The 144,179-nt window shown below is 43.1% G+C and overlaps 3 protein-coding genes across 5 annotated transcripts in view; 2 read left to right on the top strand and 1 right to left on the bottom strand.

The window, feature by feature from the left end:
- Window positions 1–24,618: 24,618 nt before the first annotated feature.
- arhgef3 (Rho guanine nucleotide exchange factor (GEF) 3) lies at window positions 24,619–102,185 on the top strand. Of its 2 annotated transcripts, XM_072666220.1 has the most exons (11): window positions 24,619–24,735; window positions 34,789–34,851; window positions 80,776–80,883; window positions 83,583–83,753; window positions 87,031–87,093; window positions 87,642–87,738; window positions 88,266–88,342; window positions 93,482–93,739; window positions 94,989–95,159; window positions 98,771–98,957; window positions 99,944–102,185. In XM_072666220.1, exons 1-11 carry the CDS (start codon window positions 24,706–24,708, stop codon window positions 100,273–100,275), a joined length of 1,557 nt encoding a protein of 518 aa, XP_072522321.1. In that variant the 5' UTR covers window positions 24,619–24,705; the 3' UTR covers window positions 100,276–102,185. The 2 variants fall into 2 exon arrangements, with proteins under 2 accessions (XP_072522321.1, XP_072522320.1); XM_072666219.1 differs by lacking the exons at window positions 24,619–24,735; window positions 34,789–34,851 and adding an exon at window positions 69,735–70,067.
- An 8,384-nt stretch (window positions 102,186–110,569) lies between these two features.
- tasora (transcription activation suppressor a) lies at window positions 110,570–132,322 on the top strand. Its single transcript, XM_072666085.1, has 23 exons — window positions 110,570–110,962; window positions 115,335–115,480; window positions 116,028–116,120; window positions 116,986–117,058; window positions 117,173–117,264; window positions 117,378–117,509; window positions 117,612–117,745; window positions 117,838–117,869; window positions 118,365–118,470; window positions 118,608–118,711; window positions 119,338–119,441; window positions 119,671–119,743; window positions 119,828–119,905; window positions 120,486–121,103; window positions 121,317–121,705; window positions 124,233–124,359; window positions 125,713–126,872; window positions 127,967–128,089; window positions 128,201–128,360; window positions 129,162–129,270; window positions 129,531–129,709; window positions 130,088–130,240; window positions 130,766–132,322. The coding sequence occupies exons 1-23, from the start codon at window positions 110,704–110,706 to the stop codon at window positions 131,956–131,958; spliced, it is 5,637 nt and encodes a 1,878-aa protein (XP_072522186.1). The 5' UTR covers window positions 110,570–110,703; the 3' UTR covers window positions 131,959–132,322.
- Window positions 132,323–133,183: 861 nt separating this feature from the next.
- The window catches only part of ccdc66 (coiled-coil domain containing 66), a 13,562-nt gene continuing 2,566 nt past the window's right edge, over window positions 133,184–144,179 (bottom strand). The window contains exons 2-19 of one of the 2 annotated variants that reach the window (XM_072665821.1): window positions 143,880–143,938; window positions 143,748–143,785; window positions 143,271–143,643; window positions 142,629–142,746; window positions 141,008–141,114; window positions 140,724–140,824; window positions 139,988–140,101; window positions 139,736–139,867; window positions 139,244–139,485; window positions 139,073–139,157; window positions 138,041–138,202; window positions 136,538–136,700; window positions 136,342–136,440; window positions 135,635–136,113; window positions 135,482–135,525; window positions 134,963–135,189; window positions 134,747–134,868; window positions 133,184–133,652 (exon numbers count right to left, since the gene is read on the bottom strand). In XM_072665821.1, the coding sequence (XP_072521922.1) occupies window positions 133,557–133,652; window positions 134,747–134,868; window positions 134,963–135,189; window positions 135,482–135,525; window positions 135,635–136,113; window positions 136,342–136,440; window positions 136,538–136,700; window positions 138,041–138,202; window positions 139,073–139,157; window positions 139,244–139,485; window positions 139,736–139,867; window positions 139,988–140,101; window positions 140,724–140,824; window positions 141,008–141,114; window positions 142,629–142,746; window positions 143,271–143,643; window positions 143,748–143,785; window positions 143,880–143,938 (2,761 nt within the window). In that variant the 3' untranslated portion in view covers window positions 133,184–133,556. The remainder of the gene's footprint in view (window positions 133,653–134,746; window positions 134,869–134,962; window positions 135,190–135,481; window positions 135,526–135,634; window positions 136,114–136,341; window positions 136,441–136,537; window positions 136,701–138,040; window positions 138,203–139,072; window positions 139,158–139,243; window positions 139,486–139,735; window positions 139,868–139,987; window positions 140,102–140,723; window positions 140,825–141,007; window positions 141,115–142,628; window positions 142,747–143,270; window positions 143,644–143,747; window positions 143,786–143,879; window positions 143,939–144,179) is intronic. The other variant, XM_072665822.1, reaches the window with a different exon arrangement.

Here is a 144,179-nt window from a genome sequence, read left to right as displayed (position 1 = left end):
TAGGGATTATTGAGGCGATTACAGGCGTCTCCGTCACCTCGCCGCTTCCCTTCAACACTTCAGCTCTGGTCATTAATCGCCTTTTTCAAAGAGGCAGGGAATAAGGGAGGGTGTGCTTTTGTTTCTGTTATTGTTGTCATGGCAACGGGTGTTTGGTTTAGGAAGAGGCGTACATGGGGAAACAGGTGTGTGTATGTGTGTGTGTGTTTCCTCAGGTAAGAGGACATGGGTCAGGAAACAGCTTTACATGGCCTTCTTGTTCTTTCCTCTGAAAAAGCCACTAATCGTCTGCTCGGTCTGTGGCCATCTGAACCTTTACTCCAGAACTCGCTTTCTGAAAAATCACCGTAAAAGGAAACTCCTGACCTTTAAACTGAGAAACGGTGAGGCAGGGAGGTCCCTGCCATGAACCTGAAAGTCACAGAGTACATAAAAAAAAAAACCCCAGAAAGACTGTTCGTCTCGTGCCTGTGTTGCTCTGCTGACATTTGGAGATGTTGTTTTCTGCTCAGTAGAGTCAAACCACCGGTCAAACTGGCACAAAAGTGAAAATTCATGTTGACATTTGGTCAGAAATTAAGTTACCCTGAAAGGCCTGGTGCTATTGTCAGGTGATCCAACAATGCCTGTCTTCATTTGGTGGATAATAACTGTGGCAGCTAAACGACTGGACATGTCTACTCGCATATGGGTCTACTCTGGGTTTGACTACATTAACAGCACACTCTTATAAAGGAAGGTGCTTCTAATGGTTCTTTGAAAAACATGCCATAGGAGAACCACTTTTGGTTCCATAAACCATGAACCATATTTGTAATAGAGAAGGTTCTTCCCTCTTGGTCAAAAGCATTGGGACACCTGCTCATTTATTGGGTATTTAAAACTGTATTTGATTGCATGCAGCGACAAAAGTGCTACTGAGGTCAGGATGTTAGGTGATCACCACCCCACCTCATCCCCAACTCCCTAACTCAACATCATTGAAAACGTATTGGACAGAGAACACATTTCAGAGAGTCCTGTTCTACTGGTATTCATTAGAGGGGGTGTCCACAAACATCTGGACGCCTATATTAGCTGAAGTTTATGGTCCTAAACCTTGAAAACCATACATCCAGTCAGGTGGGCCCAGATTTGTGACTGGAGACTGGTGAGCTCTGACCCTAACCAGTAAGCTGTTCTGTGAGTTCCCCGTCCTGCTGGTTTGACATGAGGCAGTGTTTACTGCCCGCTCGCAGCATAGGGGCTTTCTCATGAGCTGAGCGTATAATTAAAGGACGAGTCTCCTAATCTCCACTGGCTTTTCATACTGCAATTAAAACCTCCACACACGCACTCGCTCTCATGCAAGCTCGGCCTCAGCTTTTGGCTTTCGCATTCTCCCACGGTTGTCATGCAGCACCATTTTCAGCCTCTTCGCCTTCACTAAGGCATTAATAAGGTATTAAATTGGTAAAGAGCCTTTATATACTCTTCTTTTATCCTTTAAAAGGTTCTTGATGATCGCAAGTTTGAATCCCGGGTTTCAGGCTGCTTCGCCATCAGGCCTCAGCCTGAGAGATTGTGCTCTCTCTGACTCCAGACGCTGATGGCAAAGCGACATGGATCAGGATTCAGAGCCCCAGTTCTTCAATAGCATCACTCAAAGAACTCTTTGTAACACTTTGACGAAGCTGGGGCTTGAACACTGTAGCCTGCTGTTGGGAAACTGATTAGGTTCTGCTTTTCAGTGAACAGCATTTCCAAGAGGAACTCACCGCTGACATTTAGTCTACATAAGACTGGTTTTCATATTAGTGTGGGGAAACCCCCCCCCCGCCTCCTCCTTACTATGATTTGTTGAACAAAGCCCACGTTGGCCACTGATGAGCATGCATGCTTTGGAGTACAGAAGCACTTAATGAAATGTTGATAAGCCAAGCGGTCTCAGCCTCGCGTATAGCGACTCAAAGAGCCATTGTTCAGTAATAAACAGAAGGAACAAAACAAATGGAGGAACATCATGACCTTTATCAGTTTCTGGCCTCGGATGTCCAGGGAAGGCCTTTCCCAGAAGACACTTCATACAATTTATCAGCTGTGGTTTGTATACCTAAAATTCACTGCTGACTTCCTCACACCTCAAATGTTTGGCATCCCACCAAAGACACTATATGTCCTAATGTTTGTGGACACACCTTCTAATAAATGCATTCGGCTAGTTTATCTTCCACCTATTGATGGTAAAGGTGCAAAGGTGCACGTATTTGTCACTGTACAGTGTACACTGTACAGCGAAATGTGTCCTCCGCATTTAACCCATCTGGTAGTGAACACACACTCACACACACACGTGTTAGGGGCAGTGAGTACACACACACACCCAGAGCGGTGGGCAGCCAACTCCAGCACCCGGGGAGCAAAGAGGGTAAAGGGCCTTGCTCAAGGGCCCAACAGTGGCAGCTTGCCGAGCCCGGGAATCGAACCCACAACCCTGTTATCGATATCCCGGCGCCACTACTGCCTCAGATGTGCAAATGTGTACACCGACACAGCTGGTCTAGTCGCTGTGGAGAAATATTGCCAATAGAATAGGACTCTCTGGAGCAGATTGACATGAACCTATTTGCACTGTGCTGCCTAATTCCTGGCTTGGGCTGGAGGGGTGGAGCTGTATCCTCTGGAATGACGGTTGGCGCTCCATCCAGTACTTTTGGGATGTCCTCACTTATGCTTTTGTCACTGAATGCAATCAAATCCTCACACTTCAGTGTAGTAGAAAGCCTTCCTCCCCTCCAACAAAAGCAGGATTCATCTTTTGGAAACAATGAATGAGCAGATGTCCCAATACTTTTGTCAATATCTTGTTCTTCTATTGTCTGCGTATCTTGGTCTTCTATTGTCTTGTTCTTCTAATATCTGTCCTCTATTGTCTGCGGTGTTTTTCCTCCAATTAACTACTTTTGTCGGTTTCACTGTAAGTTATATTTGGTCTGCAAGTCATTGAGTTTCCTGACACTCTCTCTCTTTGTTAGTGTCCAGGATGTTGCTAATGTAGCCTGTAATAAAAGTCAGAGAAATAATGGGAGGGTGTATCTGGAAGCTCTGGAGGATTGTAAAAATGACTCGCACAACAGTAGAAATAACAGAATGTACTGAAGCAAGGAGACGTGTCTAATGCCATAGCGCCATTTAAGCTCTTCTCAGTTCTGTGGGCTTGAATGACTTTAATAGCCACTAGGTGGACTCTTGGCGCAAGAAAGAGTGAGAGGACAAAGCCATGGCAGATGTAGAGGTAAGCCACGTTGGCTGAGAAAAGCAAGCCTTTGTCTGTTTTGTGAAGTAAATAACGTTGGAAAATTGCTGGACTCTGTGATTATCCTTTTTCAAACAAACCCGAAAGAAAAAAACTTTCAATCTCTACAATTTCATCATCATCATCATCATCATCATCACCATCATCTTTTTTTTTTTTTCTTCCTTCAGACCACTTTCAGGACCTATGTGCTGTTCCCCAATCCTTTTTCAAAGACACTTGTACATCTTGTCAGTAAACAAACATGGAATCGGTCTTCTGACCTGGTGGGTGAACTCATACATTAACCACCCACACTCCAAAGCTGATTACACAGTGCCTGCACCAAATAACACGATAGAGTAAAAGCCCAGCAATGCTGCAAGGTGAGTGGGTATGACAGCATTAAGCATGCCCTACAAGTGCACATTAGACTCTCTAGTGTTCGCTCCTCAGGGACAGTGAGTCAGCGAGGCCTTCGGAGTGGGCGTATCTCTCCATTTATGGTCATTTCCTGGGGAACCTACTCTTCAGAGTCCCACTGGGGTCCATTATAGGACCTTATTATTTTCCGTTCAGCTGGACTCCACTGATCCTTGTTTTGTTGTTGAGGATCTATGATTTTTAGCTCATCAGCTCACATTCCTCATCGTGCTCTTCTATTCCCGACGTCACGATTTGCAATTCCGGGATGTGTTTACAGAGATGATATACAAAGCCTCCACAATCATGACCCATATTCCATTTTTGATCTGTGAGCAACAGCAGCGGCAGCAGCCCTGTTTTAGTGTAGCTCATCAGCCTGCTGTTTATGATGATTCATCTTCTGAAGTTTCCAGGTTGTCTTAATGTCATCGGAGTAGCTGTGCCGGCATAGATCTGTTCCGTTTGTCCCCTAAATGCTCCCTCTCTTTTCAAGAACACAGAAAGTCACGGCATACGGCAAGAGTGTCTCTGCCAGTATTCAGCAGTGACAGCCCAATAAGTGTCCAGAGGGTGGATTTTTAAAGTGGTGTATTTATGGCAACCCAACATTGATTTGGCTAAGTAATGTTATTGATAACTCCCCACCAACCGAGAAGGAAGTACAGAGGTGGGAACAGTGTGTGTGTGGTTTTGTCTGTTTGTGTTTGCGGGTTTGGGGGTGAGGTGGGGAGGGGATGGGGTGTGGGCTGAAATGTCCTGGCTTTGACAAAATCTAGCTAAGCATTTTAGTTCGGTCACTGACGTTAAAGTCAACATGAATAGGAAATCAATACACATTTTCCTTCCATACTGTATGAGGGCTGGAGGCCTGCGTTGTATTATTGGTTAATATCATTTTTTCCCTGCTCACTGACGCATGGTGACATCCTCAGACATCGAAATATGTTTTTAAAATTAGGGTTTCAGATCAGGTTGTAGCTAGTTATACACAGTCATATCAGAATATTATGGGAAGGGTGGAAATAAGGGTGGATGACACTAGTAAGACGCCGTGTCATGGGCTGTATTAGGTGACGGAAGATGTTCAATATAGAGGGTAACTGCTTCCCAGTGGAGCTTGGTTTGGTCTTTACCTCTCACCAGTATTGACATTCCCCTCAGGCATCAATGGCCCATGGGGCACCACTGTTATGCCAATGTTATGCCATACTTGGCGGTTTCCGAGATGCTACCACCCATTATCATGCCCTTTTGGACATCAGTCAAATCGCGTCCTTTGCCCATTGACAACCTAATGTCTGCCCACATTGTCATCACAATGTTAAAATGCAGTAATATATATATATATATATATATATATATATATATATATATATATATAAAACGTTCTAAAATATATGATGTGCTCTATTGTCAGAAAATTTTGTTGCAAAGGACCACGCCCTGAGATGGATCGTGGGCGCACACTCTTATATTGAATATTGTTGGCTTGGAGTGTGGGGCGGCTTTCCTGTGGTCTGGGCGTGAAGCCGGGCCCCCTGTTGATGTGTTGAGTGATGGAAGAAAGGGAGGAGACAGCGTGGAGATGGGTGCGACGTTTGATTGACGCAGACTTGCACTGAGAAGCGGGGGTATAAAAGGGGCAGGAGGAGGAGGAGGAGGAGGCATTCAGGGCGTGGCTCTTCTTTCAGAATTCAGCTATAACTCCACAATGGAGCACGAAGGGAATTTTGGAAACGTAGGTCGTAGGAAACGTAGGAAAAGGTAGTCTTATGACCAAGAGGCAGAGTTTGTGACAATGTAAACAGTACAGCCTCGGGATAATGCTGTGTGTTTGTTGAAAAACCTTGTCATGTTCAATCCAAATATGTATACATGGGGGCACATTATTATTGCATGTAGATAATTCCATATACAGTGGCATACAAAAGTCTGTTACTGTAAGTAATGTAAAGTAAGTAGAAGATGACCTGATCTCCTAAAGGCATAAAGTTGAAGTTTTCAGCATTTTAAGAAAACCATTCTGGAGTGAAAATGTTAAAGTAAGGAGCATCATGGAAATGCTTGGCCATATGATTCAAATTCTACTGAAATTTTACAGATATTCTGACTCCTCTAACCTTGTCTCTACAATCAGCAGCCATGGCCTCCACAAAGCAGAGTGTCCAGAAAACAGGAGAAGGCTGTAAGTAGAGAGCAAAGAGCTTTCCGGTTGCTGTTTCCTTAGTTTACCATGTAGCTAAGAAATTGCTGCTAACAGGAACAGTGGTCTCAGATACTGAGAAAACCTTTAGAGAGAGCTGCTCGTAGGTTTGCTGGAAAGGCAAGGATGTAGCAGACTCAGGAGTGGTGGAGCACTGTTCTACTGTGCAGCGACGCCTGCATAAGTCCACGAAATTAAGCATCAGATTGTTTGAAAGGAAGATCTGAACAATCCTGATGCAATGAGATGGTGGAAAGTTCATGAAAAGAATACCTTTCCAACTGTTAAGCCTGGGGGTGGGTCGAATGTGCCTTGGGCTTGTGTTGCAGCCAGTGGCTCGGCGGACATTTCACTGGTGCTTTTGCTTTTATTGATCTTTTTGTTATTTTAAACCTGTAATGGATAGTTTTTTTTACTCACTTAGCTACTCACAGGCGTTTTGGCTAGGGGCCCCCAAAAATCTCGAAGTCCCCACATTATGCAAATCATATAGAATTAAGAGTGTACGCTGTGAGTGTGCACATTTGTGTGGGTACCCCCAGATCCTTAGGTTTCCTAAGGATGTGATTTATTAAATATCACAGTAGTAGCTGGTCTCTGGTCAGTGTATAGTTATCAGGCCAGTGCTCCAGAGGCTGACCTTTAAAGGTTGTGGGAAAGAACACTCTGCAGATAAAGTGTAAGGAGAAGCCTACATCAGACACTGGGGGAAGACAAGGTGTCTGAGAGATAACGAATGGCTACAAATGTCACTGAGTGAATGGACAGAGATGGGGGACACGATTTGCCCTGTTTTAAATGGCCTAGCAATGAGACTGCAGAATGCTGCAGATGCTCCCAGTGTTCAGTATTTCAGGAACTGGATTGGTGGGTTGAGCGATATGACCATACGATATCATATCAAGTGTAGGCCATCACAGGACACTTCACTGAGAACTTCACAGGTGCATTTCTAAAGCAGTAGCCATTGAATAAAGGGCTCATCCATTCAACCTTATCCATGCTATAGAAGAACCACATTTGGTTTATCTCTATTACAAAACGTGGTTTTTAATGGAACCACAAGTGATAGGACGGTTAATTCAACATATCAGTAAAGTTTAACAGTCAGCCAAAAGCTACGGGCCACCTCAGATCAAAAATGACCGCTCTAATAGGAACACGTGAGGATTCTGTATTTCCTGAAGATGTAATACCAAAATACACTGTAAAAATACACAAGGTCAGTTTTTGTGGATGTCTGCAGAGGATGTTGAACTCCATAGATTGGTGTTTCTGTTTGATGTATCGGGGGAAGGAGCTGAGGAAAGTTAGAGGGATTGTCGCGCAAGTGGTCTGGATAAACGGCTCAAGAACTGCAGAAGACACAAATCTGCCAGGAAGAGGGATAACGTGCCCAGGCCCAGCGGGAGGCTTCCTTAAACACTGATAAACAGGCGGACTGAGCTCGAGGGGGTCTGGTGAGGGAGCCCAGAGAATGTGAACTTAAACAAAAGGTCTTGCCATGCTTAGCCAGCCAAAGAGATCATGTTTTAGAAGGCTAAAGTCTCAGAGCAGCCTACTGCACAAAGTGAGAGGAACTGAAACTGAAGACCACCCAGACTGGAGAACATCAGGGAAATAGATTTTAAGGGTTTAAGCTAAATGGAAAAGGCCAAGCCACTTCTGGATATGATGGTCTGGATATGATGGTCTTTTTAGCCTGAAAAAAACAAAACAAAAAAACGCATGACTTTATTTTCAGAAACCCCTCCCTTGTACTGTCACTCACCGGCCACTTTATCAGAAACACCTACCTTGTAGTTCCACTAACTGGCCACTTTTTTTCTTTTATTAGAAAAACCCACCTTGTGCTTCCAATCACTGGCCTGGCCACTTTATCAGACCCCCCTAATTGTACTTCCACTCCCTGGCCTGGCCACTTTATTAGAAACCCCCACCTTGTGCTTCCACTCCCTGACCTGGCCACTTTATTAGAAACCCCCACCTTGTACTTCCACTCACTGGCTTGGCTACTTTATCAGAACCCCCTACCTTGTGCTTCCACTCCCTGGCCTGGCCACTTTATTAGAAACCCCCACCTTGTACTTCCACTCCCTGGCCTGGCCACTTTATTAGAAACCCCCACCTTGTGCTTCCACTCCCTGGCCTGGCCACTTTATTAGAAACCCCCACCTTGTGCTTCCACTCCCTGGCCTGGCCACTTTATTAGAAACCCCCACCTTGTGCTTCCATTCCCTGGCCTGGCCACTTTATTAGAAACCCCTACCTTGTGCTTCCACTCCCTGGCCTGGCCACTTTGTTAGAAACACTGTACTTCCATTTATTGACTCATACCTTGTACTTCTAGTTACTGGCTACTTACTTAGATCCCCCCACCTTGTACTTCCATTCCCTGGCCTGGCCACTTAATTAGAAACACCCACAATGTACTTCCATTTACTGACCACTTTATTTAAAACATGTAGTTCAACTAACTGGCCACTTAATCAGAAACACCTACCTTGTACTTCTAATCAATGGCCACTTTATTAGAAAACCCCACCTGGTGCTTCTGATCACTGGCTTGGCCATTTTATCAGAACTCCCCACCTTGTGCTTCTACTCCCTGGCCTGGCCACTTTATTAGAAACCCCCACCTTGTGCTTCCAATTACTGGCTACTTACTTAGATTCCCCCACCTTGTACTTCCATTCCCTGGCCTGGCCACTTTATTAGAAGCCCCCACCTTGTACTTCCACTCACTGGCTTGGCCACTTTATCAGAACCCCCTACCTTGTGCTTCCACTCCCTGGCCTGGCCACTTTTTTAGAAACCCCCACCTTGTACTTCCACTCACTGGCTTGGCCACTTTATCAGAACCCCCTACCTTGTGCTTCCACTCCCTGGCCTGGCCACTTTTTTAGAAACACCAACCTTGTACTTCCACTCCCTGGCCTGGCCACTTTATTAGAAACACCCACACTGTGCTTCCATTTACTGACCACTTTATTTAAAAAACCCTAACTTGTACTTCCACTTACTGTCCCGGACACTTTTTTAGAAACACCTACCTTGGGCTCTAAATGGTCCAGCTGCTAACCATCGATAACCGAAGCCCAGAGAGAGTACAATTGGCCTTGCTCTCTCCTGGGTGGGTAGCTGGCGCTCTCCCCCCACATTGCATTATGTACAGGTTGGCTACTTGGCTGTCCAAATTATGGAGAAAATGGGTGAAAAAAAAAAAAAAAAAACAAGGTCACTGGCAGTTTCTGACCTCAGGCCCGACCTGTAGACCTGATATTACCCGGGTGGTGGACCATTCTCAGCACGGCAGAGGTACTGGTAGGCAGTTCCAATGAAGTGGTTAGTGAGTGGATATGTTGTCACACTGGGTCAGCGTCCACAAATCTCAGACATTGCAGTGGAGTACTGGAACATTCTGGCTCTGTCAGACATTTCTCTCATGTGTTGAATGTTTGCGAAGCTGTGGTCAGTGGAGCTGATCCTTAACTGGCAGTGAGTGACGCAGTCAGTCATCAGCTAAAATGCTAGTCAGTGTCTGGAGCGGTTAGGCTCTCTCAGGTCTTCACAGTAATGGTTCGGACACATTCAGACTATTGCTTTGAGAAGGAGCAACACTTCTCTAATCAGTTCCACACCTGAACTTGTCCTGGACTGTGGGAAACCAGCTGCGAACTGAGCATATTCATAACTAAACGCCAACGTACAGTAACACCTCACAGAATCTCCTTAAGCACTGTTTGATAGGATCTAAAGATGGCCTTTAGTCACACCACCCGAGAATGTCTGGACAGAGTCTGTGTATATTAAGTTCTTTTATTGTGGCCAGTCTCAATTTAACACAAAGCTCATATTTAGCCCGATGTTCCGGTTAGATACCTTCAAAATGTGCCACACTTCCTACTTACTGAGCTACAACCATCCCCTCCAACATCAAAGCTTGCACCAAGTCCCATCCTAACCACTCTTTCATTTCTGCTGACTTGAGGCCTCGGCTAGTGTAAACACAAGGGCATTCTTGCAGGCTTTTGATGTGGCTCACGTGCCCTTAAACCCTGTAGACAGTATGAGCCTTCACTTTGTCCATTAGCCGAGGTTCAAAGACACATGGTAATGGCAACACTGTGAGCAGTTTCCTGAGGTTAAAAAGCCACTTAGACGGCACATCCACTGAAATGAATGGGGGGTTTTAGTCACCGATGCCGTTTGCTATCTCAAATGTTGAAGCGAATGTGATTAAAGACCCACTTTGACATCTGTTTGACCTTGATGTTTTCTGTGCCCTTAGGCCGATGTTGCAGAGAAAGAGCTCCTTCTCTCTCTTCTCATCGACAGAGAGCTGGATGTTCAGAGGGGTGAGTTTTATGCGCCTTCCAAAGACATGGTGAAGTTCTCTTGTGTTAATGCACAGTTAATACACAGGGGAAATTGCATTTATTCAACCCATAGTGCAAATTAGTGGCCACTTTATTAGAAACCCCTACTTCGTACTTCCAATCACTAACCACTTAATTAGAAACTCTAACCTTGCATAACCACTCACAGGCCTGGCCTTTATTAGAAACACTTACCTTGTACTTCAGAACACTGGACACTTCATTAAAAACTCAAACCTTGTATAACCAATCACTGGCCAGGCCACTTTATTAGAAACCCCTATTTTCTTACCTCCAATCACTGGCCACTTTATTAGAAACACCTACCTTATACTTCAGAACACTGGCCACTTCATTAAAAACTCCAACCTTGTATAATACTAGTCAGGCCACTTTATTAGAAACACCTACCATGTTCTTCCAATCACTGGCCACTTTATTAGAAACCCATTCTTTGTCCTTACAGTTACTGGCCACTTTATTAGAAATCCCTACCTTGTACCTCCGCCTACTGACCACTTTATTAAAAACTTCTAACTTGTATTACCAATCACTGGCCTGGTCACTTTATTAGAAACACTTACCATGTAATTCCAGTCGCTAGCCACTTTATTAGAAACCTATCATTTGTCCTTCTAGTTACTGGCCACTTTATTAGAAACACCCACCATTTACTTCCATTCACTGGCCACTTTATTAGAAACTCTAATTTTGATTGCAACTGTATATTAGGACCCAGTAGATTTGGCTGATATTACAGTTAATTGCAGAGTTAAAGAAGCTCCATATTGGTCCATTCTTCAGCTCAGACTTGATTAGGTTGTTAGGGCTAATGCGAATTATAAAACTTTAAAAAAACTCAACTTCTCAAACCTGCCCACACAGTAGGAGAAGGCTATAAGAAGATAGCAATGCATTTTCAGGAAGCCGTTTCCTCAGATCATAATGTAATTAAGAAATGGCACTTAGCAGAAACCGTGCAGGTCAAGCTGAGGTCTTATACCCCTCTAGCCCATTCCTGATATTAGGCAGGGTGCCAATGGGCCCATGTTTACCTACTATTCTATTGGCAGTACTTCTCTACAGGGACTAGACAAGATATGTGTGTGTGCATTTTTCACATCTGCGTCAGCAAAGGGTTCAACTTTACATAGCTGGATGCATTCATTAGAAGGGATGTCCACAAACATTTGACCTACTTAACCTTAAATTATGTTAGTTAATATCAGTTTTTTTATGTTGGTATCAAAAGTTTAGTGACAAAAGTTGGCTCTGTAGAGGTACATTTGTACTTGCAAAGGTGTCACGGCCCAAGTGGGCAGCCGAATAAAGAACCTCAGTTATCTTGTGTACTGTATTATATAAAATCCTGAGCAGAACTGTCCACCTTTTGAGCTATTTCAGGAAAATGAATTCTGTGACTCAGTGAATCTGTGAATCCTGTACAATGTACCATCCAAAACTTGACTTACAGAAAAAAATCCCTCACAGCAGGCTGTTGTTAAGGATATGAGACGGGCCAATGCTTCACAGCGTGAGCGTGTTCCCCATCGGTCCGCAGCACACCTTCACAGCGAGGACATTTTCGAAGCCTCTCTCTCTCTCTCTCCCTCTGTTGCCATAACACCGAGTTTGAGGCTCTAGGTGGAGTTACCATGCCAATAAACCACATGGGGTATTGGGTACAGAAAGGCTATTTTAGAAACACAACCTGGTCTTCTTTTTAGATCTGTGCTGGAGCCATTAGGTTTCAATCTTTTTCACATCTCAGAAGATAATGAGAGTGCTGTGCCGGCTGCTTCCTCTAAATTAGAGAGACTGGAGCTACTTGGAAGTGTGCCGAAGGTGTTGATTGATTGGCCAGGACTGCTGGCTGGTTCCAGGGTACGACGAAGGTTCTGAAGAAACAAAAACAAAGGTAGATTTAAGGACTGCTTCTGGTTCTGCTGTAAGACATCAGGTCATTGCCTCATGTGTGAACAGCTATTACCGAAAGTCTCGAGAAGACCTCGGCAACAAGAGCTTTTGGAAGATGAATGAGCCCCAACTGTGGAGTCTGTAGTCCGAGACATAAAATTCCTGCACACAATCATTTATTTTAGAGGAAGCCCAGCTGAGACACTTAAGAACTTCCTATGTCTACTCAGAAAAGCAGTTCATCTACAGAGAAAACAAACGATACATCTCGTCCTTGTCTTTAGTGTTTATAACCTAGCCTTTTTGTCATTGCTAACTCACCCTTTCTCCTATCCTTATTGTAGAGCCCAGGGCCAGAGCTCTTGTTTGTCAAAAGTAACTATATTGGCTCCTTTAAGAGCTGAGTGTTCTTAGTAATACCTTGAGAAGAACAAGAAGAATAGAAGGTCTTCAATCAGAAGGTCTTCAGACATTGCAGTTGAAGTACAGCCTACAAATAGGTCCTTTTTTGTAGGTATACAATTGCTGAAAATTGTACAGTTGTTGTCCATCTGTTACTGCACAGCATATCAACCCTCTCTCTGAAAAGGCCAAGCTCAATCAGTCAATCAATGGGAAGAAGCCACCCCAGGGCCAACACTGACAAGATATGTTGGGTTGGGTGGTGGACCATTCGCAACACAGTAGTGACACGGACATGGTAGTTGTCATCATAGGTGCAGCAGCGTTGCTGGGGTTTTTACAGACCTCAGTGACCTCAGTATCGGGTTCAAGATAATCCACCAACCTGGAGCTTCTAGCCATCAGTGTTCCTGTGGTCAGAAACTGAACCCTGATGAAGAACAACTAACCTAAATTGTGCATCAACAGAAGGTGTGCAATCTTCATTTTGTATGCCAGCAAGGTGTACTGACAAGAAGAGTGGTTTACAGGGGTCTGGTAAGTGGTATGAAGTCTAAGTATGAGTAAGATTTGGTCAGTGGTGGTCCAACAGTGGTTCTTTACCATTGATGAGTGGCTTCAATTGAACACAATTGATCACATACCCCAGTTGCAGGTAATCAGCCAAGACATATTTGGTATGGTTCTTTAGTGTGCAGTGGGAGATGCTAGGCTAACAATGCTAACAAGCAATGGATTAAGATTGCCACCAATTCCATCTCTGTAAATATACGCTCACAATTTTAACTTATTTGCTTTGAAAATCTATCAAAAAGCATCTGTATGTAAGCCCACACTTCGGTTCATCACACTTATAACCACATTGCTGTCATATTTAACTTTAACAGCTTCATAGGTCCTAAAATAGAACCCTGTGGGACTTCTCAAAATAGGCTATACCTAACAGTTACCAAATATTTCCCACAAGGATTAAAAAATGAATAATATACGTGGGGTTCGAGGGATTCAACATTTATGATAAAACTGGAACAGTTACTCAAAATGACTGCATTACCATGCAGCTCTGCAGAGAAGTTTAGAAGTTAGACCTGGTCATGCCGTGATCAACCCCACACCAGTTTGTCTTTGCAAAACAAATGAAGATCTGGATGTGTTTTAAGTGGTTTGAGAGATGTTTTCAGGTGCGTATTCACAGAAATGAGATTGGTGACAGTCTAGTGCCCAGTGTTTGTTAGCAGTGTTAGCCTAGCATCTCCCATTCTAAACTAAAGAAGCAAACTTCAGACACCAAACCCGTCCTGGCTGATCAGCTGCATCTGAGGGGTCACTGATCAGGAACATTGGAAGCCCTTGTCTTTGCCAGCTAGCAGTGTGTAGCTCTAAAAGGCCCCAACATCTCAAGGTTTTTAAAAGGTTGGTGAGAAGACTTAAGCACTGAAACACTTGGCCCTGATCGTCCTGTGTGGTATTTCCACCTTGAAGGTCCGTCGCCTTGACTTGAGGTTGTATATTACTAGCTGTCTAGAAATGCAGGATAGTTCAGAGCTTTCACAACTTGCATCCCTCCCAGTAAAAGCTTAACTTTGCGACTGGGTACGAAATGTTCTGAAGGCAGTTATCTTTTAAAGGTCCACAGTTGGAGAAAAGTTTTAGGTCTGTGCACCTGAATGTTAATCTAATTCAAACGTTGAATTGAAACGTAAGTCGATAAGATAATTAGCTTGGAATTGTGAAGAAGTGTTCTAGATAACATCTAATAGTTGTACTTCTTATCTGAGTTGTTTCTGGATGCTGTTGCATCTCAGGAATTGAAAGCATTGGAGTGCTGTCAGTTTTAAGGCCATTTGAGACCTTAAGATTGTGTTACTGGGGCTCAGAGTGGATCACTGGTCTAATGCCAGGTAGCTACTACGATGGCTCAGGGGTTGCGAGTTCGAACCCCGAGTCATGTCGCTTTACCACAATCCCACAATTGGCCATGCTCTCCAGGTGGGTAGATGGCGCTCTCTCCTCTCATCACTCTTAAGGTGTCATTCTAAAGCTGGTGTGCTTTCCTCCAAGCACGCCGGCTGCCTGGCAGTGTTTGTTATTTTACCTTATTTTATGAAGCGCGCTTCCCTCTTACGGAGGGCTTGTTGGAGCTCTGCTTCGATTAGCTGGTTTACGTCTCTGTGAGGGATAACAGGAGCCACATAGCCTAGCCTAGCTTAGTTTTAGCACTGTAACAGGAACACTGTTTTTGCATGTTGTAATTGTAGCTGTTGCTGTCCTCTTGGAGTCCTCTCTATGCAGTGTGTGGTTAGCTAGCCGAAAATATTGTGGTTAGTCGGCTGGGCTAGCTTTTAGTCTAGCGCCCGCTCGCTTCCCCGGCTTTCGCTTCATTGCACAGCACTTTTTAGCTCCTCTTCTGCGGACACTGGTCCAGGAAAAGCCACGGCCATGAGGCCTGGTTTGCTTTGTAATGCGTATTCTGATAATTAGCAGGGTCTGTAGTATCAACAATGCCATATTCTCCCAAAGTGGCCATAGAATTTTACTGCTTTTATTAGGGGGCTGGGTGTGTGTACATTTTAGGGGTATATATCAAGACTAGTCAAGACTGTGATGTAACAGTTTAGGGTTTTTTCAATTGGCATGTTTTCCAGATCCGGTTTAGTTCTGCTAGATTTATTTCTGCTGAAGTTTGTCACTTCCATGTACTGAATTCTCATTATTCAGCTATGCCAAGTTAGCTATGCCTTACATACAGTTTTTAGTTCTAGGCCACATTTAAAGGCCACCTCTGAAGACTTCAGACTGACTGCAGACTGACTCACCCAGGGATACAGTGCGACTACAGTGCGAGTTCCTCTAATAGTCATTGAACTTTCTTAAATGTTCACTGCTCAACAGCGCCCCCTCCAGCACACCAACAAATCCTGGTACTTAACTGCTCATTTGAACCAAACTGTGCTACACTATTCTCTGCCAAGTCTGGAGCTGGACATGGAGCTGGACATATATATTCCGTATAAAAGGCATGACCCTCAGTGACTGCCAGTACAGTACCTCGTCTCACCCTCTTTGATTTGTCCTTTGGCTCCTGCATTTGGAACAGCCCTACTCCCGAACAGATTTGAACCTGTGTTCATGATGTTGGATGCTGCTTCGGTTCACTCCTCACCCCCCTCTACAAATCGCTCTGACACCAGCTGGCATGCTCCGATGCCTCCACAGACATGGAGTCTGCTGCCTACAGCTGCCAACACAAACAAGCTCAGGGCCTGGCACCTCACACTCCAAATGGTGGTGGAACAAACACAGCCCCACTTCAGGGTTAAACGATCGCTCTCGGCTCTTCTGCCCGCTCTGGCTGCCAAATGCTGCTGGAGGGGGAAATCTCCTCGCCCTCTCCATGGGGTTTATTAATGACTTTAAACACAACCTCCGTGCAGAGTGCCGGCATTAAACATTTGGAGCAGAAATCGGTCAGATAATCAGATCTTCTCCCACTTCCAGTTCGAGTCATGCCAAAAAGGTGCGCTGTTGTTTTTCATCCTGTGGCGTTCTGTGCTTCTCTGCAGAAAGCAGACCTCGTCTTTTCCTAAATTAAAGCCTGCGTCTTTCTTATCGTGGCACAGCTCTCAGGAACATTTATGCTGTTTCATATTTTAAAGGGAGGTCAGAAATGACAGCTAGATAAGATGTGTTAGCAGCACTGCAGTGAATGTACAGTGAGGGTGAGTAACTGGGGAAGGGGGTTGCAGGGAACTGAAGACTAACCACGTGCAGGCCTTAAACGGCATTGTGGTAAACATGACTCTTGGAGTTACCAAGACTAACCATCAAGTCGAAATTTGGCAGAGCAGGTTACGTTTGTCCAATCTTCCACTGTCCAGTTTTGGTGAGCCACTGCAGCCTCAGCTTTCTGGTCTTGGCAGAAAGCTGAGGAACATAACGTGGTCTTCTGCTATTGTAGCCCAACCCGACTAAGATTTGATGTGTACAGACTGGTTATCTGAGTTATTGCAGCATTTGTGTCAGCTATAACCAGTCTGGTCATTATCTATTGCCCTCACTTGTCAACAAGGCGTTGCAGAACTGCTGCTCCCTGGATGGGTTTTTACTTGATCTGCTATTGGTTGAAAGTAGATCCGAGCAATACCCTAGATAACTGACCACAAGGCAAAGGCCAGAAGAGGATCGAAATGTAGCGCAGTCTACAGAAGCATGGATTGGGTGTTGAATATCTTTACTTAAAGATCATGTAAAACATCTTCACATGCACTATATAGGCAAAAGTATTGGGACACCTGCTTATTTACTGTTTCTCCTGAAATCAAGGATATTATAGCAGGAGTTTGTCCTGCTTTTGTTGCCATGACTGTCTCTACCGTCCAGGGAGGAAGGCTCTCTGAGTAAACCCTAAAGAGCTAAAGCTGTTGGCCCATATCTGCTTTTTTATTTTATTTGTTTAGATTAGATTAGTAAGTAATTGCAGATCATTGATCCGATATTTCCAATTGTCCGGTGAGAGTGTCTGACTCTGATTATCCACTAACGTTAGCTGCTAAGCTTGCTAAGCTTGCTAGAGACTGCATTATATTATCTAGCTAGTGTCCAATCAACACAGCTGGATAAAAGCAGAACCCCTGACCCACCAGCGATCACATTTGAGCCGTAGAATGCTCAATACACATGCTCTAAGACGTCAACAGGACACCAAATGAATCCAGCAGATCTGCCTCCTCCCTTTAGCCTTCTTACTCAGTCTGCATTTTTTTATTTATTTTTTTGCCATTGCAGACATTTGAGAAATGCCACTCGGAGACGTAGCTTCAGATGTTGTGCCTTTGAAGAGCTATCAAAGCATTTCAGTGCCATCTTTATCACAGCTAGTCCTTGGTAGAACTGGCCAGATTAAAGTTCTGTTTGTTTGCATGGTATGACTTTGTGAATGTCGTTTGGCTTACTTTCTTACTTCTTGTATTTTTTGTTTTTTCCTGAGGCCATGTGTTTATCTATAGCCACCGATTTTGACCTAATTTGATTTGTTGATATTAAACCTACTAATTAAATCTTAAATTAAATCTTTCAAATTTTTACAAAAACACACTTGTTTGAATTAGCAGATTAGCATTAGCAAGACCATTTTAACCCTTTTATTAAGGTCATAAAAACCCTACAAAAAAAGAGGTGGCTCAGTGATTAGAGTGCTGGGTTATTAATCGCAAGGTTGTGGGTTCGATACCCACATGTGCTAAGCTGACACTTTTGGGGCCCTTGAGCAAGGCCCTTAACCCTCTCTACATGCTTTGTACATCGAATTGTTTCATCATCAATTGAGGCGGAGCTACAAACTGAAATTTCAACCTCCTGGGGGCGCACTAGCCTGGGCTGGAGCAGCAAAAGCCCGTTTTTTTTAGGAAACAGACACTGTATCTGCATTTGTGTCAAATGTGCAAATGCACACACAGCTTGTCTAGTCCCCATACGTAAGGCATTGCCAATAGAATAGGACACACTGGAGCAGATAAACATGAACCTACTGGCACCATGCTGCCTTTTGCCAGGCATGGGCTAGAAGGGTATAAAGCCCCCCAGCATTAACTGTGGAGCAGTGGAACTGCAGTGTTCTCTGCAACGATGGTCGGTGCTCCATCCAATACTTTTGGGTTGAGTTGGGGGGAGTTAAGGATAAAGTGAGGTGGTGATCATCCAACATGCTGACCTTGCTATCGCTCTTGGCACTGAATGCATTCAGATCCTCACAGCAGTGCTCTAGTAGAAAGCCTTCCTCCCTGGACGGTAGAGACAGTCACGGCAACAAAAGCAGTACAAACTCCTGCTATAATACCCTTGATTTTAAGAGAAACAGTGTCCCAATGAGCAGGTGTCCCAAGACTTTTGCCCATATAGTGCATGTGAAGATGTTTTGCATGCTCTTTAAGCAAAGATATTCAACACCCAATCCCTGCTTCTGAAGACTGCGCTACATTTCAATCCTCTTCTGGCCTTTGCCTTTGTGGTCATTTATCTAGGGGATTGCTCGGATCTACTTTCAACCAATAGCATTTCCGTCCACGGTCGAAGAGCACACAGCACCTAGGCCATTTCTCCAGCAATGGCTTCCATAAAGGGAGCATTTCTTTTTCATCTGCAGCTCTCATTTTGTGTTATGGTTTTCCGGCTTTCTTGTTTGGGTTTGCGTGATGCAAACCAATCCACCCCTCCTACTCAATGCTGGTTTACTTTGGCAACTCAGCCTGGATAGCATCAGATAGCTATTGAAAAAGAGACCTTTCGTTGACCCTTTGCAAGTCTACGTACCACGCAGCTAGCATGAAGATTTGTTTTGGATTAGCCGGAAGGGACGAATGCAGCGTTCTGCTAAATATTTGGCTGAAGGTCCTCCAAACTGATTTACACAGTAAAGTTCTTTATTCTCTGATTTCAACTCCTGAAAGCTCCTCTAATCCGAATAAATCTGTGACTGATCAATGGCTATAAAGTAAATATTCTGTAAATTTGCAGAATGTGTTCTTAGGCTGATTTCCTGAGCCAACAGATGTCAATACCCAGCTCCTAACTCTTTGCGGAGTCACATGTTCAGCTCATATTTACCTTCAGAAGGCATCGACCCAAGATTAGCAAGGCCTCCCATTAATCTTTGCCAGCCTCAGTTCCTTAGCATGACCAATCGGCGATAAGATTTGTATGATCTGGGTCAGATGGCCGGAGAGCTTTGTCTGTAGGGTTTGGTTTCCTTTCTGCTGATTACAACAGTGCCTGGCAGGAGTCTCTCTCGCGTGACTGCTGGAACAGGCCAGCTCGAGACCTGTTCTCGCTGTTCCAGGCTTTTCCATCTGCCCCCTCTTGACCATTGGACATCCAGGCCTCCTGTCTGGCTCCCCATCAAAGCTAGGAGCACTTTGTCATCCATGTTGTGGATTAGCAGCCAAGTTGCTGTGACTGGGAAGGAATTATTCCTATCTTCAACAAAGGCCTGTGATCGAGATAAGGCCTGTCGGGCCAGCCACATCTGAAAAATCATAACAAAACATGCTTTTCTCTGCCAGCGTTTCACGTGAGCCCTAGTTAGGGTTGTTTGCAGACGGAAAAAAGAGAGCCCTCGAGTTTCCAATGATTTCAAGTGAATTGCTGTACAATGGAAAGCTTACCTCAGAATACCTCTGAGCAGAAATGAACTCAAGGCGAAGTAAATCATCATTCTGGTTTGACCTTTCTGTAGCTCCACACAGCTGGAGTAGGAGTTGCAGGAGTTTGACTCATGCTGTAAGTGTTGATGTTGATAATGAGATGCTAAGTTGTTTTCCATAGAAATATTAGCCTAATCTTCCACAAGTGTTACCTTCATTCGTTGGTTTCAGTAGCCTCCAGCACACGCTGTCTCTGATTAAACTCTCCTGTGAGGGAGCAGTCCTGAGCCGGCATTGTGGAGAACTGCCAGCCAAACATCGCTTAGCTTTGTAGCCCATTTACCTGTCTGTATATCTTTTGGATATGTAGCTTTGAATCAGCCCAGTACCAAACTGACATCAGCCTTTATTTGAAGTGCAAGTTGTTATTGTCTTCTAACAAATCATAACTGTACAGATCCAATCCAAAACTCAGTTGTATTTCTCAGATGCTGTGCCAGCGTCAGTTTTTATTATGCTTCGAAACCGATTTGGATCCCGGCATTATAACAGAACTTACGACCCTTGGAATCAAGGACCGTTAGATGTACTTATTTGGTCTGAGCGGAGAAAGAGCTTTGATTAGCTCCCATACCCAGATGTAATTCTGTAATAATGCTGTGTATGATGCTAAAGAGAGAGGATCACCTTTAGCCTTACATTTAATGGTCTTCGTTAGCGTTCATGAAGATTGTTCAGGTTGAAGGCTTTTGAAGATTAAATTACTCTTGAATGATCACGCTACATCAATTCCTCGTTCAGTTCTGAGAGGTTTCACTAGGTTGCTATTTCAATTTCTCAATCTTCCAAACACTGCAGGTTGGGCCCTTGTATTTCAAAAAATCATTTCGGCTCTGTTTACATCATCTGATAAATCACAGCATGCTCCAGTGGCTTCTGTGCTGCTAGTTTACCCTTCCATCAATGGACGTCGTGTTTTGATCCGGCTTCTCATAGCCCCCAGTTGCCCCTGTTTGCTTTCGAAAAAGATGCAGTGTGGGTAGATGTTGATGCCTCAACACCTGGAAACCATTGCGTGACCCTCAATCACACAGATAATTGACTTAGTGCAACAATGAAGAGTTCGTGTGGAACACAACCAACGCAATTGCAGAGATGACTGCCAGCTGGGATTGTGGAGAACATGCAAATGAAATCTTGGGAGCATCTCGACTAGGTGCAAATATTTGGTACCACATAGCAGCATTTTCATTATGTCCAGAACCAAATTGAGCAAAGAAACTACTGCGTACTTTTATGTAAAATGTAAATATATGGTTGAGTTGCACGATGCTGACAAATAAACCATTTGGTAGTTATGGCTCAGTGAACTGTAATGATGAGATAATCCCCTGGCTTACGCCTCTAGCCGGCATTTAGACGCAAATCAAGCCGAGATCCTATCCTGTCTATCCTGGCCTGGTCCTGAATATCATACACTGCCAACCGCTAAGTTTATATTGTCTCATTTAATGCATGTTCAGTTGAATGTCAGGTGAGCATCTACAAGGCATCTACAGTCTCCAACACCAATTGCCAAATCTTTCCCCCTGCCTTTTGGGATGAGGTCATCTTCTACTCACTGAAATACCAGGAATTGTGACCAGGGGTGCCCACTTCATTACTCTACTGTATATGCGACAGCTTGCAGACTGAAGAATTGTCCTTCGAGTCTATACTTTTGCTGCTTTTCAGAGGTTATTATGGGCTCAACCAGTGGAAACATGTTTCGGCGTACTGCTCAGTTTCCCCGTTGGCTTAGTTTGTACTTTGTGCAGCCCTGATCCATCTGTCACTCAGAGACTTGGTGTTTCACTGTTGCATCATTGCTGAGACGTGGCAATCTGATCCATTCTACCCTGATCCTGACCTGAGGTTACAAACGCTCAGGTCACCTCTAGTACCAAGTCATGATTCATTTGAGTGTTCTTAGGTAACCACAAGACTAAGCAAACTGTAACTGTCTGGTTAATACTGCTTTCACATTTGGTGAACCTGATAAATGTGTTAGAAGCGTGTTAGTGTGTGTCAATATGCAAGATGTATGGGGTTCAACTCCAAAAGGAGACATGGTGCTAGATCCTCATGCAGCACAACTGTGAAATATGACCCTCGCAGCTCAGGAGGGGAGTTTAGTTCACAGTTTTCCAAAGACAAACTGTACAGATTTAAACCACTGTCACTGTCCTACTTTGTGGCTTGTTATGGTGATGTTTTTACTGCATGAGTTCTAATTGTATTCACATGTAGAGGCATGGGGAGTAAGGTGCTGAGGGGGCTACAGCACTCCCAGATTCCAGGACTGTTTCACTGCAGCTGCTTAAAAAGATTCAAATAGTCGACTTTATGAATAATAATAATACTAGTACTAGTAGTAGTAGTAGTTGTTGTTATTATTATTATTATTATTATTATAAAAACAATTGAAGAATCTTAAAAACTTACATGTGCTAGTTTTTGGAGTATTTTATATTTGATTTATTATTATATTAGAAAATATACTAAATTTATATATATATATATTAAACCTGCAATCAACTGTATTGTTTTTCTTTTTAGATCTTAGATTTTGGTTTTAAATTCAAGTTCAGTGTTTTTGTTTTTTTGTTTCTGTAAACTAATTATTAGAGTTTTTTTTATTTTAGTTTATAATACTGTAAAGAAAGCTGTATTCATACATACATTCGATGAGGCTAGAATAAACAGTTAAACATAAAATTAGCCCAACAGAAGACTAAGATCGACAAGATTTCCTTTAATATAGCAAAAAGTAACATTCACTGACAGTTACAAACATTACACTGAAAATGACAAAAAATAAATCTAATTTGGTCATTTTTTCTATATTGTTTTTATTAGTTTTGCAGTAGACATTACTGAGAGTTTGGTTTAGATTTTATATATATGTATTTTAAAAAGGGACACTTTTATTTTATTACTTTTTCTTACTGTTTTCATTTTAGTAATAGTTTTATGTCTCTTTTAAAGTTAATAACCCTACATGCAATAGTCTTGCAAAGATAACATTGTATTTTCGTTACAGCAAGCCAAATAGTTCCTTTACCTACTGCTAGCTACTGCATTTTGTAGTATGAGTACATCAACTACATTATTTTTCATACACCAAATACACCAAATATTGTTTTTTTAATTTTTTCAAATGTAATAAAAAAAAATAAACTAATCTAACAAAGTCATATTTTAAATACATTTGTTTTTTGCAATCAGTACACCTTCCGCTCTGGAGCATGTATCTAGACAGTGGGCGTGACCGTTATCTGATTAGTAGTGCTCCATATGTGTATGTTGTATCTCATCGTTGTAGTATGGTAGGACATTTCATTTGATGTAAATTATCCAAACATTAGAATAAAAAAGACATAAGAGACACGAGGCAGTCTTAAGGTGAGCAGGGCAAGTCTACAACCTTCATGCAGGAAATGCTATCAGGAAGCCATGTTGTTTCCAGGACGTTTCGTAGGGATCTCCCGGTTTCCTGTTCTCACAAACAAGTCTGTACTAGTGTTTTTATCATTTACTTAGATTTACATGTGTGAAAGTGTTCACCTTGTTAAAAATGTTCACTTATTCCCATTGAAGTATTAAGACATGGAATATCCAAGGAAAAGATGATAACATTGTTTAAAATACAGTTTAATGCAGTCCTGTTACTTATCCACTTAACTTGTAGTAGTTTAAAATAGGAACTGTTTCAATTCGGTAACTTTCCTACACTGTAACAAAACCTTTTTTTACAGAAACATTTTCTTTTAAAAAAGCTGAAAAATCGTTCTCATGTTTTCTATGTAAAGTTCAAATAAGTGAACAAATTAATTTTAACTTTAGTAAACTGTTATTTTTAACAAAGAAGTGCATCAGTTCAGACATCGGGGTCTAAATTAAAAATTTCTCAGCAGTATTTGCAAGAAATTGCATCGTAATATATCTGGCTGATACTGTTACTTAATCACTCCGCCTTGGAGTACACTGTTAAAGGTTGAGGAACTTTTGGAGGTTCTTCAGGAGGTTCTTCAGTATGAACCTTCAAGGAACCCTTGTGTTCTGAAAACCTTTTCTTGAAAATTTCTCAAAGCACCTTAAGAAGTTCCTCCACAGTCTCAAATTAAAGAACCTCCAGAAGTTCCTCAAGGATCTGATACTTTTAACAACGTAGTTTAGCATATTAACAACATTGGAAACTTGCTTTTTCTAGATCAATTAAATTGATTTTAACTTCATTCTTATTAATTTAGTAGATCAGTTCTGAAATTCATGATCAGATTTAAATATTTCTCTGCAGTATATGATAGAAATCGTAATCTCCGCCTCTTAGTTACATTTCTTTTTTAAAAACTGAAATCATTAAAATATTAGCTTGTGTAAAAACAAGTAAACTAGGTTAAAACCTTGTACTGTCATACACTGTGCTAACAAGCATGTCATGTCACCAGGGGTGCTAAAACTTTTGCATTTGACTGCATACAATTATCATTTACAGCACATGTACTTTTAAAAGTGGCCAGCTTGTTCTAAACCCTAGAACCTAGAGGCCCACATCCCAGAACACCAGTACTAAGCTGGGTGGTGGGTCCCTCACTGTGGTTAAGGGAACTCTGGGCACAGTCTCCCTCTGCTTCAGGACGTCTGAAGAGGTCCTGACGCCACTGACTGAACGACAAACAAAAACAGCAAGGTTAGCCCTGCTCTACCCCGATATAGCACTGCTGCAGCTTCCCCTCTAGCACATCCTGTTTGTCGTGCACAGGCCCTGTCTCCTGTACGCACACACACACACACACACACACACACACACACTCATACCTCAGTGTGTCCTGTGCCGGCTGATGAGCGAGTCGCCAGTGGAAACGTCGCCAGTTTGAGTTTTTGGGGTGATTTAGGGATTGAGGAACATCACGTCAGTTCCTAATGATGGGGTGCTGTCTGTTCGTTCATCAGGTGAGTCGGGGGACTGTGGTTTAGTACTGAAGGTGGTTACGTAACTTCATGGTTAAAGGTGCCAATAGGGTCCTTGGGGGTGACACCATGGTTCCTCGGTTTGTCTTACAATAGCTGCTTCTTTAAATAGCCGTTTTTAAACATGAGATGTAGGAGTGTGAGAACCCCTTTTAAAGAGCCTGTTTATGTTTCTAAATGTTTGTAAATGTTTTATATCAGATTTTCTATTTCTAGACCATTTAATGCTGTTGCATGACAATATATCCAATGCAAGAACCATTTAGGAACCTGTATTTGATTTTAAAAGTGCCACTTTTAAAGACATGCTCAGTTTTGCCTTCATGGTGGGATTTCATGTAAGACCATGGTGTTTTTATTGAGTATTTCGGTTGTTGTTTGATGTATAAATAGTAAGTATGTAACATTATTTGGGGTGAAAAATGCTCAGATAAAGCTTTACAAGCTTATTTACCACTCTGTTATTTTGCCTCAGAATCAGGCACACTGATTTTTCTTGCTGGGCTTGTGAAGAAAACATGTTGATTGCTGTGATTGCTGGGTTTACATCACCAGGACAGCTCACAGGAACCATGTAGCTAGCCTAGCATAGCTTTAATTTTAGCACTGTAACAAGAACATTATTTTTATGAATTCTTTTTTTTTGCAATTACCCCCACTTGCCAGATCACTGTCCACACTGTGTCCTCACACAACAGATTGTAGCCGGTTAGCTCTTAGCCTAGCACCTGCTTGCCTCCCTAGGTTTGAGGTCCTCGCACAACAGATTTCCCTTCTAATGTGTGTTTAGCTCTAGTCAGAGCCAATCTAGTTTGTTTTTGAGGGAACGGCTGTTGGAGAAGGTAGCTGGAGATGGTAAAAAACAGTTAACTAGTGTTAGCTTGTAGCCTAGAACAGATACCCACTCCCTTCCCTGGCTTTTACTTCCTCATTTGCCACAGTTGAGCTCCCCTATTGCAAACACTGCCACAGGAAGCCGGTTGTGAGGCCTGGTTCACATAGCAGCCCATATTCCCATAACTAGATGAGTCTGGGGGGGATGAGCTGCTCTCTAGTATCAACACCACCATGGTTTGGAATGATCTAGGCCCATTTTATCAGCTCTGCTTAACATATAGGAGCTCTTTGTAGTTCTGCAATTGCAGGCTGTAGTCCATCTGTCCCTTTGCATACTTTGTTAGGTTTCTTAGCACCGTACGAGCCAGAGACCATGCACTTCGACCAGGTGGTAGAACAGAAAAATGAATGGAGAAGCCAAATCAGAATGCCCACCAAATCTCCAGATGCTGTGCAGTGCTTATGGTCCTGCTTGCCAACTGAACCCTGGGCGTTTGGGAGGCAGTCCAACTATAAAATATGCCTCAAGTCTAAAACTTTATAGACTCTTGCTTCCCCTCCGTGTCTTCTGCAATTAAAGGTACTAACAGCACCTTTGCTGCGGGCATGGCTTGTATTGTTCTGAGAAGGCTTTACACGGTGTATTGGAACACTGCAGTGAAGTTTTGATTGCATTCAGCCAGAAGAGCATTAGTGAGGTCTGGTATGGATGCTGGATGATTAGTTCTGGATCACAAATGGTGCTGTAACTTTTCATAAAGGTTTTGGATGGAGCTCCGGAGAACGCAGAGCTGGGCTGGGGGGCTTTATAGGCTATTCTTCTTCACATTGGGCATAGTGACCTCAGGTCAGGTCACAGTAAAAAAATATCAAAAACATATACAGGCTACAGGCGTAGATCCTAAAGAGATGATTGCTTCCACAGTCCACTGGGATAAAATATCAGAAACCCTGCCTATGAAGAACTCTGCATTATGTAAGGGTGTATGGCCTGCCAGTGCAGGGGTTTCCAGTCCCAGACCAGGAGGTCAGTTTTAACACTTCTGAGGCTACCGTTCAAATCCTCCCGAAAGCCTTTATTGCCTGCACATGGTGAGTTAGATTAGGGATGGTAGATCACCAGGACCAAGATTGGGTTCTCCTGGTTCTACTACTTTAAATTTAGGAGAATCTTCACCCAACTATATGGACAAAAGTATTGGGACACGTGCTTATTTATGGTTTCTTTCTAAATCAATGGTATTAAAAATAGTTTATCTGCTTTTGTTGGAGTAAGAAGGCTTACTACTAGATTTTGGAGGAGAACTGCTGTGATGATTTGGTTGCATTCAGCCACAAGAGCGGCAATGAGGTCAGGATGTTGGATGATCACTACACCACCTCATCCTCAACTTATCCCAAACGTATTGGATGGAGCACCAACCATCATTCCAGAGAACACCGCAGTTCCACTGCTCCATAGCTCAATACTCAGGGGTTTATACCCCTCTAGCCAATGCCTGGCATTAGGCACAGTGCCAATAAATTTTAAAGTTTATCTGCTGCAGAGAGTCTTATTCTATTGGCAAAACTTCTCTACAAGGACTAAGCAAGCTGTGTGTGTGTATTTGCACATCTGTGTCAGCAATGGGTGTAACTAAAAGTAGCCAAAAGCATTCATTTGAAGGGGTGTCCACAAACATTTGGACATATAGTGTTCCTTATAAGGATGAGGCCTACAGCCAGTGGCGTCTACGCCATCAGTAAAACCCACCATCGAGCTGCACCCACATTTTGGAAAATGTTTGTGGAAAACCTTAGTGGGGTCGTTATTCCGTTAGCAAAAGAGGCTTGCTGGCCAGTCAGGGCGGCTCTCTCTGGGATCTCGCTGCCTGGGAAACCAAAGAATTGAATGTATAGCCCATACATTCAATTCTTTGGTTTCCCAGGCAGCGAGATCCCACCTTTATTAACACCTGGACCAAGTGAACAACATCAATTCCATTCATTCCAGTGACATAAGCAGCAAATTCCAACATGAAAGTCCCTGGATTTCCTGCTGTTGTTGGTCTTTGTGGACACCGTTGAGACACCGGAGGTAGATCAGGAGATAACTGAAGGCAAGCGATGTCTTTTGTGCACAATTGGTGGACGTGAGCGGCCGTTACTGTATCAGCCTACTTTGGGAACAAGGCATGACTTGGCTGGTCGGCTACATTTGGGGGACGGGGAAAAATGTGTGAATTTAAATTCTGATTTTATCGTTTCAAACCGAGGAAGTTTCATGAAATTGATACTTCTTCATTTTGCAAGAGCGCCACTTGAGCCAGACAATGAGAGGAAAGAGCTGGCTAAACTCGCAGTATCTTACAGTAAACTGATGGCTCCGTGTTTGTGGCTGAGAAAATTCCTCAGCTTACAGTAAATCCACATAAACTCTTCTGGAACAGAAACAAACAGCATTTTGTGACGTTTTAAAACAGTGAGGTTCTCATAATCACCCACTGTTGCTCTTTGATGAAGATCTCTGAGAGAAATGTGGATGAGGAATGTCCGCACCTCCTCTGCTGCCCTCCTCTTTAACCTCACTACGACCCCCTGGAGGTGGCATACAGACACCCAGGAAGCATGGTATCCTCAGCAGGTCACCCTCTTACCGTCTCCAGTGGGAAGTTCAAGTTGATGGAGGGTGTACCTTCCTGAACACCATCTTATAACTAGACTCTTATAACTTACCTTTTTATTCTGGTACTTTTTCCAATACACTACTCACCTTTTGGTTCCTGGTATGTTTTCCAGTACCGCAGCTCCCCTGGAAATGTAGCTAGCTGGTGACCATCACTATGACTATGGTGTAGCGATTAAAAATTACGTTATCTAAACAGGTTTCCAAATGCAATCAGCAACCGTATTAACAGAGTAAAGTTAAGAAATTGAGGTGAATAAATATTTTTTAGTAGCTAACTATGTTAGCATCATGCTAGCCAGGTTAGCTTGGGCCTATTTGTTAGTTTATAAGGCAGCTATTAAAAAAAAACTTAAATATACTGTGAAAAAAAGTTCTTCTGAGTCTGTTAAGAGTTTGTGAAGGCCATATTATCTGTGCAATGATTCTAAGCAGATATCCAGATTCATCAGACCAGGCTACATTCCATCATTCCAGTCTTCAGCTGTTCCAATTTGGTGAGCCTGTGCTGAGCCACTGCAGCCTCAGCTTTCTGTTCTTGGCGGACAGAAGTGAAATCCGAAGTGGGCTTCTTTCCAGCATTCCACCTTAAGCTGCTGGCCTGTATCTGCACAATTTTCTGCATTTCACTGCTGCCAAGCAATTGACTGCTTAGATAATTGCATGAGTGAGTAGCTATACAGGTGTTCCAATAAAGTGCTCTAGGAATGGCGTTAGTTCAAAAACACCCTGTAATTTGTATTGCTGATTTCCATTAAGTGGAGGTTCTTCACACCAACACTTCTCTAAATGCATCCATTCCATCCATTAAAAAGCATCTTCTGTGTGCCTTCTGTGGTATCGCTCCGACGATCCTCTTTTTGGCACTTTCGAGAGACTCTGAGTGTAGCAGAGTCCCTCAAGCTCTTTGGAGGAATGTGCATTTATCTAAATGGAAGCTGTTCATTAAGGTTGAGACTCCCCAGCCCCTCTCAAATCCAGTCTTTCCTTTCCCTCTGGCTAGAGGACTTGGCTCCCACCACTGTGTGTGTCTGTGCTCCCAGTGGGTGGCAAGGGGAAAGCTGGAAATGTTGGAGAAACTTCTGGGCAATGATGTTTAATAGCAGTAGGAACTAGTCGTGATTCAGCAGTGATTCAGCAGTCAGATAAGAGTGAGGATAGGGCATGTTTGTGCAGTACAGTCAGCTGTTCGCTTTTTCACACCTGGAGTGTGGTTAGCGTGAGTTCAGGAGGTTGGAATGTGTGCTTTTGGCTTTTAAAAGGCTTTAAGATGTGGAGGTATGGTCGTCTAAACCCGCACTCAGGTAAAAGTGTTGTTGTTTCAGTGAAATGACTCAGAAGAAGAAGGAACAGCCTGTGAAGTTCTAAAACTTCTCAAGTACTGAGCTCCCTATAGGACTGCAGTGGAGCTTCTTCAGTACATCCAGCATCTAAGTTGTTAATAGAGATACGTGGGAGTGAAGAACCTTCAAATTGGCAAGTGAAGATCCTTCAGACCTTTAAAAGGTTCTTCCCACAAATATACCAAAAGTGGTTCTTCTGTGGCATCCCTTAAAAAACCACCTGTGTCATTTCGCAACAGGGGTTCGATTCCTTGGACAAGCAAGCCCACCATGCTACACCCAGAGTCATTGGGCAAGACTCCTAACTCTGCGTTTTCCTACCGCTGTGAATTTTACTGCATTATATTTCTCTGTGGTGCAGATCTAGGTGCACGAAATGGACAAAAGTATTGGGACAGCTGCTCATTCATTGTTTCTTCTGACATCAGAGGTGTTGAAAAGCAGGTATCCTGTTTTTGTTGGAGTAACTCTGCTAACTCTACTGTCCAGGGAAGAAGGCTTTCTTCTAGAGAGGAGGAGCACTGCTTTGAGGATTTAATCGCATTCAGCGACAAGCGCGTTAGTGAGGTCAGGATGTTTGATAATCACCACCTCACATCATTCCCAACTTCCCAAGACATCCCAAAAATACTGGACGGAGCACCACCTTCCATCATTCCAGAGAACACTGCAGTTCCACTGCTCCACAGCTCATTGCTGGAGGGTTTATTGCCCTCTAGCCCAAGCCTGGCATTAGGCAGCATGATGCCAATAGGTTCATGTTTATCTGCTCCAGAGATTCTATTGACGGTCCCTCTCTACAGCTGTTTGTGTGCATTTGCAAATCTGTGTTAATCAGCAATAACTACAACTTAAAGTAGCTGAATGCAATCATTAGAAAGGGTGTCCACAAACATTTGGACACATAGTGTAGGTTTCCAGAGACTGAGAGAGGCCGAGACACTTTCAGGACCCAGTTTCTCAACAGCATCTTGGTGACAAGAGAGAGTGTTCAGTGTTCACCAGACCACCCACAGCTTTATCAGATGACCTTCTGAGCTAGGAGGCCTAATAAAACGAACAGCGCGTGTGGAACAAACCATGATTTCAACAAAATGATAAAGGGGGTTTGACAGTTTCTGTGGGGAAACTGTACTAGTGTCCTAGACTAGTCTAGACCAGTACCCAACCTTCCTTCCAAGGTTCTGAAGAAGCATATTTTATACAGGTAGACCTGTATGGGTTGTAGACGTGGTGTCCTACACAAGGGTTTTTCTCACTCTGGCTTCATGTCAGTCTTTGGAGTTTACTCTCACTTATGTTAGACGGTTAACAGTCTTGGTTTGTCAACTCTTTGATCAGCGCTGCCCCCAAAACCTCCACTCGTTTCATTTTGAGTATGACACAGCTTCTTCTTTCAGTGGGAAGGTGGTGGTGGTGAGGTGAGTTCCCAGCTTGCTTGGTGCAGAGCTTCAGATCTTCTGCAGACCTTCCATGCACCAGTACAAAGTTTCCTGTCTTGTGTAGGTGAACCGAGAAGATGTAAACCATATGTCAACCCTCTTACATTGGCAGTCTTCACACCCTAGAAGGCATCGATAATGGCTTGACCTTATTTTAGCTCTTTTTAGGCCTTTTCAGGGTTTGAACACATACACTGCTCACAATACGTCTGTGTTGTTGTTGTTGGACGCACGCTCAGGATCGTGGACTTCCTGGAATTATGGCAAATTGTTTGTTTATGTTGAGACCATACGGCACATACCTGTGAATGTATACTATGTGGGTCGCGCTTAGGTCATAAATGCTAGGCCCGCTCCCCACGCTTCACGTGTGCCATTGTTTTACTCCTCAGGCTGACCTTAGCGTGGCCGCTGGGCCCGAGCGGAGGCAGGATGCAGAAATTAGCCTCTATTCAGGGCTGGGAAATGCTGGTTGCCGTGGAGAATAAACACTTATAGAGCAACAATAACACTCGAGACCCCTGTGTTGTACGGAGTCACGAGCGATGGAAAGCGGCGGATGGTATCAATTTAAACAAACTACTCTATTAACTGGTCGTATAGCAGCTGATCCTGCTTGAGCGATGGTGAAAGAGGTCATAAAGAAGATCCATCGTTAAATTTAGAGTCCACTGTTTCACACAAATGCCTTATGGTTTTAATAATCTAGGATTGGATGGTTGCCTTAATGCAGAGTTAGTGCATATTTAACAGATGTGTTCACTCTTATATGCTGAGAGGTATTACTTTAGTTTTACTCTACAGCTTAAATGGAATTTTGTCATTGTGGGGTTTAACTAGTCATAAAATTCAGAATTCAATTCAGAATTTGACTTTGTACAGAAACAATAGGGAGTGCCTGTTATCAATGGTGACAGAATACATTTATTGAGTATTTAAGTTGTTGTTTGATGTATAAATAGTAAATGTGTGACATTGGTTGGGGTGAAAAATGCTCAGACATGGTTCCACAACCCTGTTTACCACCCTGTTATTGGGCCTCAGAATGAAACTTACAACTTTTTTGCTCTTATTTGCTGGTATACAGCAAGGCACAGCAACGGCACACACCAAAGCCGCATAGCATAGCATAATGTAGCATAGCCCACCCCAGTTCAGGCCTCAGGCAAAACCAATGTCTCTAGGCCTTTCAAAATCTCATAGTCTAGCCATAAGCTGATGTGTTAGCTAAGCTAACACACTAGCCACATGCTAACAGGGTAATCACAAAACAGTGATACAATACAGTTCAATACAATAGCAAATCAAATTAGATCACATTTACTTGTATAGCACTTTTTACTAATATAACTGATGCTGCAAAGCAGCTTCACAGAAATCCAGTAATAACCCCCCCTGGTGAGCAAGAGTCTAGACTCCTCTGGGCATTCATAAAAAGTTTTGCTATTGTTATGCTTAAGTGTACTGATCTAGTCATAGTAGGGATGAAATTAATTATGAAATTATAACAATGAAAATTTAAAAATGAAATAATAATAGTAATAATAATAATAATAATATAAAATAGCAGCAGCAGCATCAAGAAGATTAATAGCTAGAGTCTGTGTAAACTTCAATGTAGTCGTTAATGGAGGTTGGGCAACTAGTCAGAGGCAGGTAGCAGTAGCTAGAAGGTGACAGGAGAGCCGGATGGTGAAAGTTCCATCAGTGCAAGGCCGGACAGGTGGGCAGTCGTCATCGCAGAAAAAGATAAAGAGATGGAATTAGTTCTTTTTGGATTTTTGTAGTATAGAGCATGTGAAAATTATGTGGCAGATCTGACTATAACAGCCTAACTAAAGGAGAGGGCCAGAAGGTAACACAGACATTGGAGCAGTGCAATGTTATTTTCTATATTCAAATTCAGTTTCTCTAATGTAATTTACATTCAGTTTACGTTGTCAACATATCTGTTTATTAATTCATGCCAATTGACATGATGTTTGGAATCCACACTTTTAGCTGTATGATTGAATGAGCAACGAGTGACAAACTGACTTATTGAATTCCACAAGCCTGTTTTTACCACAGCCAGTCAGTTCAGAGGATTTCTACAATGGAGATATGCTGTGTCCTTCTGTCCAGTCCCAGAATGTGCTAAAGCAGTGATAACACAGAAAGTGTGTTATTAATTAACACATGGTTTCTGAGAGTGCTCAGCCTGAAGCTGAACGTTACAATTTCCCAGGGAGCGCTTATCCTACCGTGGAAGTTGGAATTATTTCTGTCTGTGTTTTAGTTAGCTGTGATTAGTGCATTCTTAGGCTGAGAGAAGTCCTCTCTCTGTTGGAATTTATTTCTTTTTTGGGCCCAAGCATTCACAGGTCAACGTTCGCTGGGTTCAATTTCTACAAATGTCAGTTTGCTCCTGTTACATAACACTCTGGATAACTAGTGCAAACTCCAACGCGCTGCCTGTGAGCTGTGACCTCTCACTCTAAACACTCCCAAACCTCCCAGACTTGCAGCCTTCAGCTGTTCCACTGGGGGAACCCAGGATGAATCAAATTAGAGAATCTAATTAAAGAAATATGCATATATATATATATATATATATATATATATGCATATGTTATGTTATGTAATACTTACATAACATTATATATATATATAATGTTATTATGTATGCGTTTAACTTAAACTACTGAGGTATAAAACAGAATGTCAGATATTAATATTAACTTGTTAATTGAGAGGCTCTGAGGGGCACTGAGGGGCTTGGCAATCTGTTGCATTCTGCCACTATGGCCTGGGGGTTGTGAGTTCAAATCCTGATTATGCTGCTTTGCCATCAGTGGCCAGAGTCAGAGAGTGCACAATTGGTCGTGCTCTCTCCATCTGGGTAGATGACGCTCTCTCCCGTCTTTACTCTTAAAGTGATGTTGGCTAGCAGAGGCGTCTGTCAGCTGGCGCCTTTTAGCTGGCGCCTTTTAGCTGGCGCCTGTTAGCTGGTGCCCTGTGTAGCGGAGCTGGGGACCTGGAGCTTTTCTTCGAGGTTGCTGTATCTGTGGCAGTTAGAAATAAGGCTATGGCTGGCTTTACATGTATTGGAGGAAACATGTGTACATGTACAAACGTATAAATTATGAGCTATTGTGTTCTGTCTCTCATCAACATTTATTTCATTTTAAAAAATTATAAAATAAATAATAATATTAAATAGGTGTCTTGAGCAGCTGTATGTTAAGTATTGAAGTTGTGTACAGGTGAATTTCATGATAATCTGACCAATAGCCATGGCCCAGCAAAACGTGCCATAAAATGTCATTTAGGTATTTTTCCCTTTGTGACAGTAAAAATATACGCTAGCGTTCAAAAGTTTGGGTTACTGTTCATGTTATTTGAGTAATAACAGTGTAGACTAAAATACTATTAGCTAGACACCAAGTGGTAGTTTAAGATGCTGGAAACATATTATATTTTATAAATAATACTTACAGTATAGTATTTATTTATACAAGTTGTATTTATAGTAAGTTATATTAACATCATATATAGGTTTTATATTATATGTTTTCTGACTAAAGATATATATAATAAATATCTCGCTGTCATACGAATACCTGGTGGATATGCTCAATACTCAATACTTCAACAACAACATTCACCAGCTGCATGTTTCATTACACAAAGGCATAATTCCATCTTATCAGATATCAGATATGTTGTCTGTGTGTAATGTTACTCATCTATGGTTTTGTCTTCACAGAAGAAGAGGAAGCAAAGGAGGAGAGATGTGGACTCCCTCAGTCTCTGCAGTCTGGACATCAATGTAAGTGTGAGAGTTTTGTGAAGACCACCACATGTACGACATAGTGTGCCCCCCAGTACAGGTTTCTGGTAGGTTCTGGTAGATGTTAATCTGGTGGCCGTTCTTTTTTGTTGCTGTGTACTGCATGCATAGCATATGATCAGTTGCCACAACCTGAGGTCATTGAGATTATGTGAGGTAATAAGTTATGCAAGGTAGTCGAATGCAAGGTGATGACAAGCGAAACTATATATCTATAAAGCATCAGTGGACCATCAAAATAAGACATTATTGCCTCCCAATTCACATCATAGCATCTTTTTTTATAAGATATTACCATTAAAATAGACAAAAACATGGAAAAAATGCTTTATTATTTGCTTTTTTATTAAAATGCTTTATTCGAACTGCATCATCCTTGACCAGCTGACCACAAACAGCACCGCAAACCTTTACCTTGTCCGTTACATAAGAGCGATCACAGATAACGATCGTCACAGATGCATTATTATTTCATCAGATGTTCTTCAGTCAGTTCCTCTGCTACATACATACATCTCCTTAACCTTTACTCTGCTTTTATGGTCTGAGGGGGTGGGGATAATAAGGTAAGACGCCTGACTGAGGAAGTCTGGGGAGAAAGCATTGAGCATGATTGCTCTCTTTGCTAGCTTATCCTCTATATCCTGCAGAAAACAGCTCCTAGCTTGTTAGACGACACATGTCGACTTGTAATTTTCCTAAAGGTCAGGCAATTTGCAAGGCCTATTTCTCTTGCTGTCTATTTTTCCCGTGCATTGAACTAAATGGCCCACAGTCTCTCAGTATGAATAGAAACACATGATTATATTTTTCGCTTTATGGCTGCTGTGCTTTGTCTTTTCATTTGGGCCGTTTGACAGTGCAGCATTTCAAATGAAACAAGGCGGTAGGAGCTTTTAAGATGGAGAACTGTTAAATATTGCTTTCTTCATCCATACTCAAAGCTGACTGGCTACATCCCTCTTGAGCTTATAGTATACCCTCAAAACCGCCACAAAAATGTGTGTTTTTTTCAACAGCAAGCCGCCTATTGGTAACATAGCCAGACCCCTAGCATAGAAGCATAGACTTTGCCTAATGGTTCTGTAATAAGGAGTAATTTGTACTGCTGATGTGCAAATCACTTGCATTTTAACCCAATGGAAAGATTTGACATTTACCATGTATGACTAAGTACAGGGTAGTTCCTTACCCTGGTCATTTAACTGTATACAATATCCATATAGCATTAAAGCTAGGAATGTCCCGATCAGGTTATTTTGCCCCCCAGTCTTATCCAGGCTAAAACAGGCTGTTTTTGGTGCTGTGATTCAAAAAGCACTCATACACCATATGTCTGAAAGTTTGTGGACACCTCTTCTAATGAATGCCTTCAGCTTTCTTCTTAAAGCTGAATCCATTGCCGACACAGATGTGCAAAAACACACACAGTTGGTATAGTCCCTGTAGAGAAGTAATGCCAATAGAATAGGACTCTCTGAAGCAGATAAACACAAACCTATTGGCACCATGAATATGAATGCCAGGCACGGGCTAGAGGGGTATGAAGCCCCCCGGCATTGAGCTGTGGAGCTGTGGAGCTGTGTCCTCTGGAATGATGGATGGGGCTCCATCTAATACTTTTGGGATGAGTTGGGGATGAGGTGGGGTGGTGATCATCCAACACCCTGATCTTACTAATGCTCTTGTTGCTGAATGCAATCAAATCCTCACAGCAATGCTCCTCCAAAATCTAGTAGAAAGCCTTATTCCCTGGACAATAGAGACAGTTACTACAAGAAAAGCTGGATAAACTTATTTTTAATCCCCTTGATTTCAGAAGAAACAATGATGGAGCGGGTGTCCCAGTACTTTTGTCCATAAAGCGTAAGTAAGTAAGCATTCAAACTGGGGTGATTTTATAGCTTAGTTTTGAACCTGTAGCAATACTTTACATCAGTCTTCTTTATTTCAGTAAAGACAAGGACAGGTCGGGTCAGTTTTCCATGATCGGGATCCTTAATCTGAAAAGATATGATTGGAGGCCGTCGTCTGCTCTCTAGGACTGAATCTCGTCCAGTATCACTTTTTATGACGTTGTACCATCTGACACGAATCTCCATTCTCCACAAACACCAGAACGGCCTGGTTCTCATAATCCCTCATACTTTTATGTCTCTATGATGTCACTGATGTTCCAGAGGCTTTGAAGCTGCTCTAGAAGCAGAAAAGCAAAGCATAAATCCGCAGTGGCTGGTCCAGCTCGATGGAGACGACGACCGACAATTGGAAGTAATTACAGTCTTGTTTGATTTACATGCTCTCTCTTGCTTTCATTGTCAGCGGAGGCATATGGATGGCCATTTTTCTTTTTATACAGACACTCATAGAGGCTTTTTTGGTTTCTTTTCCAGCCAACGCAGACAACAATGGACCTGATGTGATGTAAGGCAAATGGGTTTGATAGTGAAAAATCACAGGCCTCGGACTTGTGGCTGGCTTAAACAGTACATTGAGCATGTCCAAACACAAACGCCTCTGGAATCTGCTTCGGGGCAATTTTTCGTTCCTTCAGTCTGGTTCTCCTCTTAAAGGAACACTCCAGTGTTGTTTTTTTAAGCCCTAAACCCCGATCTGCTCACAGTGTAGCATATTGTTGCTGTCCGATGAAAAACATGTATCTACATAATACACGTCAACTTAACTGGAGGAGGAAAAAATAAACTCAATCCTAAGTAACTGTCGAGCATTTCTATTGGTCCATTCACCCAGAATGATTTACACATTGGACAGAGCAGCTACAGGGTTCAGACGATGGAGAAAACTAAAGACTAAATAGGGATACGTGTTTTTCTTTGGACAGCAGTGATATGATTGGCTGGTATGTTAACAGTAATTAATTAAGTAAGCATTAAGCAGTAAATAAGCAATAAACTAGGTCTACACTAGCTTTTAACAGTGCACAGATTTTCATTTCTGTTCATTTTAGAGGTTAATAATGTTCACACTTCAAAAACCTCAAACAATCTAAAAAAAATACCAACAGCAGAAGGTAAATAACTAAACTTAACCTAATCTATAGCTCAACCTAAACTTAACTTACTTCACATTAATCTAAACTTAATACCTAAACCTAAAATTAAAGTATTACACCTAAACCTAAACTTTACCTATTACACCTAAACCTACTTTTAACCTTAACCTAAACTCAACCTAACCTACACCTCAACCTAAAGTTAACCTACTGCACCTAATCCTAAACTAAACCTAACCTACTAAACCTCAACCTAAACGCAACCTACTGCACTTAAAACTTAAACCTAAACTATTAAACCTAAACCTACTTCTAACCTTAATCTTACTTCTAAACTTTACCTACACCCCAACCTATACTTAACCCAGTGCACCTAAACCAAAACCTAACCTAACCTACTGCACCTCAACCTAAACTTAAACTTAATCTACTGCACCTAAACCTAACCTACTGCACCTCAACCTAAACTTAATCTACTGCACCTAAACCTAAACTAAATATAACCTTACCTACACCTCAACCTAAAACTAAACTTAACCTACTACACCTAAAACTAAACTTAACCTACTACACATCATCCTAATTCTAACCTAACCTTAATCTACACCTCAGCCTAAACCTGTTCATATCAACTCTGTTGCGTTTATTAAAAAAACGCATCAAATCTGCAAACAGTTCTAATTAAAAAATATTAGTAACTCACACCCAGTGACTTTCACAGGTGGGAATCATGTGGGAGGCAGTGAGATGTCAAACTTCCCTCATGTCCCTTATTTTGAATAAAATGTGGAAAATAAATCAACACTATTCAAATTATTTGTTAAGTATAACATTGAGGGAATTCTCCTTCAATTTTTAATAAATGATAATGTGTTGAAAATCCATGAAATTCTGTTTTTAGACGTGCCGTGTGGAATCTTGGTTGCTTGGCTTGGCTTGGTTGCTGGTTTAAATGGTTTAAACAGTTGAACGATAACAAAGTTGACTAATGAGTAAGATCTGTCCATCCCTGAAACGTACCCTCAATGCTAGAATGGGCCACATATAAGCTTGTTTCCCTCAGAGGTTTGAGTCAGCCGAGGCTGGAAAATGCTGGAGTGTTCCTTTAAGTGCTGAAGCTTAAGCTCTGTGGGTCTACTGGAAAAGGGCGCAAGCTCTGGGTGGGTTGTCACAGATGGGAGTGGGTTTCATTGTATTGTGGATTTGTTATGAGTGCAGGGAAATGTGAGGTGACTGACCATTGTTTTTATGTTGACTGATGGGCCACGCACTCCTCCTTTACCGGTAGGGGTGACTCAGTGTGTAAATTTAGTAGTGAAAACTCTTTAACAACGGCATCAATATTCGTCATGGGCTTTTCATCACTGCACTTTCTGCTCTCCTTTGCTGTTTAAATTATCGTCCATTGTGTCCAAAAACAATAGGGGCAGTTGGTAATAAAGTGATAGTTTGGCAGTTACCTCAAATGTACTAAATCAGCCAACACAGGGCTTTGCTGCCTGTTAATATATACATATATACACCATCATAATATTGGTAATATTGAGGAAGTCCGCCTTGTGCTGCCACAGCAGATCTGACCATTCAAGGTATGGACTCCACAAGATCTCTGAAGGTGTCCTAATGTATCTGGCACCAAGATGTGAGCAGTAGAACCGTCAAAGTCCTGTAGGTTGTGAGGTGGGATCTCCGTTAGCATCAGTGAGCCCTAGGGGCACATTGTCCTTCTTGGAGCACTTTTGGAAGGTACTGACTGCATCAGAACATCTCCAGAACATCAGTAGTTAGTACCCACCGAAAGTGGTCCAAGAAAGGACAACCGGTGAACTGGCTTACAACCGGGTCATAGGCACTGATAGAGGCCTTACCTCCAACGGAACTTAAAGGATCTGCTGCTAACGTCTTGGTGCCAAATACCACTGGACACCTTCAGAGATCTTGTGGAGTCCCTGCCTCAAAAGGTCAGAGCTGTTTTGGCAGCACAAGACGACCTACACAATATAAGACAAGTGGTTGTAATGTTATGGCTAATAGATTTGCTTATGCGACATTAAATGCCCCCGTGTGTCAGACCTGATTTCGTTTAACCGTGCTCCAGACTGAGGCGAGGTGAGGGCTGAGGCTTCTGGGCTGGGGGATTGGGGTGAAGGAGAGCAGCCACGTGCCTCCTTGGCATGTGTTCAGTTAGATTAGTGAATGGCTGTGGTTCACAATGGCCAGGCCGATATCGACAGGGCCAGCAGGCTGCTGGCAGAGGCCAGTGGAAAGGAGGCCAGCCCTATTGTTTCTCATGCGAACACTTGTGGACCTTCTGATGAGGAAAACAAGATATTGATTGCTATCGAAGACCTTTTACAAATACACTGCAACAGCTGGAGCAGCCATTGGAGCCGTTCACGGTGACAGATTGGACCATATTGTCAGGATTTAATGCTTGATTGCACAGGATGGAGAGATTGGACTGATGTGAATGTATGTAAAGCCCCCTCCTGACCCACACTGAAAAAGAAAGAGTCACATGTTTTGCTTGGAAGTGAGCAGTATATATATTTTCCACATGTAACGCAGTAAGTACAGAACAATAGGTCTCATTTTGCTGATAGTTTATTAGGGGTCTAAGCACTTAGACCGAACTGGACTGAAAGGCTTGCTCATGCTTGAACCCTGTAATTACCGCTATATTTACTAGGTTCTGAATTCTGGGAGGAGGAACCTGCCTGAAGCCCCGTCTTCTCCCAGTCTAACGTCTTATAAATTCCAGCTTTTGTTAATGACAAAGTTTTCGCAACCCACTACCACCCCGTCACCTCCTTTTAAGTCAGTCATATCTCTCGGCCCTAGCTCCACTTATCAGAGAGAGGTCTGGCCTTTTAGCACAAGCAGAAGCAGCTTAAAGCCACTCATACTCCAGCCCAAAGTTCACCCCCGCCCCCCTTTTTTTTGCTTTTGGAGTTCGGATTTCACTTTACCACATGAAAAGCCAGGTGCAATTAAGCCCAGGATGCATTGTGGTCAGACTACGATTGGAACACTTTTAGAGTTGGTCATAGATGCATCTCGACCACATTGGGTCCAGTCAGTAATAACAGACTTACAAGATTAGCTTTTTACAAATAGGGGCTGTTAGTAATAAAGTGATTTGGTAGTTTGGCAGTTCTCCTACCTCAAATGTATTAAATCAGCCAACACAGGGTGCCTGTTAATGTACATACACACACACACACAGACACACACACACATAATCACTTTATTACTACCAGCCCCTATATATATATATATATATATATATATATATATATATATATATATATATATATATATATATATACACACACACACACACACACACACACACAGAGATCAACCATAACATTAATACCATCTGCCTAAAAGGTCCCCTTTGTGCCTCCACACCAGATCTAACCTCTGAAGGTGTCCTGTTGTATCTGGTACCAAGATGTTAGCAGTTGATCCTTTGCCCTGTTGTGAGGATCCTTTGCCCTCCATGACTATCAGTGAGCCCTAGGTGCCCATGACCCTGTCGCCAGTTCACCGGTTGTCCTTTCTTGGAGCACTTTTGGTAGGTACTGACCACCTCATATAGCTTGAACACCCTTCAAGACCGCCCTGATGTTTTGGAGATGTTCTGGCCCAGTCGTCTAGTCATCAAAACTTGGCCCTTGTCAGAGATTTTTCTCCTTTATGCTTTATAAAATATTCTGCTTTTAACACATCACCTTCAAGAACTGACTGTTCACTTGCTGCCTAATATATAGATCCCACCCCTAGTCAGTTCTTATAGTTGATGTGTTGGAAGCAAGAAAAACTGGCCACTTTGACAAAAGCCAAATTGTGATGGCTGGACAACTGGGTCAGGGGATTTTGGGCAGGTCTTGTGGGCTGTTTCCAATGTGCAGTAGTAAGTACCTACCAAAAAAATCTCCAACTAGCTAGCTTTTTTTGGCTGCTTAATTTTGACCAATGACAGCCAGAGAACCAGATATTTACTACAGGTTTGAATTAGAGGGGGAAAGGGAGGTTAATACACAAAGCAGATGTTTTGCCCCACCGTCAACCATCTTCTCCAATATCTGTCTCCAAGACCTGCAGAACAAGAGTTCTCCAAAGGTTCAAAAGTCCTCAGACAGTCTCCCGCCACCTGCACTATAAAGCCTCTGTCCACGCTGAATCTCGTCTCGTCCACTGAGTCATTCACAAAGCAAAATAACTGTCTGGCTTTGTTGATTCCCTTCGGTAAAACGTTCTCAGGTGAATTTCCGTCCCATCTGGTGGTCCCGGAGACACTGAGGACGGGGGGAAAAAGACCAAAGCATGCAGGCCATGAAGCGGAGGAAGCGGAAGCCGTGTAACTCGGAGATCTGCAGATCTGATCGCAATCAGGCATCTACTGTTTTCGCAGGTGATAAAGCTTACTGCTGCTTAGATTGGGCTCTCATTGTTTGTTCTGATATCAAACTTGGATTAAGGCCATTTGTCTAAACGAGGGCCATGCTTAAATGAAACATTTTTGTTTTCCGTCTGATTCCATTCACAGCCCAAACATGGATACTGAGTCATTAGTTGTAGAAAAATTTGGACGGCAGGTCCAACAGAACAGCTGTTGTCTGCGGGGTCATTTACAGAGCCTGTTTCATGGGAAACCACATTTTCCTAGAGTTTGATATGGTATGTATATGAAAACACCAGTCACTCCCCGTCCATCATGAGAAAAAAAAGACACCCCATGGTCAGACAATTGCGTACAACACAGTTGGGACGCAGCCTAGGTTGTTGAAGCGAGTGCTATTATCATGTTAAGATCCAAGTAGCTCCCTGAGGCCTTCAGAAAGAAGATTGTAGATGTCTATGAGTCTGGGAAGAGACTTAAAAAGTGGCCGGCATGGCTTGTGTAGGCTTTCCTAGCATGTTCAGCCCACAAGCAGACCACAGGATGCCTACAGAAGTCCTAAAATGTCATTACAGGACCATTACAGGTAGCTCTTGCTGCCACAGTTGATGTCAAAGTACAGCACCTACCATCAGAAAGAGACCAAACAAGTCTGGTTTTTAAAAGAACTGTCAAAAAACACCAGGACTAGACTCAGCATTCATCTGTCCAAAGCATGTTGTTCCAGAAGTCCTGGTCTTTGTCAAGGTGGTCTTTACCCTGAAATTTTTCATAGTAACCAAAGACCACAAGTGATTTTGAGTGGTTTTGTTTTGGGGTTTTTCGCCATTAAAATATGGCTCGTGCAGATTTCTTGGCTTTGTCACGCTCTAGCTGCTTAGCACGGCTTAAAGTGTGGGTAAGAACCTGGCCAGGGAGCAGGAAGAGGTTTCTCTGGCTGCTTCTGAGATAACTACCATCTTCAATTCAGATTAGTTGTGCAGGGTTGGATGCTTGTGGGCTTTGGCTTTGTTTCAGGCCACTGCGTGATTTTACATTCTTTCAGTGTAGCTCAGCTGTTGTCAAATTTAACTTTGTCCCACTCTGTGAGATAAACATCCACTCTAAATTAACTTTAATTGGAGGATGGGCCTTGAGGGACCATGATTTAACGGAAATAGTGCTGCAGAATGGCACTGTGTATGTAAACACGGAGGGCCAAGCTGCCAAAGCGAACCAGGTGAGACGTGAGTGCACCTAAAATAGGAGTTTGTTTATCCCTGGAGAAGCATATTTAAAACTATTTATAATGCGTGATGGAATGCTAGCCACCAAAACAGTCCTGAGAGAGGCTTTAATAAAACATTTAGTCAGAGGATGAAGCCGTGTGCACTGGAGACAGAAAGCAGAGACCAGCCGGGGTAGTAGGCACTGCTGTTGTCTCTGTGAATGAACTGAATTGGGGCTGCATTTTAGAAAGTACACCTGGTAAAAGTCAGGTCTCTTTAGTTTTAGGCCTGGAGGGTCACTGTCCAGCAGAGTTTGTATGAAGTTTGGGCTGGATGTTTAGAAACTACTACTATCGACATATAAAAAATAGGCCTATGCTGTGTAGAACTAGCAGTTTTAGTTTTATATGCATGACCTAACAAATTCTAGACAGCCCACAGCCACCTAGAATTTCTCTGTATTGACAGGAGACTAAGCCATTCTTCTTATAAAGTATGCCTTCTAAGGAAAAGAAGTTCCTTCCAATCAGTGTTCCTTAAACAACATCCTTCCCATGTGCTCCCAATAGTGGTTGGCTTTGGCGTCACTGAGAAATCTCCCAGTGACAGAAAGCAACCTTTTAGCCAATTGTGATAATTATGGGCCCTATTATTCTATACCTATACTAAGAAGTATTATATCACTAGTAGGGCTGTGTGTTGGCTGGAACCTGGCTATATGACATATATCTCGAATCAGGGGGTTCAGGTCAGTATATTGCGATATATTACGAAACTGTAAACAAGACAATATTTCACAATTTATTTTTACTATTTTTTTTATTCAAATAGTATAAAAAAACGCCACTATTAGGGCTAAGTATTGTCAAAACCCGGGCAATATAGCACTTGTCATGATACAAGGGTTTCAGTTCAAAATATTGCATTATATCGCAATACCGCAAGCAAGACGATATATCATGAAATTTGTAAAATCACATTTTAGGGAAGCTTATAGAAACACACCATTACACCATAAAATTTGACTTCTTATCCAGTCAGAACAGGTTGGGGGTTAAACACAGCACAAAACTGTCTGACACCAATCTTTTCATGTAAACTGTTAATTAAAAGTCGATACAGTATTACAAAACATAATATTGTCATAGTTTGATATATCATTTTCTTACATTTTCTTACACCCCTTACCACCACATGCATAAAATTAGAGGAAAAGCAACATTAATTCAAAATCTGTACTGTGTTTGTTTGAATTAGTACAGTATTGCAAAACATAATATCACAATACTCAAGTGTATCGAGGTTTTCTTGCACCTCTAATGGCTGTTCTTCACAAAACCCCATTCCTAAATCTCAGAAATGACTTTAGAGAAGGAAAAAGAAACACTTGTGTATCAAGGTGAAGAGACATGGTGGCAGCAGTTAGTTCAATGTATAAAGTTAATGTAGTTTATGTATGTTTCATCTGCCCACATAGTCTCTAGTGTTTGATGTAGACGGGCGACTAATCTCCTCATTGATTGATTTCTGCTAGAATTGAATAGATCTGCATTTAATGAACTTGCAGCCATTCTGCTTTGTAGCCACCTCAGATCCTCCCACCATATGTGAGATTGATTAGTTGTTTAAACAAAGAGCCCCAGCAGTGCTCATGTGGCCCAGGCTCTCTGTAATTTTCCACTCTTTGATTGAAGTGGCACTGACTTGTGTTCTGTCCATTCATTTTCTAGCAAAGATGTTCTACATGTTTGCCTTGCAGCTGAATTTCAGTTTGTGTGAGAAAATTCACCTATATTTGCTCCCTTGTAATAGTAGCAGCAGTAGCAGTTTCAATGGAGTAGGACGGGAGGTAATTCCTTGGAATTCCATGTCATAGCAAAATAAACTTTTCTCACGTTCTGAGCACATTTCAATACCTCCTCTGGCTTGTTCTTGATGTTATAGCATATAGTACTGTCTAAAGCATACTTCAAACATTGAGTTTTGTGATGAGGTAGCAGTTTTTTTTCTTATGACACTTCCATTAGGACTATTTGTGCCAGTAATGCTGCACAGTGAAACAGTGCACCATCCTCATGATTAACATAAACCTTTCTGCAGGTTCCTGGTAGTGAGAAGGGGCTACTGGTTTGCCTTTTTTTGGCATTTAGCTGACGCTCTTATCCAGAGCGACTTACAAGGTAACTCGTATTACAGATGTGGGCCAATGTAGTGTTAGGAGTCTTGCCCAAGGACTCTGTAGCGCAGCATAGTCACCCAGACTGGGTGAGGTAGCTCACCCACATGGTGAGGTAGCTCACTAGCAGGTAGTGGTACTATCTGTTGCGCCACACCAACCACACCAACACATCCAGATCTCATCTTGACATCCACAGTTCTCCATAACTGCCGTTTCTTACAGCCTGCGATGTAAAATTCGCAGGTCAATAGCGCTTGACTATTTTCATATATCCTTCCCCTGCCCTGTGAGCACCGATTATTACTGTTTTCATATCGTTAGACATTTCTTAGAGGAGCCGATTCGTTTGGTAAGTGTTAGCCCAAAGTTTGAAGAATCAGAGAACGTATATATGGGATCCATGGTTCATATGTTTACACATCTGCTTATTCAGGCTACGGCAGTTTGGCAGTAGAGCCACAAGCGTTTCTCAGGCTATTCTTTGAAATTCTGTTATAAAACATTTCCTTGTGGGAAAACAGCTTCATATTCTACCTATTCTTGATTGTCCAGAGATGATGTCCTGAATTACATAAAACCATCTGGAACAAACACCATGCATTGTTACATGTAGCACCTAGCATTGTCGGAGACGTTAAAAACAACAACCTGAACTGACCCGTAGAACAACAGCGGCTTCCGTTCTTGGCTTGATTTACTGCCAGGCAGGCGAACGATGCGGGAGAAGCTGCAGGCTCACTAGTGATTGTTGACTGGCCATTATTAGCTCTATTTGTGGACAGGTGGGTCAGGAGTTTTTGTCTGGGCAGTCCTGTCCTGGAGGAAACCTGAAATTAGCTGGCATTATATAAATATCCAAGCCATAGGCCTCCCATTTAAAGCCAATAACTCTTAGAGACATACTAGGAAAATGTCTGCCTAAACTTGGAGCAGATGGTCAGTTTTTCATGGAAGGGTTAGTGGATATTGCTTTATAAATGCTATCAGATTGGGTTTTAGCTTCCTGGGCCGTCTAATAGTGATAGGAAAGGAGGAAATCGGTGCGTCTGTTTCCTGTTTATTTCCTCTGAAAAACACGGATACTCTATAATCCCAGAACCCGACTACACAATATTGTAATTTGTCACAATGTTCAATATGTCAGATTAGCAACTCATTGTGCCATAAGTTCATGCCATTTCTTGATTGGGAGACTGGCAGGACTACATATTTGACTCCAACTGATCATCGTTCACGTCCTTGCATGAGTTTGTAGGTCATCTAGAAGGAGAGTCGAGAAACTGTCTATCATGGCTGCAGAAGCGATGTGTGTGATGCTGATGGATCTGGTCTTCAGAAAAGCAAAATAAGAAAACAAAGAAAACGACTGTTGACCCGTTCCTGGGTGTCACGAATAGAATAGTATGACCTGTCTATCCTTCAAATAGAACTTCAGGTAACTTTCAGCTATCAGCTAAATAGCTGTAGCTAACAGGGTCAGTGTATGTAAACAGAAGGTCTTTCTGAGAAAAAAAAATTATCCCTGGATGAAAGTTCAGAAAGGCCTTTCTTCAGTTTGGTTGTTCCACTTGCAAACTGCAGCAGCAGCATCCCTCTGTCTCTTCTCCATGTTTACATCTGCGGGCCAGAGATCACTCTGTCCTCCGATTGGTCAACGCCAAGAAACATCGTAGGACATGCGATGTCATGCAACATCTCAGACGTCAAATCCCTGTCACGTAGCCACAATGCTCATATTTGGGCCTAACACTGCCTGATCCCGGCATAAGGCAGTGATTTCCAGCTTCAGTTACGGAGGCCCGATTTTGGTAAATAATTTTGTTTCCATGCTCCGACACAGTGTTTTCCGACCTGGTGCTCAGGGACTTCTAGAGAAACCACAGTGTTGCTTTCTGCTTTGGCTCCCAACACATCTGAACCAAGCCATTAAAGGTGAACCCCAGTGTTCCCCAAACCAATCCTCATCTGCTCCTATATATTATACAGTCAAAAACCATGGTCAGTAATTTCACACATTTCCTTTAAGCATCTGCCCATTGAATTCTATCGGGATTGGGTGGAAGTGATTTTTGACATTTTCGAATCACAGAGGAATGGATCAAAATCATGGCCTGTGCAAAAAAAACAAAAAAAAAACATAGGATACAGTTAGACCAGATGATGAGGTGTTCCTTTAAGGACGCTGAGCTAGAAGCTGGGAGACAGTTTTTCATACTGATTCATTTAAGCTGTCTTTTCAATGAACCAAGCATCTGATTCACTGATTCACTGAAAAGACTCATTAATTGACTCATTGTGACTTAAAATAATTGTTTCTTGCACACAAAAATAAAGGTGGGCCTCCAGGACTGGAACTGAACAGAATGTGCTGAAGATCTTCAGGGAGAGTTGCATGTTCTGACTGGCCTGTAGTTTGCATGTTGGCACACAGCCCACTTATAATGGAAGGTTTGGGTCCAGGGTTGGATTTACTGTGTTCAGGTGCATCCTTCGGTCACGTTCAAGTCAGAGAGAGCAAGCTGAAGGCCTTTGCCCATCGAATGCAATGCAAATACACAGTGTTGACAACTGCCGTGTGTTGGTCTGCAGTAAGCTTCTGCATGAGTTGGGTCTTGTAGCTCACCAGGCAGTTCACAAACTGTGGTAGGATGTATACTTTACGATAGAAAAAAATCAAATCTGGAAAGGTTGATCTTGTGAGCTAGTCTGAAGAACAAAGCTTGGTTCCAGGTTTCTTCCGAATGCCCCCAGCCTGCACAGCATGGCTGTATGTGTTCAATTCCATCAGCAGCAGCTTTGCCATCGCCGGCCAGAGTCAGAGAGAGCACAATGCAGTGGCTGGGTTCTCTTTGGGTGGGTAGATGACGCTCTCTCTCCTCGAGCGATGTTGGCCAGCACAAGCATCTGTTAGCTGGTGTGGTGAAGCTGGTGAGCCTATGTTTTCTTCTGAGCGTATCGGCTGCCCGGCAATTCAAAAAGTGGTGGTCCTTGCCCTCCTAGTGTCGGGAGCATTGCCAGTGCTAGGGGCGCTACGAACCGATGGGTTGATTGTTGGTACCAAACTTGGAGAAAAGGGGAAAATAAACAGTGTTCAGATTCTGTCTGTGTTAAAATCTGAGTGGAGTTCTGGAGCAGAATGGAAACGGCGGGTTATGAGAGTGTCAGTCTAGTACAGCGTGTCTGTCAGGGCCTAGCGTGCGAGAGGGAAAGGGATTCACCATGTTACTCATCACACACCCCGGGGGGGAGCAGACGGCAGTGTAAACATCAAGAGCCCGTCAGGGAATGTGTGTCTCTGTGTGTGTGTGTGTGTGTGTGTGTGTGTCTCGTGGGGAGAATCTTTTATCCTAAGCTTTCTCCTTTACACCCAGCCAGACCTGACTAACCATCGTGACGCTCAATGACATCATTTGTGTAAAGCTTATCAGACTGTGTGCTCTATCTATCTCACTGCTATCCCGACACCCATACCCAGGTTCTGCTAAATGACGCTTTGCTCACACTCATTTCCAGCATCAGCCAGCAAAGAACAAACATTTCAGGTCCATGATATGCAGCAGCTTGGTGAGCCATGCTGAACACTAATCCCTCTATCAGCCATGCTTTTTTAATGTCGTTGATTTGGGTCCGTCAGGATTACATTGGTTGTGATGCACCGCGGTAATACATGCCACCGAATATACTGGTTATACTGGGTACACATTTGACTTACACTGAAAAATTAGGTTTCAGTCATGTACAATATTTTCTCTATATCGCAATACAGTCTGTGTCCACATTATTAGAACCACCACCCTTAACTGTTAACCTGTTTAACTCACTGGCCATTTTACTGGAAACACCTACCTTGCACTTTCACTTACTGGCCACTTTACTGGAAACACCTACTTTGTAGTTTCACTCGCTGAACACTTTATTGGAAACACCTACCTTGTACTTTCATCCACTGGCCATTGTTTTAGAAACATGCATGCTGTACTTTCACTCACTGGCCACTTTATTAGAAACACATATGCTGTACTTTCACTCACTGGCCACTTTATTAGAAACACCCATGCTGTACTTTCACTCACTGGCCACTTTATTAGAAACACATATGCTGTACTTCCATTCACTAGCCACATCATTAGAAACACACACATACTTCCATTCACTGGCCACTTTATTAGAAACACATATGCTGTACTTCCATTCACTAGCCACATCATTAGAAACACACACATACTTCCATTCACTGGCCACTTTATTAGAAACACATATGCTGTACTTTCACTCACTGGCCACTTTATTAGAAACACCCATGCTGTACTTTCACTCACTGGCCACTTTATTAGAAACACATATGCTGTACTTCCATTCACTGGCCACTTTATTAGAAACACCCATGCTGTACTTTCACTAAATGGCCACATAATTAGAAACACCCACATACTTCCATTCACTGGCCACTTTATTAGAAACACTCATGCTGTACTTTCACTAACTGGCCACTTTATTAGAAACACATATGCTGTACTTCCATTCACTGGCCACTTTATTAGAAACACCCATGCTGTACTTTCACTAAATGGCCACATAATTAGAAACATCCACATAGTTCCACTCACTGGCCAAATTATTAGGAACACCTACTTTGTATATTCACTCGCTTACCACTTTATTAGAAACATCCACCTTGTACCTGTAGTAGGAAACACCTACTTTGTACTTTTACTAAATGGCCACTTTATTAGAAACACCCACCTTGTAATTCCACTCACTATCCTCTTAATGCGCTACAGGTCCACTAGATAGGTGTACAATTACAGACTGTAGCCCACCTGTCCCTGCAGTATTTATCAACCCCAGTTTCTAACCACAGGACAGCTGGTGTGCAGCTATCGATTGGATGGTAGATCATTCCCAGCACAACAGACATGGTAGCTATGGTAGTGTTCATGTTCGGGTGACTGCAACATCAGCAGTGTTGTTGGGGTTTTTACACAAGTCAGTTTCACTGCTAGGTTAAGAGTGGGTCCACCACCCATCAACCACCCATGAAGAACTACAGGAGGTTCTAGAGGAGTCTCTGCAGTGTTGCAGCTAATCAACAAGCTCTTCCTAAGTTGAAGGCTGAGGGTGGTGTGTTAGAGCAGGAGTACACTAAAACAGGTTCTCTTGGGGGTTCTTTAGGACCAGGGTTGGGAACGGGTGGGGGGGGGGGGGGGGGTCTTCAGCCTCCATACCAGCAAGGTGCCTGTACAAGGAATGTGTTTTTGCAAAAGTGTCCGCTCACGTGTTGCTAGCTATACAGCCATATTTCATAAGCAGCAGCTCTGCGCTGTCGACCTTCATGCATCTGAGCCGTATCTGCTCAATCTCCAATTCCAGGGAGAGACGTTTATCCCCTCCCTTCCCCAAGTCTGAATTTTATACTATTTTAAGTGCGGCTAATGTAGCTAGCCCATTTATAACCAGTGTTGTTTTGATTTATAGAATCTCCTCTTTTACACAGTTCTGACGGGAAAGCACATTCGTTTTAGGGCGAGATCTGAAGGAAGACTCCTCTTTCTAAAAGCTTGGCCTCGGTGATTGATGTATATAAACGGACTTTGTAGTGCCAAAGTCCACTTCGCTTAAAAGGACAACGCTGAGGTCTTCAGCGCTGACTCAAGCCTTGAAACGGTGCATCACTGATCCTTAAATCCATGACTTGAACCACTATCGACACATTATCTCAATCCTCTTCCCTCACACTCTTAAAAATAAAAAAGGTGCTTAAATGGTTCTTTGATGGAGACCATTGAAGAACTTCTATATGGTTCCATATAGAAGCATTTTTGCAATAGAGATGTGTGACTTTGAAGAACCTTGGTAAAGAACGTCAAAGAAACATCAAAGAAAAATCCTTTAGAACTTTGAAAGGTTCAACTCGATTGCAAACTTGGTTCTTCGTGGAACCAAAAGGTAAAGAACGTCAAAGAAACATCAAAGAAAGATCCTTTGAACTTTAAAAGGTTCAACTCTATTGCAAACTTGGTTCTTCATGGAAACAAAAGTGGATTTTCTATGGAATTTCTCAAAGAACCATTCGTAGCACCTTTATTTATTAAGAGTTAAGTGCTATCGTTATGTAAAAGAACTTCAGTCACTATATTAGAGGCCCATGTCCTGCACCCCCCACCCTCTACCTCATTCTTCATCCTTGGTCAGTTTCAGACCACAGGCCCACACTGACATGGTAGCATCAACCGATGGACTACAGTATATAACTTTACACCAGCAGTCCCCGACCTTGGAGCTCCACCTTGTAGCTCCACTCTAGCAAAGGTACAGTTAGACTGGCCCATCTGCTGATGTTAGTCTTAGCCGTCCTGTAGACATCCATCAAAGATCACGGGATCCATAAAACGTGTAGTAATCCGGCCTGATCCTTTTGCACCTACATACCTACACATCTCCTGAAACTACTAAAAAGGATTCTTTGGAGCAATGCCATAGAAATGCTACTAGTTCTTCCCACTCTATCCCTCTGTATTGCCCATTTGAGTTGGGTTGGAGCACAAATCTGGCCAGTCTGGATGTCCCAATCTGGAGGACCAATTTAAAAACTGCTTTAAAGAACATTTCATTTAAGCTGGTTTCAGCTGAGCTTTTTTTTTTTAAAAGAACCGTTCACTGAAAGGTTCTTAAGTGTGCCACATGACCCCCTATAGCATCTTCATTTTTTAATTGTACAGCATTTACCTCCATTGGCCATCTAGACAAGTCACAGTGAGGGTCTTTTCTTGATGGGCTGTGGAGGTCTGTCTAGCGCCACACAGATAAACCAAAAAAATAAAGGTCCATCTTTAACCTGTGTGGTGAGAATGGTCCACTATCCAAATAATCTCTGGTCAGCAGTGCTCCTGTGGTCAGAAACTTGGCGTCGGATGACAAATTGTGCAGCAACAGATTCACCATGGGCTACAGTCTGTAATTGTACACCTACAGAGTGACCTGTAACGTAGGTGGACCTCATAAAGTGGTCAAAAGGACGAGGCAGGGGGTTCTAATAATGATCACAGCACTTGTTAGCATTGTGTTTTATAGATGTATAGGCCTGTACGTGTGGGCGACCCTGCTTATGACCCTGCGTACTGTAGGTACGAACAGTCTCACCCTTGCACTAATGAGTTAAAGCAGCTCAAACCGAGTGTGTGTGGTACAGCTGGAGAGGAGATAAAGGAGTCCGTCCTGCTGACCTAGATTGAGAGCGACTGATGTTTGATTGTAGACCACAGCAAAGGCAGCAGTGCCATTTCACACTGCTCTTTGAAGAGAACTGTACAAAGCTGACCTCTGTCAGCCAACATCAGTCCTAACCTCGGCACCCCTGCCCGTGGCCATCCTGTGCTTTTCTTACCCACCAGCTTCTCGGCCTGATTCTTTTCTTTTCTCTCGGCCATTGCGTCTCTGTTATTATTATCTCTACCTCTGGCCTGGCCTGGCCTTGTCCTTGCACTTGCCACAGCCCTTCAAGGTTGCAAATTATCGGCACTGTAAAATACGAAGTAAAAATAACTGCTTACAGTTAACTCGACTCTGTTAACTCAAAGGTTCTCCTAACTCACATTTCCTCATTAGTAAGTAATCTGCAGCTGAAAATCATTCAGTATTATGTAAGATGTTTAGTCTGTGGCTCCTCCCCCTCCATTTTATTTTATTGTTTTATTTTCATCTGCACGTTAGAAGTCCTCCATCACATGACCTCAGACTTCTTTTGCTGGGATTTGAATATGCTTGATGAGCAGCAGTTAGACTGTAGGGCCACCCAAGAGCAACACACTTTCTGTTCTTTCTTGGACATGGAAATGTACATGGTTTAACAGCTCTAGAGTGGTGCAACTGTCTAACTGCCTGGTTGTCAAACTGGAATAGGAAGAAATTCCCCCATGGGATGGGGGGACATTCAAACCTGAAGATGGGAATAAACTGTAACCAATTGATGGGGAGGAGCCACAGCCACAGATCTTACACAGTATTTAATCACTTACAGATGTTTTTGAGGCTCAACTTAGTATGAATTGTTGACCAAACTGAAATAAACAGTGTGGAGGATGTTTGCCTAAACTGAGTTGAGTTAACTCAACCTGAAAACAATATCTTTACAACTCTGACTTTGCTACAAAATTTAGACATAGAGGGTCTTTTTCGAGACGTATTTCCAGCGTATTTCCACCTTTCACTTTTCAACCAAATATCAAGGTTGTGAACGTGCCATGGAAACGCTCTGTAATCAGTTACTTTAGCATTTCAAGTTGGTCTCCATTTGTTGTTGTTCTGGGGCTGTTTGGCACGTTGTGGCTCAGGCAGCCTTTGCTCATGCCCATGTGCCGTGTATATATATATATATATATATATATATATATATATATAGGCTTGCTTTCCGGTTGGAGCAGTCGATGAAACTGATGCCTTAAATATTTAATAGGTCTTAATTTTACCTTTAACATTTCCTTTATAGGCTACTGTCTTCCTTATAGTACATTAGGAGAATGTCACAGGAAACCATTAGGCCTATAGGCCTTTCAAACGATCGCAGTGCCCATCCATATTAACCCGGATCCTACGATTATTTTTCTCTTTTGGTTGTTCAGTGACGTTCAGACGTTCATTAGCCTTTTCATCTTCTGCGGTGTCTTTACAATTTCCATGCAAGAGATTGAAGCTCAATGGGGTGAAAAATTGAACACTTGCATAACGTGCTTATAGATTTCCAATCAAGAGTAGAAGAAGACAACAGGGGGCTGCTGCAGATCAGAGCTTTGAGAAACAGAAGAGAACCAGGGCTGTTTGTTCCTCTACATCAAAAGCCTGCTTTGCTCTTTTTCTCCCTTTTAGAGGAACCCAGCACTAACGTCACCTGCTCAGGCTGCAGCGGCTCCGGCGCTGAGGCTCCGGCGGGTTTTAGCAGCCCGGCGCTGCTTTCAAGTTCCAGCAGAGCTTAAAGTGAAGCGAGGCGGCCTTCCAGCGCTCTCGCTGATTAGCTGATCCTCGAGTGGTGCAGCTAATGACGTCTGTCTTCTTTAAGCAGCCCTTTCTAAAATCGAATCATGTAATTTCATCCATTGGCTCTGATCTCTTGTTGACCTAATCTCAGGCTGACCTATTTTTTCTGGCTTGGATACGTTTTACTTGAGGTGTACTGGTTTTAATAGTGCCTGTCTACCACGGCTGGATTACACAGCAATGGATTACGATTGTGAGATGCCTTGCAATACCATATGAAGGCATTTAAATATTATATAATGAAATGAATTGCTGAACCCTGCTTGAAGGGGAGCCTGCATTATATTGACCATAATAGTTACACTGGGTTTCATGACTACCTTATCTGGAACTGTGACTGGTCAGCATGCTCACTGCAAACATTTCGATTGGTTAGAGGGCAGTCTTTGGCGATATCTGTTTTGTAAACAGTAAACAACCCTGCTGTGGATATATCTCAGTATTTACTCGTAGATTATAAAGGCAGATTGCGTCAATAGTATGAGGTGTATCGTGCACTTGGAAGATCAGATTTATGGTGTTATCTAAGTCGGCATATCTGAACCTTGGCCTGGAGTGCCATGCACATTTCAGAGCCTTTCCTGCTGTAAAATATAAGCTGGGTATTAAACAATTAAAGAAATCAGTTAGACCCTGTTTACACCTGATCACTTCATGTGTCTTGAGTATCAGGATTATATCTGGACAAGGCCAAGCCACGTAAAACTGCAAGTGCAAACGCTCCCAATATGTATTTAAACCACTTCACCTCGTTATCGCATCCGTCTCTCCAAGACCCTTCCAGTACAACCCAAACACCAGTCATAACAGCAGTGCCACAAGTGAATTTGCCTATTCTATCCCAAACAGCAATCAGATTTCAGGCTGACTACCTGGAGACCCATTTCACCAAGTGTAAATGCATGTGGCCAAAATTCACATGAAGTGACCAGGTGTAAATAGGGTCTTAATGTGTAGTCTGGGACGTGTGTCTCGGGTGTCTAGTCCAGGACCTGGATTGGGAGTCGCTGGGTCCCATGATTGTCATGAGGGTAATAAACCCTCATACCAAAACAATGAAATATCCATGTGCAGTAATGCCCAGAAAGCCCTCGTAAAACTTGGGGGACCTCTGGCTCTCAGCTGATCCGAACGTCTGATCATGATTATTTTCTTTGCGATGATAAGCAGCTGTAAGTGAAGGTGAACCAACTTCAGGGCAAAAGTTAAAGATAAAAAGGACAATCGATTCCTTATCTGGAGGCCCCATAAATCAAAATGCGTGCGTCACTAAACATGCACTGTATGGACAAAAGTATTGGGACATCTGCTTGTTCAATATTTCGTCCAAAATCAATGGGAATAAAAAATTCTGCTTATTCTCCTTTTGTTGGAATAGCTGTCTCTACTGTCCAGGGAAGAAGGCTTTCTACTAGATTTTGGAGGAGCACTGCTGTGAAGATTTGATTTCATTTAGCGTCAGCCAAGTCAGGATGTTGGATGATCACCACCCCACCTCATCCCTAACTCCTCAACTCATCCCAAAAGTATTGGATGGAGCACCAACCATTATTCCAAAGAACCACTGCACACACAAGTTCCACTGCTCCACAGCTCAGTGGAATAGGTTGATGTTTATCTTCTCCAGAGAGTTCTATTCTATTGGCAGTGCTTCTCTACAGAGACTAGACAAGCTGTGTATGCATGTGTGGGGGTGGGGGTGTGGGGGTGTGTGTGGGGGGGGGGGCATTTGCAAATCTCTGTCAGCAATGGGTGCAACTTAAAGTAGCTAAATGCATTCATTAGACAGGGTGTCTACAAACATTTGGACATATAGTGTACCTCCACAGATGTGGTAAATGAACCCTGTATAAGGTGCTAAAGGGGGATCTGTGGACCAGGCCCATGGAAGAACCTCTTTTGGCACACTACAGAACCTTTCAGTGGATGGTCAGTCGAAACTAACTCAGTTGAAAGGTTCTTAAGGGCAGTTTTCAGAGTTTTGCTACAGCCCAGCTCAAATGGGCAAAGCAAAAGGTTATACCAGCTTCAGAACCTGTGCCTAAGGGGACCAAAAGTAGTCCTCCTCTGGAATTGCTCCAGGGAATCGTTTTAGTTGGAGGTTTTAAGAAGTGTAGGTGCAAAAAGGATCAGGACGGATTGCTACACGCTTTATGGATTCCGCGATGAGACGTCTCTGACTGAGTTTTGCTGTGTTGCAATTGCTGGTCAATGACTCATTCTTATCTTCTCATCAAAGTCTGCAGCGGAGGAAAGTTGAAAAGCGTGGGCGTCTAACTTGTAATTTGTTAGAAATGGTAAACTTTTGAATCATATGGAACTCATACGCCAACTGAACAGATTTAGTAGGGCGATGCATAAATAAAGGAAGTTCACAGGGTCATGCAGTAGAAGGACCAGTGGTTGAGGCTTGAGGAGCTAACAAGATGCACTTGGAAGGCTTTAGTCTTCGCTGGGAACAGCTACTTAAGTTTTATTACTGTACCTTAAACAACTGACTTACCTCATAGCCGCAGTCTCGTTCCTGTCAGATAGCTGGGGGTCATCTTTTTCAGCATGGCTGAGGTCACTTCCTCTTACATTGTCTGGTGCTTTTATTAGCTTTCCAGCTGAAGTCACTCTAATCTTGACCTAGATTGACCCCTGTAGTCCAGCTGGCCTTTGTGCACATTGTGTGAACACTTCAAGACAAATGGACCTACATAACATATGTTGGGAAAGTTAAAATAAGTCATTAATATATATATTTATATATATATAAATTTTTTTGTGAGGTAAAAGATGATCGACCCTGTTACCAAGTGATTTAGTAGCTTGTGTCAGCCTCTAAAGGAAGTTATACCTCAGCAAAACATGTGATGAGGTAATTAACGGATGACCATTTCAAATTATGTAAAAACACAATGTACCATGGACCCAACCTTGCATTGGAAGGGAACAGTGTTTGTGTGTTAGCGAGTACTGGTTTAAATAGGTCAATGACCCTATTTTAGACTGAAAGTAAATAGTAGTAGACCACCCAGGACCCTACTGTTGAATTTAAGCACACGATCCGCAGGTACTTCCAGACACAAAGCAGATTCCACCCCCTCTTGGTATTGTTTACACTGTTTACTGTGGAAGTCAAACACAGCGCTTCTCTTTATTGCTGAATTCACACAGTTGGACTTCTATGGACGTTGACCTCCGTGCTACGTTTATTAGCATCCTAATGCAGTTTGTGAGTTCCTTACCAAGCGGTGAACAGCAACGAAACAGTAGACGCTTGATCACAAGGCCATAGCATACTGTAGACTGCTGTAGGATCTTGGCCTACCACAGCTTACCATCTTCAGTTCTAGGTCATTTTAACAGAACTGTAGTGGCCATATAATCAAATAGTGGCATAGTTCTTTCAGTTGAGTTAGTCTAGAGTTCACGTTTACACAATATTCCCCAATTCCACAACTTTCTGACACTCTGACATACTTTAAAACCTGGCAAAAGTGCCTTGCATAGCTAGAAACAGTAGCAGCCGCCATGTTGAATCTAGTTTTATAGATACCAGCATGTGAGACAGTGTCAGAAACCACAAACCCAAGTCTATTATTGATGATTCAACAATTTGACACTTTTACTCAAATGATTTAGCCATGCAGTTAGCCCAATGCTAATCGGTACAGCATTAGCTGTCACTGCTTGTAAGCTACATTAGCCTCGTAGCTCCAGCACATAAACAACTGCGTAAACTTCATAAAACTTTCGTTTCGTTTTTTGTTGTTGTTGTTGTTGTTGACCAAACCATCTCTTGAACTGATCTTGATTACTGTGTTTTAATGTCTGGCCTGAGGTAATATTTGTGCGTGGTTCAAATGTAGCTCACCTCCATATTAATACTTTAGCATGAGGCTGGAAAGTAGCACGATCTTAGAGTTGAATGTGGTTTCCTTGCATGCCGTGTCTCTAATTAGCATGCTTAAATAGCACTCTTTTTACCCCCCTACGCACATCTTATTCTGGCTCAAACACACACACACACACACACACACACACACACACACACACACAAACAAACAGCAGAAGAGTGTGACTTTCCTTTTAATTAAATCTCTGTGTACCCTGTTATCACTTTGAGCCGTACAGAATTTAGATTTTCAGGGGTTTTTTCTCAGCCAAGTAGATCTTTCTCCAGTTTACCCTGCTGTTTACTGAGGGGCTCTGTGAAGAGTCTACTGAGAGGCTCTGTGAAGAGTCTACCGAGATTCTTGGAGAAGAGTCTACTGAGAGGCTTGGAGAAGAGCTTACTAAGAGGCTTGGAGAAGAGTCTACTGAGATTCTTGGAGAAGAGTCTACCGAGAGGCTTGGAGAAGAGCTTACAAAGAGGCTTGGAGAAGAGTCTACTGAGATTCTTGGAGAAGAGTCTACTGAGATTCTTGGAGAAGAGCTTACTAAGAGGCTTGGAGAAGAGTCTACTGAGATTCTTGGAGAAGAGTCTACTGAGATTCTTGGAGAAGAGTCTACTGAGAGGCTTGGAGAAGAGCTTACTAAGAGGCTTGGAGGAGAGTCTACTGAGATTCTTGGAGAAGAGTCTACTGAGATTCTTGGAGAAGAGTCTACTAAGATTCTTGGAGAAGAGTCTACTGAGATTCTTGGAGAAAAGTCTACCGAGAGGCTTGGAAAAGAGTCTACCGAGATTCTTGGAGAAGAGTCTACTGAGGTTCTTGGAGAAGAGTCTACTGAGGTTCTTGGAAAAGAGTCTACCGAGATTCTTGGAGAAGAGTCTACTGAGAGGCTTGGAGAAGAGCTTACTAAGAGGCTTGGAGAAGAGTCTACTGAGAGTATCTGAAAAGATTTCACTGCGAGGCTCTGTGAAGAGTCTACCGAGAGGCTTGGAGAAGAGTCTACTGAGATTCTTGAAGAAGAGTCTACTGAGATTCTTGGAGAAGAGTCTACTGAGAGGCTTGGAGAAGAGTCTACTGAGATTCTTGGAGAAGAGTCTACCGAGATTCTTGAAGAAGAGTCTACTGAGATTCTTGGAGAAGAGTCTACTGAGAGGCTTGGAGAAGAGTCTACTGAGATTCTTGGAGAAGAGTCTACTGAGAGGCTTGGAGAAGAGCTTACTAAGAGGCTTGGAGAAGAGTCTACTGAGAGTATCTGAAAAGATTTCACTGCGAGGCTCTGTGAAGAGTCTACCGAGAGGCTCGGAGAAAAGTCTACGAGAGGCTCGGAGAAGAGCTTACTGAGAGGCTCTGAGAAGAGCTTACTGCGAGGCTCGGAGAAGAGCTTACTGAGAGGCTCTGTGAAGGCTTGGAGGCTTGGAGAACCTCTGATGAGATGTATAATGTAAATTGAAAAGGTGGTAGTTTGACTAAAAGCCAAATGTCCTCAACAGTCCCTTTACCACAAATAGTCAGTTTAGTGTTGAAGTTTCCTTTTTTAAATATTGTACTGGAGCTACCAGGCTAATGTAGCTAGCAAGTATTGACAGTTCTATCATTTAGGCATTGTAACATCCATTTTACAGGCACGTCATACCACCACACACACCACACTGTGTGTTGCAGGTAACATAATGCTAACTAGTCATGTATACATTAGCCTTGTATTTGACAGATTTTACAGATATAATTTTATAGTGTTAGAACACCCTAAGAACGTCGGTTTGTGATAGATTACTCCTCGAGGAAAGGTTTGAGGTACTGAAGTATTACCTGTTGGCCACATTAGTCTCTTATTTTACAGATTACAGTATGTCATACAGTGTCAGAACTGTACCACAAGACAGTCTATTGGTGATGGATTAACCAGTGGAAAGGTTTAAGCAAATGCAATTAGTTGATGAGTTATAAAGTTGTAGTACTTGTTAGCTGCGTTAGCCTGGCAGCACCAGTGAAAAAGTACAGCTAGCAAACCTCCAAGACTCCCAGCATGTTTTCTCTGATTGACGACATTTTCCATAAAGAAGAAAATGTGTAAATTATCAGCTTGTCAGCTGTTTTTTTTTTTATTATTTTATTAAGAAGCAACTTACTGACTCAAAAACTGTAGTTGGGTAATTGTATTTGAACGCTGTTGTAGCCACAAACCACTTCCACCTTCAGAATAAATCTAGGCGAGTTCTTTTCTGGAGGTCTTATAAATGTGGTGCATTTGTAGCACACATTCTGTAATACCAGGATGATGACTGACCACTGACCACCTGACCAAAAAGGCAACAAACTTGATTGACAGTGTAGCATCAGTAGCTAATTCTCTCTCTCTCTCTCTCTCGCTCTCTCTCTCACTCACACAGAATTGTTGCATTAGACCTAGCTTTCTTGGGCCTGAATTAATTGTCCTCTTTGGATTAAATTTGACACACCTCACCAAGTCTTTCCATATGGCATAACAACCCAATCCCTTTTTGGCATGCATATAACAAAGGTAGTTTAATTTCCTGATTCAGTCTCATGCATTTTTTTTTTCATTTCATGCCTTAAAGGCAGGATCTTGAGTTAATCTTATGTAATTAGACTATTGCAAAACACCAAGTTGGATTTATGTGTTATAGCAGTCATACCCATCCACCGGCATCTCATGTTGGCATCACTTTTCAAGCCACAAGCTGTCATGAGAGAATTCCATTTTCCACAAAACACATTCCTAAAGCAGGGAATACTTGGATATGATCACAAAGACAACGGTTTGCTCATACTTTATATACCCAGACAACTGCTTGCCCAGCCTTTCGTCTACGGCTACAACCTACAGTCTTCTTAGAAGGTTTCCCACTTTTGATTGCATTCTGCCACAATAGCATTAATGACGTTAGCACTGCTGTAGTGTGACTAGATTACTAAGCTTCATTACTTATGCTGATTCTAGAAGTGTTCAATGGAGCTTCATCACCTCAGCTCATCTAATTCCAAAGGTGTTCAATGGGACCTAAGAGCTCGTTCACACCTGGTCACTTCTTGTGACTAGTATCTGGATTGTATCCTGATAGGATTGCCACATGCATTTACACTTGGTAGGCAAATGCATCTCCGGTTAGTCAGACTGAAATCTGATCGCTGTGATGGACTAAATATGCAAATTCACTCACTGTGTAGCAATTACTACTATTGAGACTGATGCGTTTACACTGCTGTAACTGCTACGTGGCTCAGTTGCGTCTCAGACCACCTCCTGAAGTGGTTTGAATGATTGGATTTGTATATTTGGAGCGTTTACACTTGCAGTTTTATGTGGCTTGGCTTTATCCGGATAATTTCCCGATACTCAAGAAGCATGAAGTGACCAGGTGTAAACAGAGTCTGATCTCACCAGTTCATCCAAAAAGCGATCAGGGGAACTTCATCTCTCCAACTCATCCCAAATATGTTGAGTGGTGCTTCATTACTTCATCTAATCCCAAAAGTTTAGGGTCAGTAGAGCCCATTTTTAGCCACATGCGTTTACACTGGAGAGCCAAATGCGTCTCCGCAGAGTCAGACTGAAATCCGATTGCCGTGTGGGCAGAATATGCAAATCCACTCAATTGTTTGGGTTGTAGTGGGAGGGGTTTTGGATGTTGAATGAGTCTTGGAGGGAGATGGATGTGTTTACATTGCTGTAGCATGTGGCTCAAATGCGTCTCGGACCTCCTTCTGAAGTGGTTTGAGGGATCGAATTTGTATCTGTTGTAAATGCGTCTTGGCTGTGTCTACACTCGTGGCTTGGCCTGATCCAGATACAGTCCTGATACTCCAGACGCATGACGTGAACAGGGTCAAATCTCACCAACTCGTCCCAAAGGTGTTTATTGGTGCTCCAACACTCCAACTCACTAAGATACCCAGTGGCATGTCATCTCTTCAACTTATTCCAAAGGTGTTTAAGGAAGCTTATTCCAGAGGTTTTTCAGTGGAGCGTCACCTCTCCACTCCATCCCAAAGGGGTTCAGTGAACTGTCACTACTTCAGCACATGCCAGGAACGCTCAATGCAGCTTCATTTATCTGAAGAACACGACTGCACCATTCCACAGTCCTATGAAAGGTTTTGATGTTTATACCACTTTACTTAGCATTTACGTGGCTAGCAATGCGTGTGGCCTAAAGTAACTGAATCCAGTAATTAGGAGGGTGTCTGGACACCACTGGGCATACGGTGTACAATATGTAAATAATGACGCTGCAGTTTGTCTGGATTTCAGTCTGCATTGTATTCGCTTTGAATGAAATGCATGAAAAGCATTGTGGAACGAAGCTTTTTGGCATCCTTCTCATGCCTGTGCAAATTTACGATGACCACTAATGGTTTGTCTGGGTCCAGCAGCCACGCTGGACTCAACACCAAGCATCCACCTTATGCTCACACACATTTCTGTCAAAAGAACATAAAACATAAGAAACCACCCCTACCTCCACCACCACCATCAAAGTGACATTAAGACCCACTGGATGTACCAGCAGCCAATTTCATCCTCCCTGTTATTCTTAGGCCTTACAGCTCAGTTTCCGCCCACCTACCTACAGATACCAGAGAAACCACACACAGTCAGCTGTTATCTTAGCCACAAGACATGAGAGCGAGAAGTGACGGCACCTTAGATGCGAGAATTCTGCACTCAGCACGGAACCCAGGCTTCAGCCTGAGAATAAAATGGTCACACAGCTTTTTTTCTCTCTTCAGAAAGACACTGCAAGAGCTTTTCTGTGAAGGGGGCTTTTTCCACTGTGGTTAAGTTTGCCCATGATGCTAATTCTTCATAACGCCAGAAGCAGGAAGGCAGCAGGTAAAAATATGAATCAGGTTTATGGTTTGATATAGAATTAGGCTTACGAAAGCAAGACCACTGAAGCTGGGGCTGACACTGATGATATGAATGGCAATGCGCAGTGGTTAAAGGTGCCATCGAGTGCATGTCCTCTGATGTCTACATAGAACGTATACGACTTTGGTCAGGGCACAAAATACCCCGATGTGCTTTTACAGGCCCAAACTAAAAGGTGCTCCGAAGGGTTCTTTGAGTGAGGCATAGAAGAACCGTAATGGTTCCATAATGAAGCACTTTTGTAAAAGAGATACAACAACTTCTTTAACTTTAAAAGGTTCTTACTATGGACAAAAGTATTGAGACACCTGCTCATTCATTGTTTCCTCTGAAATCCAGGGTATTAAAAAGAGTTGATCCTGCCTTTGTTGGAGTAACTGTCTCTACTGTCCAGGGATGAGGGCTTTTAACTAGATTTTGGAGTGCATTGCTGTGAGGATTTGATTGCAAGAGCGACTAGAGCGGTGGTGAGGTCACTCAGGATGCTGGATGATCACCTCCCACCTCATCCCGAAGCAACTCCCCAACTCATCCCAAAACTCGTTCCAGAGGACACAGTTCCACTGCTCCACAGCTCAATGCTGGGGGCTTTATACCCCTCAAGCCCACATCTGGCACATTAGGCATTGAACCAATAGGTTGATGTTTATCAGCTCCAGAGAGTCCTATTGGCAGCAGCTTCAAGTAGCTGAGAACACTAATTAGAATGGGTGTCCACAAACATTTGGACATACCGTGTATATGAATTGGCAAGGAGAACGCAGCTTTGTTTGTTAGGTCTCCTTCAAACAATGTTCTTGGCTAGCCCAGGTCATTTACCGCCTTTACTCACATGCACATTTCCTCAGATTTGCATGCATTTTCCTGACCAGCAAAACTATCCAGAGACCCATAATTCGCTTTTGTCCTCAGGTCAGGTCCAAGCACCTCTTATTTTGTCTTTGTCAGCTTTCTGGCATGGGAAACCCTCCACTGCTTACAAGCTGTCTGAGGTGATTTGAGTTGTGCTCCCAGAATTCTGTTGTAGTTAGTCAGAGAGCAGGCTGATGGGTTGAATTCAGCCTGGCGCAGGATTAAACCAATCAATCATGGGCAAGCAGGGGTCAAGAAGAGTTTATTGTTGCAGAATTGACCGTGATGCGGGTAGAACCGGCAGGCCTATAAGTTATGTTAAGCGTTTCTATTGTAATGCCGCTGAATAGGTAGGATAATAAATTCATATCTTGCGTGTGTGTGCAGGGTAGATATGAGTTCTGTACATTTATTACTATCAACATTATTAATCTACACAATTCAGAAAGGGGTTCTTTAAGGGTCCTTGAAGCCAGGGGTATACAGAGCAACCTTCTGAAAGCATTTGAAGGACTACCTTTTATATTTGGTTCAATAAAGGTTCTGTATTGTACCAAATAATCTTACTCTGTTGTCATGAGCAAAGAACCCCCTTGTTCATTTCTATACAGAACCCTACGCTTTGCTAAGAGGGTATTGGAAGGACTGGCACCCCGTCCTGGGGGTATTCCTGCTTGCGCCCAATGATTGTGTGTAGGTTCTGGACCCTAGATAAGAAGATGGATGGATGTAGTGGAAGTTGAGAGAGTGGCCAAAAGTTTGTGGACACCTGCTAAGTCAATGTTTCTTCCAAAATCTCCCCATCTCTGCTTCATGTTCAACAACATCTGCTCCTCCATTAGTTTTTGGAAGTGTTTTCTGTAAGGATTCAATTGCATTCAGCCACCAGGGCATTGGTGAGGTCAGGCACTATTGCTGGGCAATTAGTTCTGGACTACATTTGCCATTGTAACGTATCACAAAAAGGTTTTGGATAGAGCTTCATCCAGTGAAGTGTTCCACAGCCCAATGCTAGGGGGGCTTTATTGAATATTAGGGTTATTTGCAGATTCTTCAGAGCATCTCATTCAACTGGCAGTGCTTTTCCGTTGAGATAGACAAGCTGTGTGTGTGTGTGTGTGTGTGTGTGAATTTAAACACCTGTGTCCTCAAAAACAGCACTTATACTCATCATTCACTCATAAGAATTAGTGTCCACAAACTTTTGGACATGCCCATATAAGTTGGGGCACGGCCAAGTTTGCTCCACACCCCGGTTCCTAAGTCTAAGTCGCTAAGTGACTGTCAAAGCCAGCTATTTGTTTACAGACAGTGTATTAGCCTGGCCTGACCCCCCCCCCCCCCCACACACACATCACCCCACCCAACACAACCCCCACCACATACACACACACTGCCAGCAACAGTGCACTTCCCCCGGCCTGATAGCTGCACAACAGCAGGAACCTTAGGCCAGAACAAAGGCTTTCAAAGCTGGGACTGATTTCCTGCTGCCGCTGGCGGCTGTAGCGTTAGCTCCCGTGCGTGTCGATGTGGGTGGGGTTTATTTTCAGTCTCCTGCTGCAATTAGAAATCATAAAAAAGCAGACTGCCATTGAGCTGGGTTTGGCTCCAAGTTTGACCCTGAGGCGGAGCAGAGGTGGTTGCTTGCAAGAAGAAGGAAATGGTGGGTGGATGAGGGAATGAGCACCTACATATATCCAGTGATACAGGAACTGGATTTTTTGGGGGTAATTCTTCTTGCCAACGTGAGTCGTAGTACTGCTATCCTGCCTGGCTAGCTGATTGGCCTCATCTGGAATGCTGATAGGCTAGAGTTAGCAACAATCCAGGCCAATTAGCTAATTCCAGCAGTGTTCAATGGAGCTGTATCTCTCAAGTCCATTCCAAAGGTGTTCATTGGTGGTCCAGTGCTCCAACACATCCCAAAGATAGCCAATGGTCTGTCATCTTCAGCTTATTCCAAAGGTGATCACTGGAGCTTCCTCTCTCTCGTTTAGCTTAGCATTGGTATCGTCTCACATCTAGGACGTTTGCTTTCTTGCACACTGCTTTTGATGGGCTACTTCCTTGGCTACCAGCCTGCGGTCACATGGCCTGGTTCGTGAAGCAACCTAAGGTCACACAGGGTCTGCCAGTGATGTGCTTCTCATCAGTGTTCCTGAAGCACAACTGTGGGAAAGATTGTCTCCATGTTCTTAGAAAGTGGCGTTCCTTCTCCCTTTCTAGCTGTATGGCTCTAGCTTTTGGTATACCATAGCTTCCCTCACTTCCAGGGGTGAAAGGTTGGTTTGACAAGTGTGGTGGATACACTACCCCACATACAGCACAGCACAGTTACATATAAACAAAGCTGGGTGAACAAGAATGCGTTCTAATAGTGAAGCTATATTTACATTTAGATCCCAATTTCCCCACCCACTGGCTCAGACTCCTCTTATCTCCTGATACCACCAGCACTGGGACGGGGAAGGTCACCATGTACTTCCTCTGAGTCACATGAGACCAAGCAGCTGCATCTAACATAACATCATTGGACAGCTCAACACACTTGGAGGAGAACACTAACCACCGATGCTGTCAGATCCCTTAACAGACACCCGCACTGATTATCGCTGCCCTTTGTGGGCACTAATTGTGACTCCTGACCTGGGTTAAGCAAGAAAAATAAGTTATTCAGCATATTCACAGGTTCAATTTAGTTATTTTTATTATTAATATTTGTACCCAAGTTTTCGTTCCCAGTTTTAGATTTAGCCAATTTCTAGTACTCTCACCCAACACTTTAAGGGTGACTACTGACCACCACCTCTTTACGAACTGCCGCCGTTGCACCGTGTCTGGGCAGCCAACACACTCTGAAGAAAGTGCCGGGTGCCCAACTCAAATGCCTATGCTGACCAGCATCTCTTCAAAGTGATTTGAGGAGAGAGTGAGCTATCTATCCACCCAGAGACAGCAAGGCCAATTGTGCTCTCATAGGCTCTGGCTGCTGATGGCAAACAGCATGATCTGGGATAAGAAACAGTGGTTCTTTGGTCATAGTGGTAGAACTTTAGTCCATAGCTGGACCACTCAGAGCCCTAAGGTTCAAGTTCTTGCCTATATTCATTTTCTACTGGATTTCTTTGTCCAATCTGAATATTTAGCTAAATGTCAAATGTTCAGTATTGAGGATTCACAAGCAGGGCATACATGCCTCCCCACCCCTAAATTTGCTCCAGTGCTCTCACCCATGCTCTAACTGTCTCTTTCCTTCATCTTCTTCTTCATCATCTTCTTCTCTTTCTCTCTCACTCGCTCACTCTGTCTCGCTCTTGCTCTCTCTCCAACTTACACACACTGAAGTCATTAAATTCTGCAGCAGGAAGACATTTATATATGTGTGTGTGTGTGTGTGTGCTCTAGTCCAAACAGTCTGTGTCATCTTAGCAGTAGTGGAAATGGCAGGGCCGGTGGTTTCTGGTCCAAACACGGGTCTTCGGCTGCTGTAAAACTGGCGTGCAATCCTTCTGGCATCAAACGAGTCACATCTGCATGCAGGGCTGCCGGGTTACTGTTTGTGTAGGACCGTGTTCATCAAGCACTTTAACAATTTGACAGTAAATCGCTCGCTAATCCTACTGTTATGGAGCCAGTCCATCAATTAGGTGCTGCCAGTGCCAGAACATACTTGTAAAATGCTGAGATTCCATGCAAAGAAGCAATTAATGCCTCCTGACAAGATGTTCTGCAGATACGCCTCCTATTTCAAGCCTGTGAAAGATCTGTGTCTGCTGAGGCCAGACATGCACTGGTCAGTTTCGTGATTTTGGGCTATTTTGCTGCCTTAACGTGTCTTATTTCAGACTGTTGGAGAGACGAACGTCCAAAATACTCATTTAGGTGGTTATTGTACTTCACTTTGTATCATGTCATCACAGGTATCGGTGTAAGGCTCTCTCTCACCTGTGCAATGTTATCCGATCCATATGGGGTCATTTCCTTATGTCAGCAACCAATCATGAAGTAAAAACAGGGAGTTTCCTAAACAAATATATGAAATTGTGGAATACAAATCTTCAAATTCAGCCAGAAATCTCCACTTCAGTAGCACTAACAGACCTGGTTTTATCCCTGTCTATATTCCAAAGCTTTCTACCAAAGGGATTCTTCCTACATCATTCGTAGCCTGAGTTGTTGAACATTTTAAACTTGGCTAAATTAGCGTTTATATGGCTGTTGACAGTATTTTTGGGGTAGTTTTGGATTTATTGAGTGATAAAAACAGAGATTCCAAATTTCCCATTCAATTCCGATATGCCTGTTCCTAGAATGTATGCAAATTTGAGCATATTTAATTAGATAATGCCTCATTTGCATATTTAAACATCAGAAATCAGTAACCGCCTTAATGCAAGTAATCATCTTGGGAAGTTTCACTGTGATCTCTGCTAGTAAATTCAATATTTACTTTATCCACATGCACACTGTATGGACAAAAGTATTGGGACACCTGCTCGTGCTGGATGATCACCACCCCAACTCATCCCAAACGTATTGGACGGAGCACCAGTCATTATTCCTGAGAACATCGTTCCACTGCTCCACAGCTCAATTCTGAAGGGCTTTCTACCTCTCTAGCCCACGCCTGGCATTAGGCAGCACGGTGCCAATAGGTTCATGATGCTTATCTGCTGCAGAGAGTCCTATTCTATTGGCAGTGCTTTACTACAGGGGGAAGTACACAAGCTTTGTGTGTGCTTTTGCACAGCTGTGTCAGCAATAGATGCAACTTCAAGTAGCTGAGTGCATTCATCAGAAGGGGTGTCCACAAACATTTGGACACATAGTGTGTGTAATGAATGTGTTTCATTGCCAGGGGAATGGCATCACGTGGAAACTACACGTTAGCGTTTTGAAGAAGCAAAAGGAGCCTGAGGTATGAAAAAAGGTGCAGCATAAAACCTGGCCACGGCTGTTTAGACTCTGTGGGAGTCGGATGTCTTGTTATAGTGGAGGAAAAGCGTTTGCTCCGACGAGTCCCATGAGTTTACACGCTGCGCTGCTGCCAGCAGGAGACGTTTAACTGCTGCGAAACGCGCCCGTATTCCTGCACACCCCTCCGCCTTCTTTCCCCACCTGTTTTCCGGCAAACAATCGCTCGTCTTACGCCGCGATTGGCTGATCCGTTCCTCGGAGCCCCGCCCTCCTTCGCTATCATTGGACAATCGTGTGTTGGCACGCGAGGTGGGCGTTCCAAAATGCGGACTGTTGCCCGCCGTTTTAGAGGCAAGCCTAGCTTAGGAGGGCGGGGCTTGTGTCAGCAACTAACCAATCGCAGATCGGGAAAAAAGAAGGCAAGAAAAAAAAACACCCTAGAGAGAGCTCGCGAGCGAGAGAGCGCGGGTTGTACAGTCAGGGGTGAGCTCGCGAGCAGTCGAGAACACGTACACGCGCTTCTCTCTCTCTCTCTGTCTCTCTCTGTCTCTCTCGCTCTCGCGCTCGCGCACGCACTCTGGGGATGCTCCGCGGCGCGCTCTCCACGCAGGGCGCTGGATCTCCGTAGAGCTGGCGGGCACCGTGGCCGGGCGGTTTGCTTGCGGCTTTCCCCCCGCCGCTTCTCCCTCAGCCGTAGCCGGTGAGAGCGACAGCATGGTGGCCAAGGATTACCCTCTGTACGTGGTGGTGAAGAGAGCCAGCTGCTCTCTGGAGGTGCAGACTGTGAGCACCGCGGTCAAAGAAGTCGAGGTAGGTAGGCTGGGTGGCTGGCTGGCTGGGTGGCTGGCTGGGTGGCTGGGTGGCTGGCTGGGTTCAGCGGTATTGATGAAATATCAGTATCACGGTATTTTGCGCGGTATCGCGATATAAAGCGACGATATGTGTTTTTAGTGGTGATATGGCAGAAATATGAAAACATTAGATTAGATATTGTGATATTATTATTTTAATAATATTTTTTTTAGGGTATTTTGGAGAATTTTTTGGATTTGGAACAAGTAGAACCAAACATATGTAATATAATAGCATATATATATATATATAATAATAATATAGTGCTGTAATGATCTACAGTTGTTGTTATAATTATTGCTATCATGCAAAAACCTTGTGTTTTTATTTTTGCTGCTTTTCACCTTTTGACCTTATGTGAACCCAGCAGTTGTTCTTTATGTTGTGCCAAATTGTCATGATGAACAGACCACCACAAATCCTTTTACATTAACGTCCGTTGAAAAAGTTAAGCTCATGTAAAGTTGCCACTTTGGAGATACAGGGTTTTTGCATGACAGCGATGATCTGATTGTTTTTATGGTATCTGGGTGTACTCATGCTCTGTGTTGTAGAAGTACCATCAGTGCCAGACCATACCTGATCACATTGACCGTAACCCATTGACTTGCATGCAGGTTATACCAGCCCATAGTTTATATTAATAGAGGTAATTGGAAAGGGCACTTGGTGAAAAGCATGTTTTCAGAAAGACAAAAATAAATAAATGTATTTTGTGCATTATAAAATAATTGCACTTAACTGGAGGTTATGGGAACTATAGTACAGTACACATGTGTAGGCGCAGAACCTGGATATAGCACTAGTGACTAAAGGCTTGTCTGTTTGGCTGTTTTACATGCGAGGTTCATGCAACGTTCACCTCAGGCTATGTTTTGTGCCCTTGAAGATAACACAGGTGATCGACGTGCTGTTTTGCATGGCTTTGAGTGGGATTGCTTTGTAAGCCTGATAGATATCAGCAGATCTTCAGAGCTTGGTTCTAATGAATGAGCACTGTTGTCCAATCTCAGCTCGAGCTTAGTCAGCCTTTCTGATAGCGGTCTTACCACGAAACCTTGAACCAAATACAAAATGTAACCTAGATCTCAAGATCTCATAAACTGTCTTCTGCTGTAGAGAGCTGGCGCTGATCCACTGTTTCGTTCTCCACTACCTCAGTATGTCCCTCATATTTCTCCTGACTGTTGGAACTGGTTAGGTGTTGTTCAGAGCCCAGCTTTTGGAAGCTCTGGAGGCTTTGGCTTGATGTAGTTGAAGCCTGTGATGTTTGTTTGGTTTTCCTCTGTGGGCTTGTTCAGTGTGGAGGTTTCTGCTTCAGGCGTGCTTCCTCTGCAGTTGGCTGGAGCTGAAAGGCCATGTTTGGGACAGTTCTGCTACAAGGCCTGGATTCTGTTTGGAAGTATAGCGTGTGCGAGGCTTGTGTGTGTCAATAGGTTATTATCTACACATATCTTTCACATGCTCTGATTGCCCCCCCCCAAGGACGCCACTAGGCCGCTTGACCAACATGCATTATTGACCGGTCAGCAGAGCCGTCGTGCTAAAGGTGTAATGAAAGCTGCTGAAGTCGACCAGAGAGCAGACAAGAGATAACAGTGGCGGGTGATAAGGCTGTAGCAGCGCTGGGTGGTGTTGATGTTGGAGTCATGTCAGTGTTGCAGATATTTGCTCCATGTTGATCTGATCTGTTGATTTTGGAATTATTAATGGAGTTCTTGAGGCTTGTTTTGGTCCATTTCCCTGTTTTCAAGGCCATGTAAGCGTTGATTTGTTCAATGCTGGTTCATTGCTTGGTTCGAACCCAAATCATCAAAGCTCTGGCCCTATTATCAGCTGATGGCTGGTTCAGTCCTTAGCCGTGTAAACCTTGACCCCATCATCGGGAGATTGCTGGTTCAAACTCAGGCCATTCAAAGATTGGAGCCGTCATTGGGAGGTTGTTGGCTCAACCCATTGTAATGCAACAGCCTTCCATAGCTTCAATACCCAGGTTCACTAAGCACTGGTCCTATCATCATCGGGAGGTTGTTGGGTCAATCCCTGGTAATGCCACAGCCATCCATAGGTTCAATACCCAGGTTCACTAAGCTGCCACTAGCGCCCTTGAGTAAGACCTTTAACCACCTTTGCCGCTCAAGCATTGGCCCTATCATCATCGGGAGGTTGTTGGGTCAACCCTTTGTAATGCAACAGCCTTACATAGCTTCAATACCCAGGTTCACTAAGCTGCCACTAGCGCCCTTAAAAAAGGCCTTTAACCCTCTTTGCTGTCCAAGCACTGGTCCTGTCATCATCGGGAGGTTGTTGGGTCAATCCCTGGTAATGCCACAGCCATCCATAGGTTCAATACCCAGGTTTACTAAGCTGCCACTAGCGCCCTTGAGTAAGACCTTTAACCACCTTTGCCGCTCAAGCATTGGCCCTATCATCATCGGGAGGTTGTTGGGTCAACCCCTGGTAATGGCACAACCCTCCATGGGTTCAACACTCGGGTTCACTAGGCTGTCAATCCTTGGCCCTTGAGCAAGGCCCTTAACCCTCTATGCCCCAGGTGCTCTGTAGCTCTGACCCTAGCATCTTAAGCTTAGATATGTCCGCTGATAAAACCGAACTGGCGGTTACTAGGACTCTCCTCCAAGTGTGTTTAGCTGTGCAGTGAGGTTGCAGTAGTGTCAGTTAGAAAAGATGTGGCTGCCTGGCTTCACGTGACTGGGAGTAAGCGCTTGTGTGATGAGGGGAGGGGGGGATAGGGGGGTCCTATCAGCTGGTGGGTGGGATTGATTAAAGCAAGTGGAAGGAATTGGGGGGAAAATACCCTCAAAATAGGAAAGCCATACCAGCAAAGATGATCCATTACCCAGCATTACACCGATATGCAGAAAACAAACAGGCCCAAGAGTGAGCGAACAAGAGTTGGCTTTCATGAGGGTACTCGTGAGTGTACAAAACAAAAACAGCCGTTTCAATGCAGCCTCGTGGCTCGATTTAGACTGTTGACTCAGGCCTGTGGCATTGTGGAAACCCCTTTGTTTCGTGGCCCAAAGTGCTGATGAATAGGGGTGGCGGAGGAGACGGTCACAGCTTACTCACGTCTGTCTGAACATGTGGGTATGTAGTTAGACGGCTTCAGAGTAGGGCGGCATCCTCCACAGGGGTATCGCTCTCTGATCTCTGGATCACTTTACACTGGAAGTCATGCCAGGAGCCCAGCTGCCCCTGAAGATAGGATTGTAAAACCCCTCTGAGCCCAGCTTTTCATGTGTCCTTTTGCAGTCCTTTGCATTGACTTCACAACCTAATGTGTCATCAGGCTTCAGCACTCGGGGGCTTGAGCTGTAGTATATGTGAACATCAAACCTTGGTAGCCCTGAGCCTTTCTGAAAGATGCACCAGTGAAAAAGCATTGTCCTGTATATCTCTTTTGTGCTTGCTTGGTATATCTGTGTTGTGGTATGAGCAAACTGACCACCCTCGGGTGGATTCAGGTGACGCAGTGGTGCTTTCTTGCTTGCTGGAGTGTAAGATGTTTTCAGGGTTTCAAGGCTCAAGAGCTCCCATTTTTAAGGGTGCTGCGAGGACAGGATGTGTAATCTCTCTTGTGGTGCCAATGGCGAGGCCTAGCAGATAAAGAGGTGGTTGTAATTCTGTCAGGACAAGACCTTGGAGGTGTTTTGGAGCCAGAAGCTGACAAACCGTCTAAGTCATATGTGGCGTATGGACTCTGGTCAGGCTAGTTGACTACATCAAGACATTACCTGGAGAATACCTTGGGTCACTTGCTCACTTCCTGTGGTTTTAATCAGACAGTATCTGCATTCTGGTAATCTCTTGTTACCTTATGGTAAAGGAAGTCACCACAATCCGATATAGCATCTCCTGAAACTTCTGGGTAAACAGACTTCCTCATTACACTGTTTTAGAAACTGCTTCACTCCACGCAGGCCTTCCCAGTAGACGATGCTTTGGAGATACCACGTGAGGCTGTTCCGTGACCCCGCTGAACTTGCACCACTTTGCATCTTTCTCTGAGATGTGTGAGGAAAGAAGTTTGTTCCCAGCTACTTGGTTACCCGCTCACTAATTGCAGTTTTGGTGGAGTTCCACCCAGCTGCTGGTATGATTCATCCGTTCCCACACAGAGCCAGACTCCCTCTCTCAGCAGAAAGGGCCCCGGCTAAAAAGCCATCCGTCTTCTGCTAGCCGAAGCTTTCATGTTAATAACAGCGTGACCAGTCCAAACTCGTCCTCAAAACACATATGGTAGCCTGTCTGTGGTCCACATAACCGCACGGAAGGCTTTGGTGGGACTGGATCTCGGCCCGAGCCGGTGTTTGTTTGACTTGGTCAGCTTTTTAAAAGCGGTTTCGTACCTTGGTGACTTCTGACTCGCCTCGTTCTGTTTAGCGCGTTAGGACTTAAGTCTTAGTCGGGGCAGGAGTTGGGTTTGACCACACACGCATTAATAGAGGTACCCCCACGTTTTCTGAAAGCTTTATTGCAGGCTTTAAAACTCAAGGCAAGGCAGCATTCCACAAGCGTCTTGGTGGGAAGAGTTACATCTGTGCGAACACCTAAGAGAACCAAGCGAGTCCTGACGTTGACTGAGTGTGTTTAAAACAGGACTGAAACACACTTCGCTTTTTTTTCATCCTTTTGGCTCTGGGTTGTCCCGAGGTGTTGCTCAAAAAGCAGGCCTCAGCACTGGGTTCCACATGGGGAGGTCCAACGCGAGGGCTGCGAGACTGCTTTACCAGGCTTCTCACGTGTGCTGGATGACTTTGAATGCCTGGATACTAGGCCACATGTTTTCCCGTCTTGGAAACACCTGGAAAATGTGAAACGTGCCAGGAGTATCTTGGAAAAGTGGAGCTATAGAACAACTGAAATTGCATGTTCTAGCTACTGATTCTCTATATAGGCAATATAGGACTGGATGTTTGGCTGGTACGTCCAGTAACCAGTGTCTAAAACCAGTTAAAACTGTGAGGCTTGTAGTGTGCTCATTATGTCATGTATGGACGTTGTGGAAAAAATGTCCTGGAAATGTCTCGGAAAAGTCCTGGGACATGTTTTCCTACGAGAGCGGGAACCTTTATGTTTAAAATGTCAGTACTCTTTCCACTGAACCTTGGAGCTAATGGCCGTTCTGTCATAGTGAACATATACAACAGCACAGATGAGAAGTTCTGAGAAGCTGTAGGTGGACCTCATGAATGATTTAAGTTGTCAGTTAGATGATTACAAAGCATAGGAGCCTGCGGGCTATATGGGGGCTGTGGGCGGTAGGGGTGACACATGTTAATTGCTCAACAATGGGGTGTCCTGGCTGTACAGAGTTATGTAAGCTCCATTTCAGGATGCTTATCTATGCCTCTGAGCATAAGGTCTCCGCTTGTCACCCAAGTGGACGTATTAGTCAGACAGGAAAAGGGTTGGAAGTTTGATAGGACCAGGAACAAGGCCTTGCCCAACAATGTTGATCATCCGCAGTTTCCAAGGCATCATTTCCATCATACCAAACAGTGGCCTTTGGCTTGTGTTCGTTGTTAGCATTTAGCATTTGCCATTGCGTCTATGACCGAAGCTCTCCTAGGAAGAGCTTAGATCTCTCCTCCACACCATGATCTACTACAGACAGTCTTCTAGGCCCTCGGGCTTCCTCTATATTAAGTTTGCTGTCTCTCGTCTGGGTGTACTTTATTACCGCAAATGGCTAATTGGAGGAACTGGAATTCGTAATTGCGTTTCGCTGCCTTCTGTGGAATTTGCAGCCCCTGTTTAATGGGATTGATGATGATGAAGATTCCAGCTCTTACCATCGCTGTGGACACAGGGTTGAAAGAAGGTTATCAAATGCAAACAGGAGTCTACGCGTTCGCAAGCCAGCAGAAAGCATTAGTCGGCCGGTTTCCACATCGCGTATCTGTCGATCAGGTCAGGTCCAGGGCACAACTCTGGGAGGGATATTCAGCCCAACATGGGAAAAGTATTGAGCAGGCCAGTTCAGCTGCCTGGCCTGTGGTCATATGGGCTAATAAACTAAAGCCGGTCTCTTTATGTGCCGCAGAGGAGCTTTGAAGGCCGATCACATGACACACGAGAGTGTACGTTCAAAGGAGCGCTCACAATGCTGTATGGGTGGCTCCTGGGGAGCTCTATAGGATGATGTAAGGAGGCCCTCCTTGTATGCCTTCTTTTCCCCAGAGCATGATACCATCAAGACGTATAAAGACCCGTATACAGTGCCAGTCAAAGGTTTGGGCACACCTATTCTTTGAAGGGGGTTTCCGTGTCTGCACTGTTTTCCGTGTTTTAGAATGGTAGGGAGGGCAGCGTAGCAATGGTGTATAATAGAATAGCGTAATTTAGGAAGTTTAATGTCCAAATGTTTGTGGACACACCTTCTAACGAGTGCACTCAGTTGCTTTAAGTTACCCCCATTGCTGACACAGAGGAATCAGAGCACACACACACACACACACAGCTTGTCTAGCCCCCGTAGAGAAGTACTGCCAATAGAATAGGACTCTCTGGAGTAGATGGGCATACTGGCACCATGCTTGGCTAGAGAGAGGGGTATGAAGCCCTCCCAGTATTGAGCTGTGGGGCAGTGGGAATGATGGTGCTCCCTCCAGTACTGGTGATCATCCGACATACACCTGACCTCACTAATGCTCTTCTTTCTGAATGCAGCCATCCTCCCAGCAATGGTCTTCCAAAATCTAGCAGAAACCGTTCTCCCTGGACAGTAGAGACCGCTACCCCAACAAAAGAAGAAACACTGAATGAGCCGGTGTCCCAATATTTTATTTTATTTTTTATCTCATGCAGAAGTACACAGGTTTTGGTTAAATCCAGCACCCCACTAGCAACTCAGCCAGGTTTGACAGAAGCTCTGTGTGCAGATGGTGTAGATGGTGGGGCTATTTCCATTCTATTGGACTGTGTGTCCTTCTGAGCCATGATCAATGTAGTGATAGTGGTGCTGCTTTATTGTCATTGCTGCTGGAACATTTGGAAATGTAGGTCTGCAGCCTCTAACTTCTACTTCTTGTTACATAAGACTCCTTGCAGCTATGGAGCGCTTTAATTGAACAGAGATTAAGGATTCATTCTGCTGCTTTTGAACATCACAGATGACCGAGTGTTCAGCCTGCTAAGCTGCCTGAGTCGACTGAATGTCTCTGAGCTCCCTTTTTTGGGGTGGGGGAGTTGCTGATAAGCTATCAGCTTCAGTGGTCAGTAATGATGTTCTTGCTTCAGCATTATTTCACAGAGGTGTTGAAGGCACTGCAAACATTATGGCAGCTTCTTTATGCAGATGAACTCTTAAAAAGGACGGTGCTTGGTGTGATGCTTTAGAATAACCAGTTCTGGTTACTTAGCCATGCATTGTAATAGAGATGTGTGAGGGTGAAGAACCTTTTTGAGGGTCTAAAGAGCCTTCACTTTATGTATCTTCTAAGGAACCATCACAACTGTTGGACACCTGGTTTTATATGGAGTCAAAAGTGGTTCTTCTATGGCATCGCTCAAGGAACCATTGGAAGCACCTTAGTTTTTAAGAGGGTAGAATTGGAGTGTGGGTTCAGTCTGTGGTAAAAGGGGCATGTTACTTCGAGTAATGATAGTGTTCACTGAAGGTAAGGTTATAAAAATGGGTAAATATGGAGACTAACAAGGAGTGCAGAGCTTTGGATGTCCCAATCAGGTTATTTTGCCCTTGGATATAAATAATACAGCCACACAATTTAGATAAGATGTGCTGCCAAAAAATACTCCCTTCAAAAATCCCTTCATTTTTAATATCAGTTTCTATAATTAGACGTTCTGGACAGATTGATTTAGTTAAGTCAAGGGTTTCCTTTTATATATATATATATATATATAATGACTTTTTTATATATCTTATAATCCAGTCTGACTCTCCTCCCTGACCAATCATCTCCCAGCTCCTTTAAAACACAGCAGTCAGGTCACTTCCTGTGTGTGTGTGTAGTGGTACACACTCTGGACTGGTATCTGTTGTTGTTTGTTGACTACCAGTGTGTAATAACTGGCTTATAGTGGGTGAATAAGCTGTGATGGGGGTTTCTATAGCATATGTATGTGTGTGTGTGTTAGCATTAGCGTTAGCCTCCACTTGGTTCTGAATGGGCTCTTCAGTGCTGTTTTCTTTTCTTTTCAAACGGTTGTCCAATTCTCCCGTCAATAAAACGGGAGAGTGATAGTTTAATAAAGGTTAAGATATTATGGTCTGTTTTCAGGTTCCACTGTAAAATAGCTCCACACTGCAGACTCTGACTTGCCTTGAGTCCACCACATGGTGCTCTGAACACCGTGGTCAAAACAAAGACTCAGGATACGGACACGGGTTAAAATCGCAGAGACCGAATCCTGTAAAATATGCCTGGATCGGCTCTGATCACAATCCAAATGTCAAATCCAGACACGTTAAAATCCCAATTGAATTAAAAACTTATGTAAAATATGCATCATCATCATGTGAACTACACTAATGATTCTAAATAAGCTTAATTGATTCATCGTTTTAGTCCGGGACAGTATTGGCTGCAACCCCCCCCCCCCCCTTGCTTGCTGAATACAGATCCAGGAGCTGCAGTGATGTCACACTGCTCTGTGCAAAGGCATTGGCAGAGAGGGAGAGAGAGAGAGAGAGAGAGAGAGAGAAAGCGAGAGGACGCGAGAGGACGAGGGAAAAGGAAGGTGTGCAAGAGGACGAAGTGAAGCTCCAGTGATCCGGACCGTCCCCGATGCTCTGAAGGCGCTGACTTCACTGACTTCTTATCGTTATCGCTCTCTGATTAAGGGACTCTGCAGTAATGTGTTTTTTTCAGGGTAAAGGCTCAGTGTGAATGAAGAAAAGTGGTACGAGCAGAAGTCAAGAGGAGATTTCTCACCTTGACTGTCGTGTTTTGACCAGCGTGGGCTGTCGTGGAGCCTCTAACCTTGATGCGAAAGCTGCACCACGTACAAAAGGGCTTTCCCAGACGTTTCTTTTACATTTTTCAATAGCCTCTGTCGCTATTTAGCACTGCAGAACTCTCTCATAACCTTGGAGGCATGACCGTGCCAGAGGAAAATGACTGGTGGTGCAGTTTATCACAGATGTCCTCAGACTTGCTGGTCACTCTACGGGAGCGTCCAAGTAATGGGGTCCAATGGAGACTGTGAGGCAAAAGGTATCCCACGCTATTCGAGTTCATGTGTAAATGTGTCCTCGTGCTGCTACATCTGGTGATTTCTTCTGCGATTATTTGGGAAGGAAGTCACTAAAAATTGATACGACTTCTCCTGAAACGTCTCCGCAGACTTCCTCATTACTCAGTATTAGAAACTGCTCTGTTTCCATTTACTTGAATAGGTGAAGACTTTCATAGTAGACCAGTAGACCTGATTCTTTAGGTCTAGGAATATCACCTGCCTTCCTCATTACTCTGCATTAGAGACTGCCTTAGTTTCACTCTCTTTAATGAGTGAAGACCCTCATAGTAGACCAGTAGACCTGATTCTTAAAGTCTGGTTCTGGAGGACCAGTGTCCAGCACAGTTTGGTGAATTCCCTGCTCAAGCACACATTAAGCTTTGACCTTTGCATTTTAGCCAGTCGACAGTTTGAGAGGTAATCGAATCGTGTGTGAGGGGTTCAGACTTAGACTTTTTCGCATTTCAGACCAGTCTGAGTTGATCAAATCTTAGATTTTTTTTTTTAACCCGACAAAATGTAGTAGTGTACTCTGATCAGCAACAGGTCCAATGAAAATTGAGCATGGAAAGTGCAGTTTTTGGTGGCTTTTCTGAATTTTCTCATTGTAATTTTACATTCCACCTTAAGTGATGCAGCAGCTACATTCTGGCTTTAGTTCATGCCTGATACTGCAGTATCATTTAAGGTGGAACCTTAAGGCTAGAACGCAGTGCTATATGTGCTACTCACCTTCAGCTCCCTCTGCAGTCTGTACAGATCATGCTAACTCCAGCTTCCCACCCACAGGCGCTGTCACCTTTCTTTCGTTTTGGGGCAGCGGCGTAAATGGTGGCGCGATTCTGCATCTCTTGGGTAATGTGTTTTGCGACGTGTTCGGTTTTGCTCAGTGGCGTTGTGGATGATCCCTGGTTGTTTAGTGTGCGAATAACATTTTTGTAAAAGTCAGCAAAACTCTGGTGAGGTATAGAGGAGTTTAACCAGGTGTGAGTGAGCGGGACCCTGGCCCAGGTCTTGATTTGTAGAAACCGATAGATCAGAATTTCAACAGTGCTCATGTTGGCTTCTTGTTTCCTTATATGGTGTGAAAGAAAATACTGGGTTATCCACTACTAATACTCGGGATCCAGCCAACTAACTTCTAGTTCTATAAACAATCATGATTAATCTATTGACCTGTTCTTTGACTAATCTGCTAATTAAGCATCAGGCCATTTATTCTCTTCTATGGGAGCAACCACATCTCTCATTAGAACTTCGTAGAGCTTTATAGATTGCTCTTGTCTCTTGTTTTTAAGTGAACTCTGCATTATCACACCGACTTTTTCCATTTTCAACATTGTCCATGACTAATCGCCAAGTAATCGTTGCAGCCCCTCACGCTGACTAACCGCAGTTCTGTTGGAGTGTCTAATGGCGTTGCGATGTGTGTTCACAGGAGCCTAGCAACAAACGGGTGAAACCACTGTCTCGGGTCACGTCCCTGGCTAACCTCATCCCTCCGGTCAAGGCTGCACCATTGAAACGCATCGGACAAACACTGCAGGTACAGCACCAATCATTTTATCCATACGTCACCTACGCAAGACCACTATGCCGCCTTTTAGATTGCGCAGAAAGTGCAATCCTGGCCTTTATTGTTATTGATTTCCTGGACCTGTGAGGTTGCCAACAGGTAGCCCCCTTGCTTGGTGCAGTTCTTCTAAGCGGGTTCACACATTTCACAGCTTCGGCACTTATCAAACATGCTCGAGCTCACCTTCGCTGAGGAGATCAACCTCACTATAGTCTTAAAAATAATGAGGCTTCAAGTGGATCTTTTAGAGATACTACCTAGAACCCAAGTACTCAAATTTGGACCCTGAACCGAATTTCGAGCCCTGGATTCTGTTCTCGCTGGACGTTAAAGGAACAGTTCATGTAATTGATTGTAATCCTTCATAAGTGTGATGCTACACAGCCAAAGTTCAGGACTAGAAACTGGATTCAAGGTCCAGATTCCCTCTATTTGTCCTATATAAGAACCTCTTTAGGTCCCATAAAGATTTCCTGGTGGGTTTTATTACAAATGCATCGTTGTTTCGACCTTCTCAAAGCTTCTACGCACTTACACATGATTTGCAAGCAGTTCTTCATGGATCCAAAAGAGGTTCTTCTATAAGATAAGATAAGATAAGATAGTCCTTTATTAGTCCCGCAGTGGGGAAATTCCCAGTGTAACAGCAGAAAGGGATAGCAAGACACTCAGTTACAAAAATTTTTATAAATAATTTACACTATATACACAATATAAATAAGAATTAAAAAAGCAATAAACAAACAATATTATTTACAGCAAAAGACTCTTAATTGCACATGGGGGAGGGGGGGATATTATGATATCCCTCAAAGAACCACTTGAAGCATCCTTATTTTTAAGACTATAGTGAAGTTGATAAGCGTAGGTGAGCTCAAGCTTGTTTGAGAAGCATCAAACAGGCTTCGTCGAGGCTCCTTGGGAAGGGGCTTTGGAGAACTGCACCAAGCAATGGCGAATTGAAGCTATTGACACTGGTTCTGTTCTTTATGGTTCTTTATTCAATTAAAAGTAGTTCTATGGCACAATCACTTTTGGAAACACATTTCAAGCATTTATTCATAAGTGTTAAGATGCAAACATGCATTTCATCAGGTGTGCCTCAGCTTTTCACTGCTGCTACAGGAAAAGGGACTGTCATCGTAAAAAATATCTATCTGGTCTGTGTCTTTTTGGGAAGCTAGACTCTTTAAAAGAATGGGTTTTTTTATTATTCAAAAGCTCTCTGTGCCTTTTTTTTTTTTATTCGGAGAGCCATGAGTTATGCTTCTCCGGCAGGCCTCGGGCCAGACTTGTGGTAGCAGCTGTTGCTGTGTGAGTGTCTGAGTGGGGGCTGGGGATCAGGTAGGCATGTCCCAGCCCATCTGGCTCTGAAAGACGGGAGCGTGAACGAGAGAAAGGAGGAAAGAAAGAAAAAGGACAGAACTGGAAACACGTTCTGGAGAAGCCGGCCCAAAGCCCGGGGCAGGAAATGAGACAGCCTGAGGTTGGCTTAGCACGTCTGGAGGCTGATCTGGGGCCGCCGGCCAGCGGGCAGCTCTGTGTGCTGAGTGTGACTGGAGCGCGGAGTACAGGCCAGTGATTCATGGCCCAGCTTGCAGGCTTTCCCCTGTTTTCACTCCGTCTGGTTCTCACCAGATTCTCACTCGTGCCATTGTTCTGCAAGGCTAAAGGAAGCTGGCGCTGGGTTTTGATGGATGCAAGAAAAAATCTACTTTGCACAGTTTTCTACTTGCCTCAAATGTGGTCCGCCAGACAAGGCAGGTTAGAAGTCCATAGTTTGCATGGACTTGAGTTTTGCTGCAAGGCTAACGGTAGCTGTGGAAGCCAGTTAGAATTGTATTTACTGCATACCTAAACCATCGCACATGACATTAGCCTTGGAGCTCCACTGCATCTCTGTTTTTATTTTAGTTGTTTTTTACTTTGGCCTTTTGGAACCTTTTTCACTGCCATCACAAGTTTGGAGATACAAGGCATTTGCAAGGTTTGACGACCAATCTAGTGGTGCACCAGTTTTGCAGCCATGCCTGCAACCCCTGCACAACATTCTGCCAACGTAACAGGCTTCGACACAGCTCAGTGATCTGCCCCGGACGCAGTGCGCGTTGGATCGATCGCTCAGTTTCCAACACACCAGCCCATCCCCACACTAATCGCTAATCAGACCTAAAAGCCTTCATGTCTTTTGATGTTTTGCATTATCCCAGTTGAATAGGCAGTCATCCACATTCTTTTTTTCCACATTGCATAAGAACCAAACAGCATCCTGCATTAGTGCATTCGGTGCAGATCTCAGTCCATCATCTGACAATATTAGCAACCATCTATGAGGGTAGTGACTCCATTTCACTGATAATAATATTCAGTATGCCATATATACATACATTACATATACATAGACTTTTGTGTATACATCTATGTACTCTTACTATATGTGCAAAAGTTTGTAGACACCCGCTCTTCAATAATAGGGAGCTATTATGCCCCTTTGCGGCAATAACAGCCTCTACTCCTCTGCAGATTACCTTCTACTCCTTACACCAGATTTTGTGTGATATATGTGCCGGACGAGTGTATGGCTCCAGAGTTTCGTTGGATCATTTCTCTAATCAGAGGTCAGAGACTTGTACACCCCTGACAGATCACCCCTCTCTCTTTTCCTCCAGCGCTCCATCAGCTTCCGCAGCGACAGCAGGGCTGAGATCGTTCCCCATCGGCCATGGAGCAGGCAGGCACCGCCAGCCATCACCAAGCGGCGCGACAGCAAGCTCTGGAGCGAAACCTTCGACGTCGGCCTGGGACAGATGCTCTCCTCCAAAGAGATCAAACGGCAGGAGGTGAGCGGACAGACTAACACCCCTTTTGTCAGCACTGTGTCAAAGATGTCGGGCGTTGCTGCTGGAACTGCGCTTTATTAAAAATGGGAAATATGAATCTGAAAGTCAGTGAATGTTTTAGAAACTGGTGCAGCTGCATTGAATGTAAATCTTGTCCTGTTCATGTTCTGCAAGCTGCTATTATCTTGTGACGAGACCTCCTTCTACTAGTTGTTACGCAAGACGTCCTGCAGCAGCGGACAGTTTAATTAAACAGAGCTTGTGGATTATTTCTGCTGCGTTTGATCATCAGGGAGTGACCGAGAATTCTGCTACCCTGCATGATTCGACAGAATGTCTCTGAGCTTCTTTTCTGAGGGGAGGGGAGGGGAGGGGAGGGGAGGGGGGGTGCTGATAAGTTATCTTTAGTGGTCGGTGAGGCTGTTCTGGGTCTAAGTGCTAAAAAATAATAGAGTTTCAATACTGTGAAATTCATTGCTGTGTTTTAGTTTAGACTAGTCTTAATAGAAGTCTTACACCAGTCGTTGTGGTGGTCATTTTCTGATGGACAGACATAGCAGACCGGACAGTCAGAGCTGCAGCGTATATCGTTTTAGCATCGTTATTGTAATGTGCACATGCACAGTAATCCAAGCGTAGGATTTGCAGTGTCAAATAAGTAAATAAATAAATAAATAATAGATACAGAGTACATTATTAATATCATTTACTTCTAGTTAAATCTGGTGAAAAATCCATTTTCTTTTATTTTTATCTATTTAAATATCGCAATATATATTGCATAACAAAGTTATTGCAATATCAGTTTTTTCCAGTATCATTCAGCTCTAGTTTATGTATATATGATGTTGGCTATGAACAGATTGAGGAATGTTTGGGTTTGGATTTTGCGGATTTGTCCTATTTTACAAGCAAAACGGCAGTATATGAAGCTTGTCTGAAAATGCTGGTATTACGAAATGCTATACAGTGCTATAAAATGTCCAGGACCTTCTGGCCAGTCCAGACATCTATTACGCACTTCTAGGACCTTAAGAACAAGTCAGTAATGTAGTATTGTGGTCTGTGTAGTTACTGAATAATACACTTCTCAGTGTAATAAGGCTTTGGCTTATAAGCGGTTAAAAAACCCACAAACAGTTGTTCTATAACAGTTATTATACTATAATAAATATAATCCAACATTAAATAGATAAATAAAAATAAAAGATGGAGTTGATGGACGTACCAGGTTCCATGCATGGTTTGTCCAGTAGTCCAGTAAGTCCAGTAAAAGCCCTGATAAGTCAATTACCTGCCTAAACACATCAGCAGATCATGCAGTTACTAATGTCCTACTAACGGTGGCAGCTGTGCTTGAGCTTTCAAGGCCCTGGTAGTTCCTCTGAAGCGTTTTGGAAATCAGCCAAGTAGAAAAGACACGTTTTTGACCCATTGTCTCCCGAAAGTACAGCTCAGACAGTAGTCGGCAACTCTAGTCAAAGCAAACCTAGTGTGTTTTTGTCCTAGTGAAACACACACACACACACACACACACACACACAACGTCCCACAGACGCGGAGTTCCATTTTACTAATCCCCATACAAATCATGCCCTGGGAGTTCACATGGACTTCTGAAAGTGAGCAGCTGTTGGAGAATGTGGGTGGAGGCTGATGGAGATCTCTCTCCATCGCTCCCTGGTGCACCCTTAACTTTTCCAGCCTGGCTTAGTAGCTGGGTTGTAGATGTCCGAGCAATAGCCACTGGTTTGCCGCTAGTAAAAATTAGTGCGCCCTGCGTGAACCCCCCCCCCCCCCCACTCTTCTAAAATGAGTCCCTCAGAGTCTCCATGGCCACACAAACTTCAAAGGCTTGGGATATGGTGTGGATAACAGGGAACAGCTGTCTATAGGGAAATATAGAGCTTTTCAAAGGTCGAGAGGAGGGTGCTGTAGGGTTTTTTCCCTCCACGCTGAAACGGCACATCTAAGCTGAATGCCATTTTGTTGCCCTAAGCTAACTACTGTTGTGTGTGTTCTCATGCATGTTATTGTATTGGAGCCAAGCCTAACATCACTGCCGTGTCACAAGCCCTGTTGTTGTACTATGTGAATAGATTGCTGCCCTTATTATTGTGTGTTGGTGTATTCCAATCCATGGATCAATGGAAGTGACTAATGGAAATCGCTTGGATGAATGTATATTTCTAACATTCTTTCCGTTGTTGGAAATAGTGCCTTTATTTATATGAGGATATGGCAAGGTAAATATATCTGGTACCTGGGGTTGAATTTGCTCTTAAGAATGTTTCTCAGTGCATTTCTCCAAAGAATATTCTCTCTTAATGATTTTATCCTTATTGTAGCTGTTTGTAATGTAGCCTTTTATGCTGCATTTTACAGCTTTTCATAAACAACGCAATACATTTAGAAAATTCCTATTATTTTGTTGAATCCATTCAAAATGGAGGAAAAACTGAATCAGGCTAAGAATAAAAAAAATAAAAATAAAAATCAGGAAACAAGATGTAGAAATGATGGTGGAGGAAACGGTCAACAGGGATAAAATCCTTCTTGGAAATGTGAGAACTGAGGCATGACGTCAGAAAGACATTATTTTCCTTATGTAGAAGGAAAAACAATCTCCATCCTGTTAAATTAGACACTAATATTATTTTGTTTAAAGTGATCATTTTAAAGGCTGACCTTCTGAACTTTTTTATAAATTAAGTTAAATACTTGGATTTAGTATACATTACATTTTCCTGGACTTTAAATGAGTTTCAAAATGAATATACTTCACAAAATGATTTGAGTGAAGTCTGTAAATTTGCACAGCACTAATTGGTGCTCATAGGTTTCCATTACTTATTAGCGTTCTTAGCCGCAGACCTCCAGTGCACAAACAAAAGAAGCAACCTTTGGAAACCAAACATTTCTTGGCTCATCAACTTCAGCTGGAGTAAGGGGGAAATTATGTACATTTGAGTTTGTGCCAGACTACTCCTTTAAAATGTGGGGAGTCTTATTGAACCTAAGACAAACACACACACACAGACCAGAACACTCCTGCCATCTCCCTGTCTGTTTACCACCCACACATTTCTAAATTAGTAAGTTTCGCAATGAAACATTTAAAGCTTTTAACTTTAGCTCAACTTTCAGTTTATAAAAACCCCTAAAAGACTTTCACATGTGTCTGAAAGACATGTCCTCCAATCATAAGCTTTGGATCCTTTAACGTTTTAGTTTTAAAGGCATAACCCATCTCTGATTCTCTCTCCTTTTTTTACAGGCCATCTTTGAGCTGTCTCAGGGCGAGCAGGACCTGATTGAGGACCTCAAGCTGGCCAAGAAGGTTAGCTCTGCTTTTCCAATTAGTGGCCTTTTCCTCCTCACTTCATGCACCGTGTAAACACCGAGTTATTACCCACCCCCCCCATGGAAAGCCTGGCTCCGATTACCCTCCGCTCATGAAATCACACACTTCACAGCAATGTGGGGGGCTGGGCAGCACACGAGAGAGCCCTTATAGACATGGTTTACGTCTGCCTCTAATATATAGCATTCTAGAGCGCAGACAGTCATTCGCCGTTTCATACTGTTTGTAATCACACAAGCGCTGTCCGAGCAGAAATTACTACTGTATCCGACGTGGCTGTGGACTGTCATACTTTACAGCGTCTCGCCGAAGTTCAAGCGAGCGAGAGGCTGTAAAACAAATGAAGTGCCTTTTCCTCAGTGTTCCTCAGGCCTGTTTATCTTAAGGCCGAGCTGACCCTTAGCTCAAGATGTGCTTTTTTTCTGGGTCTTATTCTTTTGGGTTACAAAATTTCCAGAGTGCCAAAGTGCTTTCCCAAGTCTTGGAGTCGGGGCTGGAGTGATTTACATGTGATGTAATTGCAGGCCTACCATGACCCCATGCTGAAGCTGTCCATAATGACGGAGCACGAGCTCAATCAGATATTCGGCACCCTGGACTCCCTCATCCCGCTGCACGAAGGTACGGCTACAGAGAGCTAGGCCTACAAAACTACACCCTTAACGCAATGACCGTGCTAGAATAGAAGAACCACTTATGGCACCATAAAGTACCTTTTTTTATTTCAATTTCTGTGTTTTAATTTTTTTTATTGTTTCTTTTGCTAATTAAGTTTCAATTAGCTCATTTTATACTTTCCATATCCTCTACTGTCATCACTGTTGTTGTTACTATTATTATTATTATTATTTATTTTTATTATTATTATTATTATTATTATTATTAGTCATTCATTATGATTCATGATTCAAGTTTAAGTTGGTTATGTATGATTTTTACTCTTTCCTTAAGTTTGGCTACATTGAAAAGGAGGTCACTTAATCTACTTCTGAGTAAAAATAAGGTCGTCTGATTGAAATGAATGATAAGGGGACAGAAAGGGTACCCAGAAAGTAGCCTGCTGTGTTAGTACCATGCCAGGAGCCCAGCTCCTTTTATTCGAACCTTAACATAAGCTAAGACTAAGGCTTGTCTTTGTGTCTCTATAGATCTGCTCAGTCGACTTCGAGAGGCCAGGAAACCAGATGGGTCTACAGATCATGTGGGACACATTTTAGTGGACTGGGTAAGATACAATCAAACAAATTCTTTGGCAACACATCATCATCACATTTTCCACTGACCCCCATACTGTCCTCTATGAAAATGTACACTGTATGTCCAAATAATTGTGGACGCCCCATCTAATGAATGCGTTCAGGTACTTGCAGCCATTATGGACACAAATGTGCAAAAACACACACACACACACACACACACACAGAGCTTGTCTAGTCCCTGTAGAGACGTCCTACCAATAGAATAGGACTGATCAGAAGCAGGTAAACACAAACCTATAGGCTCCATGCCTTCTAATGCCAGGCGTGGGCTAGAGGGGTATAAAGCCCCCCAGCATTGAGCTGTGGAGAAGTGGAACTATTGTGTTCTCTGGAATGATGGTTGGTTCTCCATCCAGTACTTTTGGGGAGTTGGGGAGTTAAGGATGAGGTGGGGTGATGATCATCCAACATCCCGACCTCACTAGCAATCTTACTCCCAAAAAATGTAATACCCTTGATTTCAGAAGAAATAATGAAGGAGCAGGTGTCCCAATACTTTTGTCCATATAGTGTATGATTCATTACTAAAACAAGTAATAAGTCACTGTGTGATAGTTTAGATGTTTAATTCGCACAGCACTAATTGGTGCTCAAGGATTTCCATTGGTTTCAGTGCCAAACTAAAGAAGCAAACTTTGGAAACCAAACATTTCTTGGCTCATCGGCTTCAGCTGGAGTAAAGGGGAAATTATGTACATTTGAGTTTGTGCCAGACTACTCCTTTAAAATGTGGGACGTCTTATTGAACCTAAGACAAACACACACACAGACCAGAACACTCCTGCCATCTCCCTGTCTGTTTACCACCCACACATTTATTAAGGAGAAAGAGAAAGGCCGCAGTTCCACTTGGTACAGCCAATATTGCGGTTCTAAAAAGGAGTTATTTGGCTCGGTCTTGATGTGGAGGAGTAGTACCGTCTCAGAGTTGTGATTCTTTAATTTTTTGCGCTCGCGCTTATTTACGCAGCCTTATCAGGTCCTCATTAGGAACGCGGAGTACGAATCAGCAGTGTACGCTTGGTCCGAGTCCATGTAAGAGCATTGACGCCCTGCCAGAAGATTCATGTGCGTTTACATATCATCCAGGATGTCCAAGCATTATAATCCTCTGATGTCCTTTTAGCAAGTAAGCTAAAAGTTGCTGATAACGGCTCTTTCAAACAAGCTCTGCCCTCTCTGTGGGGTTAAAAGGATGAGAGCTGGGGGGGTGGTCCCTGCTTTCAGAGCGCCACTCTATTAATCTCACTTGACAGCTCTGTCCTGTCGAATGTTCCTGGTCAGGGCACGGTGAGGCGGAGGTGATGGGGGGGGGGGGGGGGGGGGTCTGTTTGCAGTTGTGTGTGTGTGTGTGTGTGTGTGCTGCAGGACAAACCTATTGGCTTTTTCAGTTCGCCCTGCTCTGCTGGCTGAGGCTGCTAAACAACAGGCTTTCTGCTTTCATGCATCGGTTTGTTGTTTTGGAGTCCAGAAGATGCTAGGCAGAGCTGCAGTGTTTACCTTACCTGCTAAAGAACTGCAGGTCACTCCATGGTAGAGGTTTTGTATTAACTGCCCTTTGTGTTTTTTTTTTTTTGTTTGTTTTGTTTTTTTTTTTACACGTGACTGTTCTCCTAATGCTTCATTAAGAAATGAGAACTTCAAGGCCTTCTCAGAAGGTTTGCTAAAAAGCCTCCATAGAAAAGGAGAGAGGCACTCGCGGTCATTCTGGTTGAGGAACGCTTGATTTGACGGGCCACCTTGTCCTCTGCTGAAGTAAATGCTTGTAACCTGGGTTCTAATCCTAACTTCAACCATAATATCTACTCCGCTTCACCAGGTAGTTTAACACACTGACCTACATTACATGGATGAAAGTATTGGGACACCTGCTTATTTAATGTTTCTTCCAAAATCAAAGGTGTTAAAGAGTTTATCCCAATTTTTGTTTGTGTGACTGTCTTCGCTGTCCAGGGGGGTGAAGGCTTTCTACTAGGTTTCGGAGAAGCCCTACTGTGAGGATTTGATCGCATTCGGCCACAAGAGCGTTAGTGAGCTCAGGATTCGGATGATTAACTCCTCAATACCCCTCTCTTTAGCTCAAGCCTTCCATTAGGCATGCTGGCCAATAGGTTCAAGGTTCATCTGCTCCTCGAGAGTCCTATTCTATTGGCAGTACTTCTCGGCAGGGACTAGACAAGCTATGTGTATTTGCATTTGCACACCTGTGCCAGCAATGTAGGTGAATGCATTCATTAGAAGGGGTGTCCACAAACATATGGACATATAGTGTATGCCTAAAGCAGTCTAAAGTGTGTCCAGTTGTCTATTCCCAGACATTAAGCGCAGCTCTCCTCACCTGTCGTTTATCTTCCAGTAGTAAAGATGCCACACATATGGTGGGCAGAGCAAATCATGAAGCCAAAGGGGTCGCCCGCAAACCCCCCAGAGGCTAAAGAACAACACCACCACCTCAGATGCTGGAACACTATAGCTCCCAACACACACACACTCGCACAGAGTTCTTTTATGAGGTAGTTGTGAAATCCTTTCAGAAGAGAGGTCACTAAAGAACAAGTACAGCAACTCCTGAGCGATCCGACCCTTTGGCCCCAGTAGGGGCCCGGGTTGTGCACAGACTAATGAGCATGGCCCGCTGGCCCCCGAGGTTCTTCTGATGCATGAAGACCAATGTAAATGTTCATTCGCAAGGCTCAGTTAACCCTTTAAATCCTGAATCTGCAAATAATTGGCAGGTCATTCTAATTATTTTAAACTGGAGTGTTTTTTTGACCTTCTGACCAGTCATTTTCATAAACTAATAAATTGTATAATACTTCGCAGATATGACTTTTATTTTGTATCATATTTAATGCATCAGCTATTTATTGCATCATACCAGTTTTTAAAGTAATTTCAAACTGTAAAATCTGTGTGATTTTTTTCTGGCGGAATTGATTATTATTGTATTGAAAAACTATATATTTTTATTGAATCATTATTTAAGGTTTTCGCTTAGTTATGACAACCAGTTACCCTTCCTACATCACTTGCAATGCTCCCAGCACTGTAAAGGTGCAGACTAGCATATGCTTCCTCTGATACATGTGCAGTCAGCTATTGCCTCATCACCACTAGCCATCAGAGCTTGGAGGGAAGCACCGGGTTCCCCAGCTCTGAAACATCTGCTAACAGACGCTGGCCAGTGCTGGCCAACATCACACTGGGAGTGACGTGGGGAGAGAGCACAGCCGGTTGCACTCTCTCGGCATGACCCAGGAGTCGAACTAGCGATCCTCACATCATAGTGTCAGGCCTTAATCTGCTAACCCACTCAGAGCCTTCATTTGTGAATTGTCGCTCTGATGTTCCAGAGGTCTCAAAACCTCAAATATACGTCATTTAGTTTGAATAATTAAAGCAATGGTTCAGTGATGGATCAGCCAAGACATGTTTGGTGTCTGAGGTTTGCTTCTTTGCATATACTCTAAATCAACCTTGGAACTACGAGGCTAATCTAGCTAACAAGTTGGGGATGCTAATGCTGTCTGAGGGTCATGATGTCTGAAACTGGACATTAAAAAACAGTTTCAGCCCCAAATGAAAGCATATGTCATAGTAATGAAGTACACTTCCCCTCTTCAGCGAAGAACCTGGCGCTAATCATATTCCACAGGCCTTTTCCGCTCCTCAGCGTTTTGGATTTGGCTTGAGAGAGGTTGTGATTTATTTGGGGGGGGGGTCCGTTTCTTAGGATGATTGTTATTGGAGCAAGGACGAGGGCTATCCTGCATGTCTTTTCCTGTTTACACCAACTGCACCATGGAGGAACAATGCTGGCCAGAAGAGGACAGTGGGTGCTCCTCAGATTGTTTACTTCAGGCCTCGTCCAGCCTGGACGAGCTTCTTCCACAGAACCTTTGCTCTGCGCAAATCCATCAAGTGGAGGTTGCATAACTGCATAAACATTTCTCAATTCGGCTTCACCTCCAAAGAAGCTGGAGGATGTCTCACCACTTCTCCAGCTGATGGGGGTTTTAGAATTAGAATGAACGAAATATCAAAGAATACCAGTTCAGTTTCTCCAAAAGTAGATGAAGAACCAACATTTTGGACTCCTACCGGATCTGCTGACCCAGGTCATCTCAGTAGATCTGGCCGTTCGATTCATACACACCTGGTCTCTAACCTGCATAAATGATTAACGCTGGGTTATATAGTTATACACCCCGAATCCACGTTTGAATGACTGAAGAAAAGAGTCCACTTAAGACAAAACAAACAAACAACTGTATTGCTTAACCCAGTCAATCTTCTAATGCTCTCATTTGGAAGACAGCCTGCTGGGGCTCTTCTTTCAGAGAGGCCATCAATCACTCATATTGATAAATGGCTTTCTTGACAACATCCTTCTTCTCCCTGTACCTGCTTTAGGAATGCACAGCTGTTCCCATAACCCTGACTGATTTGAAGTCAGCTGAATGCACTTCTGAGTGCTAGTCTCTGGTTATTACCTGCTTACACTGGCTTTGTAGCATTCTTGAGACTCCTACAAGAGATCCAGGTCCAGGTTTATGGAAAGGAAAGGTAGCTGCAAGTTTCTGAGAACTGTCAACCTCAAGCTTAGCCTAAGGGCAGTTATCTACTTGCACATGTTTTGGGGGTTTCTGAAGAATGCTGTGTGTTTTTGCCTTTTATAGGAATGTGTGTTTTTAGTGTTTTAGTGTTTTTAACCCAATTTCTACTAATGTTCCTTTATTTACTAAAAATACACAAGACGTTACTCGAAACATATGTCTAGTGAAAGGCAATGGGCACGCGTTGAAGCAACTTCCCACGGCTTGGCTTCGTCTCTAGAAGTAAAAGTTTTTCAAGTAAACGGATGTTCTGTTCTTTTTGAAAGTACAGGACCTCATGACATAAATACTGCTGCTGCAGATGCAGCAGATGAAGAATAGGTTGAAAACACTGAAATGCTCCTTCAAACCGTGGGCAGTCATCAGCACTTACTCACTCAGTAATTACACCGCGAACAGGTGAAACTAATGGCTGTAAAGCCAAAATATGAACTGCAACTGGGCTCACTGCATTATTCCCTTTTCCTCTCTCTCTCTGTCTGGCTGCAGCTGCCCTGTCTTGACTCCTACAACAGCTACTGCAGCAACCAGGTGGCAGCCAAAGCCTTGCTGGACCATAAGAAGCAGGACCACCGAGTGCACGACTTCCTGCAGCGCTGCCTGGAGTCGCCCTTCAGCCGCAAGCTAGACCTGTGGAACTTTCTGGACATCCCGCGCAGCCGACTGGTCAAGTACCCGCTTCTGCTACGGGAGATTCTCAAACACACGGCCAACGACCACCCGGACCGCCAGCACCTGGACGAGGCAGTGAGTTCCACCACGCGGGGGCACTTTTCACACTCAGCTAGAGGGACCCTGCCACAATTTACCCTAGAATCCATCACAGACAGCGTAGAAACCACAAATGCCTAGGGACCGACTAACAACCACTACACTTCACCATAGCAACCACCTGAAATATGTAACATGCTATAGCACCCATCTGGCAAGCACTTAGCAACACCCTTGCAACTACCTGGGATGCAATAGCAGCCACCTGGCACTACCATAGTGACCACCTCGTAACCATTAAGCAATACACTAACAAGCACCTGAGACATCATAACAACCTACCAAAACTATAGCAACCACCTAGTGACCACCTTGCAACATGATAGCAACCACCTGGGATACCCTAGCAAAAAAAAATGTATCAACACCATAGCAACCATCTAGCGACACTAGAGCAAATACCAACACAAAAGCGGCCACCTATCAACGCCATAGCAACCACTTGTGATACCGTAGTAACTGCCTAACAACATCATAGCAACCACATATCAACATCATAGCGACCACCTAACAACACTATAGCAACCACTTGTGATACCATAGAAACTATCTAGCAACATCATAGCAACAACTTCATCAGTACCTTAGCAACCAGCAATCAACTCCATAGCAACCACCTATGAAACCATGGTAACCACTTATGATAACATAGCATGCTACCAGTAACACTTTAGCAACCACCTAGCTAAAACCTAGTTTCACACTGTTGGCATCATAGCAGTAGTCTAGAAACTGCCTGGAAATGTGAACCACCTAAACTGCACCACCACTGTTCTTTCTTCAGGAAATGGGCTTTTTTAGTAATTATGAATAATTTAGTATCTAGTATAAATACTTGAAAGCTATTGGTGGATTTAAGGTTATGTAAATTGCTGTAGAACCAAAATGCTGCCAATAAAGCACATTAACGATATTTATAAACGACTTGCTCCATATTGTAACGAAAACGCTCCTCTAAAGCGAGGAGGAGAACTCATGCCCTGTTACATAGTCATGAGCGTGAAGCATTGAGTCGTGGACCTAAACACAGACCCTTAGGCCTTTAGGGGTTAAACCTAATGGGTCCGTCAAGTTAACCTAGTTCTTGGCCCGTAAGCAGTTACAGCAGACTGGCCGACCCTCACGAGCCTTTGTTTATTACCGTCTGTTGGCAGCGAAGTGATTTGTGTTTTGTTTAGTTTCTTTTCTAAAGCTGCCGTCTCACCAGAGTTGTTCTCCCTCTCAGATCAACATGATCCAGAGCATTGTGGCTGAGATTAACACTCAGACCGGCGAGTCGGAGTGCCGCTACTACAAAGAGCGTCTGCTCTACCTGGAAGAGAGCCAGAGGGACATGCTGATCGACAGCTCGCGCATTCTCAGCTGCCACGGAGAGCTGAAGAACAACAGAGGAGCTGTGAGTGTTTTACATGCACAAACACCCCGAACACACACACACACTAATTTTTACAGGTTTGTATTTCTACAGTGTCTCAACATGAGTGTGTATATTTATATATCTGCACTGTATTGTATATAAGACCTTTCCTGGAGAAGCCCTAGTTCTGCACATGGAAGTGACAAGCTGTGAACCACCAACACTGTTCCTCCTCCTTCAAAATAAAATCCAACCGACCTGAAACAGGGCTGAAAAACGGGCCACTTTCAAAACCCCAAAACTGTTACATCACAGTCTTGACTCTTTATATTTGCACCCCCAGACTTAAATGAACTTCACCCACTACAGAAAGCTAGCAAGCTTGCAAAACAATCATAACTTTCATGACTTTAGGAGAATATGGTGGTGTTAATACTGTAGAGCTGCTCATCACCTCCATGAGCGTGGCTGAAAGCTAACAGGCTACAATCTCTACAGCTTGCTAACAGCACAGCGCACTGAGAGGACAGCAGCACTATCCAGTAAAACTTATGGCCACTGGATATAACAAACAAACAAAAAAACATCTATAATATGCTGCTTCTGTGAGCCTGTCGTAGTTCTGTAAGCCAGCCGAATAAAAGCAGAGCTCATCATCTTTTTCCCCATGAGCCCACCGTAACAGATTTGGGTTTCTTTCTGAGGCAGAATAACAGGGTGGTAAATAGGCTTGCATTGGCATTTTCTCCCTAACCAAAGTCCCATACTTGCTGCTTATACTTAAATTACAACTTTAATATCTAATAAAAACTTGTTGCCACCTTTAACTTTGAGCTTCTCTGGTGTTTCTACAACTTATAGTATATTTCTGTCCTGCAAATATACAAAAACCAACTCCCCAACCAAACACACATGAACAGTTTAAGAGTGTGAAACGCAGAGAAATGCAGAAAGAGAAGAAGGCGAGGTTTTTAAAAAGAGTGTGATCTATAACCTCTGCTGCCCATAGCTCAAAGCCAAGGCGCATTCCTCCAAATCCCTGGATGTGGCCTTTGCTCCTACAGAGTTGCATAAAGAGCTGTGAGGCTGACCAGAGGTGAGAAGCAAACAGCGCTCGAGGGCAAAGCTATAAAGTTACATCTGGGGATGAGCCTGTCTGGTCTCATCTTAGACAAAGCAGCTCTTCCCCTGAGAAATGGGAGCAGTTCAGCCATTCCCCCAAGGGAGAGCTCACATTGTAAAAGCTGGGTAAAGAAGAATGTGACCGAGGTTTATGTTCGTCATGGGTAGTCCCCCATTCATCCGCAGTATACTCTCATTTGTGTTTGGAGTGTTTACACCAGCCATGCGCAAACAGAAGCACCTCTCTGAGGCAGCTGAGTGCTGCCTGTCATGTTCAGCTTCAGCTTTTTCAATGAAAGCCTTTTCAGTGAAAGCGGTGCAGTCCTTTACAGTCACACTAGCTACAGTAGGGCTGCACAACATGATTCAAAATGATATTTAAAATATTTAAACCATAATATTAATGAATATTATTATTATTATTATTATTATTGTAAATATTATAATGTTTTAATTTTATATAAATCTAAAATTAAATATATATTAGTAAATATGTGTTTAGTAAATATGAGTGTTTAACAGAGCCGCAGATCAAATTGTGAAACTGTGAATATAAAAACACTACTTAGAGAAGCTTCAAATTTGGGAATGAAAGTAACCTGTAAATGAACCAAAAAAAATATGGCAATAAAATGATTTAATTAATGATAAGTACCATGTAAAAGCAATAATATTAGCAGTTATAGTCAGTAAAATGTGAGACATAAAGTGTATAATAATATTGAAATGTAAAATTAAAATGAAAAGTAAGACCAAATGAAAATAAACAAAGTAAAAATAAAAAGGTTATAGCTATACAGTAATGATAAAATTATCATGTAAAAATATTATAGTATTAGCATTAAGGTAATTGAATTCAGAGAAATCATTAAAATAATACTTAGAATAATATTGAATTGTTCAAATGAAAAGTGTAAATAAAGTAAAGATGAAAAAGTTATACCTATACAGTAATGATAATAGTAACATAAAAGGGATATTATTAGCAAAAAAAGTAAAGTTGGGTCAAATGAAAAATAAAAATGATAAATAAAGATGATTGGTCATAAAAGTAATAAATTATAAAATTATAATGTAAAAATATTATAATATTAGCAATAAAAGTCATTCAATTCAGTTTAGAATAATATTAAAATGTTAAAATGAAAAGTTAGGTAAAATGTAAATAAGTACAATATAATAATAATAATAATTATAATAATAGTATACAATAATAATATACTATAATAGTAATATATACTATATAGTAATAAAATAGTAAGTAATAACAGTAACTTGAAAAGGTGATATTACCAATTAAAGTATGTAAAATTAGAGAAGTCATAAACAGTTCATAATTAAATACAAAATTAAAGGTTACAAAATAAAAGTCCTAAAATAATCTGGTTAATGTAATGAGAAAATGTGATACTAGGTAATCAAATTAAAATCAGAAATTAACAGTTAGAAATAAACAGAATTTATAATATTTCTTCAGCTGCCTTTTGATAGTTTGTACTGATGTTGTTCTGATGTTGCTGTTCTAATCACAAGTGCATTAAAACAAAAGTATTTTGTGCAAATATTTAGATTAATCAGAACATCCAACAGGGGAGCGCTCGTCTGAAAATCTGCTCTGTTATTCAGATGCAGTTCAGAGGAGCAGACAGGAAGCAATGAGCGCTACACAGGGACATCCGGCACAGTCAAAATAGTAGTATTTCACTTTGAACCTCACTCTGATTTGTTTGTGTTAAAATGTTCCCCAGAACAACTCTGGCTTTCAGAAATCAGAGAGAATCGAGGTAAATTAGGACCTTTTCATAAACAGAAGCGAGCAGTGAAGGCTCGGAAGGGCGAGTACGGTTAGCTGATTTTTGTTAGTTGTGTTTTTCCCTCCAGCACGAGTATCAGTTTCTTTCAACTAAGCACACTCTACACACCCACACTCGGCCACCTCCTTTCATGGTCAGGTCTCAGAGTTAGGCTCTAGGTTCGGTATGTGTCATGTTGGAGTCTGTGGGATCTGAATGGGCAAAAATAGCCTGAAGTGTACTTATCAAAATGGAAATATTGAGAGTAGACAAATCCCCCTCTGGGTGGTGAATACATTACATCAGCGATAACCCCCACGTTACATAACCTGCCAGCGCATCTCATGCTTTAGAATATTTATTAAACAGATTTCTATTGAGTGATGTGAGGCTTTTAGGCATGCATTATTCTCTCCTAGAGATTAATCCGAGTTAATCGCTGCACTAACTCCAAGGAATGTTCGCTGCTGAGGAAACGTATGGCACAAGCGTTTCCAATAATCCGTTTGTTATCTTCTGTTTGCCACCTACTCAGTTTGCATTGCTGCTGTTCCCATTCCAGCTATTATTGCTAAACCTTCTCCACCTAAAGGGTCCTTCCAGTATTCCGGGTCCTTGGCCAGCCATGCTGCACTACCAGTAACTGAAGATTGACTTGATAGGAAATGACTTTCTCACACGAGTTTACACTTTTCTAACAATCCTCCTTCTGCTCTTTCCTCTCGCTCTTTGCAGAAGCTCCACGTGTTCCTGTTCCAAGACGTGTTGGTGATCACACGGGCCATCACCCACAACGAGCAGCTCTGGTACCAGCTCTACAGGCAGCCCATACCTGTGAGGGACCTGGAGTGGGAAGACCTGCAGGATGGGGAGATTCGGTTGGGGGGCTCCATCCGAGGAGCTTTCAGCAACACGGAGAGGAGTGAGTAGCTGTCCTCTTGTCCAAAGCTGTGGATGTTATGCGCATGATAAACTGACACTATATGACAATATGAGGAAGACACAGACTATTTCACAGACTGAAATAGTCTTATATAGATATAGATATATTTATAAAGCCTCATTCAACTAGATTAACTTGTCAGATCACTTGTTGAGGTGATTACCCCAATTGATTACTTCAATTTTGAAGAAATCAGCCTTGACGAGACTTTCAGTAAAGTATTGCCATACTTTACATTATACTACATACATGTTTGTAGATGGGCCGAATTTATGCTTTAATACAAGCTTTTGTCAATTTTTTATAATAACAGCATGACAAAACGATGTAAAAAAAACACAGGTTTTCTGGTCATTTTTTGATTTATGACATAATTTAATTTAATCTGGTTGTTGTTCTTTACATTGTGTCCAATTTACATGATGAATAGACCAATAGAAAAGCTCTAAAATGATATAGAATCAAATATATTTACATCGAAAGCTAAGAAGGCTTTTTGCTTCTCCTGTAAAGTTGCCAGTTTGGATATATTAGGATTTTATGTGACCATAACGATATCCGAGATTGGTTTAAAGGCAGTGATGATTAAGGCATTTAGTTTGCCAGATGCTTACTAGAGACTTTTAGGCTGTTCTTATGTTTGCTACATCATCGCTGCAGTGCAGAACTAAAGATACACACACTAAACATGCCGTGGCCGATTGACTTTGTGCTGCAAAATGTTGGACTTCTTGATGAACTGTTGCCTAAACCGAATGAAAGAGCTCATTACACACAATACACTGACCTGCTGCTGCCCAGCTCTGCCCACAAGGGCTTCGTAATTAAAGGCTCAGGTCCGCTGTTAGCTGCAATCAAGCTCGAACACGAGTTTGAACTTTTAACCAGAGTTCAGAACCAATGTACCACTGTGTCACTGTCCAAATATGCTTTCTCATACTGTCTCTGTCTCACTCTTCCACCAGCCAAGAACTTTTTCCGGGTGACGTTCCGCAGCAGCGGTCAGCTTCACACCCACTCCCTCCAAGCCAGCGACACCTTCAACAAGCAGCAGTGGCTCAACTGCATCCGGCAGGCCAAAGTAGCAGTCGGCTCAGAACCCCCCAGGAGTCCGCCGTCTCCCTCAGGGCTTACAGCGCCCTCTCAGGACAAAGCGGAGGAGCGCATGGACCAAAGCGACAGCGACTCCTCCGATTGTAGCATGGACACTAGTGACGCGGGCGGCGAGGCGACGGGGCCCACCGACTGCCCGCTGATGGAGCACACGGACTTGATCGCCACCCCTGTGGAAGTGTGAAAATCGTACTGTAACGTGGACTCGTGCTGTCATTTCCGCTCACCGGGCAAACTTGTACAGTGTTGGATTCATGAGGAGAAGACGTGTGGAGTCTGAAGTTCTGTGGAAAAGCCAGATCCTGTAGAAGCCGCTCCTCTCTTTCTGTTCCTCGAGTCACTCGCTCACTTTTCTGTTTCCTTTTGCACCACATTTATTTTTCACTTTTCTTTCTCCATCTCGTGCCTTTATCTTCTTCAGCTGCGGTGTGTTCAGATGGTGAAGCTATCAGGTTGAAGGTCTCTGGTGAAAGACTGAATAGGAACTCCGGTGAACAGGACCTTGAACGTCTTGTCATTGTTTATGTTGTGTGAACTAAGAACTGGAGGTAGCCCTTGTCCTAGGCCTTGTTTATTTTTTTGTTCCCTTTATCACACACACACACTCCTCACACCAAACAGTTTGTCTACCACCACTCCCTGTTCCACTGCACTACTACTTGTGGCCTCTGAGAGGAAAGATTCAGATTCTATTTAAAGATGTATTATATTTATGTTGAGCGTGTTACGTCTGCAGTAATCACCCAGACTAAACAAAACGACCAGCGGAATGTTTTCACTGACAATCAAGAAAGGGGCTTTGAGTCGGGGGGCTTCTCACAGTGGTCCATTGGCGTTTGAAGTCCTGCTCAGTAGCCAGACTGACTCACTGACGGAAGCAGGGCTTGTTGCGTGCAGGGACTGAAGCTCCTAACATGCAGCCTTCCGGTTGGCAAATGTGTCTATATACACACACCAACCACACCTGCCATCACCTGATGATGAAGAACGCGCACCTCCTGTTGTCGGGTATTATGTTGAAAAAGAGATGAATGGACTCGGGGACGAGAAGGTATGGAGCTAGCTGTGGCCAGTGCCGTTCCCTTGAAGGACAGGACAGGACAGGACAGGACAGGTTCATACCATGCAATCCTACAGAACTGCGACGATGTATCAAACCGGATGGAGCCAGAACATGAAAACAGGCCAATTCTGTGAAGCACTTTGATTAAAGAATGGATCATCCGTGGAATTTCTGATCGAACATCTGGTGTTGCTTGTTGTCATGTTGAACAGCAGACATATGAGCTTGTGAACCTGTGTGGCCAGCCCATATAATGTGGCAGCAATCTTGTGAAAACTGTAGCGGAGGCTCTCTCTCTCTGTCTCTCACTAGGTGTTAAAAAAAAAAAAAAAAAAAAAAAAAAGGTTGTGTGCCATGTTGCTCAGCAAAGCAGTCGTCTATTACTGGGTGGTGGTGTTGTGTGAGTGTGTGTGTGTGTGTGTGTGTCTGAGTGTGTGTGAATTTGAGTGACTGCTGAAACCAGTGTATGGCATCAAGATCTATGACTGCATCTTAAAAAAATCCATTGCCAAAAAGTGTTTGTTTTCATCCTGTGTGAGTTTACCTGTCGGGCCTTTACGTGGGTTTGTTTTCGTATTGTCACGCGTTGGAGGAATCGACGTTGCCAGGTTCATCACTATTAAAATGATCCAGAAGAAAAAAGCAGTATGGGGTTTTTTGTATTGTTTTTCTTCATTTTTTCAAAGAAATGCATCAGAATCGGTGCAGTAGGACGATGTTTATTTATAGCTTGTTTTTCACCTGCCCGAACTAATCGTGTTCTGTTCTTGAGGTTGCATGAAAAGAGGAAGTGGTATTACTGGAGGTAAACGAGTGGAATGGGTTTGGATTTCGAGTGCTGGATCTGAGGTTATTGGGGGGGGGCTTTCAGTTCTCTCCACCCCAGAGAGCGTCCATCTAGCCATACAGAGGGGTGTTCTGTTTGAAAGCCACCGCAGGTTGTCATAGCTAGCATGTCTATACTGATGGAAAGGGTTAGCTGGAACGTGTGTAATGTTGAGAGAATAAAATAAATGATTATAAAAACCTGACCAGACTTTTCTGTATGTGTTGGTTCTTGGTTCAGTGGTACAGTTGTCCTCTGTTAGTATTGCTATCTTTTAAGGTTAGGGTTAATATGAGCAACACACTGGCCTATTGTAGGTCAGCTTGATCTTTTCCATTACCTCGTATTTCTGGCTGGCCTGTGTTTGCTATTTCATGTGGTCTTAAAACTTACTATACGGTAATTGCTGCTGCACACGGCTTTTGCCATGTGCTCTCACAAGGCCAGCTAAGGTTAAGCGTGTATAACGATGTTTGGACTGGACAAAGGCTCCAAACAGAATTGTTCAGGTTTCTGGACTGCTACCCGACGCTGGAATTAAATATCATGGTTGTTACATGTTTTGAGACACTTGATTGAATTTGCGAAGAAGCTACCCCAAATTGGAAAAGCAGAAAAAGGGGCGTAGACTACAGTTGTCATCCTCTGCCATGTTTCAATGGCATAGGCTCAAAGCCTTTATTTATTCATTTATGTATTTATTTATCATCATTCTAAAAGTTACATTTTAGACTAAACGTCCAAATTGATAATTAACATGACTTAAATTAGTAGAAACAATTTTGTTACAGTTCTAAACTTGAATGTTTATTTATTATAACATTGGTATTATTTATGTTCTACCAATAATAATAATAATAATAATAATTACTGTTATTATAGGTAGGAAAACAGATAAAAGCTTCTTAACTTTCAATGGAAGTCAATGTAAACATTTTAGTCATTTTGGAGCATTTCTGAGATAAATGGTCCCTTTATCATGAGCTTTTGACACAATGTAATAAAGCAATGGCAGATTCACATCATGTCAAAATGTGATAAACAAAAAATAGAGACACAAAGATTTTGCATGACCGTGATGTCATGTGATGTTAGAAGTAGCTAACTGGGGGGGTAATGAAATTCTCTCCAGTTATGCTTTCATTATGTTTTAAAGATTATAATTCTCCTCCACATGCAGTGGGGGTCCAAACATCTGAACCATCTTACTAAAACTAGCCATTTTCGTTCTTTTGTAAAGTTTTTCACTGAAAATATTTTGACTGCACAATAATTTCACTGGGTATTATCTATAATGGAGTCTTTGGCAATTTCATATACTTTTAGTATATACACAGAATACTTAGTATTTGGTGGTGTGTCCACCTTTCGCTTCAATGACGTTGTGCACGCAAGCTACCTGGACCTGACATGTTGGTGAGAAAGCCTCTGATGAGCAGATCAGGTTGACCTTAGTCGTCTTACTGTGTGCTTCAGTGAAAGGAATGAGATGTTAGGTGCTAACATGGTATTAAATTTGCGTTATTTATCTTAAAATAGTGCCAAATCATCAATTATGAGTTTATTGCATTGTTAACTTTGTATATAAATATATATATATATATATATATACACACACACACACACACACAATTGTATCCCTCCCCCACAAAATAAATACATTACATAAAATACATTATTTTAGGCCCCCGGGTGTTAAAAACAGCCTTGAGCTGTGTATTTTTTTTTTAATAACAATAATCCACCTTATAAGCAAATTTAATAACTTGATAAATTTTAAGCAAAATGGGACTTTAGACAGCGATAAATAAAAGCTTCAAACCTTGTTATCTAAATGCTTGTTAGCTTGTAGCTCCAGCAAAACCGAGGAAGCATATTTTGCACATCCAACGTGCCAACCTGCGTTACATTAGCCAAGCACTTGCCCCCTTTTCACTGTGTTCACTATCGTTATTGAGAGGGGTCATCAAATCTGCCCCCACATACTGACATTCTGAGGTTAACTGTAACGGGCCTGATGGGGCAGTTCAGCTGGCTTTCCACAAGCCAACTCGCTACTTATAATCATCCATTAATGAAAGAGGGAATGTTCTGAAAGGATGGAGGAAATATGTGCCACTGTTAATTAGCTGTAGGCCCTAATGAGCCAGTGAATAATGCAGGAGTACTCTGAGAAATTCTTATCTGTCCTTTCTTTTTTACTGTCACAGCGACTGCTAAATGTTTAAAGACCAGCTAATGAGAGACGAGCTCGCCACAGATCTCTCTTTCTTCAACAGCAATGGCCACATCTTTGAGAAGCAAATCATTCCAGGAAGGCAGGACCCCTTAAAAGTTACCCTACATGTTCTAAATGTTTGTGGACACCCCTTCTAGACACCCACTGCAGACAGATGTGCAAATGTACAGAAAAGTACTGGCAACAGAATAGGACTTTCTGTGGCAGATGAACATGAACCTATAGGCTCCATGCCTTCTAATGCCAGGCGTGGGCCAGAGGGGTATAAAGCCCCCCAGCATTGAGCTGTGGAGCAGTGGAACTGCAGTGTTCAGTGTTCAAAAATACTTTTGGGGTGAGGTGGGGTGGTGATCATCCAACATCACCCTGACCTCACTAACGCTGTTGTCGCTCAACGCAATCAAATCCTCACAGCGATGCTCTTGAAAGCTTTCTTCCAGCAGAGACAGTTTTCCTCACAAAAGCAGGATAACTTCTTGTTTTAATCCCCTTGATTTCAGAAAAGAATAATGAACAAGCAGGTGTCCCAATACTTTTGTCAAAATAGCGTATATAGCTTTAGGGCAGGTGGGGCCTTTCATTGTAGGCCCATAGTTTAACAGAAAAATGAAAGTTACACTTTCTCCTGATCCCTACACCATTTTTAGTGTTAGCTACGTGGCTAATAGCTAACAAGTCAAATAAGGAAGCTTAAGGCCTGACGTATTAGCATCTTACTAAAGGTACAACACAGAGCTAGCTAACTGTGTCATGAGTCCAAGACACTGGGTGTTCTGAGGGCCAGAGCTCCCTCTTAGCTCCATCTCTTCTTGGAATGGAAGTGAGCTTTTGTTGCCCTCTTGTGGTCTTGATCATATCATCGCTGCGTGAATATTAAAAATATTATTTTAAGAATGAACCTGGAATCCGATCACCTTGATTCTGCCTGGAATAATTTATCATATTACACTATTGCAATATTGCAGTCAGTGTATCAGACTACAGGCCCAGGGTTGATTCAGGCTTAATTTGGCCCCTCACATTTTTAAGATTGTATCCTTAAATACAGACGAATTTCCTGTTTTTTGGGGGGGTTTATCTTTAATGTAATTTCCACAGTTCCTAAGTTCCGGTGCAAGATAATTTACTCCCCACCTGACTAATTCTAAGCCTAAAAAACATACTTGCTAACCAGCTAATATACCTGATATCTAGATATGCACATATGCTAGTTTACAATAGACAACATTGCCTTTGCTGTCTATTGTACTATTATACTGTACCGCCCTTATTATTGTATTGTATTACAGGGCTGTATTGTAAAATTGCTATTGGCTGCTAAATTTGAAGTATCTGTCTATCTGTTTATCTGTCCTTGACGCTGAAGATGCTTTTTGAGAAAAATCACCCTGCAAAAAAATCCAGCTTAAGACCAGATTTTGCTGGTAGTTTGTCTATGATGGCCAAGGTGGTTGAAAAGCTGGTGATCCGGCATTTGTACACATTCCAAACACTGACAAGACAAGGCATCTTAAAGCAGACCCTAATAATGCATAAACCAGATGTTGAGGGAACGAAAAACACCCTGACACCCAGTCCCCTTGTATGAAAACGTGGCTGCTTACGCTCCCCCCTGCCACAGCATGTCCCTAGGGTTTAGGGTTTCTATTAATTAATTGTAAGATTGACTTTTGTGTGCTTTGGGTCATTGTCTTGCTGCCTGACCCAACTTTGTTTCAGACGCGTATTCTTCATTCTCTTGAAGAAAATTCTGATGCAGAGCAGAATTCATAGTCCCCTCAATGGTAGCAAGGCGTCTATGTCCTGACACTACCACCACCATGTTTCACAGTTGGTATTAGGCAAGAGATGCCTGCAGTTCTTTAGATGTTCCTTTTTGTTTGTTTGTTTTTGTCACTTCCTGGATGATTGGAGAGATATTGGGAGGGTATCCATTCCTGGTAAGATTCCTGATTCCTGATTACTTCTCCAAAATTCTCCATTTCAACAGTGTCTCCTTGATTGTTAATTGGTTTAGCCCTATGGCCTTAGAAATGACTTCCCAGACCTTTCCAGACAGATAGCCGTCCACAGCCGTCTAGGAATCTCTCTTTTCTTCCTGACTGGACAACCTGTTTGCTGCTCAGTTCAGTTTGAATTAAAAGCCCCAAATTAAATTTAGACTGGACATGGCTGGCCCAGATCCAAGCTGGTCGTTAACTGAAGCGTTCACACTGGCTACAGGTCAATGATCCTTATTAACTCTTCAGTTTGTTTAAATTACCTGGGGGGGGGGGGGTGCAAACACCTTTTCACTACTGTTGCATGCATAATTGATACCTTGCACATGAAAGACATCCAAGAAATGCCTTTGAAACTTAACTCAAATTAAAATTTTCCTGACAGACTCTATCTACACTATATGGCCAAAAGTATTAGGACACCTGCTCATTTATTGATTAAAAAAATATGTTTATCCTGCTTTTGTTGGAGTAACTGTCTCTAATCCCAGGAAGGCCTCTGCTAGCTTTTAGAAGAGCAAGTGCTGCGAAGATTTGTTTGCATTCAGCCAGAGCGATAGTGAGGTCAGGATGTTGGATGATGGTCACCCTCACCCCCAACTCCCCAACTCATCCCAAAAGTATTGGATGGAGCACCATCATCATCATCATCATCATTCCAGAGAACACAGTTCTTCCACTGCTCCATAACTCACTGCTGGGGGGCTTTATACCCCTTTATACCCCTACACCTGGCATTAGGCACGATGGCAATAGGTTCATGCTGATCTGCTCCAGAGTGTCCTATTCTATTGACAGGACTTCTATACAGGGACTAAATAAGCTGTGTGTGTTCATTTGCATCTGTGTGAGCAATGGGTGCAACTTAAGACAGATGAATGCATTCCTTAGAAGGGGTGTCCACAAACATTTGGATATAGAGCGTGTATATAATGCACTTTAATCTCAGATTAAATATAATGTGCAGTATTTTGGCTGGATTTAAGATGATTTCGCTATGGAAGATCCAGGTATTCTGACTAGTGGCCTCAAGGTTCAAGTTTGGGACCCCTTTAGTTCTTCTCTTCTTTCCTTTTCAGTAGCTGAGCACCTCAGGCTGAACGCAGAGCTGGGGGGTTTGTTTGGAGACGATGGGAAGTTTGCAAACTGCTCTACTGTACCGTTGTTAAGAAGCACATTTACTGGCCTTTAAGGTGGAAAATAACAAGCAGGGGCTTAACAGCCGAGCTTGCATCAGCCGGCATTGTTTGTCTGGTGTATATGTGTGTGTGTGTGTGATTGTCAGGTTAATTAGGCCCAAAGGGAACAACTGCGCAAATGGCATCCTCAGGGGAGTGGATCTCTGCCGACAGTAGTTGTTGAGCTTCATACTTTAAATCAATGTATAAATGATAATAATAATAATAATAATAATAATAATAATAACATTAATAGAAGCTTTATATGCTCTATATGCTATATCACATATATAGTCACATACAGTCCTCATATATTACAATAGTCTATACTTGACACGATTATGCATGTATATCACGTCTCCAGGCCAGCCTAAGAAGAGCCTCCTGAAGATGGCCTTGAACGTTCAAAGCACACCGGGAGTACGTTTATGACCATGATGCAACCGAAGACAACAATAGGAGACGGCATATGGCCCTGCTGCTCCTGTGGGCGAGTCTTCATTGTCAAGGCTTTCCTCTTGAGAAGTAAACTGCCTCATGTTTCTCTCTGCTGCCTCTGGAGAGTTCCAGCAGCGCCACACTGTCAGCCTGTATGACAGCAGCTACGTGTCCAGGTGGTTAATTGCAGCAAACTGCTAAATACAGGTTGCCTATATGGCAGCTGCGAGGAAGCAAAGCATAGTGGGGTTGTTTCCGGCCTGTGATTGCGTGATAGAAATGTGTTCATTTAGTGTTATTAATATAATAATAAATGGGAGCGCTTTTTTATTTGTTCCAAATCAATGAAATGTGTTTAGAATAGTAAACCATGCAGTTCTGTAGCTGAAACGTAACACTGGATTAAGGTAATGCAGATGAGTTTGTACATGTATGGAAAGTAATAAGGCTCTATTAAATACTGTAAGGCAAATATCACGGCCTCTGACCATAACTAGCTTGTTACGGCCTTTATTGTCATTAGGGAAAGGAGGCCTGGAGATGCAAATTTCCAGGCTTTATTAATAGTCTGACCAATCGGTAGCTATGGGCTCCTCTAAGCAGCTGCCTAACTCTCCGAAAACTGAATTGCTTGATGCCCACAAAGCAGGAGAAGACTATAAGGAGCTATAAGGAGTTTTCAGGTAGGCGTTTCCACAGTTAACAGGAACGGTGTAGGTCAAGCTGAGAGAGAACTCTGACTTTATAAAAGACCTTCATGAATATTCATGATATTTAGACAGTGTGGAGTGGTGGTGCACTATTCTCAGAGATGTACAGTAAGGAAGGAGAGCTACTTCACTACTATACTTCTGTGCTTAAATACTGTGAGTATTATTCTTCTCTCCTTCTTCTACTTTTACTTCACTACATAAGTTTTGGATGAGTTTAATACTTTTACTCTGTTGTATTTTATATGTGCTGCATCGTTACTCTCTACGATTATAAAAATGGTTTGGTCAAACGGGTTAGATGAAGCCGCCTCAACATTGGGCAGGACAAGCGAAGTAATCAAGCTGTGTGTGAGCATGCTGCCATTCCTCCTTTCACTAAGGCTAGACCTCTGTTAGTTTATTCAGAAATGGAGGAAGAACCACCAGAAGAACCTCCACCATCTTCACCTCCTGCAAATACTCGTATGTGTCCGAATGGCCTGAGATCTTTCAGCTGTAGTTGAGTTTACAGAGAGTGAAGCTCAGGGTTTAAGCTGCTCTCCTCACTGGTTGTACAGATGAAACTCTTGTATGTGGCGGGTTGAGTTAACTGAAGACTCATGAAGTTCATGAACTCTGTCTTCCACAGTCCTGTCCTTCTACTACAGCCAGAGGAACTGAGACAGGCCTTACGTCTGAGCATTTAGAATAATAGAAACACTGATACCCAAACTTTTGACTGCTGTCTGTAATAACCACAGAACACAGTACTGTACTTTTACTTTCAGTACTTAAATAGTACATTTTAGAATTTAGAACTACTTGCAGTACTTAAGTACTAAAAATGTTGAATACTTTAGTACTTCACTTAAGTCTGGAGCTTAAAGACACTTCTACTTCCACTCAAGTCACTTTTCTGACAGAGCTCTTGTACTTTTACGCAAGTCTGTGTCTCTAGTTCTTCAAAAGAACCAAAAATGTATTTCATGATAAGAACTCCTTTCCAACTGTTAGGCACTGTTAGACTGTTGATCAGTCATGCCTTGGGCTTGTGTTGCAGCCAGTGGCTTAGGAAACATTTACTGGTAGATGAATGAATGGATTCCATGAAACACCAGCAAATTCTGGACGCCAACATCACACCATTGATTGATAATCACTTTTTTGATCCACAAGGGTGCAAACGAACGTCCCTGCTTGATAAATGCAGCACAAGCTGGAGCGGTTAGAGCTCCGGACTGTTGATAACAGGGTTGTGGGTTCGATTCCTGGGCTCGGCAAGCTGCCACTGTTGGGTCCTTGAGCAAGGACCTTTACCCTCTCTGCTGGAGTCCACCGCTGTGTGTGTGTGTGTCTCTGTGTGTTCACTACCAGATGGGTTAAATGCAGAGGACACATTTCGCTGTACAGTGACAAATACAGGCACCTTTAAAAGTAGGCCAGCATAGCTTTCAGTTTTCATTTGAGTTTGACTGACATGCTGGTGGTCTTCCTGGTCGACTCCAAATCAACCTAAGCTGGTCTTTCATGGTCAAGGTGGTTGAAAAGCTGGCCAAGCGCAAACATACAGTATGCTGGTAAGTTGTATGCTGTATGTGATTTTGGTCATCCTGGTTGCCTACCGTGGTCTTGATGCGGGTCAACCAGCTTGATGTTGATGTTGGCTAATATCAACATCATAGACCTGACCAGATAGACCAGATAAACCATTATATACAAACCTTTATATACATTACGCTGCTCAAGAGCTAAACTGGTCAACCAGATTAATAATACACAAATTAATAATTATTAAATTATTAATTATACACAGATTACACACATACAGCATAAAAGTAGACACTCACATTCATTGGACGCGGATAGGGAGTGGAAAACAACACATTCTCATTAAAATAATAAGAAAATTATTGTAAAAATTATATTTAAATAATAATAAACAAGATCTAGTAAACGAGTGGTTACTAGAAAGGCCGCTTCCACCGCAGCCACTAGGGGGCGCCGAGTCGCAGCGTCCTGACGTCACACCTTGCCGATGCCATGGCGGCTGCGGGGTGAGAATGTGGGCAGCGATAGTGTGTGTGTGTGTGTGTGTGTGTGTGTGTGTGTTTTAGGTTCACAGCGAGGTGAAGATAAACACTCTGCTCATGTCTGAGACGAGCGAATAACTCCCGAGATGGAGTGTCGCCCTGGCAGAGCGGCGGAGCGGCAGCAGCGGTTAGCGAACACGGCCGAGCTGCACTCGAACCAAGATGGCGAGCGGTCCGACGGGGACGAAGAGCTGGCGGCTGAATTTGAGGACGGTTCGGAGACGCGCAAGAGCCGAGGAGGGTCTGACGCGAAGCCCGGGGGTCCCTCTTTGCTTTCCTCCAGACTGGTCGATGAACCACCGCGGCTCAACTTTCAGATACCGAGGAGGAACAAAGAAAAGCGAGGTGCTTTCTCCGTGTTTGCAGGCGCTGTGTTTTGAAAATGACAATTCCTCCGGTCCACCTTAAATCCTGCTGCAGGGACGGCGGGCGCCTGCAGTGGCTGTAACGTAACTGCCGCACCATTTAAGGTGGACTGGAAATCTCGAAGATGAAGCGTTGTTGAAAGGTGCTGTTTTTTCAGGAAATTCAAGAAACATGTTTTTATAGTCATTTAGACACATTTTCATATTTGTAAACTTTTTTTTTTTTAAATTTTCTAATTTCTGAGAAAAATCAGGTGATTCAGGTAGCGTTCAACAAGGTAAGCTCAGCTCACCTGGGCAGGCGAGGATTAATGGGAAACGGTGGAAATGGTGGCAGAGGCTGTGTTTACTCAGTGTTGGAGAGCCAACTGACCAGGCCTGCTGCTTTACTGACTCTGTCCAGTGTGGGTCAGATGTCCTATAATGTCTGTAAGGTTTATTGTGTTGATCACAGTTGAGGATCTTCCTCTGTTGTCAGGCCACACCCATTCACACCTGGGGGATTCACACCTTCCTCTCCTCAGGTAATTCATTCAGACGTGTTTGTCTCTGTTGTTTGACTGGAGTCTGACTGCCTAATTAAGACGCCTGACCCAACAAACCGTCAGTCATCTGTTGGACGTTTGACGAACAGCTGGATCGCAGTGATGCAGTGATGATTGTGGATTTGATTATTGAATGGAACAAATACAGTAGTAATACGGTCACCTTCAGCTCCACCTATGTGGTCAGAAAGCAGCTTTACAGAGATCCAGGTCTAAGCCTCTTTTGAGGAAACCAGTGGGAACGATGGCAGAACAGATCAAGAACCTTCAAGACAGGAACCAAGACCCGAAAAGGGGACCAGTCGTCCTCTGGAGGGCTAAACATCTAAATCTAGAATTTGTAGTGAGTCATTTAGAAAAATAGCATAAAAATATCATTGTACAGTATGTTCATTATAGTGGTTAACGCCACCGCCCTTCCTGTGCCAGACAAGGCTTCGAGAACATCTCCGTGTCAAACAGGAGGAGAACTACCACTGTGGCCACCAGTGGACGCCATGCCACATCGGGTCTGTTTTAATGGACGACTGCTGGAGCGAAATCTGCAAAGTTCAGATTACGTCTTTACGCAAATGACAGTAATTGGTCCTAAACCCTAAAATTGGAGTAGTTTACCTGGGGGTGGGAGGACGACGCTCTGTCAAAGGGGCATTGGGCCTGTTTACACCTGGCATTATCAGGCGTCTTGAGTAATCAGATCACGTTCGGATTTCACTTCTCCGCATAAATAAATAAGCCAGATGTAAACATTTCAAGATGCATTGTAAGCGCCCTCACTCTTGAGTGTGTTCCCTAGTCTGTTGTATTTTCTGATAGAGCCGTTACGGGAAGGTGAGAACCATCTGCTGTTCGACCGCGTTGAAGAACCCCATCGTTACTCTACGTTCGGTAGCTGTTCAGGCTCCTGGAGCGGGGCAGTTTTCCTGAGACGCTGTTGTTTACATGAAGTGAAACGGAAAGGATGTCTGGTTGGTGTGGCAGATCTCAGGCATTTTAATGACGAGTGAAAACAGAGTCCAGACAAAGTCGAGCCAGATATTATCCGAATACTAAACGCATGCCAGTGCCAGGTGTAAACAGCTCCACTGGATTTTATTTTTATTTTTAGGAATGTCAATTTTACCAATCTAGAAAATTTGTAATATCTACCGGAGGATCTTGAATTCGTGTGCTCAGAGACTAAATACAGCAGGTAATTTCGTCTCATATTTGTTTTCTCAGAGGAAACCTCGTACAGATCAGGCTTTTGTCATAAAAGTCAAACTTTTTGGAAAGATTACCATCCTACTCAAACAGTGCCTTCCTGCCCACGCATGGTCCCATACACCCGTGGCACCAAATCGTCGTCGTCAGCAGTGATGTATAAAATGAGGAACCTGCTTTGTTATTTATGTATTAACAGAAGAGGGAGAGGAACAGTTGGCCTAACGTCTGGTTCTGTTACCAACATGAGCCAATGTTCGCCTGCACTGACTAGCCCCTCACTGACTAGTGATTTTTGGGGGGAGAGGGGGGACCCTTCTGCAAACCAAGAGAGAGCAAGGCCAGTTGTTCAGTCTTTGATTGCTGGGGCATAACCAGGGGACCATTGAATTGGCGGTCCCCTGATGATTGGGCCAGCTCTAAGGTGGCGAGGTCACTTGGGAGCTCCAAAGGCAGAACTGAAATCGTACAGAGCTTAGGTAGATCACTGGCTCGTGTGGAGGACAGATTCTCATTGTAAGCTTTGGTAAAACATTAAATAAAGATTCTAAACACTAGTGAAGACTGTTTACTGGTGCAGATGTTTGGATTGGTGGGTCGTTCTTTCCATAACAGACACAGTGTAGGAGTGCCCGCCAGCACTGACCGGAAAATGCAAATCACCAAAAAAGTACAGATGGACTTGTACTGACAGCATGTGGGCAGCGTGGGGGTGCGATGCTGCGTTTATGCCTGTGAATGAATGCATGTTGACTAGATGCTCCATATCTTATAGTCAAGCAACGCAATGGCAGAGTACCATCAGTGGCATTACCCCTGGCATTAACATGCACCCTGGGTGGTCCGATCGTGAGTAGCCAGCACAAAGTACAAGTGTAAACGGGGTATCCAATTCGGAGGTGTTCAGAGACTCTCATGACTGCGTTATTCTTGTAGTGTGAACGCCAAAGCATCTCACTGCGTCCCGACAGCAAAGCACTGCCCACATCAGCCGTGTCCCTGCCCCAAGCTGGAAAATATGTAATTACCGCGGGACTTCCACCGCTTTCCATCACTGCCGGCTAAACAAAAGCAAAGGGAGAGTGACTCCATTAGTGTGCCCCGTGCCTTCCTCCAGCGGCAACCATTAGAGAAATCTGATCACACATGGATCTCTCAGGACACTCAGGTGTGAACAGCTATGAGTTTTGGCAGTCGTCTGTGATCGGATCACCTGAGACCCAGCTCAGGGCTGGGAAACTCCGGTCCTAGAGGACTCTGAATCTGGAATTTCTGCACAGCCTTGTGCTTTTTCCGCTGCGCTGTTCTCCGGCCTTCAGTTCTCCACCCCTGCTCTGGCTCTGCTCTGGCTGAACTCTACCCCTCAGGATGATGTTGGTGTCAGAAGTGCAGAGTGCAACACTGTCCCTCACAATCTCTGGATTTTGACAGTCTGGAAGTGCAGTTTGTGCTTTGAGGCACTGCTAAAGGACATGCATTTCTGGACAAGCTGAGAGATACACAACCGCTAAGGTGACTGGTTGCGGTTCTGGCGAGCGTTCCCCTGCTTTCTACAGGATTTTACTCTAGTATGGCTACATGGTGCCGTTTGCGGTGTGCTGAGCCCTGAGAAGCTACGATGGAGATCCTGCTCCCCCTGTTGGTCAATGGAGCATCACAGTGATTTGGAAGCTGTTATAATATCCTTTTCTTTGCTGAGGAAAAAATGTGGCACAAAGCTAGTGGATTTATTAGGGCTAGGTTATGTTTTTAATGGTCTTGATTGTGGAAGTTGACGCAATAGTAGTTGTAGCTGGTGACAGTCATGGGGCAGTCATGCTCGGGCACGGTGCAAGGCAGTTAGTAGATGGTAGGCGGCTAGTTTTTGTGACGTGAGGGCAAACGTCACCATTATTAATAACACACGCATGCTCGCAGGGTTTTTGTAGTCAGTCTCATGTTCAGAGCGTCTGGCCGACTTCTGATCGCTTCCCCGGGAGAAATGATGCCCAGCTTCAGAACTTTGGCTGAAGTGGTGCTGTTCATTCTGGTCTCCAGTGGAGCAGTAGAGCACGGGTTCAGCATTCTCAGGTCGCCTGTCTTCAGCAAAGACACAAAACCTAATGATAATTGCTCTGCAACAGTTTCCCTTGATTCTTTTGATTACGCACAAAGAAGTCCAAGAGTTTCAGTAGGAAGGTTTGAGTTCCGGCTAGGCTACAGCAAGCCATCATTCATCTGCATCGTGTGGTGTTGGTTAATAGAGCTCGGTCCACAAACTTTTGGCTAAAATGTAAGGTGCCTAAAGTTTTGCCCAAGAGATGGTTTGTTTAAAAGCTTTGCCAGTGTGTTTGGCCAGCAGAGCTATATCCACAAACCTTTCGCAAAAATGTGGGGTGCAGAAACTTTGTCTGTCCAATAGCATTGCATAATAACACAAGAATAAAAGCTGAAGTTTATTTAATATGTACCTGAACAGCTCCTTCACTGCTCCTTTATTTGATTAATTTATTTTTAAATGGCTTAAATCACCAAATTCATATGGGACACATTCTCTCCCTCTGTTTATGAATGTTCATTGTTGGGTTATAAATACTGACTCGATGTCTTGCCTCTCTCTCTCAGCTCTGATCCAGTATTTGACTTCAGCCTCCAGAGAATTTGGAGAAATTCTGAAAATAATCACCTCTAGCTGCAAAGATCCTTCTTCAGCTGGAAACTTTGTGTACACCAAACCTCGCCTGGTCCACAGTGAACTTCTGGAGAAAGAGGTCAGTGAAAGGGATTTTTCTAAATTGATCTGTTGATGCTAAAACTAAAATGTGTTTCACACATTTTTATTTTTGTGTTGTAATTTGGTAAGTTTAATGTTTAGTGGAGGATCTGCGACAGATTTGTGTGCTAGGAGACCATCTACAGTGTGTGGCAGCGGCCAAAAAAGTCATTATACACAGATCGCAGTCTTAGATGTGTATCTGAATGGTACTGAAAATGTTTACAAAAAAAAAGGATCCAGATCCCCTCCTTTCCCTTCATCCTGTTGCTGATTGGCTGAAATAGTATTGTGCCGCTCAACCCGAGCCACTTAGTTTGCTTCAGATTTACAGAGCCAGGTCTGAGTCTGAACACTGGACTTTTTCCAGCACACAAACAGAAAGAGCTGCTAAACAGTGAGGAAACATTCGCTGACTTTACAAAAAGTAACTTTGATTGAAATCGCATACAGCTCCTTTAATCCTGTCTGATGAGAGTCTTATAAGCGATGGATGATGAGTTTATGTATCTAACGTGGATCTTTGTTTCCATGTTAATCTGCAGTTCATCGAGAAGAGAAAAGAGCTGAAGCAGGATGGACGCACGGACAAAGAGCTCGCAGAATCTTTCTGTTTCCTGCTGTGTGAAGCTCACAAGGTATAAACGAGTATCAGAAGAAGGAGCGATTAGATGGCATTAAAACTAAATGTGTTGTGTTTTTGTTGTGGCTTGTGTTCTGATGTGACTACGATGTTCTGTGCATTTATATAAACTGACAGCAGTCGCTATAAAGAATGTATAGAAAGAATAGATATTTTTTTCGCTCTTTAAATGTACTTCTGTATGCTTGTTATCTTTAGAGGAAATGCTGCATAGTGCAAAAAATTATACATAATTAAAAATAAATGACATATCATCTATTCTTTAAAATCTGTTTTTTTTGTTTTAAAAATGCACTTAAGATCAGTGTGTTTCATAATTTTATGTCTAGTACATATATCTGGAGAACCCCCCCAAAACGCTCTTGTTACTGATTGTTTTCCAAGTGTATTTTATTTTTTAATAATCGTAATAATGTAGTTCTTAATCATTTATAGAGCTACATGATCTTTAGTATGTAATCTCTTAAGCTTCTAGCTTGTGCTGAAAGAGCATGAACTACCAGACAACAAAGCAATCTGAGTGATGGGCTCCTTTCCTCTCCTCAGTATGGCCGCAGTATGCCTGCCTGTTAGACTGCATTGATCACAGCCTTCAGCAGAACATCTCAGTCCCCTGAGAAACATGAACAAGGCCAATGTGACAAGCCTAAGCTATTTTAAAGATTATGCATGCCTCTAAATTTCTGTCCCTATTAAATAATAAATTAAGATTATTAAAATAAATATCAGTTTGTAAAACAATCAGTAACAAGTGTTTGGAGTTGGGGGGGTCTTGCTATCCAATAACCCCCTTAATAACCCCCACTGTAAATCTGAATATGCCTTATTTGTATTGATGCCCTTTTTCTGGTCTTCTTCAGGTCCCTTTGGTGTGTGAAAAGGGGTTGTCAGTTGGAAGCAGCTGGATAAACATTTTAGGAAATCCCACTAAAGGTAAAACTGAGAGTTGAACTTTATATTAATATGATTTAAGGAGACATTTAATTTAAGGGGTAAGTCAAGTTACCATCTTTTTGGGTCTGATGCTAATGTCTTGTTCTGTTCTAGGTGTCTATCTGTCGCAGTTCTCTGACTTGCTTCAAGCTGGTCCACATGAACCTGGATGTACTGGAGAGATGATCATCTTTAAAGTCATTAAGGTAGTTATTCTAAATACTACAAATTTTACAATGTCCCGTTTTTTTATTTATTTATTTTCTTGATTCAAATAAAATACTCAGTCAGTTTCATGTCCAAAATTCTCTGCTTTTAGGGTAAGGTGAAAAGCATACATGACAGCATGTCAAGAACGTTGGACCCTACGCCCAAGTTTGACAGCCATTTCTCCAAGAATGCTAACCGGGTGACCTCCCTGCAGTCGTTCAGAGCATTCGAATATACTCAGGTAGTGTTTTGGTGTGGATAAACATCTTATTTGCTGGCTTTAAATTTAAAATGTTTTATTTATTGATTTATTTTTAACAAAAAATTTTCCCCCTCTCTGCAGCAATATTTCTACGAGTACGTGGACTACGAGCTCGCGTCCAGGCCGAGACACGCGTGTCCATATGCTGTGGTTTCCTTTCAGTTCAAAGGCAAGGAGGCTATAACGGTGGGCCCCAAGCCCATGCCTTTGCAAAGGTACTTGCAGGTGTACCATTGTTTGTTGGTTAATCAGCTGAGAGTCCTAAATATCAAGCTGCTGGTTATTTAATTTCTTCATTCTGTTAAAGGTCAGACAGCATGCCATCAGGAACGAGTGGAGGTCAGTTCAACTCTGTTCTTTAAAAAAAAATACATATGTTAACATTAAAACCAGGGCTGCATGATATTGGAAAAATTTCAAAAAAAGGAAATTGCAATATTTTGTTCTGCGATATAAATAAAAAATACCAGAAATTATTTATCCATATATAATTATGCCCTCTCTGATCGGTTAAAAATAAACAGTATTTGGCAGGTATAATTTGTGTCTGGTAATAATGCCATGGAAGATGAGCAGTGCAAATTTTTCTTTTGTGTCTAGAAAGTTGTAGCATGACATGATTTTATTTGGCTTATGTGACATTGCACATCCCACAGTATGAGTATTGCACATGTACACATGGGTGATGACATTGCTTAAACGATATATTGTGCAGCCCTAATTAATATCATTAATAGGTGATGCACAGAAGTCTGCAAATCCCTGCTCCTTTAGGAATGTTCTTTTAAACCAGACAGTTATTTTGTCCCTTCTTCCCTTTTGTCAATCTGTTAGAGAAGTGTGGTTACATCGTTTGGAAGGGGCAGTTCGTAAATGGAGGCAAGGACGTGTACCACACAAGTCTCCGGTCCCTCTCTCAACCCTTTCTGCCATTCAAGCTGTAAGTGTCTTCTGTTACTGCGTTGTGTTTCTGTGTTTGTGTTTTTTCGGTGAATTACCGATTCAAAGCTAATTAGGTTTCAATATCCATGCATGTCTGTTAACAGTAGTCTTACAGTAGCTGTTGTGATGTTTCAGGCCAGATCGGGTGGAGATCGGAAAAGTCATGAAGCTGGACCAAGTAAAAGGGATTATTTCATCGTCCTTTTTCTCCTGGGACCTTTACTCTGGCAGCCATGAAGGTGAGTCTAAATCAGCTTGTTGATTTCTGTGATGATACACTGGCTGTTTTTCCGTTTTGCTGAGGTCAGCCACATTTTTTCAATGAATGTTTTTAGCTGTAGGCTAATTTCGATTTGACGCAAACAACAACTCACTTACAATACACTGTACATTTTGTTTATGTTAAATGTTTTGCTGTTTTAAATCAGCATTTTAAATCTGCTTTGCCATCAGCAGCCAGAGTCAGAGCGCGCACAACTGGCCTTGTGGGTTGGTGGCCCATTCTCCCCACATCATTCCTAATGTGATGTTGGTCAGCTCAGGCGTCTGTTAGCTGTTGTATTGGAGCTGGAAGGCTGCGCTTTCCTCAGAGTGTGCTGGCACTGCAGCACTTAGAAAAGAGGTGGTGGCTGGCTTTACATGTGTCGGAGGAGAAATGTGCTAGTCTTCCCTTCTTCTAGTGTTTGGGGCATTGCAAGGGATAGGGGAGTTCACATAAATGGATATTGGGTAATTGGCCTTCCAAATGGGTAGAAAATGGGGTAACATTAGAAATAAATGAGCATTTCAGTGTTTATGAGCAGTTTTGGTATAAAACTGGTACGTGCTTATTTTTGAAACTCCATGTCATATACTTGTTTTTCAGTGTTCAAGAGAGGACTTCACTGCAGTCTATTTGAGGTAGTGGAGAAAAGCAAATCAGCAGAGAACCTGACTTTATTGTTCCAGAAGCTAGAAGAGCAAGGACTGGTAAGTTTATACATCAGTAAAGTTTCACCCCATGCGGTTGCTTGGAGGTATGTTGTAAGATTAAAGAACTCCTTGAATGAATTTTAATAAATGTTATTAATAGGTATTGTGAATTGCGGTGTGCTAAAACAACAAAGGGAACCTGTGTCTCGTGTATATTAATAGTATTTGACCATGAAAGCACCACATAACCACCTACCCAAGCTGATAATTTGCCCTCTATGTGCAGGTGTTTGTGAATTCCGTGAGTGACAACGGTTTCCTCTTCCTGCTGTCCTCAAACCAAATGTCCAATTCAAATGGTATGTTGTGTTTACATGATCAGCTAACAGATAATTTTGCCGCAGTCAGAGTAAATAACCAGAAGGTGCTTTTTGAATTTTAAGAACGCCAAGCTGGTTGGAAAAAATCCTGTGGACAAGCTCTTTTTATCTACCGCCATGCTCGGGATGTCTCAAAGTTCTGTGAGTATTGTAACTTAAGTAAGTAGTTACTACACTATATGGACAAAAGTATTGGGACACCTGCTCATTCATTGTTTCTTCAGAAATAAAGGATATTAAGTTTATCCTGCTTTTGTTGGAGAAGCTGTCTCTAATGTCCAGGGAAGAAGGCTTTCTATTATATTGTGGAGGAGCATTGCTGTGTTGATTTGATTGCATTTAGCAACAAGAGCGTACTTGGTCAGCTTATCCCCAACTCATCTTAAAAGGATTGGCTGGAGCACCACCTATCACTCCAGAAAGCACAGTTCTTCCACTGCTCCAAAGCTCAATGCTGGGGGGCTTTATACCCCTCTAGCCCACACCTGCCTTCATGTTTATCTGCTCTGGAGAGTCCTGTTCTATTGGGAGTATATCTCTACAGGGACTAGACAAGCTCTGTGTGAGCGCATTTGCACATTGATGGGTGCAACTTAAAGTAGTTAAATGCATTCATTAAAAGGGGTGTCCACAAACATTTGGACATATAGTGTGGATTTGCATTTGTTGTTTTTTTATTATTTATTTTTTAAATTAATCTATGGATGTCTTCACCGTTCAGCCTCTAAACCGCCTGCAGACAGCACCTCTCTGCTGCCTGTGCCTCAGGACCCGATAATGCCGCACCTGGATAACTTCATCCCGGCGTTCCACTACGCCCTCAGCAAGGTGCGCTGTAACCCTCCGTCTAACCTCGGTGCTGGAGTGGAGCAGCAGGCTCATGACTACCTCAGCAGCATCCGCGAGGGCAAGCTCGTACATCGAGTCAGGCTTGACTACGATCACAAACTGGACGAGCGGGAGAAGCTCTTCCCTGCTCCGAGGCAGAAGTACAACTGGGAAAACTACGTGCGCTCCTACTTCTACAGCCCTCAGCTGTTCACGATGCCTGTTGAGAAAGCTAAGAACATGATGGAGATGCTCAGGTGCGTTCCAGAGTCTAGTACGGACTTGGAGACCATGGGCGGTGCCGAGGCTCACCGTGACCCAGAGAGGCTGAAGCAGCTTCTGAAACTCATTCAGATAAGTAAAGACCAGAAGGCCAAGCAGAAAGAGAGTATGCTTGAGGAAGCGGCCTCGGATGGTCATGGTCTGAAGAGGAAGTTTGAAGATGAAGCAAATGAGATTAGTCCAAAGAAGACAGCTTTGCTCAACAATGGAGAACCTGGAGAAGGTAGAGGTGAGTTACGTGAAGTTTTCTGATTAGAAATGATTTAAAAATTGTCAATACATGTTTTTTTAATCTTTAGCTGTCTGCACTGTCTGCTGAGAAAACCATCATCATCAGTAGCCCAAAGCCTAGCCTAGCAATAGCAACAGTGGTTGTGCCAAAATTATAATGTTGGTATTTAGAGAGGATATTATATCATGGGTTTTCTTCTCTCACCTCAAGCTGAGGAGCTCCAGCCCTGTCAGTCTTTGGACGATGTGTTGAGTAGCGTCGGTCTTCATGACACAGACCTAAGGAAGGACAAGACCAAGGGGGCGTTAAAGGTGGTGAAGTTACTAGACAAGCTGAACGAAACCACTCATGACACAGACTTGAGGAAAGACAAAGGGCAGGGCGCACTGGTGATGAAGATCCTGGAAAACCTGGGGAAAACTTTATCAGGCTCTTCTTTGGCCAACACTGGTGGAACAGATCTGGTGGAGAGTACCGAAGACACAGAAGCCGCTCTGCACGACAGCATGACAAAACTCGGCCTCCCCACCAACTGTGACATTGACCTTCGGAAGCGATTAGCGGATGATGGCGAGGCTCAGGGGAAAAATGATCTTGAGGTACGTCTTTTTTTTTTCTTTTTTTTCTGGTTTAGCAACAAATGCATCTGTTTAAAATGAGGTTTTTCTGTAGAAGCACTTTGTAGGCATTAGGATGATCCTCAGAATTCAGATACAGGCATTTGCTTTTGCTTCTGTTTGCTAAAGCACTGTGGCTGCTTGCTTGTGCTGCATGATAGGGGTGTAAAATGTGAGATTTTAAAAAAATTGTTTGGATTTCTGGATAACGGGAGCATTAGCAGTAAGTTTTGAGTAAAATGAATTCTCCTTTTAATGAACAGCAAGAAATACACATTTCTGAGGGTACAAGTCACTACTGTGCAAACATTGACTACCAATATTTACCTTCACTGTATATCCAAATGTTTGTGGACACCCTTTCTAATCAATGCATTCAGCTGCTTTAAGTTGCACCCATTGTTGAAACAGATACAAATGTGCACACACAGCTTGTCTAGTGCCTGTAGAGAAGTACTGCCAATAGAATAGGACTCCTATAGGAGCTCCTCATAGGAGCAGATAAACATGAACCTATTGACACTCAGACCTTTAGTTTGGTTTGCTCGTGATTGTTGAAGTGAGTGGTGAAGATCACCATGACAAGATTCAATGAGCTCTCAGAGGCCCTCAGAAAGAAGGTTGTGTTTAGTTGGAATTAGAAGACCAGCTGTTTCAGTCTCCGCTAAATCATATGATTGATTTTAACTTTTAAAACCGCTGCCAACATGACTAGGTCGGACAATCCTGGCAGCTTCAGCCCAGAAGCAGATCACTAGATGCGTAAGGAAGTCTTCAACAGTGCTAAAATGTCATGCTTTTCTAAAAGGAAGAGCGTATTGTGGTCTCCAACGCTAGAATGAACTGAGTTTCAGGGGGCGTGGCTGTCTTTGCAGCGCGTTGCGGTTCACCATTACAAACTAGGCCTAAATAGAGCCAAATAGTGGATCCACTGCTTGCGTCAGATTTCTTACATTTCTGATTTGAGCGACCTCTCTCATGTGGGGTCTCTGAGATCAGTTTTCAGAGATCTCTTGGACATTGTGGGAAATACTTGTTACTAAATGCCATGAATGGCAAACATGAGCTTTATTGTGTAGATACAGGATTTTTATTTATTTATTTATTCCTCATGAAAAGTTTCACATGTAGAGGAAAGAGATTCGTGCAGTGCTTGATGCAGTATGCAGGAAACCAGACAGTTAGAAGTGGGGTAGAAGTAAGGAAACTGTCTAGAAAGATACTGTGTGTGTGTTTGTGTGTGTGTGTGTGTGTGTGTGTGTACTATATGTGCACAACTTAAAACCTCACTACACCGAAAGCATCTTCCTACACTTTCCCTCAAGATCAAGTGTAACAGGGACCTCTGCAAAGTTGTGGAGCTCGAGGAAAGCTGTTATCACAGTGTTTAATTTTTACAGAAGACGCCTGAAAGACTCCGGGGAGAGAGAGAGAGCAGGTGCAGCCTGAAATTGTGGGTTCTTGATCTGTAGTTAAGCGAGGAGAGTTGTCTGTTGGTGGAGGAAATGTTATGTTAGATTAATAGATGATGTGAACTTCACTTAAAAACAGGTGCTGGGCCGATTTGAGGAACTTTTTGTTATTTTTCCAGAAGATAAGAGAACTTTTTTTTTTTGAGCAGCAGAACAGAACACAACAGCTGCTACCATACGAGATACTGTCTTTTTAAGCTTTTCATGTAAGAGGTTAACGGCAGACACCCACTAGAAGCAGCTTTTAATAGAAATCGCGCTGCTGTGTTGATGCATTCGTCTGTGGTTTGAACATTTGTTCTTAATTTGACTTGCAGCGGTTTTGTCTGCTTGTTATTTTATTCAAAATATGTAAATTTTTGGGATTTGTGGGAAAATTCACTGTCATATCAGACTGTTATGAACGCCCTTGGTGTGGAATAAACTCCAGACTGTATCTACCTGTTTCTCTGCATGCTTTATTAGCCTCCTTTCACCCTGTTTGTTCTTAGGTGGTCACGAGCCCACAGGGCCACCACAAAGCAGGCAGTATTCGGATGGTGGGTCAGTCTCAGCACTGCAGTGACGTGAACTTTACACAAAACACTGTGTCCACCCACTGACTGTCCACTCTATTATGCACTCCTACCTAGTTGGTCCACCTTGTAGAAGTCCTCAGTGCTCACAGGACGCTGTTGGCTGGATGTTTCTGGTTGGTGGACTGTTCTCAGTACAGCAGTGATGCTGAGGTGTTTAAAAACTCCAGCAGCACTGCTGTGTCTGATACACTACTCATACCAGCAGCACAACACACTAACACTACTAACACACCACCATCACCAGGTCAGTGAGTGTCACTGCAGTGCTGAGAATGACCCACCACCCAAATACTACAGTCTGCTCTGTGGTGGACAGTCCTGTGGGGTCCTGACCATTGAAGAACAAACAGGGTGGAAGGAGGCTAATAACTAAATATGCAGAGAAATAGGTAAATCACTGAATGTGATTCATATGATTCCAAAAGATTAGTATAACCTGACTGAAGTTTCTGATTTCAGGAGGAAACCGCTGGCAGCCTGAGCAGCCTGGAGGCATTCAGTCCTTGCTCAGATACTAACGGACAGCAGCGTGGAGTGAACCTGCTTGGAGAACGGTCAATCCCGTGGGTGCTCATTCCCATAACAGGTAAAGTCATGGCATTTTAAACAGCAACAGCATATTCGCTTAATATGAGCTACAGGACGATGTGGGGTTTGTGCACAGATTTGAGGAAGCCAATGCAAATCACCTGAGTTTAGTTTCGAAATTACTGGTTATTATGAATTCTTTTTGACACATGCCACCAATGGAGGGTATTTTTGCTGTTTTTCCTTCCCCAGTATTGCACCTGGCTTGCTGTTGTGTTTAGTACCCATTTTTTTGCCCAGCTGATGCATGTGAATTTTACTTAAGAGTCATGACTGCAAAGTAGCGTATCATTTCTGTCCTGCAGAAACCTTGTATCTCAGTTTTTCCAGTTTCGTTTTTTAGTTTTTGACATATTGTGAATCTGGTTGTTCTTTATATTGCATCATTTTTTGGTGATAAATGGGCCTTTAGAAATGCTCCATAATGACTTTGATGAAATGTTTTACATAGACTTCCTTTGAAGTTGCTATTTTGGTATTTTGGCAAGGTTTTTGCATGAAAGTGACAATCCTTGTACAACATTAGAAACAATACAAGAATCAGTAAGATTTTCCCAGGTGCCTAGTTTTGATCATTGATGGGAGTTTCCACAAAACAATGTTGTGTCCAGGTGTTGTTTATTATTATTATTATTATTATTATTATTATTATTATTCAATCAGATACATTGATTCTCTAATGAATTTTTATTAGTTTATAAAGCCATAAGTAGATCATGAAGTCTTGAAAATGGAGCTACTATTGAACAGTTAAAAAGAACTGTAGGTCTAAATAGTTAAGAACTGTATATGGGCCCAGAGGTCTACTGTGCTGCCACTATGGCCTTGTCGCTTTGCCATCAGCAGCCGGAGTCTAAGAGCGTGCAGTTGACGGTGTTTTCTTTGGATCGATAGACGTAGCTTTCTTGCCGGCCCAGGCGTCTGTTAGCTGGTGTGGGGGATCTAGGGACTCAGTTCAAAAAGAGGCAGTGGCTGGTTTTGCATGTTCTGGACGACTAATGTGCCACGTCCTTGCCCTTCTAGCACAAGGAGCATTGCTAGTGCTAGGGGTAGTTATGAATGGGTGGGTTAAATGGCATGAATGACCTATACAATTTTTTTTTATTTTATTGTCCATCATACAGACATCATCACAAGATAGATCTCAGATGTACATGTGCTTTGCATATTTTATGTGTCCCAGATAAAGATATAAAAAGAGAAATTATTTCCAACATTATCATAAATGATTGTATGAAATTTTATGAAAATAAGATGAAGCCAGTGAGATTTCTCATAGTTAACCTATTTTGGTTCCAATTTATTGACATGCATGTTAAAACCGCCCATATGGTCTTTTCACCATACACAGGTCTCAAGACCGAGAGATACTCGCATAGACGGGACAACAATCTTGATGACCCTCGGTACCTACAAAGTCCAACAGTTTCAACACACACCAGCCCAGAGAAAAAGGACCTTCCCTGTCCCGACCAGCCTGACAGCAGTAATGTGCTGACTGAGTCTGAGATGGAGGTTGACGAAGATCAAGACACCAATCTCACAGACGAACTGAAGGTTTCTCATAGTCAGGAACAGAGAGGGACTCCACATAATGCCGTTGACTGCATAGTGGATGAGCAAATCTCAGGCTTCTCCACTGAGGTGGAGGACCTCTTACGAGAGGAACGTGTGTACTACATTCCCTATTCTAGCTCTCACACCCATAGAAACCCACCACGGACTCATGTGGCACCATTCTCTGAGTATGTCTCGCACTTCTACACACCTTTACCTGTCCACACTTACATCAACTCCTTCAGAGACAGCATTAGTGCATTCATAGATCCCCAACTGAATAAGTGGGATAGCACAACACATGCAGTTTCAGTTTTGCCCTCTCCTGCACACTCTAGTGTTTCTTCTTCCGCTCCTGAAGCTCTTCCTTCAGACCTTCTTATTTCTTCTCCACACATTAACGCACCTCTTCACTCTCCCAGCACTGTCCCTGTTGCCAGGCTAGCTTTAGCTTCTAATCTTACCCCAAGCTCCACTTCCAGCACTCACACCCTCCTTCCTTCTTCTAGTCCAGCTCAGAGTAAGCAAGAGCAGGGAGGTCTACCTCATCTGGACATCTGTAAAGAGGTCCACCAGCCAGCTTTGCAGGATCTGCAATGGGCAAATGGACAAAGGCAGGCAGAACAGAGCTCAGTGAGACTCGGAAGGCAGGAAGGTAGGAGACTCTATGAATCCCATTCAGGTGAGGCTTCAAATGGGTCAGTTAGCAGTCTCACTGTGGAAGCCCAATCTCGGGTGGTCTTGAGTGCAGGAGAAGGCACAACTAGTGGTAGGCTGGTAAATGAGAGCGTCCCTGTGGAACCGGCTCCAGCTGCCATCAGCACTCTCCTCAGTCAGTTGCAGCCTGAAGTTATCAGCAACCTGGTGAAGATCATCGAAGGCGTACAGAAGAACACCGTGCACTTCTACATCCATTCTGCCGAGGAGGAGAGTGATGTTTGTTGGGAAATAAAGGTACGGGTTGGTTTTCTTAAGCTCCAGAGCACATTGACTCATTGTTCTTAACAGACACAAATGTACTGGGTTAGTGTGCCATCCCAGAGTTTTCCATTCAGTGTTTTAGAAACCTCATCTTCACATCATTTTAGAAGTTTAGCTTCTCAGTTATGATTACAGTAGTCTTCGGTGTGGTGGATGGGAACATCATTTATTTTGCAATAGATTTTGCTGAAATTTAGTAACTCTGCATCACGTTCGCAAACTGTTTGACTGGAAACCTGGCAACCAGCTGTTAAATGATGATCATCTCCATTCACACTGATCTAGGCTGTTCTCCTACGTTTTTACTGGTTTATTGTGCTTGTCAGGTCCTATTCTACAACAGTGTAAAGTCAACTGCCAATTGTATTATACAATTCTGGAGCAGTATCTGGATGATGCTCGCGAGGACTGCAGAACGCAATTCTGAAAAATCATATTTGTGAACCATACCATGTCAGTCCACATGCCACATGATTTTGTATCTCTCAGCTCATCCAAAAAAATATGTGCTTTAGCGGTGGCTCAAATCGGCAAGGTAGCAAATTAACCTTACCTAGCAAACCTCCCGTCTGTAGGGGGAGTCCAGGAGCAAGAAATGTTATTTGGAATATATATTTATATATATTTAGAAATATATATTTATTTTAATACATTTATTTGTAATAAATCTAATTTTAGAAAAACTGTCATAGTATTAAAAAACAACACCATATCCATAAAATGCAGTGGGATCTGAAGACTGAGTACAGCACTGTACTAACACTAAATTAATCACTATCTGCCACCAATTTTTACTACTCATTAAAACTTCAATGCTGTGTTTTTGAGAATCGATACAGTATTGCAAAACATAATATCAGTAACTTCAATATATCAGTATTTTCTTACATCTCTACCTTCAGCATTGTTTTATTTCCCACTTGTGGAGTCTAACTTTAATTCTCACACTCTTCTTGCTTGTCCTCCGAAAAGAAATCATTTAGGCCTTGAGTGACTTGAGTGTAGGATGTCTGTGAACACTGATACTCTGCTGAGATGACGTGCGTCTTTCTTTGTGACAATAACAGGAATACCTGAAGAGGCTTGGGAATTCTGAGTGTGATCCTCAGACGTTTATTGAGAAAAAAGATGGTCAAGACAAGCTGCTTATAATCATCCAGAACATAGACATCGCTGCTCACGTTCATAAGGTATGGCAAATAATTCATGTGATATAATCTTGATTATAACATAGCACAATTAAACACCTTCTGTATGTTCTGTTTGATGTATATATATTTTTATATATATAAAACCTGCAGATACCTGCTTTAGTCTCCCTGAAGAAGCTGCCATCAGTAAGCTTTGCTGGAGTAGACAGTCTCGATGACATCAAGAATCACACCTACAACGAGTTGTTCGTTTCTGGGGGCTTCATCGTCTCTGATGAATTTGTCCTTAACCCCGACTTCATCAAACAGGGTGAGTTGTCCTTTGGAAACATACAAAGAATTTATGGGCAAAAGTATTGGGACACCTGCTCATTCATCGTTTCTTCTGAAATCAAGGGCACAAAAAGTTTTCTCTGCTTTTTTTCTGCTCTGTTTGAGTGACTGTTGTCTAGGGAAGACTTTTTGCTAGATTTTGGAGCATTGCTGTAAATATTCGATTGCATTCAACAACAAAAGCGTTAGTGAGGTCAGGATGTTGAATATTCGCCACCTCACCTCATCATCCCAACACCCCAGCTTGTTCCAAAATCATTCCCCATTCATCCTTCCAGAGAACACAGTTCCCCTGCTCCACAGCTCAATGCTGGGGGGTTTATACCCCTCAAGAGTTCTTCTGGCATTAGGCAGCATGGTGCCTATAGGTTCATGTTTATCTGCTCCAGGGAGTCCTTTTCTATTGGCAGTACTTTTCTACAGGAACTAAACAAGCTGTGCACATCTGTATCAGTGACTGGTGCAACTTAATGCCTTCATTAGAAGGCCTGTCCACAAACATTTGGACAAATTTGCTCACCTTGCAAAGACCAGTGCTTGGGTAAGGTAAATGGCATTGCCAGGACATGACATGACAGAAATAGCTACAAACGGTGCACAGTTTTGATTCATTGGTCCACCTGAGGTTGTGCCACACCACTCCATCGAGGTGTGTTGCACCAACTGAGCAAAAAAAAAAAAAAAAAAAAAAATACGGATATGAAAAAAATAAAATCGGATTTTCTTTTAATGCCAAAAAATGTTTGATGTTTTTTTCTGCTTTTTAAATCTGTTGTAGAGAGACTTGAAACTCTTCTCCAGTATCTTGAGGAGCTCAACACACCAGAGAGCCCGTGGAGGTGGCGAGTGCACTGTAAAACTCACAAAAAGGTCAAAGAGCAAAGCAGGTGAGTATTTTAAGTAACTGCTAACCTGAGGCTCTAACCAGACATATTTTGACGGACTGTACTTGATGAAGGTATGATACAAATGCGGGTTTAATGGTTTAATGGTTTAATGGAGATTTTCTTCATTAAGTAAATCTTCACAGCTGTGTTGATGACTTTTATTAATGTTGGTTTTATTTATAAATAAATATTGAGTAATATTTATCCAAAATCTGTGAACCTTTCCCCTCGGTTAACCAGTATATTTCCAATATTCCCAGGTGTAACAGTGAAGCCCAGAATATACTGAACCTCCTCACGATGTACCACAAGAAACAAATAGTTGAGTTCCTGTCTTACCATGAGTGTGATGGTCAGTCACGCCAAGCTCCTGACCTGGACTGTCTGGTGAAGCTTCAAGCTCAGAACATCCGACAGCGCCATGTTATATTTCTCACAGGTGCTTTTTTTAATATCTTCTCACCTTTATGGTTATTGTCCTAGAGGGCCCTTATTTTTGGTTATAGAGGGCCTGTAATCATTATATCCAGGATTAGCTGGAAGGAACTGTGTAAGCTATAGAACTTGGCATTAGTTTAATAGTAATTACTGAATAATAATAAGTTTTATGAAATATTTTTAACCTTATTTGTGTCTAAGGCAGGTTAGGAGAGTTTGTGGTAAATTACCAGAGAGAGAGATGAGGCTGGAACTACTGGAATGTAGTTTTAATATGAATGACTAAATAATAATATTATAAGCTCTGTTTAAAAAATGAATCACAGAAAAAAAGGAGACTGCTTGCTTTTTAACTTCGTGTTTATATTCTGCCCAACAGAGCGCCGTTTTGAGATGTTTCCGCATTACTCCAGCAGTGGCGTAGTTATTGCAAACATCGATGATATACTGTATAGCATGGCCAGCCTGATAGGTGAAGCCTGTGACAAACTCCCATCTTCCAACCTGCATTCTTGTCCTACGTCACCAACATGTACGTCTTGAATAAATCCAAAAAAGACAAAAAATGAATTGGTTAGTTCAAGATCATGTTTTTCTTTTATGTTTGTGTACATTAAGTGGTGTTGTTGATGTCCATTGCAGTGGACAGTTTTATACCTAGACTTTTTCTGTTTATGTACCTTCAAAGTACCTTGTTAACTGGTTATAATTTATATTTATTTATATTATAATTTTATGAATATTTAACAATGCTGATGCTAATTGTGGCCAGAACAATTATGTTTGATCATTTGTAATCATTAAATGTAATTTATTTAGACATATTGCTGCAAATACAGGGATATATAAATATGAATATTCATTATGTTCTGTAGGTCATTTAAGCTTACATCCACCTGTTAGCATTGCATATATGTGGTACATATTTACAATAGCTAAAAACAGTAACATTTAGGCATGCAGTTTGCAGAGCACCAACAGGTGTCTTAAGAGGTGTCTGTGCTCAGGTATATCTGGAATGGTCTGTGTAACTTACCTGTGTTTCCTCTGCCTACAGTGAGGGGAGAGGAAATGAGCCTGTGTTCTGACATTGATACCTCATCCGCAAGACTGTCAAACCCCACGGACAGTACGTCTTTTGCTCCAGACCACGAATCTGGTCTTGTAGCTCAGCCATTCCCATATGCACCTGACCATACAGTCGGAGACAAAGTAAATGAAGCTTCTTTGCCCTTGCCCACTATTGAGGCACCAAAGGATTTAGACTTTGTGGCTTTGAGGGCTGCAGTTTCCCAATTCAGGGTGGCCAGAATGCAAGCAAGTTCTTCACGAGGCCATTTATCGCAAGAGTCGTTTGATGTCAATCCTCATCAGAGCTTCCTCAGCCATAGTGACATGCCCTTACTGCATAAAGTTATGTTGAAAGATTCCATAACTGAAGCTCTGACACGCGAGTCTACACCCGGTCTCGCAGAAATATCCTTATCTCCACAACATGCCACCTTGTCTCAGGATGGTGCTGAGGACAAAGCTTGCCCTGGAACAAGCAGTGGTTTACAAGTGACTATATGTGGTCTGAATGAGGCACCAGCACCTGCCCTCTTTGTTTCTAGTCACGTGCAACCTACCTGCAGTCAAACGACTGACCGAGACCCCACTACTGAAGCCCAAGTAAGTCCAAAGATCAGTGAAACAGAGATGGACGGTAGTCAGGAAAAGAGTGCATTAGAAGTGGCTACCTCCAACCTGACACTCCCAACCAGTTCTTCCAGCACCCAGTCCAAGAACGGTTTGGTCACTGCCGCTGTGACAGGGGGCAAAGCCAAGCACAACAGCAATGCTGGTCTACTCCCGGTGCCTGGAACTATGGCCTATGGCATGAACAATGCTTTAGTCGGTGTGGACCGGATGTTGCTGCAGAGCAGCACTCTGTGGCCTCAAGGATCTGTGGGGCTGAACAGCCCTGGACTTTCCTCTCAAAACGGTGCTATCGGACTGGGGTCAGTGACCAGCAGCCTAGGTATGGTCTCGCATCCAGGCCTACAGGGGCTCATGCCCAACAGTAACATGCAGATGGCCTGGAACAGCCTGGCACAAGGGACAGCATCAAGCGTATGGGGTGTTCAGCAGGGTATGGGATTAGGACCCGTTCACCGGACTCAGTTTATCCAGAACTACGCCTGGCATGGCAACCCCGCTTTCCAAGGAAACAGATATCCTCCTCGTAGAGGGGGCTTTGGCGGCTGGTGAGCCAGCTGTGTATGTAAATAGTTAAAATCTTGACGTTTGGCTGTTTATTTTCTGTTTGAAAGGAAATGTGAGGCAAAACTGGTCTGCATAACCCTGTACGGTTTCACATTTTGTACAGATCATTATATTTGTATTTGGAAATTTTGTTAAAAAACTTGGAATTGTCTGGTTTACTTTTCTTTTTGGAAAACACTACAGGCAAGAGGCGGTCTAAAGCCCTGGTTTTAAAGTTAATCTTATTTTTTTAAAAACAACGCTGTAAAACAAGTACATTGGAACAATTGTAGCAGCTGTTTGTTAACTGTCTCTCAGCAGGGAGTCATTTTCTTCATTTGTGCATACATAAACCAACATTGGAGTTAAAGCTCGTGAACGTGGTATTTTATTGTGTGCTAAGACTAATTAGGACTATAAGGAATTTCACTTCCCCTCTGATGGGGAAAGGATTTCAGCTGCATTCCCCTTGAATCTGGTTCACATCGGTGTGCTTAACTGATCCATGTTTGTCTTTAATGTGAATGTACCTGTACTCTTAACAGCCAGCAGGGGCCAGACCAAGTGAGTCTCAGACCGCCTTCATTGAGCTTCCAGCGCAGAAGCAGAGTGGATTTTTCCCAGTTTGGATTCCCAGTTTGTCCAGTAATTCTAACAGTAAAAGTTCAGTTCATGTAAGTTCCACTACAACTCCTACAGCTCCTCCATGTAATGAACAGAAGGGGCGCCATGCAGATCCTGCAGACGACAGGTCTCTTCCAGCCAAGGCTGTCAATCACGTCATTCCCATGTGCAGCCCCGCCTTCTTACGATAGAGCAGAGTAAGGGTTAAAACCGGATTCTGGGAGAAAATAAGTAATGGGCTGCTCTTAGCACAGGGTAAACCAGCCAGCAGAGGTGCTTGTTCTTGATGGTCACAGAATTGACCGACTAAAAATAAACATGTTTTGACAGCAAAAGTTAAGATCCTGTCAAGTTTCCATGTAAACATCAGCATTAGAATATAAAATCAGAAATGGGAAATTTAAGAAACTTGAATTTAATTATTTTCTAAGCTAAAAAGAATATATGTATGTGTAATTTGCTTACTAGCAGGGCTTTCTGGAATTCAGCAATTTCTGAGTTCATAATACTCTATTATACACTGTACTACTACTGTCCTGCTTTAATATTCCAAACCAATACATGAAATATTTAAGAAAATCCAAAATACTTTATTTCACATCCAAACATTAAGGTAGCTGGTTGAAAATTCACATTGTCAAAGATTCAGTTCAAGTGAACTCAGTCGAGATCAGTAACACAATAAATAATACCTTAAATCAATTACATTACACCCCCCCCCAACCACCACCACATCAATCTACATTCAATACATCCAGGAACACAAATATACAAATACTGTTCAAAACTAAGATGATGAAAAGTGCTGATTGAACTGCAGTTCCTGCCACACAGACCGGAAGCAGCTCGGTTTTCAGGCTGACTGCAGGAATCGGCTCAATGCTTTAGTCCTCATGTTTAGTGATTCTCTGTAAAAGGTGAGGGAAGGTAAAGTGCTGATTTACTGAGTGTTGTCTTTCCCTCTGTGGAGAGGACTTCTCTCACATAGGCTGGAACGCTGGAGAGTGGTTTCTGCTTTGTCCTGGTAATAAAGGGTTTAGGCTGCTCTCTAGCTCCCTCTGTTTCTGCAGGAGGCCCTGGAAAAATAAAAGGAAATAACAGCATCATTTGAATGAAGAAACAGGGAATTCTTGGGGAATAATAATTTTCCCCTGAAGAGCTTCATAAACCAATCATAAACTCCAAGCCAATCAATTCAACTCAAGTCTCATTTACAGTTTGTTGTAATTATTCCCTACAATGTTATGAAATCTGATTGGCTAAGAACATCCCTAAAAATACTCACTCACATTACATAAAATCTCATATCTATATTAATTACACATTATTTATTGTTATATTATTATTTAGTTTGATCGTATTATATTGTAGTCCCCTCTCTAATCAATAGAGGAATAAGCACCCTCTGGCTTGTAGGTGCTGAACTGCAGAAAGAAGCTCGTTGAGGTTTATGAGTGGTCCAGCAGACTAAGATGCTGCCACTATGACCAGAGGTTCACTGGATCACATCCCGCATCATGGGGCCTGCCATCAGCAGCCAGAGCCCCACATCACTTCAGTGTGATACTGGCCGGCCCGGGGGTCTGCTAGCCGGTGCATCAGAGCTGGCTACCCGACGCTTTGCTCAGAGCATGTTGGTGCCTGGTGGTGTTGCTTCAGCAGCAGTTTAAAAAGAGGTGGTGGCGGGTGTCTGGATCATTACTAATGAGTGGGCTGGGTTATAGGCTATTAGTATTATAAGTATTTTGTTATAATGATAATATTAATATTCATCAAAACGTAATGCCGATTTGGCCAGAATAACATAATAAATATTAAATATGGTATGGGTGTGTCATTATTACTAAGTATTGCTTGAACTACTGCTTAAAGTAGTTCCACCAGATCAAAATAATTAGCACTGCAGGGCTAAGAGTAAACTCACCCCTGATTATCTTAAAAAATAATAAAATAATCATATAATTCAATTGTAACTACACATGAAAAGTCAGACTGATAATAAGACCTATAACATAAGAAATGAAAAATTACTCAACAATGTTATTTTGGCTAAAATAAGTATTGTTAATAATAATAATAATAATAAGACTTAGATCTCCATACTGTGTTCAGGAAGTGAATAAGTATGAATGTCCTTTATTGAGTGTCTGAAGGAGATTTTGTAGATTACCTGTCTGAGTTCAGACAACCCTTTGAGAATGGCCTGCTGCCTCTCTGTGCTCTTCAGCAGCTCTGGATGCAACAGGGGGTCCCGCTGGACCACAGGGGTGGGCTGTCTGCTGCCACTCACATCTAAATAAAACATAGAGGACATATTAAATAAATAAATAAACACCCCCTATAAGGCCACCTGTGAAAACCTTCTTAAGCGCAGCCATTTCTATACCTGCATGTGTCTTCTGTGGAGCTTCACGTGTGGTTGGCCTGGAGATTGGGGCGAGGGGGTCCAGGTGGTAAACCTCATCTGTGCGGACGTAAGGGACGTAGTCAGAGGACGGAGGCCATGCTGCGTCGTCTGAAGGTTCGTCTGGTTCTTCTGTCTGCAGTGATGAGGGCTGCTGGAACTGCTGGGGTCTGTGTTTCACAGCTGGGACGGGTGGAGAGTGCCCTCTGCTGGAGAGAGATGGTGACAGTTTGAGGATTTATTCATTTATTTATTTGTTTTTTGTATGTGGTCAAATACAAGGCTGTGGTTGTGGCGATTGCTAAGATAATTATTTGAGGGTGTTATTTGATTAAAAAAAAAAAAAGTCAAATGTAAATGGATAGAAAATGTAAATGTAATAATTATTTTTTGTAAATATTATTTTTATTTTTTTAAATAGGGTGTCAGTAAGTTGGTATCAATGCTCTCTATTGCCGATACCGATACTGTGTGTAAGTACCAATACACCAAGGTGCTTACCTTTGAGTGTAAGAAGTGGACGCTCCTCTTTGTAAATCCTCACCCTGAAAGACATCGAAATATGTAAGCCACCTGAACATGCATCCAACTTCCTGCACACCATCACCACCACACTGTGCACCACCCTAGCACACTCACAGCCGCTCTCCTTACTTTTCTGTGAGCCGAGTCCAGGCGCCGTGGAGGGTAAGCTGGGTCCATGTGCGAGTGGGAAGAAGGATCCTGCTGAGGCGTCTTGGAGAACATGTTCCTCTCCACTAACGTCAGGAGCTCCATTTGACGCCTCATTCTGCTCTCCTGCCGATGACGCTGCAGGACAGCAGGGTAGCGCTCTGACGCTGGAACGAACGGCTTGCTCGGCCTGTGTGTGTTCCAGTCCGGCTTCCTCCCAGGCTGCTGTGCATGGGCTCTGTCTGTTCTGGCATAGGCCTCGTAAGGGTCTGCTTCTTTCAGCGCCATGAACATGTTCTCTTTTCCGCCGTTCTTTTCAGACAGCCGGGCTTCGCGCCTGGATCTTTTTATGTTGGTAGAAGCCATGTGTGCAGCTGGAGCGGATGGAGCTTGAAAGTCGCTGTTGGTGTTAACACCGATTTCACAGATTTCACTTCTGGATGGACTTCTTTCATTGACCTCTGCATTGAAGAGCAATGGTGGAAGATTATCATCACACTGTTCATTAAATGAGGAACAGCAAAAATTATTATAAGTATTATAAATATTAGGTCGTTCTTGATTTCTTTAGGTTCATTATATCATTTATAGCAACAGCTTTCAGCAATAAATAAATAAATAAATAAATAAATAAACAAACAAACGTGCCATCCGCCCTCCCCCATTAAACACTATAAAAAAACAGTCACCTGTCTGAACTGCAGTGTCTTTTCTTGTTGCGTTGGGACCCTCCACTGTCTGGGCCGTGTCCTCTGCAGCCACACTCCCTGAACTCTGCCCACTCAGAGCTGTAATACATGGACAAAACACACAGACTGTATGTTTAAGAGCACGGCAGAATGTTTCGTTTCTATTGCATTAAACAAATGTCCTCAGTCTTTTCACCTTGCGAGGCGGAGTCGTCCTCCAGTCTTCTCAGCAGGTTGGAGACGTCATGGCCCTTCTTAGCAAGCTCTCGGATTTTCTGCTGGTGTTTATCCTTCTGTGCTTCTTCCTGAGCTCTCTGAACACTCAAGTACAGCTCCTCAGCTTTGCGTGACTTCAACTCCTAAAATCCGAAGCACACAAGATTTCCCATCAGACGCCATCAGCTGTGGAGCAGTGCAGCACAAACAGCGGTTTAACTGCATGTCCTCTGAACGAAGAGGGAATATTCGGTGTTGTGTTTGTAGCCTTATTTACTCTTCAGGAGAAACGTACTAGTCTGCTCTACTACTCTGGAGGAGCATAATGTTTGGCTGACTCTGAGCTAACATACACTAGATGTCTACGTATTTGTGGACACCCCTTCTAATGAGTGATGCACAGCTTGTCTAGTCCCTGTAGAGAAGTACTAGAAGTACTACCTAAAGAATAGGACACTCTGGAGCAGATAAACATGAACCTATTGGCACCATGCTGCCTAATGCCAGGCGTGGGCTAGAGGGGTATAAAGCCCCTCAGCGTTAAGCTGTGGAACTGGATTGATGGAAAGATGGATGGTGCTCCATCTAATACCTTTTGGATGAGTTGGGGAGATGACCCTGACCGCAAGAACACTCTTAACGCTGAATGCAATCAAATCCTTTCAGCAATGCTCCTCCAAAATCTAGTGAACAACCTTCCCTCTTCTTTAATATCTTTAATTTCAGAAGAGACCATGAATGAGCAGGTGTCCCAATACTTTTGTCCTCTTATAGCAGGTCAAAAAAGGAAATTGAGCATCAATTTGTAGGATTCAGCTCAACTGCTTTATCGTCAGAACTTTCAAGAATCAACAAGCAACATAGAAAACAACCTGTAAACAAGTGTAGGAGATCTACTTTCTGGCAAGCAGATGGAAGACCCTACACATCCCCTGTGTGAACACTTCACCCTCTATATTTTAACCTGTCTGGGACTTTGAACACGAACCCACACACAGACAAATGAATAGGGCAGTGAGAACGCACACCCAGAGGTGAGCAGCCACCTCAGCACCCGGCCTGGCTTTAAGCCTTTAGGCCATGGCCGCCACATTGAAACACACTCCGCCACATTCTATCTTTACCTCAACAGCCAGTCAGTCAGCGCTGCTCTCCTGAGGCATAAATGAGGCTTTAGTGTCAGACTGTTAAACAGGCTACCTGGGGGCAGTGGTGGCTCAGCGGTTAGAGCGCCGGGCTATTGATAACAGGGTTGTGGGTTCAATTCCTGGGCTCGGAATCTGTTGGGCCCTTGAGCAAGGCCCTTTACCCTCTCTGCTCCCCGGGCATTGGAGTTGGCTGGGTGTGTGTGTGTGTACTCACTGCCCCTAGTTCACTAGTGTGTGTGTGTGTGTGTGTGTGTGTGTGTGTGTTCACTACCACAGATGGGTTAAATGCGGAGGACACATTTCACTGTACATAGTAAAGTGCTCAGAATCTCGACCTCTTTCTGTCTCTGCCGCTGAGTGTCCATTAGGTACTGCTGCTGGAGAAGCTCCCTCTCTCTAGCCAATTTCCACTCTTCCTCCTGCTCCAGTGCTCGGCGCGCAGCCTCCTCCTTCTCTTTCTGACGCCTCCGCTCTTCCACCTGAGCTTCGATGGCACGCTGGCACAAGTGGAAGACAAGCTTGTGTTCAAACTGTTATTTTACATTTTCATAGTATAATAATTTATTATTATTATTATGATTATTATGCACTTTATTTTGGCCCCGATTTAAATTTACTACTACCGCTGTCTAAAAGATTGGAATCACTGTTCAACAGTTGAGAATCTATATTGTCAATAAAATAAAAACAATATAAAATAAAAAAACGATCATAGCTTTTAGTAAGTAAGTGATTTAAGGAAGGAGGGAAGAGATGGAAAAGAAGAAATGGAGGGAAGAAAATGTAAGGAGGGAAGAGAGGAATGAAAGGAAGCAAAGAAGAGCGGATGGATGGAAGGACGGAAAAAAAAGATGAAGGTCAGTGGTACTGAGAAAGAAACGGGTGGAAGGAAGAGTGATTTAAGGGGGATGGATGGATGGATGGATGGATGGAAGGCAGACAGACTGATTTAAAGAAGGAAGAGATGGATGGAAGGAAAAGATGAAGGTCAGTGGTACTGAGAAAGAAACGGGTGGAAGGAAGAATGATTTAAGGAGGGAAGAGATGGATGGATTGAAAAGATGAAGGGAATTAAGGAAAGAAGAAAGGAAGACAGACTGATTTAAGGAAGGAAGAGATGGATGGATGGATGGATGAAGAGAATGAATGAATGAATGAATGAGGGGAAGGAAGGAAGTGATGGACAGAAGAAGAGGAAGGAAGACAGACTGTGATTTAAAGAAGGAAGAGATGGATGGAAGTAAAAGATGAAGGGAATGAAGAAAGAAAAAAAGGAAAAATGCGACGGCCAGAAGAATTTTGAGATTTCCTAACGCACTGTACCGGTTCCTATTACCCACTGATCACAAACCCCAACTCCTGACTACCTGATGTTCGAGCTGCTTGATGCGCTTCCTCTCTCTTTCCTCTATTTGAGCTGGATCCAGTAGAGCAGTCATGGTACGCAGATAACTGAAAAAAAAGGATGCCCCAACATGTTACACTGATTTCCCCTTCAGATCAGCTGCATGCTCGAGATTTCCATCACAACAACCCACCTGGATTTCTGCTGAAACCCCCCCTGAGTGGTGTCCACACTGGCCCTGCCCATACTGTCCCCTCCAAACGTGCTCATGTTCTCCCAGGCTGTGGACATAACTCCTGAGGGGGACCGGTGATGGGAGAGGGAGCTTTCCACATCCATCTCTCCTCTATCTGAGGCTGGAACTGCGGGTGGCTGAGGTGGGAGACGCCTTTGAAAGGAGTCAAAGTGCATAGCCCAGCGCTCATGGTCCTCAGCCTGAGGGCACATAAGACAGGGTTCTTCAGTGCTGGTCTTGGAAGGCTGGTGTCCAGGCTAGGACAGGTTTGCGATTTCCCTGCTCAAGCACACTCTATCAGCTGACCTGCTCACAGGTGTGTTTGAGTAAGGAAATCGAGAAACTGCGCTGGACACTGAAGGAGAGGAACTTCAGATAAGGCTAGAAAGTGCTTCGTAAGTTCTCGACATGTTTGACATGGAAATGAATGACTTGAGTTGAGGCGTGTACCTGGTTTTGGCTGTGCTTCTCCAGCTTCTTCCGGAGTTTGGCTTCCTCTCTCTGCTGCTCCAAGTCCTGTAGCCAGCGCCTCTGCTGGTGCCTTTTCTCTTCGCTGAAGGCATGCTCCAATGGAGTGGCCTCCTACGTAGATATGACATACAGAACAGTCAGGAGCAATAATACACATTATGCTACAAGCTACCACCACATTGCAACTGACCGAAAGATCAAATTCTCTGATATCCTGAATATGAACCTTACCCCCAGTACAAAAGCTGAGCGGATAGCAGATGGAAGAGCCCTCTGGCTGCCGTGGGTTTGTGTAGCTGTTGGATTTCCGCCTGTGGCTGTCCTTGTCACCCTGTCCTCTTGCAACTATGGTGAGCCATAATCAGACAGAACACAAATAATGGTTCACTGTGCAATCAGCCATAACATTAAAACCACCTAATGTGGTAATGTGGCCCCCATTGTGCCATCAAAACAGCTCTGACCAGACGAGGCAAGGATTTCACAAGATCTCTGAAGGTGTCCTGTGGTTTCTGGCAGCAAGAATAACATCAGCAGCAGATCCGTTAGTCCAAGTCCTGTAAGATGTGAGGTGGGGCCTCCATGAGCATCAACAGGTCTCGGGTGCCGATGACCCTGTCGCCAATTCGCCGGTTGTCCTTTCTTGGAACACTTTTGGTAGGTACTGACTACTGCACACCAGGAACACCTCACTAGACCTGCCTGATGTTTTGAAGATGTTCTGATGTTCAATGTGTCTCAGATATTGACGCTGGCCCATTTTCCTGCGTCCAGCACAAGCGGAAAATCCCGTTCACTTGCTGCCTATTGTGTAGATCCCACCTCTTGACAGGTGCCATTAGAACCAGATCAGTTCAGTTTAGCAGAGGTTTTAATGTTATGGTTGATTAGTGTAATTTCCATGTTTTATACACTATATACACTACAATACATACGCAGAGAGAAAGGGACGGTCTTACTGGCTTACCCCTGATGGCTGGTCACTTGATCGCGGTCCAGCAGAAGGCTCACTGTGACGGGTACTCTCCGTGTTCACTTTCTGCTGCTTTTTAAGAGCCATCTGCTGATCTGTACACAGACAGAAAACACGCACTGAACCACATCACGCCACAGACGAGCAATCCTTCTCTGCCACTTCAACCTCCTGCTTTCTCCACAACACAAAGTCATTAATATTGAATGGCTTGTCAGTCTCTACACAAAGGCGTCTAGTATTGATTGTGCAATCAGACACTACCCCTGCTTTAATACCTAGCTCTCTCCTCCACTGTGCCCTTTTGGCTTCCAGTGCTTCCCTCTCCCGTTCTCGTTCTCCTAAAGTGCCGAAGAGTCCTGATGTCGTCGAATCGGGTGGCTTTCTGGATCAAGAGAACAGAGAAGTGTCAAATTCACAAGTCAGACTTGGGAGAACACCCCATGAAAACGTTTTTTTTAACAAATTTAAATGAATATGCATTTCATATTGAGAGCTGGAGGTAATGCAAGTAAAAACATACAACTAAAGAGATGCAGTCCCTTTTTGATGGCAGGAGGTCCCGTGACGATGACCTCTTATGGTCTACTCTTGGCCTGAACTTGCTAGGATGGCCTGACCTGACCATGTTGGCAGTTGAAATTTGCTCCACTTGTATATAAACGTTCTGGACAGTGGAACGGCTGATTTCCTTTTTTCTTGGAACACCACACGGACATAAGTAATGGGACACCTGCTCATTTATTGTTTTTTCCAAAATCAAGAGCGTTAGTGAGGTCAGGATGTTGGATGATCACCACCCTAGCTCATCCCAAAAGTATTGGATAGAGCACCATGCACCACTGCAGAGAACACAGAAGCACTACTCCACAGCTCAATGCTTGGGGGGCTTAATACCCCTCTAGCCCACACCTGGCAATAGGCAGCATGGTACCAATAGGTTCATGTTTATCTGCTCCAGAGAGTCCTATTCTATTGGCAGTTCTTCTCCAAGAAGCAATTTGGTACTGACAATTAACCCACCCCATCACTAGCAATGCTCAACACATCTCCTCAGATTCTCCACCACTTCTTTTCGAACTGCTGTCAATGCCACATCGCCGGGCAGCTGACTATTGGCTATCCTCATCAACTGTGCTCTCTCAGACTCCGGCTGCTGATGGCAAAGCAGCATGGCTCAGGATTTGAACTTGCGGCCTCCAGGCCCCAGTGTTATAGCCCCGGGACGGCTGATTTCCAACGGTTCTGACACCTTTTTAAACCTCTTCTCAGAGAGCTCTTTTTGGATCTGGCCATGGTCATGATCTTCACCACCCATGTCAACACTCAAGAGCAAACCAGACTAAATGCAAGCATGAAGGAAAAGCAGTTTCTGGGTTCCCGGCCCTTTCAGATCCATCCCTACCAAAGGCTCGGATCAACAGTTCACATATTTATACTCAACAGCATTCCCTCCAGAAGACAAAATCCAAGCAGGAACACATCTGGTTGGATGTATTTGTCCTATGAAATAGCCGATGCTATCACCTTCACCCCGTCGCTCCTGAAAACAATCAATTTTACATGCGGCCAGCTGACTAGGGAGTGTGTTTTCATGTCCGTGGTCACACCGGAGCGGTGTAAATACAGCCCTAGACTGAACTGACCACATTCAACAAGCATACAATGAGACCCACAACGTCCCAGCCTCCAAGATGTGTGACCACAAATAGCCCTCTTTAACCAGCCACAGAATGCCTGTGGAAAGCTGTGATGGGGTTGAGGTTCATCAGTAGATGCAATGAAGGCACTGTGGATGTTCGCAACCATGCCAGGACAGCCCCAGCCCACATCAGGAGACACCACAGTGTTTTTTTTTTTTTTTTTTAGTGGACTTGTACTTTACTTAAAGTGTCTTACCTGTCTTCGTTTCCTTCTTGTCTTCTTTGTCTGTGATTGCTGCTATCCAGAAGAAGCTCAGCAGCTTCGCTGGTCAGCATTTCACTGGATGTACATCCCTTGTTTGTTCCAAGGCCTCCTGGCAAATGATATAGGCGGTTAAGAAAAACATCACATGGACAAAAGTAATGGGACACCCGCTCATTCATTGTTTCTTCCAAAATCAAGAGCGTTAGTGAGGTCAGGATGTTGGATGATCACCACCACAGCTCATCCCAAAAGTATTGGATGTAGCACCTTGCACCATGGCAGAGAATACAGGAGAACTACTCCACAGCTCAATGCTGGGGGGGTTAATACCCCTCTAGCCCACACCTGGCAATAGGCAGCATGGTACCAATAGGTTCATGTTTATCTGCTCCAGAGAGTCCTATTCTTTCGACAGTTCTTCTCCAAGAAGCAATTTGCCAACCCTGGTATGGAAAAACTGGTATGGAGAGCCAGGCCTTATTACCCAACGCCAGCAATCAACCTCACTAATGCTCCTGTGGCCGACTGGAAGCAAATGAGTGGAAACTCTCTATTGACGCCCACGGCTTTGTATTGAGATGTTCCACAAGCACATATGGGGTGTTTGGTGACCATGTAGTGCACAGACCTCACCGTTCTGAACACGTGTTGCTGTTGAATCGTCCTGGACGTTCTGCCCTGAAGCCTTGATGGTGTTGAGGATCTGCTGAAGTTGCTCATGGGTTAAGCATACCAAGCTCTCCTTCACGGTCTTCTCTGTGACTTTTGAGGACTCATCTGTGGCTTTCGTTTTGCTCTCTGACTGCACTCTGACCACCCCGATGACACTGCGCTGGTCCTTGTTGGCCTTGACTTTGGTCTTCCTCTGGACCTGCGCAGTCGCCTTCTCGGCATGGTTTACGCCTGCAGGATCTCCACCCTTCCTTTCTTTCGGGGGTCTTTCGGGCTCTTTGGGACACTGTTTGGAGTTGACTGTGCTTTTCTGTGCTCTGCTCTTCTGAGACACCTGTTATTAGTGCAGAGACAATTAAAAGCAGTAAATATCACAGAGAGAGGGCAGATAGGTTTCTGGAGACCAACAATAATGATAGAAGCTGCAATACTTGATACCTGACTGTGTCCCAACCTACTGGAGGTCTTTGACTCATCTGGAAAACAAGTAGAATTTAAGGCAAGATTAAATGACGCTGCTATTTAAATATTTAAATATACATACTTTAAAGGCACAGTACATGATCTTACCATAGCTGGCTAACACAAGCTTGGGTTTCCCATTCTCAAGTTCAAACATCAGACCATCACTGAAAAACACAAGATCGACAATATGGTCAAAGCATTCATGTACTGGTTGAACGCAGGTGGGTCCAGCAGGCAGATCCGCATCATGCCTGTATAAAAGGCTGTCTATAGATGGCATGTATAAATTGTTCTATATACTACCTATCATATTATTCTCATATTCAATTGACAAAAGTATTGGGACACCTGCTCATCCACAGTTTCTTTTAAAAACAAGGGTATTTTTAAAGAGAGCTCATCCTG

The sequence above is a fragment of the Salminus brasiliensis genome, chromosome 21 (assembly GCF_030463535.1).
Source record: "Salminus brasiliensis chromosome 21, fSalBra1.hap2, whole genome shotgun sequence".
Lineage (NCBI taxonomy): Eukaryota > Metazoa > Chordata > Actinopteri > Characiformes > Bryconidae > Salminus > Salminus brasiliensis.
The sequence above is the reverse complement of the archived record's forward strand: the minus strand, read 5'-3'. Positions and strand labels throughout refer to the sequence as shown.

Bases quoted from the DNA above. Each gene is read 5' to 3' on its own strand.
- arhgef3 (XM_072666219.1), top strand. From the start codon at position 69,972: ATGGTGGCCAAGGATTACCCTCTGTACGTGGTGGTGAAGAGAGCCAGC. The intron at 87,739-88,265 runs GTACGGCTACAG...GTGTCTCTATAG, and splicing joins CCTCATCCCGCTGCACGAAG to ATCTGCTCAGTCGACTTCGA. The intron at 98,958-99,943 runs GTGAGTAGCTGT...CTCTTCCACCAG, and splicing joins TTTCAGCAACACGGAGAGGA to CCAAGAACTTTTTCCGGGTG.
- tasora (XM_072666085.1), top strand. From the start codon at position 110,704: ATGGAGTGTCGCCCTGGCAGAGCGGCGGAGCGGCAGCAGCGGTTAGCG. The intron at 110,963-115,334 runs GTGCTTTCTCCG...TCTCTCTCTCAG, and splicing joins GAGGAACAAAGAAAAGCGAG to CTCTGATCCAGTATTTGACT. The intron at 116,121-116,985 runs GTATAAACGAGT...GGTCTTCTTCAG, and splicing joins TGCTGTGTGAAGCTCACAAG to GTCCCTTTGGTGTGTGAAAA.